Here is a 144,179-nt window from a genome sequence, read left to right on the forward strand (position 1 = left end):
TAATAGACGTCATTTTTGCAACAGGAGAAAATATCTCACCGTAATCAACACCCTCAACCTGAGAGTAGCCTTTTGCAACTAACCTTGCTTTATACTTCTCAATGCTTCCATCTGAACCAATCTTTTTCTTGAACACCCATTTACAACCAACAGGTTTTCGTCCTTCAGGCAATGGTACAAGATCCCATGTATCATTCTTTTTCAAAGCTGCCATTTCTTCCTCCATAGCAATCTTCCAGGATTCTGCATCATTCATACCTAATGCCTCTTCTACAGATTTCGGTTCATCCACACTAGTATTCAGAGCAAAAATACATCTCCAATCATCAGGTGAATACCTTTCAGGTGGTTGTCTATGTCTTGTAGACCTTCGAACAAGCTGAGTTGGAGGTTCTTCCTCCTCTTCTGAAGATTCAGAGCTAGACGAGCTCTCCTCAAATTCTTGCCTATCTAGGGGTCTCGATTCAACTCTTTCAGGTGTAGAAGGAAGTTGAATCACATCTTCTTTTTTAGTCTGTTCTGGCTGCAATGTAACAGAAGGAGACTTAATTTCTCTAAAAATAACACTTCTACTGTGAATTACCTTTTGTGCAACAGGGTCCCAAAGCTTGTATCCTTTCACACCATAACTATACCCGATGAAGATACATTTCACAGCCTTGTTCTCCAACTTTGTTCGCTTCTCCTTTGGCACATGTGCATATGCCTCGCAACCAAAAACTCTAAGATGTCTCAATGAAGGCTTGTGACCTGACCATGCTTCCATAGGCGTTTTATCAACAAGAGCTGATGTAGGAGACCTGTTAATCAGGTAGCAAGCAGTGGCAACAGCTTCAGCCCAAAACTTTTGTTCGAGACCAACACCACTCAACATACTCCTAGCCTTCTCCATCAGTGTCCTGTTCATTCTTTCTGCAACTCCATTCTGCTATGGAGAATACGGAGTTGTCTTCTGCCTGTTAATTCCACAGTCTTTACAGAATCTATCAAAATCATTAGAGCAAAACTCACCGCCATTATCAGTTCTCAAACATTTTATTTTCTTTCCAGTCTGCAACTCAACCATTGCTTTAAATTCTTTAAAATGACTAAAAACTTCAGATTTACTCTTTAGAAAATAAACCCATGTCCTTCTACTAAAATCATCAATAAATGAAACATAATATGTGGATTTTCCAATCGAAGAGACATCTACTGGACCAAACACATCAGAATGGATAAGATCCAAAACACCACAAGTTTTATGAGAACTCGAGTAAAACTGAACGCGGTTTTGTTTTCCATAAATGCAATGCTCATAGAAATCAAAGTCAAGATTACAATCATTCAAACCTTCAACAAGATTTTTATTTTTCAAGGTCCTTAGACCCTTTTCTCCAATGTGGCCAAGTCTCTGGTGCCATAGCATAGTCTTCTCTGCAGGTAACTTTGCTTCAGATGAAAGAGCACCCTTAGGTACCCAAAAACCATTTCCATCTGCTGAAGGTGAAACCTTCAAATCTTCCAGTGAAGTATCCGCAGATTTACTTTTTACAGAAGTGCTATTACACTCAATAGTGTATGCTTCAAGCTTATACAAAGTGCCAAACTTGACACCTCTAGCAACTACCATAGCACCCTTAATCATCTTACATCCTGCTTCAGAAAAGACTACCTGCACACCTGCATCTATCAGTTTGCTCACAGATAACAGGTTTCATTTTAATCCAGGGATATGCAGCACACCATTAATCCTTTTTATTCTACCATCAGAAAACCTGATTCTAACTTTACCTCGACCAACAATGTCTAGATGTGAATCATCACCCAAGTACACCTTACCTCCATTAAATCCTTCATATTCAGAAAACCAATCTCTATTGGAAGTCATATGAAAAGATGCACCTGAGTCAATTAGCCAGGCATCATTACCTGTATGAGTCGCCAAAGCCGCAATAAAGGCATCGCCATCTTCCTTGTCGGACTCAGAATCAGAATCGAATTTTTTCTTTTTCTTCTTTTTTTCTTCTTTGCAGTCCTTACGGATGTGACCCGGTTTACCGCAATTCCAGCAAATGACTTTGGACTTTCCAGGAGATTTCGATCTCCCTTTGGATTTGGACTTGCCGCGCTTCTCATTCTTCTTGCCTTTCTCCTTAGGTCTTCCACGAACGGTTAGGGCTTCCTTTGAACTGATGGATACCTTCCTTCGCATCTCTTCACCGAGTAGGGCACCCACCACGTCTTCAGATTTCAAAACAACAGAAGTACTACCGATAGCCATAACAAGAGAATCCCACGAATCAGGCAAAGAACAAAGCAAGATCTGACATTTCTCCTCCTCATCCATCTTAACACCGACGGATACTAATTGAGCCACAATCATATTGAATGCTTCTAGGTGGTCTGCAATTCGTCCACCCTCTTCCATCTTCAAGGAATACAATTTCTTTCTTAAGAAAATTTGATTTAATAAAGATTTCACTTGATACATCTCACCAAGCTTAGTCCATAGCTTCTTTGCAGAGTTCTCTTCATGGACATTGATTAGAACAGAGTCTGCCAGGCACAGTCTGATTAGACCCTTGGCTTTTCGGTCCATAATATCATACTGAGCTACCGCAGTAGGATCTGAGGGCCTTTGGACATTCGCATCAACAGCATCCCAAAGATCTCGATCTATTAGCAGATCTTCCATCTTCAGCTTCCACATCTCAAAATTACTTCCATTAAATTTCTCCACCTCTATTCTCCCTGACGAACTCGCCATCTGAATATTCCTGCAACAAGATCAAAAAGTGTCTTCTGCACAAGCTCCCACTCAAATCTGGATTAGTTCAAAAAACCCAACTGCCCACAATTGAAACCAAAGGTGATCAGGCTCTGATACCACTTGTAAGGAAGTTAAGTAGCGGAAACAACTTCCTACACTAACCTTGAGAGGAGGGTAATGCAAAACTTTTTCAGATCATTACAATAGTTACAGAAAATAGAAATAGATATAATAGCAATCATACCACAACACAATGATTTACGTGGGGAAAACCCTTTCGGGAGAAAAACCCCACCCTCCAAAAGCAGCTCAATATTTTATTCAGCAATCAAAAACAGATTACAAAATACTTGCAGAGCAAGCTCTTCGCAGGAGTACCACTAATCAGAGATTCAGAGGCAACTCAATAGCCATAAGACTCTTACACACAACCTCTATCTCACACACCTCATAAATAGGAGATACAATACAAGAAACCGTCAAACGGTATTACAAAACCATGGGCTAAAACCACCCAATAAGGTGTAGCCGACCTTATCTCCCTTCTAGATGCCCTATGACATGTTAAAGCACACATCAACATGTGTCGCTCCCTTTTTACAGCTCATTTATGTATTCGATACAATTTATTTTTCCTATTTCAGGAGTACAAACTTCCGGAGGCCATAACTTGAGAACCGGGTGTCCGATTGACGAACCGTTTGAAGCGCCGGAAAGCTCGCGAAGTGTTCTATCACCTTGTAACCATCTTCGCCGGTTACGGAAACTTTTCAGGGCGTTTCGGAGCCTCTAAAGTCCCCAAAATTAAGTTTAAACATTTTATTGCACCCCTCCAAGACGAAAACTTTAATATCTTCAAAACTAGCTGTGACCTTGCGACGCAACTTTACCGGAATGCTTATCTAGCCAACCAGAAGCTTCAGGGAGAGTTTCGCACCATTTCGTGCTCAAATAAAAAACTTACTATAAATAGTAACCTCACATAAATGCAAGGTTGAGACACCATTTTTCCCAACAATGATGTCTTGACTATGGTATCAATGCGGCTCTTAATTCCCTTGGCTGCCAAGTAGCTATCACTGGTACTGTAAACTACTTGCATAATTTGTTTTGCCAAATCCTCTTTTGAATAAACATGTATGCCCTTCTTAAAGTGCCCTTTGATTTTCATATAAATTAATCTCAGAATTTCATTCAATTCAAACCATTTGCACAACTTGTCACTCCTCTGCATTATTTACTGCTAAATGTTTTCTTGTATACACTTCATTGTATTTTTCATATTATCTTTCAATCTATCCTCCAAAGTTTTAATTTTATCATTTGCATTGTGTAGGTCTTCTTTCATTTGTGCACATTTTTTTCTTTCTTCCTCTACTACCTCTTCCAAATATTTTTCTTTTTCCTTCTCATGATCCAATAGGTTCTGTGTTTTTCTTATTTCGACAGCAGCAGACTCATAACTTTTGTATAATTTTTGAAAACTGGCTCTTTCCTCATCAATTTTTTTACTGCTTTTAGCCAGTTTTTCTCTTAGGCCCTTCAATTCTGCATCCATCTTTTCGTGCTCTGCAATTTCTACTACAAAGCCCAATTTTTTTATCCTTTTCTGTAAATCATTGCACTTGTTATTTGTTGCTTTCCTCTTTGATTTTTCGTTTGCCTGGTCTACCTATAACTTTTCTATTTGTTTCTCCAGTTTATTTTTTTCTCTCTCCACCTTTAGCAGTGAAGTGTAGACCACTTCGTTAGTCCTTTTTGACACACTAATTTTGTCCACATTATGTACTTTGGAAAAATCCATTTGGAGGGTGCTAACTTAAAATTTAGAAGGATCTATCTGACTATGTGGTGGATTTTTATCTTTAGTTGGGGGCATAACAACTATAAACTCCATCATATCTTTGTGTGGGTCATATGTTGGAAATACCATGTTCCTTGTAGGTTGTTCGTCGAGAACTTCAATCAGGGCAACCCTATTAAATGCTCTCTTTTTTTTCTTTATTTGCATTTGTTGTGTTCAAATTTTTCATAGTAATCACGAAATTGAAAATTTGGGCTTGCTGAAGCAATTGATTGTTTGAAAGGTGACATAGGAATAGAAGAGGCTCCAGTTCCACTTATGTCTGTGGTTTTAACTAATGCTTTACTAGGATTACCAACAACCATTCATGATCCTGTCCTACTGACACTTTCATATGTAGTTTTTATAATCTTTTGAGGTGTGTGATCTGAAGCTGCAAATGATTGATTTGTAGTGTCAATGGCACTTGATATAGGATTCTAAATAGTATGAGTATCTACCACTAGTGGCCTCTTGCGAGAGATATTTTTTTGTTTCCCTTGTCCAACACCAAGACAACTAGTATCAATTGTAGTACCCTTGCCAACCCCACCAATCACAGTGGCACTTGACTAAACACTAATAGGAATACTATCCACAGACTCAACACCAATGGCAGTGGCACTTGATTCACCACCAATGGGAATACCATGATGTCATAGTGGTTGTGGATTTGAACCTGAAACAAATGCAGGTGGACCCTGAGGGTAATGATTAGTACCTTTCGGTGATGAATCTAAAGAATCAAGTCCAATGAATGGTTTAATAGGAGCTTTTGATTTTGAATCTAATGGAAGTTCTACCTCAAGTGGATACCAAATGCCTTCTCCTCTGGGACCTAGGCCACCACCTACAAAACCCATTTTCTCCACAATGTTTGCCCCTTTGCTATATTTTTCTTTCATGGACTCATTGACTCCACCTAATATTTTAGGAACTGTAGTAGTTGTTGGAGTGGCCTCAACCTCACACTCATCATCATCTTCACTCTTGTCATATGTTGTTGTGGGATGCTCCATATTCCACAATTTTCTAAACTCTTCAACCTCGTCGATGGTCTCAAATTCTACACTGGTCTTTGGTTCACCGAGATTCTTCCTCATAGTCCAAAAATCATTTATTTTAGTTTGAGTCCAATAACTCTCTTTACATTCTTGCAGAATTGGTTTGGGAATAGATTTGTTAGATGGATTAGTAGATTTTTGGTAGAGATTGTAGGACATCCTATTTTGGATGCCCTGGCCCTCCTCTGTTGTCCTTTGTGTGTGCAATGACATAATTTGTGATGACATTTCTTCTGTTGAAATGTTATTGTCAGCGGCAATTTTCTCCATCTCTTTTTTTACCTCATCCCAGGAGTCCATGTTTCTAAGCTTTTCTAGAAATGGTTTACTTTCGTGTTGATATAACACTGAAGAGTTCCCATTTTTCTTAAGCCTTGCTTGAACTACACCGATTGGATCATATTGCCAGAGACCCTCATCACCGAAGCTAAAAACTGTCAAAAAATCATGTGCCACATTAAATGATTTTCTCTCAAATGTGAACCCTCCACATGAGATGGCAAGGAAGAAAATATGCTCTTCTTTTACTAACCATGGAAGTGCCTATCTGTGCTCTCCAACTGTCGTACATATTTCAATGCAAAAACCCTCTATGTCACATGTATTGGAAGTCTGTATGGTTTTACTGCCGATTCGTAAAACCTTAACATAGTGTATTCTTCCATGAAGAACAAGTCAACCAATTCTATTTTAATTCCGAGTTGAATGCAATCTCTACAAGACACGGGCAATCTAGGCATTAGAGTGCTTGTAATTTCATTATACATTAGTGTCAAAAAGAAGTCTACAAAATGCCTACAGTTCTTTCTGTTATCATGCATCCTTATCTTTGGTGTCCATTCATATATTGGACTCTATTCTATTTTAGTCTTCTCATCAATCTTATAGTTCACAATTTGAAGATTGTTGGTCTCGAATATTGCACGATACTTGGATAGAAGGAGATAGAACAAGTAGGATGAGAACCTAAATGTCTTACAGGAACCTTTTTTTATCATTATTAATTGTTTTTGCATGGATTGAACAATGTGCTCAACAAAATTATATCTTACTGGCTGAGCTACATAATGGATATTATAAATCATTTCAAGAAGGCTTTCACCCACTTCCCTATCATTTTCCAATCCCAGGCAAAATGATAGCAAGGAAATAGTATCTCCAACCCATGGAACATTTTTTTTAGAATCATAAGGAGGCTTATGATTCTAATCCAAAAGAGTAGCATGCTTTATTAGAGATTTGATAAATGAATCTTTGCGACTTGGATTGAGACTCTCATAATTCTCTGCCAGCTTTCCTAGGCCAATTTGGACATTTGAGTTTTGTACTTCAAACCCTAGGTTCAACAAACGAGCAAATTCTCCCACGTTTATGGATAGAATTTCCTCTTTTGTATTTTTATTGACAATTGATTTTTTATCTTCATCATAATTTTTGGCATAGACCATGACAAAATCAGGGCAAAGGAATACTTTAGGTAACACCATTCTTCCCAATCCAGCATCCCATGATGCGATTTTATTTGTTCTTTGTTTTAACATTGTGTTGAAAACATAAAATTTTATCCTAGTTGGATCTGTCGCGTTACTATACAATGCATATCTAATATCTATGATACGCTTTTCACCATGGATAGCAGGGTCATAAATATCATGGTATTCATCAGTGAAACCTAGTGTTTTAACCAGTTCGGTTAGGTACATTTTTTCACTTGGCTTCTTGTTGAGCTACTACTTCCCATTTTCCCCATTGTTGTTATTGTTAATAATTCAAAATAATGCTAGATACAAACCTGAAAATGCTAACCCTCAAATTGGACAACGAGATTAAAAAAAGTAAAAAAGACGGGATGTAGGTGTTCTAGATTTTACCCAAAATTTCTATTTCACTAGATTGGCGCAAGCAGTCTCTGTTGCAACTTGCATTCCTCAATCTAGTAGTTGTTTCTGAATCTCCCTCGATTTACTAGTTTGTCCATGAAATGAAATACGATTATGATTTATGAGTCACTTATTTTGAAAACTCTGAAAAGTACAAAAGTAATACCTAAAGGGAAAAATATCTAGAATCATGTTGTAATTTTATTAATTATTATTAATATCTATTCACCGCCGAAGGACAAAACATTCATTACTTCAGTCTAAATTCTCAAGACATTAAATGTAAAACATTCAATTCCAGGTGAAGTTCTCACAAATGTGTTCACTTCCCACATTCGGGCTGAAATCCACCCTAAGTCGTTGATCTGTGCTCATCCAATGGATGATGGTATCTATTGTCAGTTGTCATGGGTCCCATGTCTTTTGCCATTTTTTGGGCACATCACCACACTCGAGTCACTTTTTCGGACTATTTTTTAAGTCTTTTTAATCCTTCAACTTCTGCCCCAAATAGAGCTTTATCGACTTAATTATATTTAATTAAATGTAAAATGTTCAATTATGGGCGAAGTTCTCAGAAATGTGTTCACTTCCCACATTCGGGTTGAAATCCACTCTAAGCTGTTGATCTGTGCTCATCTAACAGATGATGGTATCTGTTGTCAGTTGTCATGGGTCCCATGACTTTTATCATTTTTCAGGCACGTCACCACACTTGAGTCACTTTTTTGAACTATTTTTTAAGTCTCTTTAATTCGTCAACTTCAACCCGAAATAGAGCTTTATAGACTTAATTATATTTGATTCAATGTAAAACGTTCAATTCTGGGCAAAGTTCTCACAAATGTGTTCACTTCCCACATTCGGGCTGAAATCCACCCTAAGTCATTGATCTATGCTCATCCAATGAACAATGGTATTTGTTGTCAGTTGTCATAGGTCCCATGACTTTTGCCATTTTTTGGGCACATCACTACACTCGAGTCACTTTTTGGGACTGTTTTTTAAGTATGTTTAATCATTTTAAACTTTCGTTCGAAAAAGAGCTTTATAGACTTAATTATATTTAATTAAATGTAAAATGTTCAATTCCGGGTGAAGTTCTCACAAATGTGTTCACTTCCCACATTCGGGCCGAAATCCACCCTAAGCCATTGGTCTTTGCTCATCCAACAGATGATAGTACATGTTGTCAGATGTTGTGGGTCCCATAATAAGAGACATTTAAAGATGTGCAATAGTTTGAGATAACTATTAAATATAATGTTAATATTATTTGTAAAAATATGAAATTCAAAAATAGTATAGAACATGAAACTTAGATTCTAGAATAAAAAAAATAACTAAATACAATTATAAATTTTGATATACAATTTGAAAGCTAAAAGTTTAATATAAAAAAGAAAACATTCAATATTAAACCTAAAATATTAATTTAAAGTTTAACAAAATTCTTTAAAAATATGTTTACAATATATAATTTTAAAAAATAGTTTTAAAATATATATAAAAGTTCAACATAAATTTAGTGTAATATAAATTTTAATTTAATTTACTTTAATAAATAAATAAAGACTAAAAATATATATTAAAGTTCAACATAAATTTAGTTTAATATAAGTTTTAATTTAATTTAGTTCAAATTAATTTAATAAAAAAATAAAGGCTATTAAAAAATTATATGATTGTATTTACAACAAAGTTTATAGCCTCTATGAAAAATCCACCCTAAGTCGTTGATCTAATTGAGTCTAATCCTGTTCTCTAATTGAGTCTAGAATCTTAAATTTTCTTCTAATGACCTTGGCCTTGAGTCTAATAATGTGGTGAATCTTATTGATAAACCTGCACCTCCTAAGAACCTATGCAATATGCATTACCTTTGATCCTAGTGAGACTATTGAAACACGTGATGACCCACTATAAGTCTATATATCACTGCAAAGATCAAAGACATACTCTCGTGAGGGGTTCTCATTGACGATTATTAGGTTATACATGTATGGTGAATGTAATAACTTAAGAATATCTTTATACTTTACAATTGCATGAAGTAACATATTGATATGATAAATTTGATTTAGTGGTTAAGATCTTTGATGGTTTCTCTTGTCCTACTATAGGTTATATTACTCTTCCTGTTAAGGTTGGTACTAAGTGCTTAGATGTCATTTTTTCTATCATTCCTAAATCCTACATCAGATCAATTTTGTGTGAAGTTGGGACATCCTTGCCCTTGGTTCTCTTCCATGAAAGCGATCCTATCTACCCTTCATAAATGTCTCAAATTTCTTCATTATGACAAAATCTTAACTATAAATCATAGCATGTACCTAGTACCAACCCACACATGCACTAGTTCAAAACTTCAACAACAAGTAAGTTGGACTTTTAGTTTTAATTCACTTGTTTTTCGTGAGATAAACATCTTTTTTTTTTTTTTATAAAATTATAATCAACCATAATCAATGTACAAATAATTAATAGAACGAACTGATTTTTTTATATATATATTAAAGATAGAGGAAGAAGCATTACATAAAAAAGATAACAGTATTAAATTTATTTCCATTGTTTAACAAAATATTGAAATAACGTAGCTCATAGACAAAAATCATTTGAAAAACTTTCATTGATAAAAATGAAATAGAAAGCATTTTTATATCCATAAGAAGCAAATTGAAACAAACTAGAATTTGAAAAATTATCATTATGCTTTGGAAATTTACAATTTTTACATGTCTGAGACTTGAATCCCTCAAAAACTTTAAAGCCAAAATGAGTGAGCCACAAAGCCTGTGAGGTTTTGAGGACATAGGCAAAAAAAAAACTACTACGGGGTCGGGGCTAGGGCACATGTAGTGGATGGTTTTACCTGTAGTTTGGAAAGTCATCCAGGAGCAACCATTTTCGGAGAAAGTCCCTGCCAATCCGTGCCCATTTCCTGTGACATGTCAACTTCTCTACATTCAGGTTCAGAAGACATGGTTGCCTGGCCGCTGACACTATTTGGTCAGGGAGGAGAAGCTTGGTTAATTCACTCGCCCAAGGGATCCCCACCCCTACTTCTACAAGGACAACAACAGTAACGTCATCTCCAAAGAAGTCTTCCTTAAACACCTTCCTCAATAGTATCAACTTATCCACCTTGTCTCCTCCAAGGTCTAGAAGAGACACCAATAACTAGGATGTAATGTCTATGTTAACATGATATCTATTTTCATTTCCTAGAAAGTCTCTGCCCAGCACCATCCACACAGCGTCATTGGTGAACGACCCAACCTCCTTGCAGACTGATTAGAGGGTTGGGTCTCTAACAGAGCCCAGAAAGGCCCTCTAGTCCTCTACAGAAATACTTCTCAAGCGGATGGGAGTGTCCATCTTTAGAAACCAAATTACCAAATTAAACAACCTAAGCCTATAGACCTAAACCAGAGGTAGAATTTAAATACCGTGAGCTCCAACAATTTATCTACCAAATGGCAAAGGCTAATTGAAGATGAAAGAAGCAGAGATCGTATATAAATAGTTGAAGCTCTTGATTATAATAATTACTTCTGTAACCATATTAATTGCTTTAAATTTTTTTAAATCTTTCATATCTCTGCAAATCTTTCCCATAAATGCACTAGTGTACGAAATTGGAAACAACTATAAACTAGTACCAAGTTGGCAAGTACCACATTGGAAGTCGTGGGGACAGAGTGGATTGCAGTTAGTGACTAGATATATATTAAATGACCGAAATTATCGATCGTGACATTTGATACATGTCTATTGAATCCAATTCCATTCCGGGTACTTTATGGTGAGTTATGTTCTCTTTAGAAAATTGGGCTGAAATAAAACTTCAGCCATTGATCTACGATCATCGAACGATTTAAAATCATTGATGGATTTTAGGTATGTGTCACCCTTCACGTGTCAAAGAGGTCACACATATTGATACATCATGCAAAGTCTGGACTCAATGTGATGTGATGTGATGTGCCTTGTCTATTAATGACAATGTATTCATAAAATCGCCAATAAATTATATATTTTTCCATAAATAACAAAATATTCGCCAAAACAAATTAAATAATTTTCAAGCGGTGGATAAAAATCTCCAATACATTTAACAAAAAATTCCTTTTTCGCTCATACAATTATATATTTGTTCCTTTTAACAAAAATTATTCGCCTCGTACAATATATATTTTACCCATAGAACAAGGTATTATTTGCCAGAAATTTATGGAATTTTCATACCCTAGAAAAAAATCGCCAATACAAAATAATTTTTCTCCCTATTTTGAAAAAAAAATTCGCCATCAATATGAAAATTTCCCCCCAAAAATAATGTCTGATTGGCCAGGATTTTACACTTTTGCCCAGGGGGTGGTTTCTTGAAGTTATCCCTGGTTTCTGAACTTTAGGTGCATATTTTCCTTCATGCAAGTTGTTCTTAGTACCAGAAGGTTCACCTTTTTCAAATGTAGAGTAGCTTAGCCCGACTGTGTCATTGTTCATCCTTTGAGATAGTATCTTCTCATTAAGCATTGAATAACTCTTATTGAATTTATCAACCTTCTCATTAGCCTCAGCAAGTTCCTTTGTAAGATCTTCATTCTTTTTCATGAGAGTTTCTTTAAGTGACATAGCCAAATCTAGATTTGCTTGTATGCCTTCTTTTTCTTCTTTCTCTTCATGCCAATGCTCATATAAGGTAGCATTTTCTTGTTTGATCTTGAATATTTCATGCTCTTTATCTCTGATCTGGTCTTCAGCTTTCCTTCTAGTTTCAAGCTCCTCACTCATTTGAATTGTAAGTGCTTCCTGCTCTCTTCTGAGATTAGCCTTCTCACTATTTAGCTTCTCCACTTCTTCAACCAATGCATCAATGTTATCTCCATCAGAGGAACTACTCTCAGAAATCTCCAACAACTGCTCAGTCAATTCCTTCCTTTTAGCTAGTAAAGCTTTGTACTTGCCTCTTAGGGTTTCAAGATCTTTCTTGGTGTCAGCAAGTTCCCTAGCCATTTCTCTATAACTCATTTCTTCCCCCATGTTTGCCTTAGGATAAGAAATCCATTCCAAATGGTTAAGCCTCGAGGAAGTTAAGCTCTGATACCAATTGATGAACTTATAAGGCACTAAGAGGGGGGTGAATCAGTGCAAGTAAAAAAAATGCAAATCTGATAATCAACTTTACTAACTTAAAACTCAATAGGCATAAAAATAATAATACCAAGTATGCAATCACCATAGGAAACATAAACCACATGACACAATAGCATATACATGGAAAACCCAAATGGGAAAAACCATGGTGCGTGTTAGTACCCACAAGATCCATTATCTACAGTATAGAGATCTAACTGGTTAAGGTCTTGCAACTCCCGGTTAGGGGCATACCCTGTTAGAAGTGTCTAAGCCTGGTTAAGAGCTATACAATAAGTCTTGTGAGGACAAGCCCTATTAGGAAATACCCAAGTTACTGGGATTTGCAAATACAAGTTAATGTGTCACCTGATTAGAGGATTTAATGATTAGAACTGTTAGGATCTGACTGCACCCTATTAGGAGTGACATTGTAAGAGGATTTTCTTACTGCAACTCTTATGAAGACAACAAGTACAAATGATCTCAATATAACAACTTCTATGTTTGATAAGATCCACTTCAGAACGTTACAATATCACAAAGATTTCATCTCTCAACTCCTCTAATCTTTGCACTATCATAAAATACAAGATTCGCTAACTTTCTTCACACATTCATTCTTCATTCTATATCCTCCATACTTCATCACACATTTTTAAAGTATCATTAGGTCAGCTAGAACCTTGTTACAATTCCCTAGGTTCAATGCATCTAGACAATTTTGCAATGAACACATTAATTAGGTTGGCCACTGACACAACTAATCAGAATCTATGTCATTTTACCGATCTCAGTGACTTACATCACTATTGGTTAGGTTCCTACCATCACAAATGATCCGTCAAACAAAATTCGCACACTCAATCAAATCTACTTGTGCGGTCATGAATATAGCTTCATCTGGTATTCTTTGATGTTCTTGAAAAACCGCATCCCTTCATCCTTCATGGATTTCTTGTACCGGTTGTCATTTTGAGACTTTGTCTGTCAATTTATCGGTTTGGAACCTTCTTATCAGTTCTGATGAAATTGACTCTATTTACTGGTTAACTCTTACTTGTTGAATTGTATAATATGGATGACATGAAAACATAGTTTCCATCAATGACAACATGCATAATAGTCATCACAAATAAATCTAACCTCTTTTCATCTATAGACAAGTACCGATTGCACCAAGCATCACATTACATTACCAATTGACCAAATGATCAAATGCCAACACCCTCCATTCAAACTTTGCATTGAGCTTTGCAATTGAAGCAGGAAAACTTTCCCTATGTCGGCCTATGATGAAGAATCAATCCAATAACCCTAATTGACGAATATATACGTCGCATTTACCCTCCCTTTTGCATAACAACATTTTTCATAAGTGAAGATTCAATTGATCAAGCATCCTTCTACTCATTGAGTATTCTCAAGTCTCCCTTCAAGGCTAGGTGTTGTATTCAAGTCAAGGATTCAACCATTGAAGAGGAGATCACTTTCATCATTGAATCCCATACAAGTAATTCTATTTGAATTTCAATTACATCCTCCCTTGAGGTGAATTAGATTTCAGTCTTTCATTTACATTTACTTGCAAGTACTATTTTTCATCATTTGGTTAATTCTAAAATTGGGGTTTGACTTGAAGGCAAACCCCCAATCCCAACCCATTTTCCTCTCTTTTTTGTGTGTAGGTTGCAGGTGCACGGTTGTATTTGCATATTTGGACTCCATTTGCAGAGGCAGAAAAACCCTTTTCGTTTTGCGGATTTTTCGAAGGACCCTGCGCGCTTTCAACACGGTCTCGATGACTTTTTCTCAAATTCACAAGGCAACTTTCTCTCAACATATTATAGCTAGATCCGGGTGCACAACTTCATCCCACACTTCTATTTCAAGTTATAATCATTTATTTTCTACTTTTACACTTAGTCTTGAAACACCTAATTCAAACATTTTCCATTCTAAAAGAGGGGTTAGATTTTCACTTCCACGTCATTATCAATTCATTTAGCATTCACATTTCTTTCCTAAGTGATTGGATCTAGTGAATTCCCCCCCAACCCTCTTTTAAATGTAATGTGCGTAAGGTTGTTGAAGGGAAATCAATAATGAAACTTTCATCTCTCCTTGGAGGGAATAAAATCTTTCCTCTTGATCTCTCCATCATCCAGTCATTTCCCACACACTACATTTTGGTGAACCCAATGTCTTACATGCTTTACTTTGACAATCATTGCATAATTTTCATTTACAAAGTTTAATTTTTCTGCAGACTTAGTTGTTAATTCATTCAAAACCCTAGTTTTAAGTTTAAATTGAACTTGTGTTTTGTAAAAATGGCTTGCTATTGTCTTAGATCTTAAAATTGCATTGTTTGTCAAATTCAATTTCTTCATTGTCTTGTTCAATTTGCAAAACAAATTCACAAAATTAAGTGGTTAATTGTCAAAACCCTAATTTTCCAAAATCATCTTGAACTTGTGCAAAAATTGGATTTCTATTTAATTTTCAGATTTGTGATTGTTTTTAGACTTATCATCTTTTGTAACATTCAAATTTTCAATTTCCCTCCTTTTTCAAAATTCAAAATTTCAAAAATTAAGTGGTTAGGCCCTAAAACCCTAATTTTCAAATTTAATTGGATTGTGTACAAATTCCAACCAATTTCAATCAATTTCAATTTTCTAAATATTTTTCAAGGTGTCCCTATCCATTAGGTTTGACCCTTTTCAAATTTACAATTTAGTTCCTCTTTTTTCTCAAAACCCTAATAGGGTCCTATTTTCACATTCAAACCTTAATTTCGCCTATCTAAAGATCGTAAAATCCACCAATTTTTGGGGGTTAGCTTTAAAATCATCGTAACTTTCACTCCTGAAAATTTTTCAAAAAAGTTGGGAGGACCGTGTGCACTTTCAACACGATCCCCGACTTTTTTCCCCAAATTTTGGGAGACTGTTATGACTGTATTTAATAGCTTAAATCCATAAAATTGGTTGATTTGTCAATTTTTTATCCCTCTAAAATCAAAAATACCTTCAAAATTCAAGAAATTTTTAAAAATTAAGTGGCCCTAATTTTTAAAATTCTGATTTTGTCAATTTTAAGATTAAGTGGTATCCTATTGGCCCTAATTTTAAATTCCAATTTCCTTTCATTCATAATAAAATTATTTTTGGAAATTGAGTCATTTTTTTTCCACAAAGTTCAAATTGTCTAATCATTATTTTCTTAAATTTTGCATTATTCAAATTTTGAAAACTTTGTTCCCACAATCTAAAATTCAAATTTCAATTTTTTCCCTCTAGTGCATGAGTTTTACCACTATTAGCCCTACCTATACTATCCCCATTAGACAAAGCATTAGAATTAAGGCTTCCCAAGGTTTAATTACTGAGGAGATGGAGCATAATTTGGGTGACTTCTTTAATGATGATAATGTCAATTCTTCCCATCCTAACCATGTCCTTGTCTATCCAATTGATGAATCCCATGATGAAGAAGAAGCGTTAACTAGAGTTTCCATAGATCAACTTTCAAAATTGGACAATCAATTTGATAACTTCCAACAATGGATGTCCCAAGAATACCCTAATAGTGAACCTCTTCCTTTAATTGGAGGCCTTAAACGCATGATTCAAAGTGATCAAAATGGAATTGATATATTGTGTGGCATTTCTTATATTGTTGATTCCAATGTTATGCCTATAAAGAGTTGTGCTGAGACCTTAGGTTACTCACAACCTCCTACACAAGTCAATCCTTCCATTCCTTTGACTACTCCTATGACTAGTTTTCCTACTTTTACCTCAAACATCATGGCTACTTCAACTCAAAATGTCGTTCCTACAACAATTAGTCATGGGGGAAATCCCTCTTATTCATTTAATCCTCCATATTTACCTATGTCTTCAATGAGTATTCCTATTTTCCCTCAACCAATCAATGTGACATACGGGGGCAATTCATTCAATAATTTTATTCCTCCTTTAAGTGTCCCATTTCCTACTCAATCATCACCTATTCCTACTTATCATAATGTCCCACCACCTTATTCTCAATCAGTGCCTTCAATAATATCACACCACCTTCTCAATCAGACATGTCTAATATCAATTCTTCTACCGAAGCAACCATTAACAATCTTGTTGAAACCGTGTCTTCCTTACAACAACAAATTGCTTCCATGAGTCAATCCAAGTTTTGTGTGCCCACATTTGATGTTGCGAGCCCACTTTCTCTCAATATTATTAAATTTATCCCACCTAAGCATGTTGAGGCCCCTCAATTGGAACTCTATAATGGAAAAGGTGATCATTTAACGCATGTCAAAACAAATCAAACCTTGTGTACTGATTTTGCTTGTGATCAAAGATTGCTTGCAAAACTGTTTACAAGAACATTAAGAGATAAGGATTTACAACGGTATTGCTCTTTGCCTTCTTATTATATCACTTCTTTTCAATATTTATCAAATGCTTTCATTCAACAATTTCAAAACAACATTGGTCCTAAAATTATTTGACTGATATAATGCACTGTAAATAAGGTGTTAAAGACAAAGTGATTGATTTCATTCGAAGATATAAGCATTTGTGTGCTCAAATTTCTTTTCTTCTACCTGATAATGATATTCAAAGAATTTTCATTTCTAATTTACAAACAGATATTAGGGAAAAGCTTCTTTTGCCTGATTTTACTTCCTTTCCACATTTGTGTACAACACTCCACAATTATCAACTGGATGTGAGTCAAATGGAGAAATCTACTCCTATGGTTCTGAGTGATAAGGGGGGGAGTGTTCAACAACCATTTGTGAAGTTCAAACCAACAAAAGGCTTCAACAAATTCAATCATACAATCAACAACAACAATGTGAATGCTACAACAGGTGTGCCTCCTATTTCTAAATTTTTCAAAAGAGAAAGATAATTTACTCCTTTGAATGAATCTTTACATATTATTATGTCTCAGTTGTTACAAAGAAATGTTATCAAAATCCCTCCTATAAAACTAGATGATCCTTCTAAGATATCATCCCCTTATTTTGATAACAATTCTTTTTCTCAATTTCATCATCAACCTGGTCATGATACTAAGAAATGTTTTGTATTAAAAAGTAAGATTCAAGATTTGATTGATAATAATACTATATCTATGGCAGGTGTGAATGATAGGGGAAACAAATCAGGAGCTCCTCCTAATCAAAATCTTAATATTTTCACTAATCCTTTGCCTTCTCATACCTCTAACGTGATTGAGACTGAACATACCTCTTTCTCTCCTTCGGATCTCACTACCACAGCTCTGAATTTGGTGAATATGGTAGAGAAACAAGAGACAACTAAGGATCCTTGTATTACATTTGACCCTAGTGAGAGAAATAGAGCACCCAATGACCCTTTATACATAGTTGTGAAGGTTAAGGACATACCTTGCCGTGGTGTCCTCGTTGATCCCTCTTGCATGGTTAATGTCATCACTAAGTAGTATCTTTTCACTCTACATTTTCATAAACTAATATATGATGATACTAATGTAGTTGTGAAGTTATTTGATGGATTATCTTGTCCTACCATTGGTTCTATCACCCTTCCTATTGAAGTTCACACTAAATCTATGGATGTCAACTTTTTTATCATTCCTTCTTCCGAGAAATTCCGTGTGAAGTTAGGATACCCTTGGCTATCTTCCATGAGGGTTGTTGCTTCTCCAATTCATAAGTATTTAAAATTTTCCCACAATGGAGAAATCATAATCGTTAACCATATCTTCTTCCGACCATCCGAAAGAAGCCTCAATGTTCCTATTGATTTTTTTTGGCCTAAACAATTTCAATCTCTTCCACCAAGGAGTGATTCTCTTTTCCAATCTTATCAAAAATGGAAGAAAGATATGATCTTATCCTTGATCCAACCTAGATCCCCAACACTTAACATTCCCATCATTCTTGAAGATGAAATTCTTCCCCTAATATATAGAACTAATCTTCCTCCTAAGGGAGATCCTCAACCTATTCCTATGGATGTCACTATGCATTCTCCTAAGAAGAACAACAATATTCCTTCTAAGGTTAGACCCATACCTCCTCCTCATGATGGACCTAGTCTCCTTCCTACACCTAATATCCCTCCTTTATATGGCGGAGTTCCACCTCCTTCCTCTTATAGAGAGAAGAGGTCTGCCTCTCCCCTTGTTCAACCTGAAAGACCTCAACCTTCAAATATCAAAGAGGAGAATATTTCTCCTTCAACAAGTGTTCTTCCTTATTCTTAGCCTTCCACTAAGACTCGCTGAAATCTTTTTGCAAGAGACCGCCGATGAAGACATCATGCTCGAGATCGTGAAGTTGTTCCTCAAAATATTCAATATCCTAGAACTCCAATAGTTGTCGCAATTCCCTTTTCTCCTAAGAAATATGCTCAACTTAAATCTCCAAAACATAAATTATGTTCAACTTAAATCTCCAAAACATAAATTGCAAAAAAAATGTGATGGTTTTACTTCTATTCATGTGCGAGCTCCTCTTTCTATAAATCTTGATGAAGAAATAGGCATTACGACTCCTAATGCCTCTAATAGTGACTATGAATATGTTGATGTCGACAAGCATTTATCAGAAAAAATTTCAAAGTCGTAATCCTAGCTCCTAGAGTCGAACAAAGTGACTTACCACATGAGCATAGTCCTTGTTTGGGTATTGTGATAGCTCCATCTTCTATTCTTGATGTCACTCCTCTTCCATGTTTCCCGCCTTCCTGAAATAGTGATCAACAAGATTTGGAGGTGAATGTCATGCTAGATTAGCAACATTATCACCATAGATCTTCTCCCTCTTTCCTTTCTTTCTCTTTTGTGACTATTCTTCTATGTGTATCCATGTTCTTTTATTTTTCCCTTAATGTCTACTTGAGGATGATGCAAACCATTGAGATCTCTTTTGGTCTTTTTCATGTTGACTCAAAAGACACTTGTGTTCCCTTTCTTCCAAGGAAGTTTCCTTTCTTTAGGGAATGATGACTATTATATGCATATACATATATGATTTACATGAGCTATCATAGAGCATACTGACCCCGAGCAAAGTGAAACTACCTCGTGTTTTGTATTCATTATCCTTGGGTTTATTCCTTGATTGGGGGATAAATCCTTGTGATAACGTGCTCCCTCTATTTTCTCTCTCTTGGGTGTATCCTGCCTTAAAGAAATCACTCCTGATAAGGCATGCACGATCTCTTTAACATGGGGGCATACACTCCGCTCATATTTTTCTTCTTGATATTTAAACTTACTTAGTGAACTTGGCTTCACTTTGCAATTTTTGGTACCCTTGCTTTCATGAAACATAGTGAGGGGAACCTTGATCTTCCCTTTTACTTTTTCAATTGAATTCGTAAGATCCTTAGTCCACTGGGGGCTTGGTGCATCTTGTTTCCTTGTACTTTACCGGTAGTATTAGTATATGCTTATACTTCCACTAAAGTGGGGGCTAAATGTAGCATCATAAAATTGTGACCCTTGCAATTTTCTACCACATTAGGGTCTTCACGTTGGCAAATCGAATCCCCAAACCTGATCAAAGACCTAAAACTTACTCAATCCCTGAAAAACAGAACTTTTCCACACTCCAAATGGCCTAAACCCTTCCTTCTGTCATGGGTAAGGGTAGGAAAGGGGCATGGCACCCCTTTCTCGCTAGGATAGGGGTGTGGCACCCTTGTCCCTACCCTATTTTGGGACCCCCTCCATTCAAACTTTGCATTGAGCTTTGCAATTGAAGCTAGGAAAAATTTCCCTATGTCAGCCTATGACAAAAAATCAGTCCAATAACCCTAATTGATGAATATATAAGTCACATTTACCCTCCCTTTTGCATAACAATATTTTTCATAAGTGGAGATTCAATTGATAAAGCGTTTAAGCACATTCAAGCATTCAAACATCCTTCTAAGCATTGAGCACTCTTAAGTCTCCCTTTAAGACTAGGTGTTGCATTCAAGTCAAGGATTCAACCATTAAAGAGGAGATCTCTTTCATCATTCAATCCCATACAAGTAATTCTATCTACCTTTCAATTACATCCTCCCTTGAGGTGAATTATATTTCATTCTTTCATTTACATTTACTTGCAAGTACTATTTTTCATCATTTGGTTAATTCAAAAATCGGGGTTTGACCTAAAGGCAAACCCTAAATCCCAACCCCTTTTCCTATCTTTTCTGTGTGTGGGTTGCAGGTGCACAACTGTATTTGCAGATTTGGACTCCATTTACAGAGGCGAAAAAACCCTTTTCATTTCACAGATTTTTCGAAGGACCATGTGTACTTTCATCACGATCTTGATGACTTTTTCTCAAATTCATGGGATAGCTTCGTCTCGACATATTATAGATAGATCCAGGTGCACAGCATCATCTCATGCTTCTATTTCAAGTTATAATCAGTTCTTTGCTACTTTTACACTTAGTCTTGAAACACCTAATTCAAACATTTTCCAAACTAAAAAAGGGGTTAGATTTTCACTTCCACATCATTATCAATTCATATAGCATTCACATATCTTTCCTAAGAGATTGGATCTAGTGAATTTCCCCCCCTCTTTTAAATGTAATGTGTGTAAGGTGGTTGAAGGGAAATTTGTAGTGAAACTTTCATCTCTCCTTGGAGGGAAGAAAATATTTCCTCTTGATCTCTCCATCATTCATTCATTTCCCACACACTATAGGGAGAATGAGGCATAGCTCTCTAGCCAGATAGAAAGGTCCTTCTCAACTGATTTGCCAAACAATCTTTCCAAGTTAGGTACTCTATTCGGTTATGTCCTGTAAGAATTTTGTAATGTCAATGCATAGTAAATTCAAGAAATATTTTCCTTCTACTTATTCGAAATGCACTATAGCTCATTCTAGCAGAAAGCTTTAAACAAGAGAAAGAAATTTGAAAGAATGCAATTGTGAATTAGCTAGATGGCTTAGATAATACAATTCATACTAAGAGAAGAAATAAGATAATATATTTTAATTCTTACATAGGAGATGCACTTAGTGAACTTGGGTTATAGCACGTGCATTCATGGCATACTAAAAAATCCCTCTATTTAAAAAAAAAAATTGCCCTTAACTCCTTTTTCGCCACCCCCTCCCAATACACATCTCAAATGAAAATCCCCCCTATTTTCACCAAATATTGTATTTTTTCATAGTTGGAATTAAAAGCCCCCCTATTTTTACCGATAGGCAATATATTGCACTCTCATTTTTGGGATATTCAACCCCCCAATGTGAATGCACGTGATATAATATTGCCTAGCAAGTGAAGCCCCCGTGAATGATTAAGGAAGTTTAAGTTTTTGTGCATTGTAATGCCCGTCAAGAAACACTAGAGAACTACACCAACTAACAACCTAGCTAAACAACTTAGAGATACATTTTTAAAAAAAAGATATACATTTAACTAAAAGGATCCCATCATCTTAAGTGTACAAGTAGAATTTAAAGATACATCACATTATTCTTTAAGAAATTGCATACATTAAACTATCAAGATTACATATCATTAATGCACAAGCAAAAGTAACTCATAATACCCATTTACATTCCCTAAGGTTCCCAACATCATTAATAATAAAGAAACAACTAAAAAGTACATGAGTTATTTCCCTACTTAAACTATTACACACAACATAAGAAAGTTACCATCCTAACCATAGAATTATATTCATGAGATATAACTTATCGAACACTTTTAAGATACTACATTCATTTTATCCTACCAATATCCAATTGTTCTTAAGCTATTAAAATTTTCAACATGGTAGAATCTATCTATTCCTATAATATAGTCAACACCAATTCCACATAGAATGAACTTATGAAAACATCATTACATTACTTAATACCTCTTATACATAGAATACATTATAGATATAAGTCAACCATCACAAATAGAATGTCATGATACAATGATCACATGAATGATATACAAATACAAGGGCATAGATGAACCTTTACATATATCAAAGATTACATTCAAATTATAAATCCATAGGACTAGAACTAAAGAGAACAAGTAACTTCAATCATGCATAACAACATCCAACAAGGAATCCCAATGAAGAAGGCATCAACCACCTGACCATGTGAAACCAAAATGGTCCACTTACCATGCTTTGAAGAATCACATAAGGCCCCACACACTTCACTTGACCTAGACCAACACCTAAACATCCAAGGGAATACAAATATACACAAGGAACAAACACATACAAGAACCAAAACATAGAAAGGCATAGGCTCAATCACAAAACATAAAATCACTAGAGGTTTTTATACAAAACAAAGGTTAAAGTCCTAGGAAGCACAAAGAGAAGAGTGTCATCACATGCCATCAACATGGGTTTTCTTGGTAGTCTGTGTTAGCATTTCAAGCAGATCCGAAGCAAATATGAACTAACAATTATATGCAGATTTAAATACAAAAGATAAATAAATAAAATAGGACATAGGTAACACAGAGATTTAACGTGGTTCACCCAGAATGGGTTATGTCCACCATACATAGTCGTCCAATTTTTGTTATTATCCAGCAAAAATAGTACATCAACCTTACAATGCCTTAAGCATCCCAGCCGCTTATAACATGCATTTTTAAGGCAACAAACAAAGTCGGCCTTTTTAGGGTTTTATTACAATGTCGTTTTCATCAAAAAAATACCCAAAAAAAAAATTTCTCGGGGGCTGTCACCCCTGAACCCCTGTCCGAGGCCTGGCCCGGCCCTAGACCCTAGCAAGGATACGTGTTGAATGTACAGTACTTTGTTGATCAGTCACCACATTTCAACAATCTCCCACTTGGAGATTGATCAAGCTCCACACCGAACAATCTCCCACTTGGAGACTGATCAAGCTCCACACCGAACAATCTCCCACTTGGAGACTGATACTACACGACACCACTGTACATGCAGCATCCGTTGGATAAAACACTAGGAATCGACTGGTATAAATTCCACAATTATCAATCAAGAAGAGCAACAGAAATTGATGAAGAAATCAACTTCTCCTATGGAATTGCCTTCCTGAACATATCAGCAGGATTCTCACTTGTGTGAATCTTCTCAAGCTGTAACTGACCCTCCTCCAAAATAGTCTGGATGAAGTGGTACCTGAGTTGAATGTGCTTTATCCTTGAATGAAAAGTAGAGTTCTTCGCAAGATGAATGGCACTCTAGCTATCAGTATACAATGGGCTATCCTCTTGTCTCTGACCCAATTCCTCCAGAAAACATTGCAACCAAATCATCTCCTTGCTGGCTTCTGTAGTAGCAACATACTCAGCTTTAGTGGTTGAAAGTGCAACAACCTTTTGCAGCCTAGAAATCCAACTGACTGCAGTTCCCCCTATAGTAAAAACATACCCTGTAGTACTCCTCCGTGAATCAATATCACCTGCCAGATCAGAGTCAACAAATCCACTCAAAGCAGCATTAGATCCTTTTAAACATAATGTCTTCATAGTAGTTCCTTTCAAATACCGAAGAATCTATTTCACAGCATTCCAATGTTCCATACCCGGATTACTCATAAACCTGCTCACAACTCCCACTGCATGTGCAATATCTGGCCTTGTGCATACCATTGCATACATCAAACTACCAATAGCTGATGAATACGGGATGTTTGACATTTTATTAACCTCTTCTTGTGCCTTTGGACACATCTCCTTAGTCAATTTGAAATGACTAGCCAAAGGTGTACTAACTGCTTTTGCATCCTGCATGTTAAATCTTTTCAACACCTTCTTTATATACTCACTTTGGGACAAATTCAAGGTTCTATTTTTCCTTTCCCGTGTAATCCTCATATCGAGAATTTGCTTAGCTGCACCCAAATCCTTCATAGCAAATGACCTGGCTAATTTCTGTTTAAGATCATTTATATGTTGCATGTTAGACCCAGCAACAAGCATGTCATCAACATAAAGCAACAGGATAATATAATTGTCATTATCAAATCTCTTAAAATATACACAATGATCAGAATGACATCTATGATAACCGTGTTCAGCCATGAAACTATCAAATTTTAAATACCATTGTCGGGGTGCTTGCTTTAGGCCATACAGACTTTTCTTCAACTTGCACACCAAGTTCTCCTTACCTTTGACCTCATATCCCTGTGGTTGCAACATGTAAATTTCCTCCTCCAAATCTCCATGGAGAAAAGCTATTTTGACATCTAATTGTTCAAGATGTAAATCATCTACAGCCACAAGACTAAGTACAGTTCTAATTGAAGTCATTTTTACAACTGGAGAAAATATTTCATCATAATCTATACCCTTTTTCTATGCAAAACCTTTTACCACAAGTCTGGCCTTATATCTTTTCTAACCTCCTTCCTCCTCCTTTAGCTGATAAACTCATTTGTTAGCCAAGGCTCTTTTTTCTACAGGTAAAGGGACTAAGTCCCAAGTCTTATTTTTCATCAAGGAGTCCATCTCCTCTTCCATGCCTAACTCCCATTGTTATTTGACATCTACCTGCATTGCTTCTTCATATTCTTCTGGTTCACCAGAATCCGTTAATAAAATAGAATACAAAGAAGGAGAAAATCTTTTAGGGGGTATACTTGTCCTCATAGAACGTCTAACACTTGCAGGAGTTTGTGGGACAATCTGTTGTTGCTGAGCATCAGGTACCTATGGCATTTCATTTTCAGGAATCTCATCCAACACCACATATTCTTGTTTGTCCTGTTCATGCTTCTTTTCCTGCATCTGTTCTTTATACATAACCTTCTCATTGAATATAACATCTCTACTTCTAATTATTTTCTTATTTTCAAAATCCCACAACTGATAGCCATATTCATCTATCCCATATCCAATGAAGGTACATTTCTGAGATTTAGTATCAAGTTTGGTTTTGTTTTCTTTATCAACATGGACAAAAGCTTCGCAACCAAAAGTTTTTAGAAAAGAATAATTTACCTTTTTACCAGTCCATGCCTCCTCTGGAATACCACCATCCAAAGGGGTTGAAGGTCCTCTATTTATCAAATAGATAGCAGTATGTACAACATTTGCCCAAAAATGTAAGGGCAATCTAGCATGCAATCTCATACTCCTCGCGCATTCCATGATAGTTTTATTCATTCTCTCTGACACACCATTTTCCTGTGGAGTTCCTAGAACTGTCTTCTACTTTCGAATCCCATTTAAGGAGCAATAATCTTCAAATGCTTTACTGTAATACTCACCTCCATTATCTGATCTGAGACACTTCAACTTTTTTCCTGTCTTGTTCTCAACCAAAGCTTTCCATTTCTTAAAAGTTTCAAAAACATCTGATTTTTGTCTTAGGAAATATATCCATGTTTTTCTGGTTGAGTCATCAATAAAAATAACATAATAACAAGAGCCACCAAGAGATGATACCTGAGTCGGTCCCCATACATCTGAATGTACAAGCTCTAACTTCTCACTCTTCTTCTCTTTCCCAACCTTGAGAAATCTGACTCTTTTTTGTTTACCATAAACACAGTTTTCACAGAACTCTAAATCAATCTTCTTTAGTCTTGGCAATAGATTTTTGGAGTGAAGGTTTTTCATCCCGTTCTCACTCATGTGCCCAAGCCTATGCTGCCACATTATCGAATCTGTTCTTGCAACATTTATTGTTGTTGTCCATGCAGTAACTTTATCTATAGCAGCTAGGGTAGAGTAAGTGTTACCTATACACAAATATAATGTGCCTACCTTCGCACCTTTAGCTATTACTAATTATCCTTTAGCGACCTTCCACATACTATCTGAGAGTGTAACTATGCAACCTTCACTACCTAGTTGCCCTGCAGAAATTAAATTTTTTCTTAAATTAGGAACATGTTTTACCTCCTGTAGAAACCAGTCATTTCCATTCTGTAACTTGATCTTTATCTTGCCTTTTCCAACAAATTGACAGGGCTCATCATCACCCAAATATATCTGTTCAAAATCACCTTGAACATAATCTAGAAAATATTTTCTATGGGGTGTAGCATGAAATGAAGCCCCAAAATCTATTACCCAGGAATCATTAACATTATCCAAACATAAGATTAAAGCATCTTGTAAAGTATTACTTGCAATATTAGCTTCCTTACTATCATTTTCATTTTTGTCTCCTCCTTTGTTTTTCTGAGACCAACAGTCTTTCTTTAGATGACCAGGCTTTCCGTAGTACCAGCAATCTTTCTTTCCTCTAGATTGAGAGCGTCCTTTTTTTGACTTCCCTTGTGACTTCTCATTCCCAGGGCCTTTTCCTCTTTCCTTTGATCTTCCTCTATTCTCCACATTCAAAATACTACTCGATAATGTTGGAGTCTCACCTATGCTTTTCCTTCGCATTTCCTCACTTAAGATAACACCAACAATATCATCAAATACCAAAGTATTTTTACCAGAGACAGAGTTACTTACAGCCATAACCAAGCTATTCCAGCTTTCTGGCAAAGAACATAAAATCAAGAGAGCCCTAACCTCTTTTGCAAAAGTAATTTTTACCGAAGACAATTGACTAGTAATTATATTAAATTCATTTAAGTCCTCCACTACAGATCTTCCCTCACTCATTTTCAAATTAAACAGATGCTTCATAAGAAATACCTTATTCGAAGCCGAGGGTTTCTCATACAACTTAGCCAATGTCGCCATCAAATCTATAGTCGTTTTTGCTTCTGTTATATTGAATGCTATAGATGGTGCAAGGCATAATCGAATGGATCCCAATGCCTTTCTATCTAAAATGTCCCACTCTTCATCTGACATTGTGGTCGCTTTCTTTGCCTTTCCTTCCAATGGCCGCCACAAATCCTTTTGATACAAGTAATCTTCCATCTGCATTTTTCATAACTGATAATTTTGGTCGTTAAACTTTTCAGCCTTGAATTTGGAATCCTCCATTGCTCCCACTCAAATCTGAAAGTCCTGTCAATTTATAGAAAACCTCGCTCTGATACCAATTGTTAGGGTTTCAAGCAGATTCGAAGCAAATATGAACTAACAATTATATGCAGATTTAAATACAAAAGATAAATAAATAAAACAGGACACAGATAACACAGAGATTTAACGTGGTTCACCCAGAATGGGTTACGTCCACCATACAGAGTCGTCCAATCTTTCTTATTATCCAGCAAAAATAGTACATCAACCTTACAATGCCTTAAGCATCCTAGCTGCTTATAACATGCATTTTTAGGGCAACAAACAAAGTCAGCCTTTTTAGGGTTTTATTACAATGTCGGTTTTCATAAAAAAATACCAAAAAAAAAATTCCACCCTCGAACCCTCGTTCGAGGCCCGGCCCGGCCCCGGACCCCGACGAGGATACGTGCTGAGTGTACAGTACTTTGCTGATCAGTCACCACATTTCAACAGTCCAACCCTCTCTAAACTGTAGACCCTAGCACCCATTTGAAGCACATGTGGAACCAAACAATCCTTCCATGAAGGCAAGGATGCCAACCTTCCATACAGGTCTTCCCAATCTCATCCTGAGTCTAAATGAGCACTCCAAGACATGAGATCACATCCTATCTATACGAGGACGTAAGGCATGTCTAGGGCACCAAAAATTATCTTATCAATGTGTGTAAAACCCAACCCAATTAATTTAATTTAATGTGATCACTTGATTAACCAACTCTCAATGATATTTCCTAGTAGTTAGTTGAGGCCGGGTTAACTCACAATAATGATTCCCACTTTTTTGCCACTTTTGACACTGAGATGAATATTTTTAAAATAATCTTCAACTTTTGACACCTATAACTTTTAAACTATTAAGAATTTGAAGATTATGTAAATTAATGATTAGTAGAATTTTTTCTGTAGATTCTAAATATATTTTTTTCATTTTTTAAAAAAAATTTCCCATCTCCCTCGAAAAGTAGTTTTTTATAGCAGGGTTTGTTGTTGGTTTGATAGTGATATGTTGAATATTTTTCATTTTATTAATTTTTGAAGTCTAACTAGTTATAATTCAGACATAGGTTTAGGCTTGAGCACATAACTTTTTCTATATATATCGAAATTCAATTTTTTTTTTGTTAGAAAGAAGACATCAATATCTAGGGCATAGATATTTTTTTGAATTTTTTCAAATTAGTTTCCTATTTATCCCAATTCATTGAATGGAGAATTTCATGTTCAATGAAAAACCAATATTTTATAAAATTAAAAAAACAAGAACATAATAAATTCACAATGTAATAAAATTATACTCATTGGAAAGCTTTCTTCGAGCACTACCATCTTATATTTTTGGGTTATCAAGATTCTTTCATTTGAGCCTTGAAATAGAGGTCTTAAGGCTAAAATTTCTCAAAATTCTGAAGAATTTGAGGAGAGATCTCAAAAAAAGTGGTTCGTACGAACAGGGTTCGATCGAACCCCCTTTCGTTCGAACCCCCTAAGAAAAATAACGGTGCAAAATTTCATGTAACCACCTGGTTCGAATGAACCCGACCTTTCGTAACGATCGGCCTTCGTTCGAATCCAAGCTGACCCAAATTTTTTTTTTTTTAACAATTTAGTTTGTCATATAAATATACATTTTTTTTTCAATTTTTTACACAAAAATGAACAAAACAATTTGCATTTTTGGATGAAAGAAGACATTTGAAAGTTATTTTGAGGGTAATAATTTGAAGATATTTGAAGGTTATTTTAAAAGTATGGGGAACAAGAAGAGAAGGCAAAATAAGACTTCAAGGAATTATTCACCCGAAACAGAACAAAGATATCGAGAACAAAGAAGACAAAGATATCATGATACAAGTAAGTATTTTTAATTAATTTTTATTTAATTTTATATGTATTACATACCGAAAATTATGTTTATTTGTTACTATTAGTTAGATATTTTTTATGTTATATTTTTATGAAAATTATTTTAAATAATTTTTTTTTCCACCCATTACATAGCTTTAGAGATGAACATATCATGTGGCCAGATGCCATAAAAAAATGGAGATAACCACACAGCCCCATAAGGCTAAGATACCACTGAATTTGAAATTGTAGAAGCAACCTCATAGCGAATAACCAGGTCATATCAAAACCTCTCAAGATCACAAAAAAAATCAAACAATTTCTGAGATATAATCCTGCATCAAAAAGAGATATGAACAAAAAGATACCTTAATAATGTAATCAAGTCAAAAATCAAGAGCTTGAGCTCTCATCAGGAGGTTCCCTATCCTCTCTCAAAGGAGGGACAATCTGTAAGGGAAATTCCAACCTTGGAGGCGTTGAAACCAAAAAACCAACAGAGAGCAGCGAATGTAACGCCAAAAGCAAAATCAAAGCCTTATCCACAAACTAAGGTGAAACCCAATCTAGTAAGTTTTCAAATGATTTCAAAGTATTCCCCAATCTATCATAGATTAAACCCATTCTCATTTCAAACAGTAATTCCCCACACCACCCATTGTCCAAAAGATCAGAACGAGGAAGAAAGCCCCAATAATAAAAAGACCCCAGCTCAAAATGATAGCTATCTAGTGCAGACCTAACAAGCTCCCAAGAGAATACCAAGGGAAGTATGAATGTAAAAACCAAGAGTTGGAGTAAACCCTCATCATACAAAATGTCATAACAAATAGTAAGAAATCGAGACAAAATCTCAAAGCTAGAAAAATTAGAACCAAACTGCAACCAGAGACTCCCCACCAACCTACATACCTCATAATCCATCTGAGGAGAAAACAAATGGAAAAATTTACCAAGCATCTCAGAATTACTTCCCGTATCTTCATTTAAGACCGCAACTTGGCATTCAACAATAACCCTGTATCGTGAAAGAGCGAAAACATTTGACATATGCATACCCAAGAAAGAACCAGAAAAAGCCTTATGCAAAATACAGAAATGTTGTCATCTTTTAAAGACATCTGCAGACAAAAACGTGAGCAAGAAGTGCCAACACAATTCATGATTACAAATGAAGGAAATCAACAAATTTAAAGCTCGTAAGAGATATCTTCATAATTGAAAACAATAATAGCATAATACTTCTCATGATACTAGCGGCAGAAGAACACTACATGAAACACCCCATCAGATGCAATTAAGAAATGCTTACCCAATCATGATCAAAACACAAGTACCTTGACAGATAACTTAGAATAGGAAATCCTTCAGTGCAACACAAAACAATCAAAGCACAGATAACACTCGTGCGAATGCAGACTGAAAAGACCTTGCCCAGTACTGTATGATGACAAGCCACCACCCTAAAACCATGAAGGTAATCACCCTTGCTGCCTATGCTAGATCGTAACCATACTTCATAAATGAAAAGATTTTCTCATCTATCAAGCATACTTGCCACCTAAGCATATTCAACAAACATGATAGCCTTCGAAGGAAAAAAGGCAGGAAAGAAATTCAAAATTACCATATAAAAAGAGGACCCCCAAATCTTAGTGCAAATATTCCAAAACTGAACCAGGGATCTCTTCCATAGTTACATCACACAAATTAGCATTACTGTCAATAGCTAGATTAGCCAAGAAATCCGAAATTTTATTTATTTCTCTATAACAATGAGAAATCAAGAAGAAATTAAAAAACTCTAATTGTTGTAAAATGTGATCTAGAACATATTGCAATTGCCAACAATTAGACTTTTTCTTCAAAACACTTTGGATGATCACCATCAAATCCCCTTCAATTACAAGATCCTTGATTCCCAGGGATATAGCCATATCCAAGCCTAAAGACATGGCATTAAACTCTACAAAATTATTAGTCTTATGACCAATGGCATGACATCGAGCCTGAATAAAGTTTAATTGATGATAAAAAATCACCATACCTATCCCAGCCAAACCAAGATTTCCACGAGAAGCGCCATCAAAATTCAATTTAAAATGTCCTTGAGGAGGGGGCTTCCAAATGGCCAAATTTCTCTTGTTTAAAGCATCATTATTTTTCAAAATTGACCCATAAGAAGGAAGGACAGATAACATCTTCCAAACCCTAGTCACCCTACCATCCCAATACGAGAAAGAGGTGAGATTTTCTAGATTCTTGTAAATATGAGACAAGGCAACTTCAGAAATGGAAGATTCAACTTTCAATAAAATCCCTTCAAGAGAAGAACTTGTTTTTTTTTAAATCCTGTTATTTCATTCTAACCAGATATTCCAAATTAAAATAGATGGAGACACAATCCAGAGGCAAGCATAAAATGATGAGGCAAACAGGAATACCCAAGATCTAAAATGAGAAATAAGATCTTTCCCTATGACAAAAGACAAATTTAATTTATCAAACAACCATTGCCAGCATTGGAATGCAAAATCACAATGAAGAAATAGGTGAGAAGAGGATTCCAAATTTTTATTACATAACACACAAGGAAAAATAGTAGTGATACCAAGTCTATCCAATCTCATGCCTGTAAGGACCCTATCATGAACTACTAACCAGGCAAAATCACCAGCTTTTGGCAAACAGGATGAATGCCAAAAAAGCTTACATGGCTAAGAAGATAAATCTTTCGCAGTCATAAGAGAATTATAACCATCTTTCACTGTATATTTACCAAAAATATTCTTTGTCCAAACAAGTTCATATTCAGAATCAGAGAGGATAATAACACTTTCTCCCATAACCTTTGCAAAAAGCATTTTTAGTTCTTGATCAACATCCAAAAACTCAATGGATTTCCACTTTGCCATCCTAAGATATCCACTATATACTATCTCAAAATAATCTGCCACAAAGACCCCCCAAAGGGAAGAAAGAATAGATATCAGAGGGGACCAGTCCCTAATATTTAGTAATGGAATGTGACCATTCCACACCTCTTCCCAAAATCTAACCTTCTTCCCATTATGAATAATCCAGGAGAGATGTGGCAAAATAACAGTCCTGCATTTACATATAAAATTCCACATTATCGAACATGTAGGTAAATTTAAAATTTGGAAAATATACTCTCTTGGACCATTATTAAGGTATTTTCCATACATAATTTGTGCCCATAAAGAACCAGGTTGCTCATACAACTTCCAGAGCAACTTAGCTCCTAGGGCCAAATTCTGATTTTCCAAGTTCCTAATACCTGTATCCCCAAAATCCTTAGGCAAACAGACTTTATCCCAGATTACTACTCCAAAGAAAGGTCCTAAGAGTGTCCTGCAAGCTCACAATCATAGATTTTGGAGATTTTAACATTGACATAAGGTAAATGGGAACTGCATTCAATACAGATTTAATAAGAACGATTTTCCCAGCTAGACTTAACCATTTGTGATTCCAAGATAGAATTCTCTTTGAAATAACAGAAATAATCTTATCCCAAAAGCTTAATTTATCCTGTTTAATAAAGAAAGGTATACCAAGATAAGTACATGGGAGGTTACTAGGTTCAAAACCCCAAAAGGACTGCAATCTATGCTGAACTAATTGTGATTTATTGAGGAAGAATACTTATATTAATTTAATTTATATAATAATTCTATCTTAATTAATTCTAAATGATGTTCTTTTTATTAAATCAATTGAAAATGGTAGGATTCAAAATAATCTTGTTTTAATTAAAAATAATTTTGTTTTAATTTGAAATAATATGTGTATTTGCATTTCAAATTCCATTAACTTGTTTGTTGTGCAATTGACAATTTCTCTCCCCCCTTAATTCCATTTATAATAGATCATGGTTTTAATTTAAAATTCAAATATTTAGGACCCTTCTCTTTCCCATTTATAATTTATAATTTATAATTTAGTTTAGATAGTCCATAAATATATAATTTAATTTAGATTTTGAAACCAAGTGTCTTTATGGTTTAGCAAACACTTCAATTGGTGCTCTAAAATTAACAAACTTGTCTTTTGTATCTTGAAAAATAGGCTCTTTTTGTTTTATCCTTAGAAAGGGGCCTGCCTCTCGAGTAGCCCTTAAGGCTCGATAAGAGGGAATGACCCAAAGTGGTAACAAGCTAAAGCCAAGCTCTTCCAAACCACTATAAATAAAAGTGATTGTAACGAAAGTTGCAAGTAACGGATGCTGGAATGGAATATAGATGTTAACTCACCGGATCTATGCCCACCTTAACAGATGCCCTTACTAGTGCCTTTTTTATGTTAGAAGCCCAAAACCTTCTAGTTGTTGTGGCAGGCATTCAGACCTCTAGAGTGGCTCACACACATACGGTTCTTAGTAGAGAAACAAAGTTCGCCACTAGGAGTTTTTGTGGGGACTTGTGTTTGGCTACCCTGGAGAAGTAGTGTCATGGAGGGGAGTCAGTGCAGTCAAGCACCTAAGTATCAGCTCTGAATTGCGTAGCTTGGGGTAACCCCCAAGTGAAATTCAACAACTATTGTCCCAACCAGCCCTAGGATTTCTACATGCATGATCATTTAAACAATCAAACACTTTCAAACAAACAAACATTGTGTCTACTTTGTTTTCAAATGTATGCAAAAATATTTCACATTATGCTTGAGTCCCCTTAAAACCTATATTATGTGATACTAGGACCTATTATATGTGATAATACCTAACTTAAATATGACATAATAGAACCTATTATGACATAATAGGTCTTATTATGACTTAATACATGACCATGTATGCAAAAACATTTCACATTATATACTTGAATATGGGCCTTACGACCTATATTGTGAGATATTAGGGCCTATTATGTATGTAATATTAATGACCTATTCTCGCATAATTTAGGTGTAGTACCCCTTCCCTGATCAGACTCTTTTAAACCTAATTTGACTTTGGTTGAGTTTTTTGACTCATGCTTTGACTTCAATTGACTTTTCAATGGATATTAGGGAATACATTTTATTGTAATATTTACTCAAACATTACGCTATGATGTGTTATGGTTTGATTTAAGTTTCAATGTATGTTGTTTACGCATTATTTCCCTTAATGATGGTTAGATGTTATTTTATTGGATTATTGACATGGACTGACATAGTTATTGTATGTGTGTGATGCGTTAGATAGATGTTTCATATTTGTAAGTGTATGGGGTGTGAGGAGATGATTTTCTTTCACTCATTTCAGTGAGACAGGGAACGCCACGATTCTCCTTCACCGGTGTGTCTACTATGTTTGTATGTATATGCAAGTGTGGTTTGTTGATGCGAGAAATTGCAGCTACAAGTACCATGTAGGTACGAGGTATCATCTCCACCTAGCTTCACAGGTCTGAGTGTGCCTTATTTATCAGAGGAGATAGTTGTAAGGCCCTAGATTTTTACCCTCGTCGTGCTCAGAGTGAGCGTCGTTAGTCGTTCGTCAGTTTTCCCATTTGTTTAGCATGCGGGTCATGTATTTGTTTGGTGTATTTGAGTTGCGTGTTATGCGTTTGTGAAATTGACTATTAAATATTAAAGTGATTAATTAGTTAAATATGTTATTGTGCATTCGTAAATAGAAGAGATTAAATTAAATAGGACCCCTTTTGTGTGATCAATCAATAAATCAAATTGTTTAGTTCATATTACTAGCAAGTTTGATTAAATGGTATTTTCAAAATGGTGAATTAAATAAGTATATACATTTTAAATAGAAACTTTGAATTAAATCATGTGTAGGCATTTTGAAAAGTTATTTAGAAATTAGAAATTGGGAAAATTAATATCTTCCCTCAATAACATTTTGAAATAGAAATGTTAGTTTTTAATTAAATGGAGAAAATCAAAGTTTGGAGAGAAAAGCAATTTTGAATACTAACTTATGGGAAATGATTTTTATTGGTTAAAAAATAATTTTAACCTAAAATAGATTTTTAGGTCAAAAACTTCTTTTAACCTATATTTTTCATGAAGTTTTGGGGGCTTCCTTGTTTGAAGAAATTCTTCAGTTGCAGCTGTAGACACTTAAAAATAATTATTTTAATTATTTTTAATTCCTCGCATAATTAATTAATTAATTATGTTAATTCAAATTCCTCTCAATATTAATTAAATATAATTAATATTATCACTATAGCATATAATTAAATCAAATCCTCACAAATATTCCTCTTAGCTAATTAATTTCAATTAATTAGTTAACCTACATGATTCCTACAAATCATCTTCTTAATTCATTCTTCTAGAAACTCCCTAAACTCACTTAACATTATTCTTCTAATTTTTTATTCCCTCCACTCATTCTCTCTCCTAGTCAAATTCTCCTACAAATATTAATCACACCTAACATTTCCTCTAATCCCCCTCCTAATGAGTCGTTAATGGTTAATCATCATGATTAGCCACAAAGTCAACTCTTTGTCCTTTTCATCCAGCCACTAGCTTTAAATGCTCTTTTCCTAGGTGAATGTAAGATTTTTGAAATCACACATTCCTCTGGGCATCCCCTCTCCCAAGGAATTTTTAATTTCTTTTTATTCCTCCAATCCCCATTATATCCTTTTTTGAAGAATTTTTAATTCCTCCAATGCATCTTGTGGAGTGTGGAGATACAAAATGCCTTTAAGACATATTTCTTGGTCTCCACACCCTCTCTTAGACCTTGTGTGGGCTCACAAGTAAATCTTAGCCCTTCATCTTAAATTCATTCTAGCCAATCATTTTCCTCTCCTCTTCCTATAAAATAGGGCTCCATCCCTTCAATCAAAACATCTTGAAATCCAGTAAGCTTATGCTGCCCTTTTGAGCCTAGGAAATCATCTTGGCAACTTGATCATCTCATCCTTATCATTTTTCAAATCCATTCCATTTGTGCACAACATTAGAGAGCCATCCACATCCTGCAATCAAAGGAGCACATCAAGTGGAGCATTATCAAGGGGCGCTTTCACTTCATCAAGCTCAATCCGAAGGAGAAGGTAAACTAGCAAGGTGAAATGGTCTTTTAATGATATTTTAGCATTCTGCATGTTTATTTCATTATGTTTTGATCATTTGACCTTCAAATTTGTTTTCCCCTCTTCATTTTGGCATGCTCGGTGGGACCCACGTCTCTAAGAACTAATATTTTTTTTTAGTTTTTTGTGAGTTGTGAGACGCAGGTTCCAGAATAGAGCGACTGCAGAAAAAAAAAAATCTTTTTTGTAGGTTCCAAAATAGCGGCTCTATATTTCTGTGCAACTACTTCTTTTCTGTTTCTGTTTCGTTTTTGTTTATGTTCTTTTTCTGTTTCTGTTTCTGTTTCTGTTTCAACATGATAGCTCTACGATTAGCTCGAGTGTTTTTGTGAGAATTTGAATTCCTATTATCTGATCTGTTATTTGCTCTGTTATCTGTTCTGTTTAATTATAATCTATGTGAAAGTAGGAGAGTATGCTCGTCTATATAGACAATCAGAAATCCAGACCTTTGACATTTTTTTTAATTGGTTTAAGTGAGGCTGTCTGCTCTGTTAAATCTAGGGTTTTTGTTTGCTCTGTTAAATACAGGGTTTCTGTCTACTCTGTTAAATCTAGGGTTTTTGTTTATTCTAAGGTTTCTGTTTGCTCTGCTAAATCTAGGTTTTTATCTCGACTCCATTTTCCTCCAAACTTCACCAGATTCTCCGCATTGCCATTTTCCACATTTCCTTCCTTGGAGGCCTTATCCCAAAAATCCACTTTTTGAAGCCCAAAATCCCATATTTCTCTATTTTTAGGGTTTGCCATAACTTCTTCCTCTTTTATCCAATCACCTCCAATTTTTTCTCATATTATCCATCTCCAACTTTTGCTTCTTTGTCCCTCTTGGACAAATTTTCCCATTCCTTCATCTCTCCTCCAAAATCCCCATTTTTCGCTTGCCTATCCCTTGGAAAGTGGCAAAAACCTAGTCAAACCTCATTTACCCATCAAAGCTTTCTTCAAATCCACATTTGTCATTAGTAAAAAAGTTTTTATTCATGTTTTTCTATTCATTCCCAAAAAATAAAAATAAATTAAGATTTTTGTCATTTTGTTGTTTTTTGCAGGACGCTTGTTGAAGACTATTTTTCCAAACTACTAATCAAGTTGTTTTGCAGGACGCTTTTTGAAGACTCCATTTTTCAAACTACTAATCAAGTGGTTTTGTAGGTTGTCTAGCTGATTCAACCAAATATTGTGCATTTATTTAAATTAGGCACCTAGATATTAAGTAAAATGGAATGAACCATTGTCTTATGTGTCTTTAAGAAAAGTGTAAAGGTAGGAAAGTATGCTCTCATCTTACTAGACGATCAGAAATCCAGACCCTCCAACCTTTTCTTGTTTGATTGTGTGTTTACCTCTAGCGGGCCTGCCCTCCCAACTTGCTCTCTGAGAAGGTAAGAGGGGAATGACCCAAGTGAGTACACCCGATCCTGGGGTTCCCAACTCACTATAATAAATAGGCCATTGACTACGAAAGGGTTAATGGTTGGGGATATATGAGAGTTCACTCTCACATTGAGTGCTTAGTAGGATCCTAGAGATCTCAATCATGCTTGCATGACTACTAAGTTCTTGGTGCTTCGTTGGGCTATAGGCCTCAATTGTGCTTGCGCAACTTCGAAGGGTAGCTCCTAATGGGAAGATTTACTAAACACCTTGTTCATAGTGGCCAAAAATCTTCTAGTCATTGGTGTAGGAGGTCAGACCTCTGAAGCGGCCCATATTCTTACAGCCCTTAGTAGAGACACAAAGTTCACCATAAGGAATTTTCATGGGAATTGATGCTTGGCTGCCCCGAGAAGTGAGTGTCGTGGAGGGGAGCCAGTGGGGTCAAGCATCTAAGTGTCCGCTCTGGGTAAGCGTAGATGGGAAACCAATTGGGATTCAATGACTATTGTCCTTGTCAACCTTAAGAATGTTGTATATGAGCATGAGTGTCTTTGATATAATATGCATTTAATCACTGTGTTTGCTTTGTTTGATACATACTTGCCAAGAGTAGACTAAAAACACATCACTATCCCCAAACACTTTGCAAAAACATTTGTCAAGACACAAACAATTATCCAAGTCATTACCCACACAAAGTCCAAAATTGCATTAAAACTCTGTCCGTCCCATTTTTCATAAGCCTAAGAGAGAAGCTAAGAGTTCATCATCTTCATCAACATTCAAGTTTGTCCTTTGAAACACCAACTATCGTCCAAATCAGGGTGGTCGTATCCCTTCATATAACTTGCCATTCGAATCAATCCTTCATGTTCATACCAAAGACAACCTAGTCATCAAATTTCTTCTAAACCATCACTACTATACCTCCTCCATCAATCATCCTCAAATTTCTCAAATCCTTTCATCACAAATTTCTCAAGTCTTTTCATTCTCAAATTTCTTAAATCCTTTCATCACAAATTTCTTAAGTCCTTTCATCCTCAAATTTCTTAAATCCTTTCATCACAAATTTCTCAAGTCTTTTCATCCTCAAATTTCTTAAATCCTTTCATCACAAATTTCTTAAGTCCTTTCATCCTCAAATTTCTTAAATCCTTTCATCACAAATTTCTTAAATTCTTTCATCACATTTTTCCTAAGTCTTGTCATCACAAATATCGTGTATGGTCGCAACTTGATCCCAAAAGAAAAAGATGGCTAAACAACAATATGGCATGCCAGACATTGGTGTCCTATATGAAGATCCCACACAAAATCATACACAAAGTGGGCAACCTAGCGATCAAGATCAAAGTCAAAATCTTGACATGGTTAACCAAGATGAACTTTGTCCGGAAGTGCAAACTTTCCTAGCGGATTCTTATAACCAAGAGATGATGGAAAAGTTTATTAAACACAATCCTACTGCACTTCCTAAAAACTCTCCTTGAACATGGAGCTCAACTTCCACTTGAATTTAATAGATCCGCTCTCACCCAACAACCACAAGGAGACCTCGCTCCCACACAAAGTGCTGCACCTACTATTCAAACTCAATCAATTGTAGCCCCATCAATCATCCAGGCTCAATCAATGCCACCTGTGGTACCTCCCACCGTGGTCTCCATCCCACTTTCTTCCTCCTTACCATCCATACCACTATCAAATCTAATCTCATCCATTCTCCAACAAACTTCTATACCACCTCCTTCTATTCAACCACAAATTTCTATTCCACAAACTTCCCTTCCTCCCAACAATGTCACAAATTTTATCCGGACCATATTCAATCCCGTCACAACAGTTGGCGGACCGCAACCAACTGCCCCTCAAACCCTAGCAACATCGGTCATCACATCCCACGTTCCCACCTCCTCATCATATCAATATATTGGTGGTGGTGCACCTTCTTTGGTTCATCCAATTCTTGGGGCAAATACAATTCATCAATATCAAAGTCCACAACAAGACCTCATCAAGGAAATTCAAGACATGAGAATATCATCAAGGACATGAAACAAAGGACTAATAAAAGGAAAACTTACTCATTTGAAGAGTTTTTCCCTTGTCCTTATGACTCGTCTATATTAGTTGCACCATATCCCCCGGGATTTGAGATTCCTAAATTCACCAAGTATGAAGGCAAAGGAGACCCCCGTGATCATGTTCAAGAATTCCACATCTTATGCCAAGAAGTCTCCTATAGTAACCTTTATCTTCGCAAACTCTTTCCCAAGAGTCTCATGAGAGATGCCCTGGCATAGTTCTCATCTTTACTACGAGGTTCCATTGTCTGTTTTCCAGACTTAGCAAAAAAATTTGTGGCCCACTATGCATACAACATGGGTAATGATGTTTCTATGATGGACTTATGTAATACAAAACAAAGGCCCGGAGAAACCTTCGCCAATTTCCTACAAAGATGGTGACATCTTATCAAGAAATTCCAATGGGACATGCCAGAACAACATCAAATTGAGCTATTCCAAAAGAACTTGGTGCCTAAAATTTCAAGACCTTTAATATCTCAATGTATCAAATCCTTCCAAAAATTGACAAATAACGGTCTCGCCCTCGAACGTGTCTTGTTGGAGGAAGGAACCTTGAAACATTACTAGAAATCAACACAAAGTTCTTCCTCTTATTATAACAACAAGCCAAAATTCTGGTCCAAAAACAAAAATGTGGTCAATGATGGTATAACTGATGCAAAGTGGGTCCAAACCGTGGTCACTCCCTCAAAATCCACCACCAACAATCATCAATTCAACAACCAAAATCAATCCCAAAAACCTCACAACAATGTCTCAATCTAGGGACGACCACCCCGATCGAATAACAAGACTCCAAGAGATTTCACTCCTCTGGCTGAGCCTATTGAAGTGGTGTTTCAAAAACTTGTCCAAGCAGGTGTAGTGGTTTTTCCAATCACTCACCCATTTGACCCCAATCAACCTAAACCGAGAAGGTATAATGAAAATGAGTATTGTGAATATCATCGTATCAAGGGACATGATACACGAAAGTGTATGAAACTGAAGATCTACATACAAGATCTCATTGATAGAGGTGAGATTGAGGTAGCAAATGCAAAACCTGGTAATAACAATGACAAACTCAAAATGTACCAGGAACCCTTCCCGAATCATGATAAAGGAAAAGGCTCATCATCTGACGCAATGGGTTATGACTATGCTAATCACATAACCGGTTTTAATTTTTTGGTAGGTCACATTGAACCTGCAGACAATCATGTCAATGTCATAACCATCCGAGGAGTTAATCCTCCTTCTTCCCAAAGCAGACCAAATCTTTCTCGAATAGTCATTCAAGGTACCACGCCTTCCACCTCCCATTTCCAGATTGACTGCAATGCAACTACACGTTGAGGAAGAGTCACCATCCAAGGAGTTCCTCCCCCACCAAACCCCCCACCCATGTCTTCCACCCGCTGATATGACCTCCTTGATCAACTTGGGAAGACACCCGCACAGATCTCCATTTTGGAACTTCTCAAGACCTCCCTGGTCCATAAAGAAATTTTGGAACAAGCCATTCTCCAATCACGCGTTCCGGATAACATCAACGCCACCCAATTCCAAGCCCTCATTGGAAACCTTACTGCCCAGCAACACATTGTATTTAACTCCAAAGATGCTCCCACAAATTAAGACCATAACAAACCTTTGCACATCGAATCTCTCATGCACAAGTACAAGGTCAAACGTATCCTGATAGACAGTGGATCCGGGCTTAATCTGTGCACATACAAATTAATAAAACAATTGGAACTTTCTGAGGATTTGATAGACACATCAAGAAGGATCACAATAAAGGCATATGATGATGCAGAAAGAATTTCAAAGGGCATGATCACCTTACCTCTTCAAGTGGGCCCCATTACAATTGAAACCCCTTGCCAAGTACTAGATCTTGATCTCCCCTACAACATTCTCCTCAGGAGGCCATGGAATCATTCCTTGTAGGCCGTACCCTCCACCTATCACCAATGCATCAAATTTCACTATAACGGAAGAGAGATCACTATCAAAGGTGATCCCCAACCTTTTCAATATTGCAAACTATTAGAGGGGAAGCATTCGTATCATTACCCACTAAATAGACCCTCGCCAACGCCTCCATCTGACACATCAAATGTTGCCTCCACATCATCCCAACCAGATAATCAAGTCAAGATCTTGGACAATGGCTGTGGAGAATACAAATTGGAAGACATCTTATTAATAGGCAACCTCCCTCTCTCTCTTAAGTCATTTGGCAAACCAAAAGAGATAAAAAAGGACCCAAAACTAGTCATGCAATGCCAAAACACCACCTTCCAACAATGGGGCCCACTTGATAACGAGAGCCTTGAAGCAGATATCTCTTCATGGATGTACCAGGAAGAAAATGAAGATCCAACAAGAATATCCAAAGAAATGTACCCAAAAGCATCTGCCATAGTTGAAAAAATGGGTTACAAAGGACACGGCCTGGAACCAGAGGAGAAAGGAAGAAAAACACCCATAAATCCTATCTCCTACAGATACAATAGAGGCTCGGGGTACACCTCGGCGCCTAAGATTACTATCGCAGGTGCCCCTTCTAGTCCTTCTTTGGATATCGAAAGCGCTGACAAAGAGGAATTCCACGAAATGCCTTATGAATATGAGAAAGATATCTTCTTGGACGCTTACATCAATACCATCACCCCCATAACCCCTCCCACTTCACATGAGCTACATCTTGTCCATCTTGAACTCATTGACTGGGGCCAATGAGACAAACCCACTTTAGATATCTGCGCAAACGATAATGCTCTCATTGTTGTCCTAACAGTGCAAATTATGGAAGATTGTAGTAGAATCGAGGGTATTCAACTACACGAAAAGGGATACTTTGGTAGTCAAGTCAATGCCCTTAGCCACAAAAAAGATAATAAAAGAAAAAGATATGATTCCCTAGGTGAAAACCTCCCTGAGGTGCCTTTGGATGAACAAGAAATAAAAACAAAGGGCGTATCTGAAAGTGAAAACCTGGAAAAGGCACTTGACGATGAGGGATTTGACCTCCCTACCATTGGTTACCTTCCACAGGACAAATCAAATTTTTTGATAGAAGAAACAGACATCATCAACATGGGCACCGAGGTCATTCTGAAAAATGTGCTCATTGCCAAATCCCTCACAGAAATCAAGAAACAAGACTTCATCAACTTCCTTACAAAGGTAAAAATCAATTTTGCATGGTCCTATTCCGATATGCCAAGGTTGTACCCTGCCTTGGTGGTTCACAATCTTGTCGTCCGCCCAGATGCAAAACCTGTAAAATAGAAATTGCGCAAAATGCACCCAGATATTGCACTCCTGGTCAAGGCGGAACTCCAAAAGTTGTTAGACGCAGAATTTATCAAACCAATAGATTATGTTGAATGGGTCTCCAACATTGTACCTATTGGCAAACCTGCTGGGGGCATCCGCATCTGCACAGATTTCCGAGATCTAAATATAGCTTGTCCTAAAGATGATTTCCCACTCCCCAATATAGACATGATTGTGGACCTTACAGTAGGACATGAAATGTTATCGCTAATGGATGGGTTTTCTAGATACAACCAAATCAGGATAGCAGATTTGATCAACATAAAACTACATTCATAACACCATGGGGTACCTTCTATTACCGCGTCATGCCTTTTGGCCTTGAAAATGCTAAAGCTACGTATCAACGGGAAATGACAACAATTTTTCATGACCTCTTGCACAAAATTATGGAGGACTACGTGGATGATCTGGTAGGAAAATCCAAGACAAGACAAGAGCATATCCCCATTCTAAAACAAATCTTTGAAAGATTGGAAAAATACAAGTTGTGCCTAAATCCCAAAAAGTGTGTGTTTGGCGTCACATCGGGAAAACTATTGGGATTCATTGTTTCTCGCAGAGGCATCGAGGTTGATCCCGCAAAGGTAAAAGCTATTATGGAAATGCCTCTGCCAAAAACTCTCAGACAACTGCACAGTCTCTAGGGAAAACTCCAATCTGTCAGGCATTTCATTTCACCACTAGCAGACAAGTGTCATCCATTTGTACACCTATTGCGTAAAGACACAAAATTTAAATGGGATTGCCTATGTCAAAAGGCCTTTGAGAAATTAAAAAAATATCTAGCATCACCTCCCGTATTGATGCCTCCTGCTCCTGGAAAACCCCTTATTTTGTATATATGTGCTACTGCAGTGGCATTGGGGGCATTATTGGCACAAACAGATGATCAAGGAAAGGAACATGCCATTTACTACATCAGTCGAATATTGGTAGGATATGAACTCAATTACACCCCCATTGAAAGAGCATGTCTGGCATTAGTGTTCAGCACACAGAAACTACAACACTATATGCTAAATAATAAGACAAAATTAATTGCTAAAATTGATCCACTTAAATATCTCTTGTCCAAAGCTGCTCTCACTGGCAGAACCACCAAATGGGTCATGCTCTTAAGTGAGTTTGACATTGAATATGTGGATAGAAAAGAAATCAAGGGACAAGTCATTGCAGATCAGTTGACTGAAGCTCCACTTCCAGGCAACCATCCTCTTCTCACAGAATTACCAAATGAGTTCATTATGACTGTTACCACATCCTCCACATGGAAATTGTATTTTGATGGCTCCTACACTCAAAATGGATCGGGGGCAGGAATATTATTGGTCACACCTCAAGGAGATGGCATACCCAAATCATACAAGATAGCCTTTGCATGTACCAATAACATAGCAGAATATGAGACCCTCATCACAGGTTTATGCTTGGCTATCCACTCGAAAATAAAGGAATTACAAGTCTATGGCGATTCCCAACTCATCATAAAACAAGTCAATGATGAATACCAGACAAAAGATGATAAACTCCTTCCCTACCGTACCATGGTTGAAGATCTTAAGCAACATTTCACGATAATCAAGTTTGACCAAATCCCACAAACAAACAACAGGGTTGTAGATGCAATGGCCACCATTGGCTCCCTCCTTCAAATGCCAGCACACAGTCAGAAGTATGAGTTCTTGGTCGAGCAATTATTTATATCGGCATACGACCTACCAGAGTCTGAAATGGTGTGTGTTCTCGTTGGTCCCGAGTCCCCTTGGTACCAAGAAACCTTCACTTTCTTCAAAGACAACACCATTCCCCCACACCTCACCAAAACCCAACAGCAAACCTTCATCCGCCGATGTGCCCATTACACCATCCTTGCAGACACCTTGTTCAAAAGACATTTTGATGGTTCCCTCCTAAGGTGTTTAGATAAACAAGAAGCAGAATGGGCATTACGTGAAGTACATGAGGGTATCTGTGGGGCACACTCAAGTGGACTCACATTGGCTAAAAAACTTTTCAGAATAGGATACTATTGGCCTAAAATGGAAAAAGATGCATACAACTATGTGAAGAAATGTATCCCTTGCCAGCAGCATGGCGACAAGATTCGTGCACCATCACAAGAATTGCAGCCATTCATTACACCATGGCCCTTCTCGCAGTGGGGGCTCGATCTCATTGGAAAAATCCACCCTTCATCTTCCAACGGATATAAATTCATCATCACCGCCACCGAATACTTCACCAAGTGGGTAGAGGCTATCCCTCTTACTTTCACCACCAGCAAGCAAATATCCAAATTCAGCAGTAGGTTAGGATCTTCTTCAAATTACTTCTAGGATTGTTTTTAGAGGTTGGTTTCTTGTTTAAATCTTTTATTTTTGAAAAAAAATAGTTGATTTGAAATAAATATGTGTGTGTGTGTGTTTCAAAAAATCATTTAAATTTGTGGAATAAGGAAGAGTAGCAATTAAATTTCGAATTTAGATCCTCCTTGATTTCATTTCCAATCTCCAAATTAATTTCTCATTTGTTCAAAATTGATTTCAAAATTGAAATTGGGTGTGGCTGCTCACAATGAGTTTTGTTCAAATTTTCATTTGGTTGCTTTCAAATTCCGTTTTTATAATGTGAAATTGGATTATTTGTGGTAAAATTGGAGTGGGGAATGTTTGGAAATTGTTGAAATTCATCCCTTATGCTGGTAAAATTTTCCAAATTTTAGTTTTCTCGGACTAGTAATTTCAAAAAAAAAAATATTATTCTCTGTCTTCTTCTCATAAAATTTTCTAAGTTTATATGTTTTGGAGTTATTGTTTCAAAAAAAAATAATTATTATTATGAAGTATTCTAGAAAGATTTCTCAAAAATATCTGAGTTTGTTTATATTCGGGGGGGAATTTATTTTGCAAATTTAAAAAAAATATATATTTTTAAAAAAATTATTTGTGAGGGGGTGTTTTTGGGCAGCCATGGCCATAGCTATGGAGGCACATGGGAGACCATGACGTGGGTGGCTTCTTATTTCAAAGAAAAAAAAGTTTTTAATATTCAATTTTTAAATTATATATCTATATATATAGTTTTGTATTTTTATTTTTTTTTATGCATGGAGGAAATATATTTGGATTGGGAAAAAAATTAAATTAGATATTTTTTAATTTTTTATTTTAAAAAGGGAGAAATGATTATTTTATTTTGAAATTAGATAATATATTATTTGGAAATTCGGAATATTAGATAATATATTATTTGGGAAATTTGAAAATTAATTGATATATTATTTGGGGGAAATTTAAAGATGAATAGATATAGTTGGAAATTTAATGATATTTTCATTTTAAAGAAATATTGATTAATTTATATTATTTTTTTATATGTATTGAAAAATAGGCAAAATTATATATTTGTAATTTTGGAGTTTAATTTATTAAGAAATGGTGATTTTTCAAATGTTGTATTTTGAAAATTTAGATGGATTAGAAAACCTTGGTCGACATTGTTACTACTTATCAAGTTGCCATTAGTTTTATGTTCAAAGTTATTCTATATACTCTAGTCGGTTACTACTACCGAGATATTCAGTCGGTATGAATAGTCCAGTCGGTTATTGAAGAAAGTAGTAGTATAAACCGAGCTGTCTACCGAGTATCATTTCATGTCTACCGAGCAGCAAAGATGACACACTGAGTTGTTATACACCAAATGAAACGTGTTACCAGATTCATTGAACCTGGACATACATATGAAAATGTGTTACAAGATCGAGGAACATCTAACCATTATCACATTGGAAATTGCACTTAAAGATTGTGTATGATTTTGAGGTCATCTAACCAATGAAATATTTTGCATGGTTATTCATTTGATAAAACTTGTTTGTAAGATCGAAGCAATGATAGAATCACCGTCATAAGAGATCTATTTATACAACATGGATTAAGATCAGAAATATACATGTAGCATGACAGAAAGGAAGATATAGAGATATATGAAGCAAGACATGTGAAAGCACTAAGTGTTATGACTGTTATAGAGACACAGAGGTCACCGAGAAGGATTTCAGAGAACAGTCAAAGAACAGAATAAAAAAAAGGGTTTACCGAGTTACTATATGGGTTACCGAGGTATGCTATAAGCAAGGTAATCTATTCTGAGCACATAGAATCTGCTATAACATTCTAGATGTAAAGTTGCAGATATTTGTAATGATTTACTGTAATATTGTGAAGTTGTAAGAGAAACCTTTAACAGGGTAAAAGACTCTAATCAAGTCTATAAATTGTAAAGCCTCTAACCAGGTGCAGCATTTAATTTAAGTGTTGTAAAATCCTTTAGCAAGGTAGATCTAACAGATCTTGTTACTCATAACAGGGTAAGCTATCAGAAATAGCTAAACATGTAGCTCTAACTGAGCACTCTTTATTATTGCAGTAGTGAAGTTGTGGGTGTCATCCCCACCGCAGTTTTTCTCTCTAACCAGGAGTTTCTGCGTAACCAAAATATATGTGTTATGGAGTGAATCATGTATGATTGTTATCTATTTATTTTAGCTTTATATTATGTTACTGCACTATTCGGTTTATGCATAACAGTAAAGTTCTTATTGAAGAAAAGTTTTGAAGTACTGATTCACCCCTCCCCTCTTAGTACATTAGCTTTCCATATTGGGCCTAACAATTAGTATCAGAGCTTGAATCTTGGAAAAGGGTTTAACTGCCTAAAGAGAAAGATCTTATCAATGGAAGGCTATAAACAATCTCGAAGGATTGTGTATCTGCAAGAAGAGCTGGATCATGCTAATCAAGTGATTGCAGACATGCAAAGGCAAATGCAAAAATCTTTGAAAGTAAGAAGAAGATTATCTGATGATTTGCAGGACTCTCAAGAGTTAGTGGAACAAATTGAGACATCATCTGAGAATAGTATATCTGAAGAAACTGAAGAAATGATTGAAGTATTGAAAGAAAAGAACAAAGCACTGGTTGATCAACTAAAAGCAATGAAAAGAGAACATGAACATTTTAGCACACAGATGACTGAAAATCTTGATGCATTAAGGACAACCGAGGATAAAGTAAGAGATCTACAAAGAGAGTAACAACAACTTGAAGTCTTAGTATCTGATAAGAATGATGAAATCACAAGGTTGACCAGAATTCAACAAAATCTGTCAGATCAACTAGGTTATGCACATCATGAAGAAAATCTGAAGGATGATGAGAATCAAGCATTGAAACTTGAAGTATCAAGGTTGACCGATGAACTTGAAATAGAGAAGAAATCCAAAGAAACACTGAAGAAGAGTTATGAAGCATCAAAGATGTTGGATGAGCAACTGAATACAAGAAGACTCAACTGCAAAGATGCAAGACTCGGTTACAAAGGAAAAGACTCTACCGAGAAGGGAATTCATACTACCGAAAGAGGAGAATCATCAAAGCAAGCTAGAAACAAGAAGAACATCAAAGGAAAGAAGCCTATTTGCAACTACTATGAAAATCAAGGTCATACTACCAACATGTGCCAAATCAGAAAAGGTAAGCAATTGAATGTCACTAAGTCCAATGGTTATTGTTACAATTGCAATAAATATGGTCACACATCTAAACAATGTAGGACAAAGTCTGTAAACAATTATCAGAAGGCAAAATTCAAAGGGTTTTGTAAAAACTACAATAGATATGGACATAGTACTGAGAAGTGTTGATTTAAGCAAAAGAACTATATATGGTTTGCACACTGAGCAAATGCTAGAGGTTACCGAACTCACACAAATCCTTATCGACAGTATTCTGCAGTACCATGGGATTACAATACAAGGATATGGTGTGAATGTTGTGGAAGATATGGACATATAAGTGCCAACTATTTTATAAGGTTTGGGATGTACAACCGAAGATCGTGGAGAAATCCTGGTATGGAATGTTTTCATTGTCACAAAGTTGGACACTTAGCTGGAGATTGCAAAGATCAACATAGAAAAGACACTGAAGAAATAAAAGAAAAATTAAAGATGATTTGGAAAAAGAAGGAAATTGTGTCAAATGAAAAAAGCACCTTACCTACCAAGTTAGGTGCACCTATTCCAAATTAATCCGTAAAGGTATGAAGGGACTGCATTATCTCAAGGTTAAATCTTAATAGTTCCTATTTTATTATGTACTTAAGTCAAAATCTGCATAATTAAGATGTAATAGTAAGTTTGAAATTCTATCAGAGTCTTTTGAAGCACTTTACAGGAAACCTATCAAGTCGGTGAATACAGGAAGCCTGTCAAGTCAGTGAATGAAGGAAGTTTGGTTACTCGGTTAAAGCAGAAAAATGAAAGAAGTTTTAGTGGAACTGAGTGCATTTAATTTTTTTGACCTAACCTATACGGAGCCCGATAAGGATATTGTGTACTTAAAAGCATTTTCGCAGTCATTTTCAACTCACCAAGTTTTTGAGAGAGCAAAGAAAAGCGAATCCAAGGCGATCAAACCTCCTACATAGAAAATTCAAGGTATTTACATCAATCTCAACGCATTGTTAAGCTGGTTTATCGATCTTATCAAGTTGCTATTATTTGCTAAGTGTGAAGCGTCTGCCGTTTGAAATCCTAAAACCCTAAGGATCCTTTGTTAGCTTTTATCTTAAATCTAAAATGGTGCTTAAGATACAAGATCCCATTGTTGTCAAGAATGTAGAGAAGCCCTCACTAAAATACTCTTTGACTCCCAAAGTTGCATTTGAACCATATGACAAAACTACTTTTTCACTCATCTCAGATAGAGTGTTGTTAGTCGAGGATGTGAGATTCTTCACCAAATGTCGTGTTGAAGAACTCGATCATGTTGAAATGAAAGACACCTATGATGAGTTGTGTACCGATGGTAAATTGAATAGCAAGTTTGAGCACATTAAGATCAAGGGATTAACTGAAGCCCTAACCTATCCCCGTGTGTTCAAACCCCAATGGGTCAAGTTTGTTCTGAGCAGAGTTCACGATGATTTCATGTGGCTAGAAGAGCAACCATTTAAGATTACCAAGGAAATCATTCATCTGATTACCGGTTACCCTATTTATGATCATGCCTGAGCCCAAAAGATGATATCACAGAAGGAATTGATCATTTTAACCAGAGTGGAATCAGATTGCAGAGGATTGAAATTGAACAATGTCACAGATGAAGAACTAAAATTTGCCATAAGAGTAATAGGTTACTATTTCTTCCAAACAGCAAGGGAAAATAGTGTACCCTATGCAGCAGTAGACCTAGCATACAAAATTGTGAAAAAGGGAATGAAAATTAATCTATGTGAGGTGTTGCTGAAGAACCTGTTTGAGAATCTGAACACCATCAGGAAGCCAAAGAAAAACAACTCGGCTAATACACTAAAGTTTAGATCATTACTTGTATGCATGTTTTTCTATTTTGAAAAATTCTTTCCATCAGTCGATAAAGTTGTTTGGGAACTACACCGACCAATCACCATCAGATCAATGACTTCATTAAGAATTTAGGTGATAATTTCAATGATATTATGGATGCTTACTTTAGTAAGTTCCAAGAGAAAATGCATAACAGGTACTGGATTCCACCCCAACTAGTGGAGAAATACAAAAATGACATATGTTTTGAAGTTGACACTGATTACTGTTATGTGAATGTTGTGGAACCGAGAACTCAATCTTTGTCACCTATGGGTTACGAGATTGATTTTGACATCACACAACAGCAAATTGATGTATTTCTTACATTGCCAAGACATGCTCCCGAGCTGAGGTATGGAACCTATGAAGAAGTAAAGGAAAAGGTAAAGATGACCATTGTAGTACCCAAAGCTACAAGAAAGGCAACAAAGATGATAAAGGCATTATCAAAGAAATTCAGAGAAGACTCTTCCTCTACACTTGTCAAAGGCACCATTGCCATTACCGAAGAGGAATCTGAAGCCCAAGAGGCAGCTATAACATTGAGCACTGAATTGCCTAAGGGGAAAGTGTTGAAGAGAAAGAAATAGGACACATCAAAGGCCTCACTGACTCCACCTCCAAAGCGACCTAACACTAGAGCATTTGCGGCTTCACCGAGTAAGAAAACAAAAAGTGTTACTATTCCCAAGGTAACAAAGACCTGCAAGAAATCTACTTGGAGACTCATTTTGGCAAAAGAGTCTAGTGATACCGAATCAGAGGATGCAAGCAAATTTCAGATTGTCAAGAGCAAGAAGGTAAATGTACATAGTGTTGAAGACTTCTATGCAAATTTGAAAGAATATGGACGATTTGGATCATTTAAATATGTAAAGTATGAAACCAGAAATAATGATGAGAAGAGACAAATTGAAGAAGTTGTCATATGCACACTTCTAAAATTCCGGTTGGCTCCATTGGAACTAGCTAAGTCACTTTCGAATGAACTTTATTTGCATATTGATAATAGGTGGAAGTATGCAATGGACTCGGAGAAACAGATCAGAGAAAGAAGTCTAGTTCATCTCTTTCCTGACATGTCAGTAGCTGAAATAAAAGAACATCTGACAACCTACAACTCAAAGTTTCTTGTCAAACAAAGAGCCTTAAAACTGATGAATGGGCTGTATATTGAAGTTGAAAATGAGACAAAAGCAAAATGGTAGGAAATCTTTAAAATCAAGGATGTCGATGAGCAAGCTACAGTTGAAATTGTTGATGTCATCGAGCAAGATCCTGATGTTACCGAGCAAGACCCTGCTAACACCATTCAAATAGATGAAGATATCATGGATATAGAGGCACCAAAACAGGAAATGATAGAAGGCAATGCATATGCAAAATGTGTATCTAGTGAATCAGTCTTGGAACAAGTTCAGCTTTATCCACCGGTCAAACAACCTGTCTCAACTGAAACCCCTTAGGATACGGATCAAGGCACTGAAGTTCACAAGTCTATAGCAGGAGAAGGAACTACTCAAGAATAGACATCTCAAGTACCTTCTAGCACTAAAAATGTTGCAACTGAGACACCGAGTACCGAGACACCAAAGGACTCTACAGAAGCTAAAGAAACCAATCAAAGTGTTGCCTCTACCAAGCAACCTACTGAGGGTCATCAAGCCTCACAAGCCATTGTCTTAGTTCCATTGATAAAAGATAAAGAAAAGAAGATGAAAAAGAATAGTTTTAAAGTTGATTTGTCAAAACCAATAGTGTTGCCCAATATAGATATATCAAAATTAAAGGGGCAAGCACTCATTGATTTCGTTGAACTATGCAAAGCAAAGGCCAAACAAGAAAAGCAAATGGCAATTCAAAAGAAAAATAAAGTACTTCAAAAGGTGAAAGCACTCTTAATAGATATGCTACCTAAAGCTACAGTGTCAACAGATGCAACCATCCACATTCAACTGGATGAACTCCTAACAAAGATAGAGACATCTGGAGTAGATGCATCAGAGTATTTGAGCAAGCTAAAAGACAAAGAGCTCACTGAAAAAATGATAGAAGAGGTACAGAAAGCTATAGCTATTGGCAAAGTTAAACTTGTCAAATTTATTGCTGAGTTGACTCCTCAACTCAAGCACATTCTTTATTTATTTCAGAAACTCTACACATTTTCTTTATTCATTAAAGACATTAAGAATAAAACAGAGGCAATTGAGAAAGAGATCACCGATCTCTCAAATAAGTTGACCACAGAGCCAAATTTTGTTCAGAATTTCTATACAAGGTTACAACAGCTCATGGCTCAACAATTGGACCTAAGAAATGAAGAACACAAGATCAGCATGGACATAATGACACTTCAGACATTATTCCTTCCTCATCTTTCATCCATCCAAGAACAGATCAACCGAGCCACTTCCTTATCTACTACACAAGAGGGAAGCACTCTAAATGGCTTAATATCATTATTGGCTGATATTCAAGCACAAAATTCTTTAATGGACAGTGTAAAGATTGCACTCTCTGTCACTCTCACTGAAGCACAAACCAAGTACAAATCCATTTTTGACCAGTTACCACCCCCAAATGGTAATTAAGTTTTGATGTTTGTCAAAAAGGGGGAGTGATATAGTATTGGGGGAGTGTAGTATTCAAAGTATCAAACAAAAGGAGTATAGTATACAGGGGGAGTATACCGAGCAGAGAAAGCAAAGTATCCAAGAGCAGTGAACCGAGCAGTAAACAGAACAGTACGCGAAGAATGAGAACAGATCATCGAGCATGCAAAATCAAAGTTTTGTACAAGTATATCAATAAGGGGAGTATATCTTCATTGACTATTGTATATATTATCAGTATAGTCAAATTTTGCAAGTATATAGATTATTGAGTTATAACTTTGAAAGTAGTTTTTGTCAAACATCTCAACTAATGTCAAAAGGGGAGATTGTTAGTACTTATCAAGTTGCCATTAGTTTTATGTTCAAAGTTATTCTATATACTCTAGTCAGTTACTACTACCAAGATATTCAGTCGGTATGAACAGTCCAGTCGGTTATTGAAGAAAGTAGTAGTATACACTGAGTTGTCTACCGAGTATCATTTCATGTCTACCAAGCAACAAAGATGACACACCGAGTTGTTATACACCGAGTGAAACGTGTTACCAGATTCATTGAACCTGGACATACATATGAAAACATGTTACAAGATCGAGGAACATCTAACCGTTATCACATTGGAAATTGCACTTAAAGATTGTGTATGATTTTGAGGTCATCTAACCAATGAAATATTTTGCATGGTTATTCATTTGATAAAACATGTTTGTAAGATCGAAGCGATGAAAGAATCACCATCATAAGAGATCTATTTATACAACATGGGTTAAGATCAGAAATATACATGTAGCATGACAGAAAGGAAGATATAGAGATATATGAAGAAAGACATGTGAAAGCACTAAGTGTTATGACTGTTATAGAGACACAGAGGTCACCGAGAAGGATTTCAGAGAACAATCAAAGAACAGAGTAAACAGAAGGGTTTACCGAGTTACTATATGGATTACTGAGGTATGCTATAAGCAAGGTAATCTATTCTAAGCACATAGAATCTGCTATAACATTCCAGATGTAAAGTTGCAGATATTTGTAATGATTTATTGTAATATTGTGAAGTTGTAAGAGAAACCTTTAACAGGGTAAAAGACTCTAATCAAGTCTATAAATTGTAAAGCCTCTAACTAGGTGCAGCATTTAGTTTAAGTGTTGTAAAATCCTTTAGCAAGGTAGATCTAACAGATCTTGTTACTCCTAATAGGGTAAGCTATCAGAAATAGATAAACATGTAGCTCTAACCGAGCACTCTTTATTATTGCAGTAGTGAAGTTGTGGGTGTTATCCCCACCGCAGTTTTTCTCTCTAACCAGGAGTTTCTGCATAACCAAAATATATGTGTTATGGAGTGAATCATGTATGATTGTTATCTATTTGTTTTAGCTTTATATTATGTTACTGCACTATTCGGTTTATGCATAACAGTAAAGTTATTATTGAAGAAAAGTTTTGAAGTACTGATTCACCCCTCCCCTCTCAGTACATTAGCTTTCCATATTGGGCCTAACAGACATATATTTTAAATGAAATGGAAAAAATATTGTCATTTAGATTAGCAAAGATGCAAGTTTATTTACTGTATTCACATTTACTTTGAAAAAATTGAAGTCCTTGATTACGAGTTTTGGATGTTGTCATGTGGTTGATTCGTAACTGGTCATGTCTCTAGTCAGAGCATCGTCAATTTGTTATCTGTGTGCAAGGGCTGGTTTGGCCAAGTGGTTTTCTATTGCTTTGAACTCCGTATACTATTTCTTGTGTATACCTTGGTTTTAGGAGTTCATCTGATTTGTGGTTAAGTGTCATATGGGAGAGTGGCTTTCGAGTGGGGACCACACCTAAAGTGGTAAGCAGGATAACCCATTGGAAGTTTGTCTAAATTAGTGATAACTTAATAAATTATTAGGGGTTTGGTAGATGAAAATACTAAGTAAAATAATTGTCTCACACATGGGTTGAGTGCTAGTACAAACTCGGGATGCAGTGAGAAGGCCTGGAATGACAAACCAACAACCTTGTCTTCACGAAAGGATGTGTTGGGTCCACATGAGACTTGGATGGGGCCGAAGGTTCGGGAGAGGTTGCCAAGGTAACCTAGTGGATGGGGATCGAGACCTATGGAGGCTTGCCAGGGTAACCATACCAAGCTATGTGATGACACTCTTCCCTTATGTTCACTAGTGTGCAGTTTGTGTTGAATTTGCTTGGGAGCTCTATTGTGGGAGTCATATTTGTTTGTTTATGCTTTTTGTGAGTACTTGATATTCATGTTAGATCATGAGATGCTTATGATAAATTGTGAGGATTTAGTTTCGCTAGTGCTCCAGTTGCTCTTTTGTATTTACTCCATTCCATGTTTCAGATAGATCTTTTTTCTTCTTCTTGGATCATTCATGTATCTCTTGGACACCATGTGGTCATATGTATTATTTGTTTCTATACGCCTGATGGTAGGATGTAATTGATGTGAACCTTATGTATTTTTCACCCATTATTTATTAGAAGGATCTTGCATTTGAAGCAGACTCGAAGATGTAGCCCATTAAGGGTGAACTTCGATATCAATTTGGTGTTGTATGGTGCATGTGTTCATCTGGTTCCTTTTATTTTGGATGTATGAATGGCATTATGGATAAGATGTATAATGTAGATTAGATGATATTAATATTAAATGCATGTATGAAGTTATCAATTAGATGCAGTAATGCAGATTATGATGAATGTAGCTAATGGAAGTTGTATATATTCAATCATGCTAGGTTAATCTTTTATGGAATTTAATTTCTATGTTCATGTGATAAACATTCAGTCATGAGTAGGTTTAAATAATCTCATTGTTATTGGATTAATAAACCTTAATGTTCATTGGATTAGCGAGTAATCTTCATTGAAAACCCTTTATATGTTTATGTTAAGTCTTCTGCTTGTGCAAATGTTATTGCAATGTTTAATTTAATGCATCTTAAAGTTATTTAATTTTAAAAAATAAAAGTATTTGCTCTCTTTTCGATAGTATATAGTCGATTCTTGTAGGGTTTCTTGGCAATGCATTACATTAGGTCCTAATTTCACATGTAATAGGTCTTAATATTTGCATAATATAGAACTTAAGGGGAGTCAAGTATAATGTGAAATGTTTTTTCATATGTGGTCATATTAAGTCATAATTAATAAGACCTATTATATCATAATAGGTTCTAACTTATGTCATATTTAAGACCTATTTAATCGCATGATAGGTCCTAATCTCACATAATATAGGTCTTAAGGGGAGTCAAGTATAATGTGAAATGTTTTTGCATATGTGGTCATATTAAGTAAAACTAAGACCTATTATGTGATATTAGGACTTATTATGTGATTATAGTTTTAAATATGACATAAATTTAGAACCTATTATGTCATAATAGGTTCTATTTATATGACTTAATATGACCACGTATGCAAAAATATTTCACATTATACTCAAGAGTCCCCTTAAGACCTATATTATGCATATATTAGGACCTATTAGATGTGATATTTGTTAGAGTATTCGGGTATTTACTTGATTAATTAAACAATATTTGTTTAATTATTTAAGTTCTCTTTATCTCTTTTACACTTAAGCTAACTTTAGGTGCATAATATTTAATACTTTTATTAATTATAATGTGCAAACCTAGGTTTTTTCTTTTTAGGGTTTCTTGACCTATTAAAGGTTGAGTTCTTTCTTTTCATTGTAAGGATTATCACATTACACATTTTTGAGAATATTGAGCTCTCATCTTTTTGAGCATATTTTCTATGTATTTGTTTTATCTATTATTTGCTTCCTTGCTTCTCCTTGTAATAGGTTTTTCAGCTTTCAGAGATCATTTGGGCTCCTCTGGTGTTGTATTTTCTCAACTCCAATATGGTATCAAAGCACAGATCTGTAGCTATATGTTCTTGTTTTTGAGAATTTTTGCATTGGAAGCAGATTTGGGGTTTCAAGAAGTTTTTTTGTACTTAGGGATAGGATTTTTCTGAGCACTTTGGGCCTAAATGAACCTCACCATTGTGCTCAGAAGGCCCAAAAACCCCTATAGTCATATAAAACTTGCCTAGTTTTGGCTCCTGAGCCTCTGGGAGTATTTTTTCTCCAGATCTAGGTCGTACAACCCTGGCACGCAGTTCAAGGAAAAAATATTTTTTCTTTTTACGGCATGCAGGCCAAATGATTTTTGTTTGAAAAAAATCAATTCAAAAAAACAAGGTGAAATTTTTTTTAAGGAAATATCAAAAAAGTTGTTTTGGGGGGGTTCCCCATGGTACGCAGGGTACCGTGGGGCCCCCTGACACTGTCGCAGTCCTGCCCTGGCCTCAAGCCCCACATCGTCATCCTCTGACACCCTAGTTTCTGGCCCCATCGGCCTCCTTGCAGCCCTCACTATCAGCATCCTGCCTGTGGCCCTGATTTCTAGCCCTGCAGCTGCCCGACCCCCGCCGCCTATGCCAACATCCCTACGGCCCCCATCGTCAGCCTTCCCACCTGCGGCCCCTTTCCGGTCCCCACCGCTGCTCCAAGGTGCTCTCCCTTTCCGACCACTTCCTATGTGCCCATGCCCATCATAACCCACCACCCGACCGCCACCGGAGCGCCGTCCACTGGCCACTTCCGCCAGGCCCCTGCCACCAGACTACCCCTCCCTCTTGTTTTGAAGGGGAATTTGGTTTTTTGGCCATATCTTGGGCATACGGAGTCATTTTTTCAAACACAAATAGGCGTTGGAAAGCTGGTTCCGAGCCAGACCTCCTTATGTTGGAATTTTTTTCCAATTTTTCTGTTTGACTATGTATTTTTTCCAGTCAAAGTGGGGTCTCTTTTTTGCACTCCAGGAGCCATTGAATTAGCATCCAAACTCCATTTTTTGAAAATTTTATATCATTGGAAATATCATCCTGTGTACTTTCCAGATATATGAGTTTTATTTCCAAATTATGCTCCAGGAATATTTTCTTCAATTTTTTGCTTTTACAGCACTTTGTGGATATCTTGGTTGTTTCAGGTTCTGGGATCTCTTCTCTGAGTAGGATGTCTCTATTTTGGTTCTCTTTTCTATTTCCCATCTTATTATCATTGTAGCATTTCATTTATGCAAATGCACTGAGATACAGTGTCATCATGCATTGTTTACTTGGGATCTTGCACATCTTGTGCCTTATTGTACATGCACTACTTATAAAGTGCCACGAGGGGGTTGATGTTTGTCTTTTGTTTGCCATCTGCCTTTGTCCAGTGAGTGTTTCTTCCATGACATTCTCCTCATGTTATGTGTCAAGTGAGTGTTCCTTCCAGGATGATATGTATTGTCTTTGTGCCTTCGATGTTCCCGGTTCTTCATCATGTAGTTCTTGTTGGCCATTCTTTTCAGTGTACCTGTCCCTCTCCCTCTTCAGCATTATGGGGAGGTTTGTTCTATTGGTTCTAATGCTTATGTGGTTTGATTGATCATCTCTTCAGGCTTTGGTGTTTTCATGCTATCTGTATCTTTGATTTCAATTGTTTGCCTTGTTTGCCTTCTTATTCGAGTAGTGTCATTTGAGGGCACTCATACAGATTACAGTCTTCTCTACCTAGTCATGTTCTATTTTAGTGGAGGTTGTTCAAATCAACAATTATTCTTCGACAGTGTTTGTAGGTTCTTCATGCTTCAATGGTGTTCTTTTCCATCTCTTTTTGGAGTAGATTTTTTTCCCATGTGGTTTTCTCTATTTCTCCAGTTCATAGATATTTCATTGTATTTGGGTACCTGATCAGGCCTTGTTTTCAGGACCCATCTTTCTTGCTTTCAGTAGTTGTTCTAGGTTTTAGCTTCTCCCTAAGTCTAGCTTAAGGGAGGGTGTTAGAGTATTCGGGTATTTACTTGATTAATTAAATAATACTTGTTTAATTATTTAAGTTCCCTTTATCTCTTTTACACTTAAGCTAACTTTAGGTGCATAATAATTAATTCTTTTATTAATTATTATGTGCAAACCTAGGTTTTTCCTTTTTAGGGTTTCTTGACCTATTAAAGGTTGAGTTATTTCTTTTCATTGTAAGGATTATCACATTACACATTTTTGTGAATATTGAGCTCTCATCTTTTTGAGCATATTTTCTGTGTATTTGTTTTATCTGTCATTTGCTTCCTTGCTTCTCCTTGTAACAGGTTTTTCAACTTGCAGAGATCATTTGGGCTCCTATGGTGTTGTATTTTTTTAACTCCAATAAAGACCTATTATGCAATAATAGGTCTTAAATATGACATAATAGTCTACCTATTATGACATAATATTTAGGTCTTATTATGACTTGAAAATTTGGTTTCAAATTATACTTGGAATTTCATTGCATTGAAAATATTCTCTGTCATCTTCAATTATGTGTAGAATGGGCTCGAGAAGAAGGGAGTTCTCAAGATGTAGTTGAGGCAAACAAACCTATTGAAGAACACATTATAGTTGAAGAACATAGTGAGGAGCTTGCCCAAATTGAACCAATGGAGGTCGAAGGAGAGGGGTCGAGATCCTTACCTCCTACCATCAATATGGATGAGCATATTGTGGATCTAGCTAAATAGGTGAAGTTAAATATTTCTTATAAAAAATTAGATCATTTACTTGAAATGGATGTGAATGAGTTTAAACGTCTCAGTGAAGAACCTAGACATACTAAAAAGAGGTTAATGAATAAAAGTGCAAAAGAAATAATGTCTCATTTCAATAATTTTGATACTTCACTAGAGAAAGCTCAATTGTTATCAATTATACTTACTCATAAAGAGTTAATAGATCCACTAAAATTGTTGGGTATAGATACAACGAGTCAAAAGAGGAAAAATCCTCAGCTACAAAATTCTATTGTTGAGAAGATTAAGAAAGGTTTGGTGAACATTGGTAAAAAATCTCGAACAGTAGATAAGACCATTTCAAGAAGAGTGGTGTTGACATCTTTAGTAAATGAAAGATTGCCTCAAAAAAGAAAAATCTCTTCACTATCATCTGAGTTTGGTTTTAGTAGAAGGATAATATCAAAATATGTGAAAAGAAGAAGGAGTTTAGATGATACTACCTCAGAAGGGAATTGGGCAATTATGTGTAGAGCTCCTCATTCTGATAGAATTGAAGAGTTTGTTAGGAACTTGGTGACAAGTTTTTGGAATGATAATACTCATCCTTCATCAAATAGTAGAGATGTTATCAAGAAAAGGATTGGCCCTGATTGTTATGATCTCCATGTAAAACATTGGTTAGACACAACAAAACATGAATTGTATGTGTTGTTTACTAAAATAAACCCTCATATAAAGATTGGACAAACCATGTTTGAAAGGTTAAGGCCATATTATGTGAAGGTAAACAAAGTCTTCAAAACTTGTTGTTGTCGTTATCACATCGAATTTGATCTGTACTATCACGTGTTTCGAAAGATTAGAGAAGATAGTGATGGTTATGAAAAAGATCCTCCTAAACGAACAAGTCAATTCATAGCATCCATCTTATGTGATAAATCAGATGATAATGCAACCAGTCAAATAAATTACATAAAAGGAATATGTGGAACATGTGGGAAGTTGGCTAAATTGTCTTTAAGAGATGAAGATACTGACATGATGGATATGGTAAATTACAAGAGTTACAAGTATAAAAAAATTGAAAGAAAATTTGGAAAGGAATCTAAAAGGTTAGATTATGTAGAAGAGGAGATACCTATTGGAACATTTATGGAAAATTTTCGTAAGTTGATAAAACCATACATATGCCATAGATTTTTACCAAGTGGCAAGCACAACAATTTTAAACATTAAGAGACACTTTCCCACTTGGAACTATTCTATCTGTAGTGGACTTCACAGAAAATTACTCTTTTGCACATCAAAAAGAGATTCAATCAAAGTATTAATTTTCAAATAAAATCACTATTATGGTGTATGTGTTATCGACATGCACAAATGGATTTGGATGGTGTTGATAGTACATTCTAAAATCATGTCATTAAGAAAGAGTACCACCTTTATATCAGTGATGGTAAGGAGCATGAGACACTTTTTGTACAACATTGCTTTAAGAAGTTTTTTGAATATTTGAAAGAGAGGGGCATAACAATAGTTAAACATTTTGTTTGCTCAAATGGATGTGCGACACAATTCAAATCTTCGAGGCCATTTTATGCACTATGTAGATCTCATCGAAATGACAAAATACCACATGTTTGGACTTTTTTTTAGAGTGTTCATGGAAAGGGTGAACATAATGGTGCAGGAGCTTGTATCAAACGTGCTCTAAGAAAGCATCAAATAAATTATACAGGAGATCATATAGATTATGTGCATGATGTTGTTTAATGGTGTAAGAAACACTTTGTGCAACCTAATTATCCTGGTGAATCATTATTGAGAACATACATGCCCATTCCATATAGAGTGTTTTGGGAGATAATCGGTATGTGTTCTCTTTTAGTGTTTTAAAATATTTTTTTAATTTTTTAAAATATTCCTAGTTGAAATGTTTTAAAACAACTTGATATGTATGTTTGTGTACACATGTACATTTTACAAATGTGGATAGAAGATCAATGCATGGATGCAAGAGCATGGAGAGGACAAGATCTTTACATTGTGTCATGAGTACAGATAATTGCCCATGGACATTGTACACTAGGGATTATTTATGTTTTTGTTCTGATTACATTTTGGAAAACTATGTTGATTGCAAGAACCAAGAGCTTAGATATGTCAGTGAATGGAAATTGGTGCCACTAGATGTTTCTGACACATACGAGGAAAATGAGGACGAAATCTTTGAAGACATTCCTTTGATTTTTGTTGATTATGACCATATTTCAAGATTGATTAAAAAAGGTATACATATTTAAATTATATATATATATATATATATATATTTCCTTTAAAAAATGTTGCGTATGTAAATAAATTATGGTTTTAATTGAGTAAATTTTAAATTCATAACTTTTTTCAAATTGTGGAAGAAATTTTTTCAGTAATAGCAGAAGATGGAAATATAGAAGATGTTAGTTATTATTTATTGTGCTGCATAGAAGAGAGAAAGAAGTTAACAAAATCTGAAATGAGCGATGAAATATCCTTTCCCACAGGTTTGAACTGATTTGAATGTTTAAATTAATTTATTTATTCTAAACATGCACATGTGCACATTTTTCAATTTTTATATGTAGACAACTTACATAAATTTTTCATTTTTCATTTCTTATACATGTACATGCAGGCTCAGCTGTAGTGCAAGGGACATATTTCAAACAAGTTAAAATTGTTCAACATGGGATTCATTTCACTGAATACCAAATTGACAACAAGGTATATTAGTATAACCACTTGGTCATTGTTGTTGGCCTAATTCTTCATACAGTTCCATATTGTGGGAAGTCTCAAAAGTGGAGACTAGATAGTGCAGATCATGAGAAAATATTAAGTGTTATTGAAGAGTGATCTGAACCACTTGATGTGGTATGAACTATTTAGTACACCTAAGTACATGTGTTTGAACCTATGAATTTTTAATTTAATACTCTAGAATGTTCACTTCGACTAAACTTTTTCCATATGAAACTTCTAGAATAAATTACCGAATATGTATTAACTTGATTTTATTCATTTAATATGAACAAGTGTGATTTTATATTGTCCATGGCTTGTGTAGAGTGGATATATTAAATTATAATGTATTTTTTGTATGCCTTGTGATGTTAAATAATAGTACGCATGTACATGTACAAAGTAATTGTGATATGAATTCAAGTTAAAAAACGTCTTAAAGGGGATGTATGCACAATTAGGATGTATGAAATTAGGACGTGTGAGTTTAACATAAATTCATTTAATAATTAAAAATATGAAATTTGATTGAAATTTGATTTAAATTAGGGCATGTGTGTTTAAATTATCTGATACATGTGTGTGTGTAAATTTATAAAGCTATTAAATTTAATATATATTAAACTATTACTCAAGATGTATATACACATACATATATTTAAAAATTCATTTAAATTCAATGCAAATCTGTACATTACATGTAGTCAAACTTAAAATATAAACATGATCTCTTTAATCTATCTATGTACACAAATTCAATCACAGATATATATTTGAAAGTTTTAGAGTTCTTAAACATATTTTAAATTTCAAACACCATGTAGGGACTTCAAAAATTTTGTCTAAATTTGAAGACCCAGGTACAAAATTTTGTAGATTGCATTCAGAATCCCCTTTCAAAGCAAGCTTGAGTAGCTCATTTTGTGAACTTGTAGTTTTGAGCCAGAGAATTGTCAAAGATCCAAAGCTATCATATAACACGTAGGTTATAGTACTATAGTAGGGAATAATGTGTTGTATAACATGAGGATTATATGATGCGTCAATAACATGATATGTTATTGGCCCTGTTCCTAACATCGACATCTCATGTCAATAACACGTCGAGTGTTATTGACCGCCTTGAGTACTTGGACAACATGTTATTAACCTTCGATGCAGAAAAAGGTGGCTATGTATTTTGCAACACATGAGGGAGTCTTTTTGAGCTCCAAAATTCTATTTTTGAGTTGACCAGTCCAGCTAGTCAACTCACTTAGGTTTCACCGACTGGAGGGTTCCATGTCATTGGCGGGCTGGTCCCCATGGTTCATTCTTACTGGCTGGTGGTAAGACCATTTGTTATCCCGTGAGGCAAGGTGACCAACCAAAGGGTCATGCAAGATAAGGCAAGCGAAGCAGCAAAGGGAAGAAAAGTTATCCCGGGGATTAGAATGCAACATCCAAAGATCGCTTGGGATAACTCCTAACTAAGAGTTATGAGGGGATAAAGTTTTATCCCGAGGTAACTTCCGAAGAGTAAAGTCGCCATAAAAAAGTTTCCTCGGGGATTTTTCCAGTTAGCTTGAAAGGCCCCAGGATAATTTTACAAAGAAATAGAGAGGGTTTTCTTTACTTCGAGTGACTTATCAAGGATAAAGGTTGGGTCCCAGGATAAGAATACACTAGTACATTTGGGTCAAAATTTTGATAGGAAATCATCAGAATTCTGACATAATTTTGTCGCTCTACCGACAAAAATAGCCGTCGAAAACTTTTTGTCGGAAGTTCTGACTATCCTTGTGGTCGTCGCAATTCCGACATCAGCTCCAACCTTTCTGACAGCCGCCATGGATGCTCATACCCAGAAAGAATACCGTCGCGATCTCGGGCTACCGTCGGAATTCCAACATCAAAGGGTAAAAATTCCGACAGAGGAGTGTCATTGGATGCACAACATCCTCGTCGGAACTCTCCTGGAGGTCGTCATAATTTTAACCCTTTTGTGTCAGAATTATGACAACCTCCAAGAGAGTTCCGATGAGGATGTTGTGCATCCGACGGCACTCCTCTGTTGGAATTTTTACCCTTTGATGTTGGAATTCCAACGGTAGTCCGATTTTTTGGAAAAAAGAAATTTATAGAAAAAGATTGACATTGGTATCTCTCTTCTATCTCTCTTCTCTATCCCTCTCTATTATCTCTCTTCTCTATCCCTCTCTACTATCTCTCTTCATCCCTCTCTTCTTCTCTCCCTCTCTACTTCTCTTTCTCTACCCTCTCCAGGTCATTATCTCTTCCTCTCACCCTCTCTCATCAAAAGAGAAATAAAAACTTGCATGGCCTTATAATTCATGAGTTGAAGTTTGAGTTTAACATTTTGGAGGTAATTTTCTTAGACTATTCAATGCCCATTCTAACTAAGGTCAATCAAAATTCAAGATAAACCTGTGGTAAAGATGAGGATCTCGAGTTCATTGGTAGAGGACTCCACTTTTGATGGGAGAAAACCCTAGTATTCAGTTTGGTAAGCTCTAGTCAAAGGTGCAGTATGACAGCCACATAGAAGGAGAACCATGACATGTTGCAAAATTAGAAGGGAAATTCTAACAAAGAGTAGCTACGTGTCTGGAACATTCAAAGCATTTCATGTCTGGGCTAGCTATCTTCTTTACTCGAGTCTAGGATTTCACATTTTTCAGAAAGCATGATTTGTATGGATGGTTTGTTTGTTTCAAATGAAGTATAGTCCAACCTCCACCAAAATAACAATGATAGTAAGGACTAGTAGAGTAGTCTATTAGAAGGTTTAGACATTGATAATAATGTCTAGGTTTTCCCCAATTCTTGAATAGCATTAATAGATAATCATAAGTATAGCAAGGAATAGATTACTTAGAGCTTGTAATGAAGAAGGGTTTTGAATTAAAAAGACAATGATAAGAGTTTTTTTACGGTTCAAAACACAAAGACAATCACAACAGAAAATTACAAGTTATAGGGTTACATTGAGTAGGTTTGATTGATTTGAAGAATATATTGTGTTTCTCTATCAATAAATAAGAGGTCTCAAGAAGCTAAAGACAATGAAAACTAATTGATGGGCAACCTTTTGACTGTTATCTCAACGGCAAGAGCGACAATGTTATATTCTTTCCAATATGCATTGTATCAAACAAATGCACAATTTGTAGCTGCTCGTAGTAAGGCAACCTACTGAATTGTCTGGGATAACTTTTTAGTCCCTTTGGAAGGTGGCCATCCATGCCTTGACGACCTTTAGTATCATCAATTACATCATCAGTAAACAAAACACGATAGAAAAATTCAAATTCCGAACATAAACCATTAGATGGAATGACATTACCTTGACGATTAATTCTATTATATTCCAACTTCCATAAGTGAGGAGTCATTCTTCGTGGCTTTGATGTAGTCTCTTCTTTCCCATTGAAAAGATGTTTTTCAATATTCCAGTACTTATGATTTTTGTGAAGGAAGTGCCTATACTCATCAAACACTTTCTTTCCTAAACTTTTTAAATGACGGGATTTCATCTTTGGACCACAAACTGGACATGCAAATTTTCCCTTTGTTTGAAGACCTACAAGATAATGTATAATTCTATTAAACCTGTTAATTTTTATAATTATAATTATCATGCGCAAGTTGAACACTATAACGTACCACAAAAATGTGTTAGCCCTGGGGCATCATGTATTGTCCATACAAGCATTGCATGGAATTGAAATTGTCTTTGTCCTATTGGTCTAGAGATGTCATGCATGGTCACACCATTCCATAACTCCAGCAACTCGTCGATAAGAGGTTCAATATATACATTCATATCTTTAACTTGGTACTTGCCTAGTGGAATGAACAAAAACATTACATAATTATTATGACCATTTTACTGCAATATTTACAATTAAATGTAGATGACTATTAAATAATAAAATACCTAAAACAATCATTGCCAACATTATGTGCTCCCTCTTTATTGACATCTCTCTCAGGAATATTATTGTTGATAACAAAAATAGGCCACATCGAGTAAACAGATCTCAACTCTCCAAATGGATTGACACCATCTGCTACCAATGAAAGCTTGAGATTACGAGGTTCTTCTTTAAAGTGTGGCCACTTTTCCTCTATGTCCATAAATGTTGAACCATCCGCAAGAATTCGAATAATGTCATCTCGACTTCTATTGCGTGCATGGTAATCCATAAATTGTGCCAAGCTAGTGCACCTGAATAATCGTTGCATACGTGAAATAATGGGAATATAATGAAGAACCTTGTGAGGCACCTTTTTTGTTATTTGATTGATTCAATATCTACTGATATGACATTCAGGACTTTCTATTCCAAATTCATGTTGTTTATGATATATAATATGATCATTGGGACAAGCATCTATTGTTTGATACTCCATTCCAATATCTTTCATAATGGCAGATAATTCTCGGTATGAGCGAGGTAGAATATTTGATGGTGGTAAGAAAAACTAACCTATTAATCTACAACAACAAAAAAAAGTTTGAGGTGTTAATATAAAGAATATTAATGGTACATGATTCACCATTTATTAATTGTAATGACATGTATGACACACCTTAACATACGTGAGATTGTTATGTTGGATAAACCATTCATAACCTTCAAGTTAACCAACAACAATATAGCAAAGAGAAGAGTTGTTTGGGAGCCTTTGTAAAGGGGCTCATATGCCTTCTCAAGAAGAGGTAAATCATGAACATCAAGGTCATCCTAATCATCATGATCAGTTGTGCCAGTACTAAATGTGTCATGGATCAATGTATTTGTACCATCATCTTCAATTGTGTTTTCTGGTGCATGATCGTCATCTTCCATGGGATCATTATCTTCAGCTTCGATATTCACACCTCCATGTTCCTCCACTTCGAAAACCATATTCTCAGGGTTTTGTTGATCCATACCATGTGCTCCAAGGTGCTCCACCTATATAAAATTGATATACATAAATAAACCATGATCATGATCTCATTATCAAGTGATTTCTTATGTATATAAATTGTTAAAATGATATAATGAACAACTTACCAGTGGATGATAATCATGTCCCCCTTCAATGTGACCATTCTACCTAAAATGTTTCTTAGTTGTTTTGATTAGAAGTCTTCTAGTCTTTAAGCCCTTACAAATTTTGCAAGGACAATAACATTTCCCATCACCTTTTCTTTTCAAGTTGGACCATAATCTAGCAATTGTCTCCTTATTTTGTTCTTCGCTGATATTATCTGACATGGTCTTTCTTCACAAGCAAAAAAATCGGGCTATGGAAACTTCAATGCAAAAGCTTCACAAAAATTGCAGATCAAACCAAAACCATTGAACTTAATAGAGAACGTATTTAATGTAGCTGATTGTGTGAATTTATGAGCATTGTGTCTGCAAATTCTTACTAGAAGTTTGCCTATTGCAGACTTTCTGAGAGACATTTTTGAGTATTCTAAGCAAAGCATTTATTTTAACATACACTTATTTATCCACATTGCAGGGATAACAATACAAGGCTCACATATTGGTCTAAGAGGATGCCATGGTCTCACAAAGTAACCAAGAACCATATGAAATGATGGCCTTAAATCCACACACAACTAGGGAGGATCCATACGATTATGTATGACTTCCCCCTTGTTTGTTTAATGGGATTAGCCAGCTCCAAGACATAGCCATCAATAATCACTAAGAATGTACAAGCAGATCGTAGCTACCCATACAACAAACACTTACCCCTATCCTCAAATTTTCCCAATGTTTGATTCCTTATATACACTCATCCAAGGTTATCTATGTCGATCTTGGTAAGGAATCACATCACAACAAAGAAGGCAACATTTAAAAATAGCAAGAGTTTCACTAAACTACCAAAGATCATAAATATTGAAAGAAAGAAAAAATAGTAACAATAATAAGTCAAATAAATGTGTTCAGTTCCAATAACAATAATAATAGTCCCTCATGTGTGCATTTGTGGCATGAACACAAAAACTCCCACACGGCATGGCCATGTACCTAATGGAGAAGACATGCCTAGGCTACATGCCCAAAAAACATGACTATAATAATAGTCCCTCATGCATGCATTTGTGGCCTGCACACTACAAATCCTAACATATCATGGCAATACACCTCATAGAGAAGACACGCCTAGGGCCACATTGCACATAGCAATGTGCCTCACAAAGAAGACATGCATAGGGCACATGCCACATAGCAATGTGTCTTATGGAAAAATGCGCACGCATGTCACACACCAAAGCTATATGTATACATAATGAGGCACATTCATATGTTATCAAACACAACCTATTGTATCTAACATGAGTTCCTCTCTACATGTGTGCAAATCTTCCAACACTAATCGCCACTAAGAAGGAATAATATAAAATGCATCTTCAAATACTTGTGTGTGTGTGTGGAATTGTGTCTTTGAACCCAAATCGCTACCATCAACAACATGTAACCATCACCTACACTATATCAAAACATAAGTATGGTGTGACATCATATCTATTTGCATACTGTCAAAACACATGCAAACATGAAAATCATCATAGGATGACAAAAATCAATCTCCACATGTTGGAACAAAGATATAAATAAGATAATAGGGTAAGAGGAAACCCATACCAAGAACCACATACCAACTATCGGCAATGCCATCAAGATAAATGTAGGATAGGATACCACTATGAGCCATCCAATGGTCCATTCTATGAGGATAACTAGGGGATACTATCTTTGAAAGGTGTGGTCAATAGAGATAATCCCTACTAATGCCACAATATGTCACCATAGCTTCTTGAGTTTTCCATTCTTCTACTTAACACCACATTTATTGAGTTCCTCAACAGCGAGGTTGGTTCTCAATAGGATGCACAAACATGTAAACACACAAGCATGGTTTCATCATACTTGTATTGTATCATACTTGTACAACAATACAAATTCATTTTTCTAGTTAATTACTTACTGTAAAAATAACTCCATTACATAACATAGGGTAATAATCACCATAAGTTTTCAAATAAACTACCCAAACATCAATTGGAGTTATCCTTTCTAAGGTACAAACATAATTTATTTATAACTTCAAAATTAAAATAATCACAATACATCCAAATAAGTTCAATAGTGCATGGAAATAGACAACGTGATCCATAATTAAACCCATAAATTACCCTAATTGGATATGCTAATAAAATGGTGTCTCAAATAATAGAGATTATGTTGGACCTATAATAGAGATTTGGACTTTGTTTCATCATACACAAGCATGGTTTCATCATACTTGTATCCAAATACACCATCCATAGATATGTACTCAGTACCACAATCTCATGGGTACCCTTTTAGCTAAATTTACCCTATATTTAGGTGAATCTACCCTTGTATCATTCCTTGATCTAGTATTTTTGTCATCATCCTAAGTCCTCTTTTTGTTAAGCCTTATCCCTTCATCTTTAGGAAAATCCACCTATCCTTATGTGAATCTACTTTCTCTTAGGTGAATCTATTTCACATAAATCATTTATCTTATCCATCTTTCTTACGCAAATGGTGAATTTTTCCTATCCTTAGATGACTACACTCCCATTTAGGTGAATCTATCTAGTTTTAGTCTCCTTCCATTAATTTGTCCAAATTTGTATCCTCTAGTTTACATGAATCTACTTGTTCTTAGGAAAATCAACCCTATCATTCTAAGGAAAATTCACCTTGTCATCATCCTTAATCATCTACCTTTCAAGTGTATAGTCCATCCATCCTTGGGAGAATCTAACATATTATTGGGAAAATCCACTCCCTCTTAGGTGAATCCACCTTTTCCACCTTCGCATTAATCTATTATTTGTTCTAAGAAGGACACAAAAGTGGATAGAAAACAATAGAGGAGATAGTACTCAAACAAGTACTAAGGAATTGCATTAGTGACATGTCACAAATGTGAGTTATACATTAGGAAATTTGGCGAGTATTTAGGATTTCTCCTATAGTCTTAAGTTTCTCCAAGGAAAATATTGGTGAGAAGATGAAATTTGTAGTTAATAATTTGGAGGTCCCTGCAAATTCTGTAGTTGTTGCATCCTAAGTTGTTGCAAAATAGTTTAGAATAGTCTATGAGGCCCAAGTTTTTGGTTTGGTAGAAAATCGAGTCCACCACTAGCCACGGTCTTTCTATTCTCAAGGTATTGATGATGACAAAGGGAAGGTTTATCAAGATTATAGAAGGGCATCCTGACTCTGAAACCCTGTGGACAATTTATGAAAATGTCATTTCTGATGCGCCCAATGGTACAAAGAGATCAAGTAGTTTGAGACTATGAGAGTCAAGACTCCAAAACCACAACAAACTTGTTATCTAGTCTTTGGCAAAAGCCAGCCAGGCCTTCCCCAACTAGGTATTGGCTGTGAGCTTTTTACTTTCATGGAGGCACCCTTCTCAATGGCAGGAGCGACAATGTTATCTCCTCTACCATTTTTCTTTGTGTAATAACTCTTCAAGCGAGGTATGCATGGCAATTATTAAATGCTAAAATGAGCTTCTAAAAAAATTTCCATTAAAAAAAAAAATTGCAAAATGGGGTAGCATACACACGGCATGTGAACTGTATGACGGAATACCTCAAAGAGATGTCATTTCATGGTTTTAAGATCACAGGATATGCACAAAATGGATTAATTCGCAAAAAAAACCAGTTGCTTTGATTGCAAAACAAACCTTACCTTGCTTGTGTAGAGATCGCTCCGGCGGGGGGGGGCAGGGAGGCAAGACGGTCTTGCTTCGGTTTGCTTTGAAAATGAAAATGCATTGTGTTTTTCTTTTTTAATAAAATGAAAATGCATTGTGTTTGAAAATGCATTGAGATTTATATATTAACTACTTGCTTCCTACACTTCAAGAAGTTTGTGTGTATCAACCACATAGATATAGTACATACTATATCCTATTAAAATGTTACATATTAGCTACTGATATATACAATGTTATCTATAAATCAATGGGGTGAATGGTTTCCACATCCCAAATTTCCCATAGGCATCTCAAAAGCAACATAAATCATATGAAGCAATATATGTTTGACACGTGGTCTAAACTGAGGATTTTCCTATTGTGTGGGAAATACTGGGAAATACTAAGTTAGCCCACAATGCATTCTCCTAGAATTGGAATTTGTGTGGGATCGATTATGAGACATTCTCTATCCAAATGGCATAGCATTAAAAAGCATAAAATGATTAGTTGGTTCTAGTTCATGGGATCTCAGACTCTTTTTTTTCTTCCCTAGATCATTCCAACATCAAATGGAAGCACCCCACCAACAAGAAAATGGAAACTAAATTTTGATGGAAATATAACATGTTTTATTTCAATCAAGAGATCGATCAAAATGAAGAGCATCATCATAATTATTACAAGTGTGACTGAGGATAGTGGAATTGGTAGTTCATATCATTTGATAAATACTCTCCCATTGAGGAGTTACTCTATTTGCCTGTTAAAGTGATTTTGATTCTTTGTGAGATTTCATTGTTGCCATTCTCAAAATTATTTTTTATCTTAAACATTCCCATTACTCTAATATTAACCCATGGACCCTTTATTTCCAATTGGGAGGAAAAATAAATAAGATGAATTTCCTCAGCAAAATTACAGAGACCAAAATGAGAAGGTTATTCTTCTTTCAAGGTGGTGATGTGTGGAAGCAATTCAAGTGGTGCAAGGCATTTATGTTATACAAGGAACAACAAGACACCAAGTAAGCTCTAATATTTCTTCCATGTTTGTAAGCAATGCTTTTATTATCATATGTATGATCATATGGGATAAGGGATAAGGCATTAACCAAGGCACTTGGAAACTATTATGTCTAGGACAAATTCTGATTCAATGTGATTGAGGTAGTGGATAAGGCTACACCAGTTAACTTTTCTTCTCTTCGTTTCACAGACTACAAGTTCAAGGAATTAATGTCTTTTGGTGCAATCAAAACTAGAGGCCCTAATAAGGAAGGTGGATTCCATTCAAGGTTTTCTTTAAGGTGGTGTTGGTGCTAGTCCATAGATCCCATCAATGGAAGTGCTCAAATTGTGCAAGCTAGTTAAATCCTCTTCTTTCCAAAAGTGATTTAATCTAGCAAATGCAAAGAAGGTGATAAAATTTATTGTGTTGAGTTGGCATGGTCAAGCAAGAAGATGGCACCTATTCATCCAAACTCATCTGCATGTGATAGTCCTTTACCTGGTTGGTTCAACAAGCTTTTACTATATGGGAGGGTAATAAATGGTCGGTTTTACATAAGCTATATGTTTTGGGATCAAGATTGTATATCTCAGTATCTACATTCTTTCTAAGGGTTGGTTAGGTTATTTTGTTTATTAGTGTTTATGCTACCAATGTATGTACTCTAGATACAATATCAAACACCCATACAATGTTGTAATGTTTTGGTATCCTCCCCAAATGTCATGGCAGGAATTTTGTATATTTTTCATAAATGTTAGAGTGGGTCCTTAACCCTCACTTGATTAATGAAAAAAGGATGACTATCTGATCCAAGTGTAGCAATGTTAACAACATTTTTCCTACATCAAGGATGGTCAGATTATTTTTGTCTTAAGAGAGATAAATAGTGCTACCTAACAAATGCCCTAATAAAAGGTTCTTACTGTCATTTACACCTTAACCAAGCTCAACTTTAGTAACCCCACTCCATTAATTTCATTTTTCACACTTCTCATACTAGAATCCATTAATATTCTACAATACAAAGCCTTCCTAGGATGCCTTAACAAAGATGAAAAAGTAACTCGCCATTATATTGGATCAAAAGTATAAAGATGAAGATGCTTATCTTTGCAAAGTTGTTCTTGCACAAGAATCTAACATTAACAGTGACATTTCAAAAAATTGAGGGTAAGCTTATTATTAATTTTGAAATTTTGAATTTGTACTAGTTTCTAAGATTCTTTGTTGTGCATCCCATATAGGCTTCTCACACTACTGATTTTATTCCCATGTATATTCACAGTGTGCATTCCTTGTATTTTCCCCCTCCAATATTCTATGCTAATATGTCCACCTCTCTTGGTGTTGAACCTACAACTGCACTCCATCACCTTCAACTCCTTAAATCTGGTGCTCATTTAAGGCTATGTGATATACCCTCAAAGCTTGTATGTCCATCACCTAATACTTGCAATAAGAAAACATCCAAAGTCACTGAGAATCGCTTAGCTAAACCATCAACACCCTCCAAAACAACTATCTACTTTTCCTTGGCAAATATGAACAATACTCTAAACGGCTTGATGAAGGTTATTTAGTTGCAAAATAAGTAGCAAGGATTAAGTCTAGAAAACACCAATCTACTATTACAAACCTTCAAAACATAAAAAGGAATTGATGGACTCTCATCAGACATCTCAACAAGAAGAAATTTTGGTCATCCTTACACATTGCTACTTGACTATTCTCAATAGAACCGAAGAAATAAAATGAATTCTAACTACTACAAAGGTTTCAGAGAGATGAAACATTTTCCACTAGTAACAATTTCACATCTCCAAGAAGGACCACCATATTCAAAGAAGTTTTCTGTCAATAATCTTGTTGGAACTGCTTAACTATGCAACATACATATGGGAAGCCAAGGTGAGAGGCATTTCAGTTGGCCTTGGAAATTTAAAAGCCACCTACCAACTAGAACTAACAAATGGGAAAAGACCTTTCAACTCTAATCACTTCTCACTAGTTTTCTTAGTTAACTATCATTCATCTTGATTTGGAGATATACAATAAATGGAAGGCAGGAGAATGATTTGTGCATATGGTAGTAGACATAACTTTTTTAGGACATCTCTATGAAAGTTTAGCAATGTGATTTTCAAGACGTGATTTGGACTTTAGAAAAGACCAAAATAAATATATCATTATGTGCAGTTTTGTGCTATTAATTTGTCAATCTAAGGGTAGTCAACTTCGATTACTGCCATGCAAAGAAGTTAGAACGTTCAAAACAATCAACAAAACAAATGCAAATTTTTGAAGGAGACACCGACTGTTATTGAGAAAGCAACTGACATAAACTAAATGTAGTGAATTTGAATCAAGAATGTGAGAAAACACATGAACTACACCCTACTATGAAAACAATTTACAAATGACATGGCTTATACCCTAACTCAGAGAAAAAAAGTGTTGAACAGATTTGTGTCTCAAGATATCTTTCTCACACATTCAAGATTGGCCACTTATGGCAATTCCAAGACAAACAAGCCTAACTACAATATCATACACTGGGAAATCACCCTACTAACTGCAATTATCATGAAAAGGAATTGGTTTACGAAGTCAAGAAGAAAATGCAATTGCCATTCAACCCCACTCTTGCACCAAAGCAATTATATATGTTTGTGTCAATTAACTTGTTGAAGTTTATCATAGGGCTGGGAATACTTACAAATATTGAGCCCCCACAACAAGCTACAAGAAGTAATACCCCTATTACAAGAACTTGTTAAAATGTAGACAGCGTAACCTAGAAACAATTAGGAATGCGACAAGCAAAGATGTAAATTTTTGGAAAATATAAATAATTTGTTATTAATATTTCTGAACTTACACTACTTTCATTTTATAAAAAAATAAATAGTTCCTAAAGCCTCCAGAAAATTGAATCTGTTCTTACACACCGCATGTGAACTGTATGACGGAATACCTCAAAGAGATGTCATTTCATGGTTTTAAGATCGCAAGATATGCACAAAATGGATTAATTCACAAAAAAAACCAGTTGCTTTGATTGCAAAACAAACCTTACCTTGCTTGTGCAGAGATTGCTCCGGCGGGGGGGGGGGGGGAGGGAGGCAAGACGGTTTGCTTTGAAAATGAAAATGCATTGTGTTTTTCTTTTTTAATAAAATGCCCGAGGTCGTCGGAATCCGACGAACACGAGCATTTTTTTTAAAAAAAATCAAATTTTCACACAATGCTCCTTGTCCGTCGGAAACCTCCGTCGGAATTTGACCCCAAATGTATTAGTGATATAAGGTCATGGACATAGAAGATATTATCCCATGGTGGTTAGCAAAGCATCTCTTATGGTCTTGGGATAAGGAAGCGAGATGGAACAAAGTAAAAGTTATCCCAGAGGAATAGAGGGCGTATACAGAGCAATACTTTGGGTTTCAATGAGAATATATGTATAGATACTTGGGCTCTAGGATAAGAGGATTAATAAATAAACAATGAAATATTTATCCCGGAGGCTCGCGAAGGTCAAAGGAAAGAGGCCCGGGATAAAAGGCAGAAGAAAATATAATAGAAGTCTTACCCCGAGGACTACGAAGTGCATCCTTTGATGCTCTGGGATTAAAATGGAAAAGGAAGACAAAGTGAAAAGCTTATCCCGAGGTGAGCTGATGGTGGGGCTGCTGACGGTGGGATCATTGATAGCAATGAAATGGTGATTGGCTAGTGGTGAGTTGGAGGTGTCATGTCAGAGCTTTGATGGGTTCACTTTCCATGAGAGACAGTCAATGTCAGATTGACCGATTTGAACAGTGCGATATGCCAACGATATAAAAGATCAATGGTGCAGATTCAAAATTTTAAAGACTTGTTTGGAGTTGTTTTCATTATGTATAAATGGTAATGGCAAAAAGGTTGCAGGCCTATTAATAGAGGTTTTTCCTTATCACATGGGTTCCCGCGGGGATAAGGAAAATGATAAAGGATAAAAAACGATTGAGGCAGATGCTGAGGTGACCTATTCTGCAGTAATAAGGGCGATGGCATCTGAGATGGAACTTGCATTGATGAGAGTCAAAAAGAAATGGTTGAAGAGCTCGATGAGATAGAAAGACTTCCTAACAAAGGGATTTCACTGCCTTGTGTGTGCCAGAGGGTCACCGACCAAGAAAGAAAGGACACAATGCATTGTCTCGAGGTAGTTACTTCTTAGTTTCCCTAGGGTTCATGATCCCATGTCTTGGTGGTTCTTCTTGTAGATATTTGCATTGATGGTGGCATGCAGAATTGGAGGTTGAGCACTTCACTATTTTTTGGGTCCCATGCAATGAATGTGTGATAGGTGTACCTTCTTGGCCCGAGGCTTGTTTTTTCTCCCTTGTGTTACAAAAGGGAATTCAGGGCCAAGAAGAGGGATCTGAATTTTGATGTGCATGCACTAGAAAGGCTTTTAGAAGCAATTCAATGACAATAGGTCTTCTGTAGGTTTAGTGAGTTGAACAATATCATGAATGTATCAATATTTTATAAAAATCAACGAGATCACTCTTATTTTTCTCCTATCTCTTGTGCTTTGTTGTATGAATTTCTATGTTAATTGCATTTGCAGTTTGTCTTCTCTAATGGGGAATGTGTGTTCTTTGATGGGTTTCATTTCAAGTTAAATGAATTAAATTATATCTTGAATACTGCAATATTCTAAGAGAGTGTGAGTATTTTATGAATGCATTCTCAATCTAAGAATTTTAAGCAAGTCTTGAATGTTTAATATTGAATCTTAATGCTAATACTATGGTGTTGTTTGTCATTAGGTCTGCTTTTTGACTCTATATTCCCTTTGATAGGCACTGGTCATATATCTTTCAAGTTTGTAGATCATTCTTCCATTCTTATTTCACCTTTTATATTTCAGTTTTTAGTTCTTTTGTATTAGGAGTAGAAATAGATTAGAGCCATCTTTCAATGCAAGTAAAGTGATAAGAACTAAGGTTCAAGCTAGAATCAATAGTATATTATGCATTTCCTTGGTATATTTTCATTGAAAGAATCTTCTATATAGTGCATTGTTGGTTAGAATAGAACCAGATTATTGACAACATTGCAATAGGGAAACCCTTTGTAAAGATAACAACATTTCATTTTCTTGTATATCTAATATGTCTTCTTATTGCATGTTATAATTCAATTGAATTTATACATCTCCCTGTTGTTATCAACTCCAAACTCTATTACATGATACTGATAAGGGCTTTGCTACGTTTCAACTTTTCTTGTGTGTTACAATCTAATCTATATTTCACTAAACAAGTCGCAGATAGCTAGCCTATCGGTTGTCTATTGCATGCAATAAAAGCATGCAACTGCTAGTTAATAAGATTATGTTGTCCAACTTGGTGTGCTAATAACTTTCTATGCATTTTACGATGCATAGGTGCAAATAGAATGTGATGATTTTCCATTTGCTCTGAAGGTGATTGGGAGCTCTTCACATGGGGAAGTCCAAGTTGATTGGAAAGGGGCAAAAACCAAGATTTATAAAGAAGAATAATATCAAATTATCATAGATTGACTATCTTCACTATGTTGATTGCTATAGACTACTATTGACTCCTTAGATGATGAAGCCAACAAATGTTTCTTAGACTTGGCATTATTTCTAGAGGACAAGAAAAACTATGGCGATGTTGAGAATGTGAAGTCCAACGGTCACATGACCATTCCTTTCCACTTCTCCTTGTCTCTTCATATGTGAAGAGTTAAACATTTGTGTATAAGAATGAGTGCACATCATATTTGGTAGATTAAATGATCTATTGATTTATAGAAGTCATTCCTTCTTAAGAGTGGACGTAACCTTTATGGTGAACCACTATAAATCTTGTGTCTCGTATTCTTGTTGTATTATTGTTTCTTTGTTTTATGTTGCTTAATTATTTTCTCTACTCATTTTCAATTAACAATTGGTATTAGAGCTTGGTTGGAGACAAGGAGAGCAGATATGAAAGATGATTGGGTGTTGGATCTCTGAGCTGGGTGTTTCTATATAATAAAGTGACATGTTGAAGTGGGAGTTGATCATCCTATTTCAGAATCACCTTTGTTTGAGATTTTGGCTGCTCAAAAAAGGCTTTTGGATCATTTAGATGATGTCATTGATTCAATTATTGATGAATTCCTTAGTATGTTATAATTTGACAATGACATAGACTAGACACCATAAATGAAAGGTGTTGTGGTTGAAAACGTTGAAGGGGATGTAGCCTCACCAATACATGTTTTGGAAAATGACAAGAAAGAGATTTGGCGATCCACCTCTCTACCTCGTGTGCATTGGTGGGATTGAGAAAGAAGGAAGAGTGAAATAGATCATGAGAAATCATGAGGAAGGTCAAACTACAAACTTAGAGATGGTAGTTGTTGGTATTGTGGCAAGCGAGGCCACATCAAAAAGAATTATTAGAATTATAAGAAAGCAATAAATCACCCAAATGAAAAGAAGGATTTGGCTAAAGAGGAGGATGCTAGATTTGCTTATTTCTCATCTCTTGATGCAGTTATCGAAAGTATTAATGGTTTGAGAAACCATGAACTCATTGGCAAAGGAAAAGAAATTAGCATTGAGAGTAAAAAGGAGGTTGAAAGTTGTAGGAAGAAGCCCAGAGTGGTGGATGGGCAGGTTAAGAATCACAAGGAGTAGGAGGCCTGTGATGTGAGCCTCTACAATGACGCCCTAGATTTCATCTCACTCCACAACAAGGGTAGCAATTTTTTTGTTAAAGGTCATGAAGATGAAGAAATGTTTATAAATGATCTAGGAATTGATTTTGAGGAGAAGGAATCATCATGTGATGGAAAAGAGAGTGATGCAAACCAAAATGCTCTACTTGTTTCCTTGTTTTATAAGGAAATTGAAGTAGTTTATTTTAATGTTGAGATGCAAACTGTTGCTAAGTATGTCAAAAAATATGAGCAAGCAAAGTGTTTTAGGGATGCCAAGGTCTTGCCTTTTCCTACCTCTGGCGATGTAACGTTTGGTTTAGGGCAACAGAACATAGCAGTAATTGGGGTTTTAGAGGGCTTTGCAGAAGGCATGGTTTTGGTGAGGATGAAAGGGAGTCAAAATGACATCGTGGAGGCCATTTGCAGAATGTGCACCATGTTAGGTGATGTGAAGCACCTTCAGATTATTGACCAAGATGAGCTTTATAATAAAGAGTTGAATCAGACAAAATTTATTTAAGAACGTGTAAGTAAGAGGACAAAAACAAAAATTGACACCCTCACAGATAGTACAAGTCGATCATTAGACCTGAACAGATATTTGTTGCTAGAGCCAAGCAAAACTTGCAAGGATTTAGATAGCATTGTTCCAACAATTGATATCTCTATGAACATGGTAGATAAGTGTGGGGAATGTATAGGTGAACACAACCCAAGGGATATAATTTATGACTATGCAAAATACAATTTTTTAGTGAAACCCGATAAAGGATTTTCTCATCCTAGCAACAAGGACAAAGAATCTTTGTTTGATGACTTACTACTGGAAAAGAGTTTGAAATAATTGTCAGTAGTTTGGACAAAGATGTTTCTCATAATTCTTAGGAAAATATTTAGTGCAGATTATAAGATTTTGGAAGTCTGACTTATGATTAACCCCCAAAGACATATGAATGAGGAATTGGCATATGCATCAATTGAACATGCTAAGCAATCCTATTCAGACTTTTAAAATCCGCAGGTAAAGGGAAAAGGTTGCAGGGTCATTTGCAAAACATGGAGAAAGGATGCTAAAATGGACTGGCGGATCAAGCCTTGATGCTCTATCGGAAAACATGGAGTTCGGGTTTTCCACAAGTAAAGTATTTGATTGCGAGTGTGATCAGTGCTTGTGTGGACTTGTTGATTTGCAACAAGGCAAGAGAATACATGCTTCTAAAAAAAAACTCGTATCAAATGTTGTTTTGGTTGAACATGGATGCAACAATAGTTTTGTTTGTCTCAAAGGATTTAGGAATGTCAGAGGAGCAAACAGCATGACTATTCAAGTGCTACGGGGGCAAAGGCAAATTATTGTTCACTTGCATGGAGTTTTGTTGAGCATTATTGATTGTTATTCTTTGGCTCATTTTATGTCATGTTTGTCATGAGATCCCCTTAGGATCTTTTTACTTTATTTTAGGGTAGGATCTATTTCTATTTTTTACTTTATTTTAGGTTATTATATTGTCTTCTTATTTTAAATAATTGGGAGAAACATCTAAAGTCACCATTTCCAATTCGTTCCACAAAACCACCTTAATTTCCATTGGAAGACGTTAATTTCTCCCAACATGCATCAGTTGAAATTGAACCAATCTTTTATCCATGCATGCAAGGATGTTAGAACAGTTAGCTCATATTTTATCATCATAAAATATATGCAATTAATAATAGTTTTGCATTTTATTACCCACCAGTTTGGCTTCCACCGTATAAACTCAATTAGTTAGCCTCTAGATACCACTGTTGCATGGAAATTTTGCATGTTATGTAATTCTATCAAACTTTTAGAGCAGCATGATCGATACCTTCTAGATTTTTCTTCATACTTTCAAATTTCTCTTTAAAAGAGATGTAAATCTAATTTAATACAAGGCAATCAATAAAATATGGTTTGGTGCTGCAACACATAATTGTCTATGTAAAATTAATTTTCAGATTATAATTTGTGTTTATGCAATTGTTAATTTTCTATGTGTATGCATTTGGTAAATTTCTTTATTCTGCTTCATCCACCTCCAACAATTGGTATCAGAGCGCGTGAGAGGTCTTGGGTGAGGAGTGGATTAGGTTCAAAGAGATCAGAAGATTTGGATGTCATGAAAGAGAAGAAAGGATCTAGGGAAATGAAGAGTGGAAGATTGTTAGTCGTTGCATATTTGGAAGTTGTTGATGAAGGCAAAAGATCATAGGGTTAAAAAAAAGTGAAGTCACTCTCAAGATAAAAGGAAAGGGGTCTACAGAAGTACACAGCCGCAACTGTCAAGTAGCCAAGCACGAGAGATAAAGAAGTCGTGAGACAAGATAGATCACAAAATTTAAGTTTTTTGGAAAGTTCAAATATATGTCATCATTTCAAGAGAACAAGACAGGAGATCAAAGAAAAACAAAATTTAGAAAGGAGATTATTCAGCTATAGTTGGTTCAAAGGAGAATTAATTTATCAGAAGCCACTGAGGTTGTGAAGTCTAAAGACATTGGAGAAAAGAAAGAAAGATACCGGTTCTAAAGAATCTAATAGTGAAGATATTGAATAGCTTGGTATGAATTGTTGTAGTAGTCAGAAGGAGCCCGCTACTGCCGAGAGATTTGGAGATCATTTTAACAAGTCAAAATTTGTCATTTTGAAGCTATAGCTGAAGGAGTGAGAGCCTGCATTGCTAGTCATGCATGAGGTCTAGAAGAGATCAAGAGTAAACTGGAGATTGAAAAAGATCCTAAAGAAGTTAAGATTAGGAGAAATTTGATGTTGCAAAATAGAAGACCCAAATCAGATTGTGGGTAATGTGAGGAAATTGTGATAGCAGTAGCTACTGGAAGGAGCAACTGAAAGAAGAGGAAGCCTTGCAAAGGCATTAAGCAAAATGTTTAGTTTGTGGCCATCTAAAACCACTTGTATGTGAGATTTATGGTTAGTTAGAAACCACTGAGTATGATGGTTCATGGTAATCCAAAACCACCTCAGATTTGTACTAGTTAGGGATAAGTCACAAAATCCCAAGGTGATCCAGAGAAGAGAAGTCACCCAATGACAATCTTATATTTAGGTGAAAGGAAAATATTGTCTAGCAAGATGTCTACAAATAGTGAGTTTACAAGAAGATTCAAATTGAAGTTTTGAAGGTTTGAAGGACTGTCGTAGCAGTGGGAGAAGCCAAATGAATGGCAATAATATTGAGAATTCGATATGAAGATTAGAAATCTGGAATTAGTTTGAAGCTATCAAGCAAGAGAAGGTTTGAGAACATCTAAAGACAAAGAAAGAGATAGAAGAAGACTAAAGAAGAGTGTAGTCATCATCAAAGGAATTAAAAATGTCTTAGCATTCGTGATAGTTGTGATTAAGGAATTATAAATGCAGTAGCATTTGTGGTCAAAATTAAAGGGGAGTGTTGGAAGACATTAGTTTCTCCCAACATGCAGCAGTTGAAATTGAACCAATCTTCTATCCATGCATGCAAAGATGTTAGAACAGTTAGTTCATTTTCTATTATCATAAAAGATATGCAGTTAATAATAGTTTTGCATGTTATTACCCACTAGTTTGGCTTCCACCGTATAAACTCAGTTAGCCACCACATAGCTCCACTCAGCGTTTTTACCACCATTGCATGGAAAGTTTGCATGTTATGTAATTTTGTCAAACTTTTAGAGCAGCATGATCGATAGCTTCTAGATTTTTCTTCATGTACTTCCAAATTTCTCTATAAAAGAGAGATGCAAATCTAGTTTAATACAAGGCAATCAATAAACTATGGTTTGGTGCCGCAACACATAATTGTCTATGTAAATATTATTTTCTGATTGTAATTTATGTTTATGTAATTGTTAATTTTGTGTGTGTGTATGTATTTGATAAATTTATTTAGTCTGCTCCATCCACCTCCAACAATTTCCTTATGGAAACTATCGATCCCCTTGTACTATTAGATTTTTCTTGTTGAATGTATCTTTCTTTAATTTTTAACTATCAATTATCTTTGTACAATCATTAAACAAGAATTCTTTTATACATTAGATACAATTTTTATATAATTATAGTTTAAATCCATTTATTTAAAGACACTCTTCTAGGAAATCTAAATTATGTGGAGATTCTTAAATAATTGTGGTGAATATATGTTGATTCCTATTTCAATTTTATTAAAATAAAATTATAGTTTAAATTATTTATCAATCCATTCAACAATAATATTTTCATAAAAAATGTAGGCATTTACTTATAACATCTTGCCTAGACATATATGTATTTTAATATATTGTTTATTATGACAGTTAAACTAAGAATCATAAGAAACTCATGTTAATAGCTAAAATAAATGCTATTAGCTTCATATCTTGCCTTAATTGTCTAGTTACATTTTGTGCCTATTTTAGAAAATTGTCTACGGGGAAAATTAGAAAACACATGTAAAAGAATTAATTAGAAAGGAAATCAAGCATGTCCTAATAATCACTCCATGTTATTTTAGTTTTGTTCATCTTCTCCTATATTTGATTTAGGACCAAAAATCTCAACTACTAATTACTAGATATTCAAATAAAACACAAATTGGGTTAAAAAATATCTATGGAATTGTGTTTAATAATCATATTAAACACCTAGAAAATGCGTAGAAAATTTACTAGATTTTAGGACCTAAAATGATTTGAATAACTTTTTAAAAACTTCCTTAGTAGCATGACCAATACCTATCCTCATAGTTCTATCATCCTACATATGCATGTATGGAAATATAAATAAATAAGTTCAAATTAATAATTTAATTTTTTTAAAATAATATACATCTAGTAAATTCAAATTACAAGTTTAGAATAATTTAAATGAAAATACACATTAGGGATTACTGGTGCATAAAATATATCAAACTTTTAAATCTAGGCTAAAGTGTGCATAAATTACCATATGATTATGCTCATCTACTCCCACATTCAATTCAAGACCAAAAGTTTCAATTGCTAATTCCTAGATATTCAATTAAAGCACAAATTAGGTTAAAAAATATTTAGCGAAACAAGTTTAATCACATAAGAGACCTAGAAATTGTATAGAATATTTAATAAAGTTTAGCACCTAAAATGATGTGGGTAACTTGTGAAATCATCCATAATCATTAGCCTAATCAATACCTATCCTCAAAGTGTCATCATCCTACATACATATATGTACATATAAAGATATAAATTCAATTTAATGATTAAAATTTTAGAATAATATACATGTCTACTAAATTAAAATTACAAATTTAGTATTATTTTTCAAAATAAACATCAGGAAATGCTCGTGCATAACAATTTATGATGGAGGAGCACACACCACACCTTGAGATCAATCAGGCATGGAAGTCATGTGACCTCCTTGCTATAGCTAAAATATTTCTCATGTTTTTAAATTATATAAATAAATTAAAATATATCAAATCTTTCGTGAAACTTTAAATTAGAATTAGATACATATGGTTTGGACCTCAACATATTGGTTTATCTTGTAAGATGTGTCAAGTTGTATAGTTGTCAACATAAAATTGAGTTGATCAGAATACTTAGCAACGTTAGCAATTCAATTTCAAGGACTCAAAAGTGATGGAAAAGACATGTCAGGATGGACAACCTCATAACTCTTATTGGATGACTAACATGACTTACCAAATTTTGAATTTTTTCAAAGTGAGATTAACACAACACCCATCTAGGCATATTATTGGGAAAGATGGCTAGTTAATTTCTTTTTCAAATTGGTTATTAACTTGACCCAAATGTCTCTAGGACACACAAATATGAAGGGTGTCAGGCAAAATTTGACATTACAATTTTGAGTTCTAACACTAACTTCCTTAAAAGAATAAGAAAGTTCTAATGGGGCTACCACACCTTATCTTACATTATCATTAGCATTAGTTCTAGTCGGGCAATATGCCTTCCACTCTGTCATTCTCCATTACCAACTTCCATCATCTTCAAAATTTACCATATGATTTTGGAAATATGAGCAATCTGAGAATTTTGAGGTTATCGCCATTACCATGCCTGGAACAGGTTCCTATGTCAATTGGGAAACTTGTACAGTTGGAATATTTAGATATTTCACAATGCGAGGGGTTGAAAGAACTTCAAAAGGAAATCGGACAACTCAAGAAATTGAGGGAGCTTGATATGAGAGAGTGTTCCAGTTTGACGACGTTACCTTCAATTGTTTGTGAGCTAAGTTCCCTGAAGTTTGTTACCCGTGATGAAATGATTGGAAAGCAGCGGTTGCGGGCCAAGAACATTTATCTCAGACCTTTCTTGAAAATTAAGTCAAGAATACAAAATGATTTTAGTATATAGAGCAAACTCCAATGGTTTAGATTAACTTAGTATCATTTTCTTTCTTTTTTTCTTTTCTTTTTTCCTTTTCTTTTTTCCTTTTCTTTTTTTTTGGGGGGAACAAGGTTAGACATTATGCTTATTTGCATTCAATTAGTAACTTTGTATTATGCTATTAATCATTCTAATATAAATTGATAATTTAATTTATGTTTTAATGTATTGAAAGCATATTGTTTATGAATGACAATATTTTGTATATATGAATAAGTGTATTAGTATATTTTGGAATGGTCTGCAATTGACATATTTTTTGTCATGTAGTTATGTGTGACACTTAAATTGCTATTACTTAACATCCTCAATAGATGAAGGATTGCCTTTACACAACCTTCACCCATTCAAGCCTTGTGTGAAGGCTACCCATCACATAGCTAATGTAAGTGATGTCTTACATTTTCATGCAAGTCTTTGTCACCATGTCTATAAGAGAGTCACCAATCACACATGGTTCACTTTTGATGGTTCAAGGTTCCTTATGGTGTATTATAATTTTATTCTCCTTAAGGTTCATTATATAAAAAGTGAGGAAAGTTAGCTCTCTGACAAGAATAAATAATCACATTAGAATATGTTTGGTTAATTTATCATATGATACTAGTATCCAACCTATATTTAACATCTTAAATAAGGCCTTGATTTCACTATTACATATAATTACACCCCCAAAGAAAACTTCTTAGTTTACATAAAAAATTATCACTATGTTCTCACCTTGTGACACTAGATAAGAAATCTGAAAGTAAGATTATGTTGTAGCACCAAAAAAGTTATAACACCTAGGTGTTATACACCCAATTAAAGAATAAAAAGTTAACTAGGCATTGTAAAATATGAAGTTCATTATGAAGTTAAAACTAGATGCAAGACCCCAAAATGTGATAGAATTAGCTAACATATAATTTCAATTTTCTAAATTCCCTCCACTCCTCTCCTATCTGAGATACTCATAAAATTCAATTTACAATTACTTCTTAGAGAATACCACAACCATATTAAAAATGACATTGAAGGCCTTAAATAGTTCATATGTGAGCTAGGACCAAAAAAGGGTCTTTTGAGCTACACCATTCAAGGCATATATTTGAGAGTTGCAGAGACTTTGATGTTAATGTTGAACATGGCTCACAAAGCCTTGTTATAAGTGTCACAACCATGTGTAACATAACGAGCTTGCCAATTTCTAGCCATAATTCTCACAACATCACCACATCCTTACTTGTGATTTAAAACTAAAAAACTTTGGCCATGTGAAATGATACATGACAAGAATACAAAATCAACTATCTTGATCTCTTGAAAATAAAGAATGTATCAAGGAGTAAATCTCTATTGATATTCTCATACAATAATCTTGTATTGTGAGTCTATCACACACCTAACTTTTTCATGCTCAAAGATGTCGGTTAAAAACATAGGTCTAATGATAGTTTCTCAAAATCCAACTCTTTAAAACTAAGAATAATTCTAAAAGAATCAGTTTGATTCTATAGGGAGAAATTTCCACTACAGTTTATAGGGGGTGTGATGCAGAGCATCATGAAAAACCAATCACAACTCTAGGATCATGTTTATCCATCCATATTTTAATCATGATAACAATTCATTAGAGGCATATTTCATCATTCTTCAACAATCAATCAATCAAGAAAACTTAATCTAGGTATCAAACTTGCCAACTTGCTGCCCCTTTGGATAGACCTATACACAGAGGTCTATAAATTTTTTACATGAACTAAAAATATCAATCCTTTCGGTCTGACCCTGCATAACTATATTATAAACAACATATCCAAAATTCATAAAGATCCAACGGTGTACTAAAACGTTATCATCTCTGCACCAAGACCAATTTTGACTGTCATAAATCTGGAAAATGTATGCTTGCTGCTTGCTAGGGCATCATATTTCACAACAAATACTTAACCAAAATAAAACAATACCATACTCAAATGAAATCCCTTTGAGTCTAATTTCATAATATTCAATTCATTAATTTTTCCAATGATGAAATCACAAGATAAGTACAAACCCTTTCCAGAGTCTCCATTTAAGATAGTTTAAAACCAGTTTTCACCAAAATCTTCATAACTTTCACAAATAAAAAAAAAAATTCCTCAAACCAAATGAAAAATAAATATGATTCACATATATTTCCAATGATTCTATTTAGAGTTCTTAATAATCTCATATGAGTTCATACCATACGTTGCAATGTGACTGTTCTCAGGAAGTATCAAATCTGCAATTAACAACTTTCACCAAAACTTCCATATCTTCTTCATTTCTAAACATAATCACTCCAAACCAAAAGGAAAAGAAAGGTAATTAAAAGATCCATCTATCCATTATACATATACAAAGTTTTCCAGGCCATAAATGGTCGTATAAGGCCTGGAACCAACACAAAAACTGGAAAGCCAACCAAAATAACAATAATAGAATGCACCAAAATGTATCCAAAATGTTCTCCTTTCTTCTCTATTCTTCCAATAATGATTTGGTTTGACCAATACAACATATTTATAGACTCTTTGGTAGTTATAAACCATCCAACTACCTTTATGACCTTTCATCTTCCCTTTTACAATTTTATGTGCAATTTTTGCACTTTTACATTTTTGCAAATGTTGCACTTTTGTAATTTTCTTGCAACTTTGACACTTTTTCCCAATGACTCTCCAAATTGTAAAAACCCCCTAAACATTTCCAAATAATAAATTTAATACCTTTTACATACTTGATAGCCTTCTCATGGCCTTTTATACAATTTTGACCATCTTGACCTATAAGTGCCTATATGGACAACTAGGACATAATCAGGACTTGCTTACATTTTTAGGCTTCCAAGCCTTACAAATCATTCCAAATGGATTCAAATACATTATAAATGACCTTCAAGTATCAATTATATTTCAAATGATGACTTTGACCATATATTTGTCTTACACCATGGGTGCTCCTGCACCATACTACCGGCCTTGAAAGATTTCCAAGTCTCTTGGAAATGAGTAACATGATGCCTCTGCTACATTCTGCTTCAATCAAGACTCCTATCAATGGAGTTTATATTGGCTGCTTCCAATGGTGCATCTCTCATCTAAATTCCACTCCTCCAAGCTGCTACAAACACCCAACAACTTTTGTCCCTCACCTGGGAGTCCTCTATTGCCTCTCTCCCCAAGACTCTTGGCGACACACTGGACCTCCTTCTCAGGCCCTTTGGACCATCTCCTATGGCCCCCTCTGGTAGACCTTCCTCTCCACCCACTTGTAGCTGAGTGAACCTGCACCAAACCTACAAGCAAGAAATTTTAATCACAAGAATCAAATAAACAATCTCATGGGCTAGGTCCTAGTGTGGATTGCCTCCTTCAACGCTCTACCCACACACTCAAGCTCTTCTAGCTCCGATACCAATTTGATGCAGAAGGTAGGTGGATCTTACTCAAACACATAAGGACTCTTACCCACACCAACACAAATAAATCCTCAAGACCTCTCATTGGTCGTACACATCACCTCTTATCCCCTACTCTCTACATACTAGAATAACACCCCCAACACACTGTCTCACTGTTTTAGGACAGTCAAAAGCATAAATGACAATATTTGTTGACCAAACAACTCATACAACTCTCTCCCTTTGGTTTCACACATTACCAATGTACACAAGACACTCACACATCCCCTTAGTCTCTATCCATTTCCATACATACTCCACTGAACCATTAAATATAACTTTGAAATTAAATAAACAAAATATACCTTCTTGCTATCCTTCTTGATAGACTCGTACTCAGAGATCTATAACTTTTGAAAAAAACATTATTTACTCAATTGCTTTAGTGAGATTCTTCCAAACTTAACCCTCAACAACATATCCAAAATTTAAGAAGATCCAACAGTTCGGTAATGAGATATTGCCCTCGCATCAAGACTGTTGCAGTCACACCCCAAATCTGACTATTTTTTAGTCTGAAACCTTCATGAAGCACGTGCCAAATCCATCATGGAACCCTACACACACCATGGACAGGTAAAATACATCCTTAACCTCATCCCTTCCCGAAATGGGGTTTGGAAAAACATCTAAACAAAATTTATTACATTTATGAGGCCACTGGATGCCCTAGTAAGGGTTTTGACAATTTTGAAACAAATGTCAATATCTCCCACAAATGATAATGAAATTGCACCAAATAAAAACCAAAGCACTCTAAGTTCATTTCAATTTCATCCGAGTAAGATAACTTAATAAAAAAAATTCATATCAATTTGCAAATGAACAAATTTCAGTCTGTCATACGTTGAACACTCAGAAAATATAAGGAAAAATACAATTTTATTGCTCCACTTCTCAAATCTCGACCTCCACATCCAATCTCTCCCTCAAAATGGATTAATTATATCATTTTATAGTTCTCCAAGCCTTCTAAGGCCGAAATGTAACTAATAACCACCTATAACTACCCTTTTTTGCATTTTTGCAACATTTTGCAACAAAAGTTGCTCAAAAGTTGTCAAGATTGACAATTTCATTTGTCAACTTGACAATTTGAAATATAATAACCCAAAACCACTCAAATAGTCATTAAATGACCTTTTAAACATTATTACATCATTTATTCATCATATTTATCTATTCTACCCTGAAAACCCAATTTTATCCCTTTTAGGCCTATTTTGCCAATTTTGACAATTTTACATCTTTTCATCTTTTCATTACATTGATTGGCACTAATGGCCCATTTACATTTTAAAATGACCTCATAGGTCTCATTAGCTTCCTCCAATGCCCTATATCATCATATGACCCCTTGAACTCACTGTGCTCAGGGTGCTCCTGCACCATACTCCCGAGGACAAAATAATTCAAGGTCCCCTTGAATGGCTTCCTTCTCTTTCTGATCTTCCAATTCATTGGTACCATCTGCTTGTACCCTACAAACAAAATCAGTCCATGCCTTGGTGGCTCCTTGCACCTTAGCTCCTCCATTTGGTACTTTGGCCAAGCACCTACACCATCATTGTGGATCATTTCCACATGGTTATCAATAAAGTATCCCTGCATACCTGAAACAAAGGGATTAGAAAAAATAGAAACAACATCATGCATCAATATCTCCATCCTTGGAGAAAAAATTTCCACCATTTGAGCCTCTTCTTGGACCTCTATCTCACTCTCAATCTTCATTTCCAAGGCTTCTTCCTCTTGAGCCTTACAAACACCACCAAACTTCTCCCATTCTTCAACTATGGCTTCAAACTCTTTCCATAAATCAGGTTCAACTGCTACATTTGCTGCAACCTCATCCTCATGCCATTCTCCTTGGCATACCAAACTATCACTCAACTCTCTGGCCACTTCATTAGCCACGCACCTTGATGTCTTAGGGGTATCTTGCTGCCCTATACACTCTCCCATTCTCAATGGACATATCATAGTCCCAATCAGAATCATTTCCTTAACTTCAAGCCCTCCAAGACTTGATTCTTTGGTTTCTTCACCAGTACCTTTGTCTTCCATCTCTTTCTCAACATTTTGAACCTCTTTATCCTTAGGTTCACCATCCTCTTCAACACTTATCTACTGCACCTTGTGCTCTTGTCCTTCCAATGGACAACTTACCTCAACCGTGGCATCTTCATCCACCTTCTTTGTTGGAATTTCTGCCCCAACTTCATGCATGTTTGTACTCTTGATGGTTGTCTTCTCCATTACACCATCACCCTTCATCAACCAATCCTTCACTTGCTCTTTATCTTCATCTTCATGTTCCTTTTTCCTTAGGAACTCTATCTTTCCAATCAAACCTATCCTCCTTAACATCCCCCAAGATTCCCCATCATCCTTCAATGGATTCAATACAAACTTCTTCCCATCCTTGTTGATGTTGTATGTATTTCTGTAACCATCATGTAGGGCAAACCCATCAGATTGCCATGCTCTTCCCAAGATCAAATGACAATCACTAAAAGGCATAACATCACATTGGATAACATCATAATATGAATCAATATTGAAAAAAACATATGCTTGTTCTTTAACATCAATCCGTTGATCATCACTTAACCCATATGCTCTGTAAGGTGTCTCATGAGGTGCCTTTGGTAGGTCCAACTTTTCAACCATTTCTATTGAGACTATGTTTTTAAAGGACCCACTATCAACTATAACCTTGCATACCTTACCCCTGCACTTGCATTGTGTTCTGAATATAGGAAGCCTCTGAACATACCTTGCCCTCCTTCCTTCCTCTTCTTCCATGATGGCTATAACTCCTATCTCTCAACCTTCAATATATTCTTTGCAAGGATCTACTTCCTTGCTCTGATACCAATTTGATGCAGACCATCATGAAAAATCAATCACAACTCTAGGATCATGTTTATCCATCCATATTTTAATCATGATAACAATTCATTAGAGGCATATTTCATCATTCTTCAACAATCAATCAATCAAGAAAACTTAATCTAGGTATCAAACTTGCCAACTTGCTGCCCCTTTGGATAGACCTATACACAGAGGTCTATAACTTTTTTACATGAACTAAAACTATAAATCCCTTCAATCCAACCCTGCATAATTTTATTATAAACAACATATCCAAAATTCATAAAGATCCAACGGTGCACTAAAAAGTTATCATCTCTGCACCGAGACCAAGTTTGACTGTCATAAATCTGGAAAATGTATGCTTGTTGCTTGCTAGGGAATCATATTTCACAACAAATACTTAACCAAACTAAAACAATACCATACTCAAATTAAATCCCTCTAATTCTACTTTCATAATATTCAATTCATTAATTTTTCCAATGGTGAAATCACAAGATAAGTACAAACCCTTTCCAGCAACTCCATTTAAGATAGTTTAAAACCAGTTTTCACCAAAATCTTCATAACTTCCACAAATAAAAACAAAAATGCCTCAAACCAAAGGGAAAAGAAAGATGATTCACATATCTTTCCAATTAGTCTATTTAGAGGTCTTAATAATCTCATATGAGTTCATACCATACGTTGCAATGTGACTATTCTTAGGAAGTATCAAATCTACAATTAACAACTTTCACCAAAACTTCCATATCTTCTTCATTTCTAAACATAATCACTCCAAACCAAAAGGAAAAGAAAGACAATTAAAAGATCCATCTATCCATTATACATATACAAAGGTTTCTAGGCCATACATGGTTGTATAAGGCCTAGAACCAACACAAAAACTAGAAAGCCAACCAAAATAACAATAGTAGAATGCACCAAAATGTATCCAAAATGTTCTCCTTTCTTCTCTATTCTTTCAATCATGATTTGGTTCGACCAATAAAAAATATTTATAGACTCTTTGGTAGTTATAAACCATCCAACTACCTTTATGACCTTTCATCTTCCCTTTTACAACTTTATGTGCAATTTTTGCACTTTTACATTTTTGCAAATGTTGCACTTTTGCAATTATCTTGCAACTTGGACACTTTTTCCCAATGACTCTCCAAATTGTAAAAACCCCCTAAACATGTCCAAATAATATATTTAATACCTTTTACATACTTGATAGCCTTCTCATAGCCTTTTATACAATTTTGACCATCTTGACCTATAAGGGTCTATATGGACAACTAGGACATAATCAGGACTTGCTTACATTTTTAGGCTTCCAAGCCTTACAAATCATTCCAAATGGATTCAAATACATTATAAATGACCTTCAAATATCAATTATATTTCAAATGATGACTTTGACCATATATTTGTCTTACACCATGGGTGCTATACCCAATTCCTACAATCTATAAAAAAAATTTAAAAATGAAAAAGGATAAAGCACTTGTAGCAAGTGGCGTTCTTGAGTAACAAGATTTATCAGCCTTCTTGAAGGGCTCACTAAAAGGACAAGAACATTTAGACAAAGCCATCACCACTTGTCTCACATATCATTAGTACTAAACTAAGAATGTGCCCAAACCCTTAGTAGTTACAACATTATTATTCTCTATATTATGGATGCAAATGTGAGACTCCTTGTTTGACTATTACAATCACTTCACCAACACCAATCCATCATTCTTTATATTTAAATCACAAAATTTTACTCACTAATTTTAAAATTAATTTAATCTAATAAATAACTAAAAATATTTTTATTATTATATTTAAAAAACCTAAAAACTAAAACAACTCTTTAATAAATTAACATGCAATACTGTTGAACATTTTTTTAATAATAAATTCATATGCAATGCACTTAAACATAAGATATTTTGTCAATCTATACTTTACCACGTATATATATTTTAAGTATTTAAGAGATGCTCCTACTGAACAAGTAAACTAGGCAACAATAATTGCTTAGAAGAATTTGCTTTCCCATAAATAAAACAAACGGATAGAAACGTCAGCTTCATGGTACCAGGAATGGAAAAAATAGACTAGCAAGAAAGGGAAACATCTACCCAGCCCCTTGTGTGTGTGAAAACTGGACCTGTATCTGTATCTGGAATACACAACACTTCAATTAAGTCATTACATGCATGGTTAGTAAATCAATAATCAATGAACAATAAAACCATAACAAAGCGACCCATTGCCTTCTAGTAGATGCGAGTTTAGATTTCTCTCAGATTGCTAAGCTATCCAATGACTAGACAACACCTAAACGAAGGATTTTTATCTATATGAACATGGATTTAAGCTAAATGAATGCAAGATTAATCTAACATGATTTAAGCAATAAATGAGCTAAGTGATTTAAATGATATGAAATAAATAATATGCAATATCTCAATGCAAATTCTCAATGAACCTAGAGCAAAAATGGCATAATAACAATATATTCTCCAAGATTTTTTTGAATGAAAGATGAGAGCCTAGATTTATAGAAAATTCAGAAAGAAACCAATGGCTGAGATCAAATGATAATGAGTGGTCAAGATTTTCCAAGAGGAAGCACAATCCAGGTGAATTGATGTGATTGGATGCTTTTCTCAGTTTTAAAGGAAATTGAACTAAAATTAAGATAAAATCAAGAAAAAAACTGATTTATTCTCTATTTCATTCAATTTTAATATTTAATTGTTTTAATTGCTTTCTTTGAGATTATTCATCAATTTTTAATTTGTTTTTTCAAGATTATCTCCAATTGATTTCTTTTCTCAATTTTTAATTCTTTTTTGGTCAATTAATTCATTTTTTGATTTGTTTCCTTTTTTGAAGATTTGTGCTCATAATTTCCAATTCCTCTTTCTTGATTTGTTTCCTTTTTTTGAAGATTTATGACAAATTTTTATTTATTTTTCAAATTAATTCCTTTTTTTGATGATTTAGTGGCAAATTGATTTATTTAATTAAATATGCTAGGATATTTAATAAAAATAAATAAGATAATTGTTTAAAATGATTTATTTGGAATGATCAATTAATTAAATAAATATTTAATTAATATTGAGTGATTAATTTGCCATGTGACATTTGATGATTAAAGAATTAATTATGTGCTCAAGATTGATGTAATTGCCTTTGGTTAGGACCTTGGTGATGTTGTCGAGATTAGGGGCTCATGGTTTAGATGACCATTTTTAGGGTATTACATTTGCCCCTCTTTGAATTAATGTGCGAGCAGCGTGTTGGTTCAAAGAATAGTTGATGTCTAGGAGATACTAGTTCTGAACTTGATTGATCACGAACTAGATGAAAAGCGAGGTGTTTAGCTTGTTTTGAAGAGACGAAGCTGAATGAAGTCTGATTAAAGCGATACCATTCCTGAACTTGATTGAACTTAGGAACGATAGAAAACAAAAGATACCGAACTTGAACTTGATTGATCAAGAAGCGGATCTTACTAATCTAGAACTTGATTGATCTAGACATAGTGAGTGATGATAAAAATTGATCTTGAACTTCATTGATCAAGACACGATGAGCAAAGATAAACTGTCCAGCTTGATCCAAAGTGATGAATACTGAACACCTGCTTAGATTGAGTGTGATCAAAGATACTCTTTAAACCCTTGATTGAGTTTAAACGAATAATCAGCTTCATAAAAAGTGATGAAACTAATTACCGTTAAGAGATTGATTCAGATAAAAGACAAATATCAGCTTGATTTGAAGCGATGAAACTGATTTGCCCCTAGCGATTGATTTGATTTAGATGATTGAGAAATATCGACTTGATATAAAGCGATGAAGTTGAGATGCCCCTAGCGATGAGGTCTCATTTGATTGATTTTCTTTAGTTGAAAATGATTTTTTTTTTGGCTCGACTTTCGATGAAGATTTGAAAATTTTCTCAACATTGAAGAATGTGAGGTCATAAGGTCACGAGTATTGCCCCCTCGGGAGTGAAATCGAAAGATAGTGAGGGTACATGATGATAGGCAATTTTGAGCGATGATAATTATTTGAGCACAAATTGATGCAGAGGAATTTTTTAAATTTTAGCAAGAAATTGAGCGCAAAGTTGATTTGTAGAAATTAAATTGAGATTCAGCATTGATTAACAAGAAATTGAGCGTGATTAGAAGAGAGAATGAGCTTTTGATGAAAAGCGCTAAGTGGTCCAAATCTTGTGAAATTTCGATGAGAGAGTTGACATCAGATTTCAATTTCGATCCCAAAAATGGACTCAAGACAGCTGATTTACAAGCTCATGATTTGATTTCATTGTACTTGTGTTGATTGATTATGAGATGTTGTTCTATATGCTTTATTCTATATGTATTCATTTCTTTTCAGTATAGATGAATGAAATGCAAATGATTATGGATGTCTATTTTTGTTTCTTTTCATATCTAAATAAATGAAAGTGAATGAGTAATGAGTAATGCAATTTTTTTCATTTTTCTATGTAATAAGATGAATTCAAATGAATGATAGTGAATGTATGAATCTATATAAGATGTTTATGTATGCAACTAACATCTCAAAACACAAGTACTTGATCAGAGAAATGATGAAAAGAGACCACTTAGCTAAGAAATGATGACGCTTCCAACTCTAATTCAAGAAATACAAAGATTAGTGTTACCATACCGAAATCACGCTAAATTCACAAGATGCAGAATGAAATGTCATATGAGATGCAAAACTCGAGGCAACCTAAACCTATTCACTAGATTTTGAAAAGCTTAATTGTCATCATTGAGCGCTTTACAACCACAACAGGCAGATTAGAGTTCCTTGCTTTTCATGTGCAATATTAATTATCTTGTCCGCAATGACCCTTTTTTCGTTCATATCCTTGGACAGATTTCGCAGGACCTAGATTGCACAATAAAGAAATTCCCTCAAAATAGACAAAGAAATGATGGGAACCTCCCTGTAGCATTCAAATAAGCAGAGTCAAGGTATGTGAGGCGATTTCACCTTGAAGTGAAGGCTCTTATCACAGACACCCAGCTAATTTAGATGCTTCCAGATCATTGGGATCATTTCTTCAAGCAGAAAACAAGAAAATATTATGCCCTCAATCCTTGCTCCTCTTAGTCAAGATAGACTTCCTCGAGTTACTCAGAGGGATAATAATCGAAAACCAATAAAAGACAGCACACAAAGAAAATTTTCTAGCATAGCTCAAACTGTTTAGTGATTGTTTTCTGATATGTTGTTTTGCTTGTTAACTCAGTGATAAAACTCTTCAGTAGTCAGGAGATAGGTGACTGACTTGGAGTGGATGACCGGGTATTACTAACGTAAGGTTGACTTGGTTGATACTGCTTAGGACATGTAATGTGCTCTGTTGATTACCTAAGACTAGGACATTGATCAGTTTCAAGCCATGAGGGTTCCAATGAACCAGGTTGTCACAAAAGTGACTGAAAGTTATGTACAAACGAAAGAAAAGATGCATGAAAGTGGGAATGCCAACATTGTGTTGATAGATGGAGTTCTCGAGTACAAGAGGCGCCTGTTTGCCAAGTTTTCACTTGCTTGGCAGAGATGCATATATGTTTTTACCAAGGTGCCTGTTTACCAGGTTTTCACCAAGGCATTTTCTCTCTGTTTTCCCCTTTTTTTTTCTCTTCTGTTTTTCTTTTTCTTTTTTTTTCTTTTTTTTTTTTGGAATTTCTTCAGGACTTTTTCTTATTTTTATGATTTATTCAGGACTTTTTCTGATTTTTAGGATTTTTTCATAACTTTTTTCTGATTTTAAAATTTTTTTCAAGACTTTTTAGCTACATAAGTTGCTAGAGAAAAGAATATTCAAGTGAAGAATTTCTTCAAATGGATAGTGTTGATCAGTTCACAGAGTTGTTCTCCTTCTGATGTTGAGATTTGATAAGCACCAGAGCCAAAAGATGCGGTAACGATATAGGGACCCAGCCAGTTGGGTTTAAACTTCCCTTTGTTGTCTCAAAACTATTGATTATTAGGATTTTCTCTTAGAACTAAGTCACCAACCTGAAATTCTCAGTGTTGAACCTTTTTGTTATATCCTCTGGACATTCTCTTTTGATACACTTTGAGATTATCAAACGCTACTTGCCGACGTTCATCCAACAATTCGATCTCTTACAATCTAGATATTCTATAGTCTTCATCAGTAACAAGGCCTTGCAAGGAAACTCTTAGAGATGGTATTTCTACTTCAATAGGTAATACTGCTTCAGATCCATACACCAAAGAAAAAGGTGTAGCCCCAGTAGGTGTTTAGATACTTGTTCTATAAGCCCACAGTGCAAGATTGAGCTGCAGATGCCAATCCTTCCCAGTTTTGTTCACTGTTATGTGTAAGATAGTTAATAGGTTTTTGTTAAATGTCTCTACTTGTCCATTACCTTGAGGGTAATATACTGATGACCAGTGTTGTTTTATTTTGAATTTCTCACAGAGTTCATCTAGATCTTTGTTCTTGAACTGTCCTCCATTGTCAGTTATAATGGATGAAGGTATACCATACCTATAGATGATATAATTAAGAATAAAGAGAGCTACTTGTTTGTTCGTTGCCTTGATGAGCTGAACTGCTTCTACCCACTTAGTGAAGTACTCAATGGCAGTGATAATAAATTTGTGTCCATTAGATGATGCGAGATATATTTGGCTAATCAGATCAAATGCCCACTATTGGAAGGGCCATTGTGTCACAAAGGGTATGAGATCCCTTGCTGGAGCATGGATAAGGTGCCCATGTAGTTGGCACTTTTCATAGGTTTTAGTAAATTTTATAGCTTCTTTCTCCATGTCTGGCTAATAGGTTCTTTTTTTCATTTCGGGAAAGATTAGCAGGGATAACTTGGTCACACAGGTAAGAGTAAATGTGGCTATAATGAGATGAATCATGTCCAATAATAGAACAAACTACTTGGGACTCAGGAGAATCATAGGCAGGGCAATGTAACTCTTCCACTAGGAATTAAAGAAAAAATTAGACTCCTGCAGCTGTGGTATAGATGCCAAAGTGGCCATTGCATCCGCTGCTCTATTTGTTGTTCTGGGGATCTACTGAAATGATACGAAGGTAAAGTATTTCTTGAGATCATCCACCATTCTCTTATAAGGCATCAATTTCTCATCTCTTGTCTGATATAGATCATTGATTTGGTTGATAATGAGTTGAGAATCTCCATAGATGTGTAATTCAACTATCTTCCACTCGATGGCCAGCTTGATCCCGTTTACCAAAGCTTCATATTCTGTGATGTTGTTTGTGCAAGGGAAGAGAATCTTTTAAGCTTTCGGAATTGATTATTTCTGAGGAGTAATAAAAATTATTCTGACACCAGAACCATGTTGAGTGAAAGACCCATCAAAGAACATCTTCCATGATTGTTTAGTAAGGTGCATGATTGATTCATCTGGGAATTCTATATGCAAAGGTTTTTTGTCTTCAAGTGGAGCATCAACAAGTTGGTCTGCAATAACATGTCCTTTGATGTCTTTACGATCCACATATTCAATATCAAATTTTGTAAGAACCATGACTCATTTAGTCAGTCTTCCTATAAGCGTTGCTTTACTGAGAAGATATTTGAGTGGATCAATCTTAGCTACCAGCTTAATAGAGTGTGCCAACATATAGTGCCTTAATTTTTGTGATGCAAAGACCAATGCTTAGCATGTTTTCTCTATTATAGTTTGGTTCATTTCATATGACACCAATGTTTTGCTGATGTAATAAATAGCTCATTCCTTTTTATTGTCATCTTTTTGTGCTAGAAGTGCCCCCAGTGAAGCATTTGTAGCTGATATGTATAGGTTCAGTGGCTTACCTTGAATCGGTGGCATTAATATGGGTGGATTAGAAAGATATTCTTTGATTTGTTGTAAATGTTGTTCATATCCCAGTTGTATTGAATCCCTTTCCTTCATACCTTCGTAAAGGGTTGAGCTTTGTCGGTTAGCTGAGATATAAAATGCCTTATTGATTGAAGACGGCCTTGTAAACTTCTCATTTGACTGATATTCTTGGGTGGAGGCATTTCCATTATAGCTTGAACCTTTTCAGGGTCAACCTCAATTCCTTTTTTTGAAATTATGTAACCAAGATATTTTCCTGATGTTACTCCAAATGCACACTTTTTAGGATTTAACCGTAGCTTGAATCTTTCCATTCTATCTAGTATGAGGCCTACCTCTTGAATATACATAGATCTCTTCATAGTCTTTACCAGAGTGTCATCAACATAATCTTCCATGTTTTTATGCATCATATCATGGAAGATAGTGGTTACTGCTCTTTGGTAAGTTGCCCATGCGTTCTTTAGACCAAACGACATAACATTCCAGCAGAAGGTTCCCCATGCACATGTGAAAGTTGTCTTTTCTTGATCTTTACATGCTATCTTGATCTGATTGTAACCAGAGAATCCATCCATTGATGAATACATCTCATATCTAGCAGTCATATCTACTATCATGTCAATGTTGGGCAATGGAAAATCATCTTTTGGACATGCTTTGTTGAGATCCCTAAAGTCTGTACAAACTCTAATGGATTTGTCTACCTTTGATATAGGTACTATGTTTGATATCCATTCTGCATAGTCTATAGCTCTGATAAATCCAGCTTTTAGCAATTTCTCTAGTTCAGCCTTGACTAGCAGTGCCACATGAGGATGCATCTTATGGAGTTTTTGCTTGACTGGTTTAACTCCTGGTATAATAGAGAGATGATGCATGATGAGATCAGGATCTAGTCCTGGCATATCTGAGTATGTCCATGCAAAGTTGATCTTCTTTTATAAAAAAAGGTTGCTGAAATCTTTTAACTCTTCTGCTGATAGTGATCGAGCTAAATGAATGATGTGTGGTGTCGCTTGACTCCCAATGTTCACTGGTTGAGTTGGCTCGATCAATATGGAAAATCTCTCCTGGAAGTGACTTGGCAGTATATCAAGTATCTCACCTTCAAGCGCCTCAGTGAGTCATCAGAGTCATAGGATGAAGTTGTTGACTCATCTTCAAGTAGCTTAGTAAAGGTATATATAGTATCAACACCCACATCTTTGATGTTGCAAGTTCCTTCATGATTTGGTTCATTGATTGCTTGTATTTGACACACTTGTGGACATGACTTTGATGGTTCTATTAATCCCTGTCACCTATTCCATTCAACTTCCTCTGGACTGATGACTGGTTCTATTTTTGTAGCTTCTAGTTCTTCTTTTGTAGTTCCGTACCTGATTTGTCCTATCTCATTAGAGGGAGAGTTAGTAGGTGAAGAAATTACTTGTGTCATTTCTTCCTCTAGCTGTTGTTCATAGTCTTCTTGTCCTTTTAGTCTAATTTCTTCTATTTCCTTTTGCATTTTTAGGCGTATCAACTCTTGTGCATCATCTGTGATATCACTGGATTCTTCAGGGGTTTCTATAGTAGATGTATCTGAGAGATGGTCAGGACCCCATTCATACTCATTTAAATTAGTTTCTGAATCATCTACTTGTTGTCTGCCAGTATATGTGACTGGAATGTTTAGCGGTGCAAACAATTCTCTAATTCTATATACTTTGTCTCTCATATCCTCTAGGACTTCTACTTCCTGTGGTATTATAGCTGATATAACTGGAACTTGATTACCATCTGTTTCCTCTCTCTGGGTGGACAATTCTTTTTGTTCACTGTCACACTCTTCCTGAGTTTGTTGAGTATTAATTTCTTATGTTGTTAAAGGTAGTACCTTTTTCTTCCACTTACGTTGATGGTGGGGCTTGTGCTTATGATCTGATGACTTTCTTGGATCATATCCTAGTCCATCTTTATCATTGACAGACTTAGTTTGTAACTGAATAGGTTCAACAATAACTTTTTGACGTTTACCAAGACGACTAGTACCTAAATATCCCATGCATTGAAGCATCTTATAGCTTGGACCATATTGTGTCGAGGAAATCTCACAATGTCGTATTTCTTTGTTTGCACTGTCTTCTTTGAAAAGTGATTTGAGAACATCATCCTCTTCTATTTCGCCTACAAGAGAAGTAAAGGATTGTATAAAGAGACCATCATACATGACTTTTGGAGTTGAATCTTGTGGCTTCATAACCTCTGATGGTTTTCCTGACTATCTTGGTGATGGAGGAAGAGACATTAGTGAGAGTATAGGTTCTATCTTGTAGCCATATATGCTAGTGTTTGTGATTTTCAATTTCTTTTGTAAATCTTTTAGCAAAGATTTTGAACTTTTGGCTGTGGAGGCTGCTCTATTATGAGGAACAAAAGCATCAGCACTTTACGTTAATGCATTGTAGATATAACTTGTATTAGCAGGAATAGTGACTTCAACTCCATTATAAGGAAATTTCAAGCATTGATGATACATAGATGGTACTGCTTTCATTTCATGAATCCATGGCCTACCCAGTAAGATGTTGTATGAAAGATGAAGATCCAGGACTTGAAAAATGACATTTCTTTCCATAGGTCCTACTCTGATTGGTAATAGTACCGGACCCTTAGAAGTTCTTTCTTCTTCATCATAAACCTTGATTGTAATCTTCTTTGTTGGATCAATAACATTTTCAGAAAATCTCAGCTATGTCAGTAGATTGTAGGTACAAATATTCAACCCAGCGCCTCCATCTATCAAAACACGTTTAACGCGGTGTTTATGGATCATGGCTTCAATGTGTAATGGCTGGTTATGTGGGTGACTTAGTGAGTTATCATCTTCTTTAGAGAAAGTGAGATAATGAGGTGAAGTCAAGTGACCCACCATAGATTGAAACTGATCTATGTCTAAATCTTTAGGGACACTGGTGGTAAGTAGAGCCTTGTCCAGGACCTCTCTATGAGTAGAAGAGATCTTAAGCAGTTCCAAAATGGAGATTTGAGCATTGGTTATCTTCAATTGTTAGACAATACTATAACCAGGAGAAGATGATGAAGCCAGTTGTTTTGATTTAGCCATGATTGTGTCTGTTTGTCTATTTGGTAGATTTGATGTTGTTTGATCAAAAGTTGAGGAACTAGCTCCTGGGAGAGTAATCTTCCTTTGAGTGCGAGTCACGATATTAGCAGTTTGTGTTTGATTTTGGTAATCTGGGACTATGATCACATTGCAATATTCAGTTTGAGAAGATTCAATTATGTTGATCATATTATCGTTGTTAGTATAAGTATAATTGACTCTAGCTCCTCCCTTGGATTTTGAGGAATCTCCTTGTTCATAAGTGGGTAAGGGATCTTTAAAGGCCTTATGATCAGCATTAATTGCATGATTTCCAACAATGATCTTGCTTGCATCAATGAGATCTTGGATTTCATGTCGGAGTTTCATGCAGTTGTTTATGTTATGTCCCTTGTTCCGATGGTAGTCATAGTATTCATTTTCTCTCCACCATTGGAGTCTAATTTCTGGGTCATATGGTTTAGAATTGTCTGGCAATGTTATCAGATTATTTGTCAATAAAGTTTTAAAAGTCGATTCATATGATTCATCTAGAGGACTAAAATCACGCTTAGGCTTTGAAAGCCAAGGCTTTTCTTTAAACCATTCTCTTGTTTTCTTTGGGGGATTCTTTGTTGTAGTTTCAGCTGCCTTGAGTGCTTGCGTGCCACAGGCCAAGTTAAATATTGTGGATTTTCTTTTTGCTTGGACAGTATCTACCACTCCATCATTAACGACGTTCTTGTTGCTATCTTTGCCATATTTCCAATATTTACTCTTTTCTTTAGAGCTAGAACCTTGTGATGTTTCTTTCCAAAGTAATATATCTCCCTTTTGATAAGCACGTCTTCCATTCTAAGGGCGTTATCAACCATTTTTTTGAATGAAGGGTGTACTTGCATCTAGACACTATACTTCAATTCAGGTACTAAGTTGTTGACAAAGATATCCATTTTCTCAAGATCTAGGATAGTTCATGAATATCTAGAGAACATCTTTCTCCATCATTGGAGGAAGGAGAGAATGGGTTCTCCTGTCTTTTGTCTGGTATTGCAAAGCTCTATCATAGTGACTGGGTGATGAATGTTGTATGAGTATTGTTGTAAAAATAGTTGGATTAGTTCTTCAAATGTTTTTATCCCTTTGGGTAGGCTTGCGAACCATTCCATTGCTTGACCCCCTAAACTCCTTGGGAAAAGGTGCATGAGGTACATTTGATCATGCATGAACTCCATACAAGCGGCACAAAACTCTCTGACACGATCTTGAGGATCTGAGGTACCATCATATTTGTCAAATTTTGGGATCTCAAATCGTGAAGGAAATGGAGACATGTAAAGGTTTTTGTCAAATGGGAATGGGCATATTGTGTCCAGAGAATATTGTTTTGGCGTTTTATCTTTGTCTTCTATTCTTGTAACCGCAGTTTGTAATGCTTGCATTTGTTTTCTTATTTTTCCCCATGGTGTCTCTTCCTCTTTAGTGACGAGGCCTCCACATTATAACCAGTAGGGAGTTTGGCACCTTGCTTTGCTAATTCTAGGAAATAGTCTTCTTTTTCCCTAGCCATGATAACGTTCATCATTTTTCTAAATTGTTTATCATTCTAACATCTATGTACTTCGGCTTCAGGAGGTTCAGGAAGCTCAGATTCCGTCGATGAGGAATCACTGTCAATGGCATGATTGCTAAATTCATCGTGAATGTCTCATTTATTAGCTTTTCTTTCTTGTCTTTCCCTAGACATGGTGGGAGATAGGGGCTGACCAAAGATTGGTATGTTGTAAACTGGTATTTGTGACGAGGATGATTTATTGTAAAAGGGGTTTTCCACAAAGAATGAATTGTCTTTTGACAAAAAGGGCGTTTCTTTTTCTTTGTCCCTTTTGCTGTGAGAATTTCTGGTTTGAACAGGCATTTGTAACCGACAGGACCGAGAGCCAAATGTTTTGTAGAAGTCAAGACAAAATTGTAGCTAGTAGTTCGTTTAATGTAGTGATTGAGAGAAGTAACTAAGATCTGGTCTGGTTTCAGGAATGATCTGTCTTGTGTAAGAAGTTATCTAAGTTAACTTAGGTTTGATAAGATATTTATTTGAACTAGCTTAAAGATGATCGACAAAATCGTGCAACATAATGGCAGAGGTACACTATCAAGGTTGTTTATGCTCAGGAGGATGACAACCAGTTGTAGGCTCACTGTAGACTATTTTGGACAGGTTTGACTATTCTGGACTGGCGAAATCAGAGACTCGTACAATAGAATTTTTGAGACCGTGCGACAGTATAACAGCTTCAGGACAACAACAGTTTTGTTTCGTACGAGTTGTTGCCTAGTACTGTATGACAAATGGGTAGGTCCTGAACGACAAATGATTATGTGCAGTTCTGTCTCGTACGACACAGGATTCAACTTAGAATGGCAGACTTCTAGATCTCGTACGATAGAGAATTAGCTTCGTGCAACAAATTAGCAAACTCGTACGACATAGAATATGGTGCAAGATGACAAATTATCAGGCTCGTACGACTGTTAAAAGGACAGAGACAAAAATTCTGAGTTTTTCAATGGCTGGGTATGACAACAGAGTATGACCAGTTCTAAAATGGACTAATTTTTGACTAGGATAGACTAGTTTGTGACACGAACAGAGTTTATCATTGAGTTGTTGATTCATTTTCTCCTATATTAGTATTCCAGTTTTAGTTTGAGGGATGAAAACACAGAAAACATGCAGTATGAATAGTAACTCCAATCACAGCATGCAAACCCTATGGAAGTTGGCTTAGAGAAGAAAATCTTTGCTTGCTAACTTAGGTACACACCCAATAGCTAATCAGAATACAACCGCTGAGTCTCACGCAATGGATTCTCAATGTCGTATTAGCCAACTCCAAATGCTAATGGGGGCATGATATGGCAAGTGTCTTGGGAGAGTTACTATCTCTCTTGCACAAAGATTATCAACCTTTCGGAGGTGAATCGGGTAGCTTCTAATTTTAATTGGATCTAGGAAGGGTTCCATTCGGCATGTTGAGGTATAAACTCAATTAAGAGGTCTCCTAGCCTTGAAAACCAAGGTTCAATATACCCGAAGGTACTGAGGAGAGCTATTCTCGAGCACTGTCGTTGACTTGATTTTCATCAAATCATGTTTATTTTATAGTGGGTTGGAGTACTTGGCATTTAGCCATTCCCACTTAGGTCGTTCCCCTCACACCGGTCATAACGGCTTTAAGAGTTTTTCAACCCCTCGGGAGGGTCGGCCTGCTAAAGTTGTACAAATCTCAAACAAAGAAAAAGCCTCAAGGGTCTAGATTTTTGATTGTCTTAGAAAGACAAGAGCATACTCTCCTACCTCTCAGAATTTTCCAAAAAAACACAAAAGACAGATTTGTTCATTACCCAAATAGCAAGTTAGGTACCTAAAAAAAAGTTAAAGAATACACGATGTTTGATTGATTTCTCTTTAGGCAACCTGCAAAAACAACACATCAGTAGTCATGTTGTTTTTATTCTTTGACAGGCGTATGTTTGATTGATAAATTCTTTGACAAGTGTCCTGCAAGAAAATGGTCAAGTTGTGAAAATACCAGGCAGGCAAAAGACAATCCAGGGTTTAGCATCAGCATAATCAAAATTTAATTCAAGAAAAACCTCGAAAAGTGAAACTTGCTTTTAATCTAATAGAGAATAGAATCGTATGACAATTCTCATAAAATGGAATGACAGAAAACTTTTATCGTATGAGTCAGAAATCAATAAAGAACGACAGAAGATAACAGAAGCAGTATGTTGTACGAGTCCATATTATGATTTGTAGGACAATTTATAGGATATAATATTGTGTCGTACAATAAACTGCAGGCTTCAATATAATGTCGTATGATGTAGTGAAACTGCTTGTACGATATTTTGCAGAGACTGTATGAACAAAACCAACAGGATAAAAAGAATGATTTCTGAGGCCGAAAAAATAGTTTTCTGCCTCACAGTGGGCGCCACAAATGTGTGTGTGAAAAGTGGACCTGTATCTGTATATGGAATACACAACACTTCAATTAAGTCATTACATGCATGGTTAGTAAATCAATAATCAATGAACAATAAAACCATAACAAAGCGATGCATTATCTTCTAGTAGATGCGAGTTTAGATTTCTCTCAGATTACTAAGCTATCCAGTGACTAGACAACACCTAAATGAAGGATTTTTATCTGTATGAACATGGATTTAAGCTAGATGAATGCAAGATTAATCTAACATGATTTAAGCAATAAATGAGCTAAGTGATTTAAACAATATGAAATAAATAATATGCAATATCTCAATACAAATTCTCAATGAACCTAGAGCAAAAATGGCATAATAACAATATATTCTCCAGGATTTTTTTGAATGAGAGATGAGAGCCTGAATTTATAGAAAATTTAGAAAGAAACCAATGGCTGAGATCAAATGATGATGAGCGGTCAAGATTTTCCAAGAGGAAGCACAATCCAAGTGAATTGATACGATTGGATGCTTTTTTCAGTTTTAAAGGAAACTGAACTAAAATTAAGATAAAATCAAGAAAAAAACTGATTTATTCTCTATTTCATTCAATTTTAATATTTAATTGTTTTAATTGTTTTCTTTGAGATTATTTATCAATTTTTTATTTGTTTTTTCAAGATTATCTCCAATTGATTTCTTTTCTCAATTTTTAATTCTTTTTTGGTCAATTAATTCTTTTTTTGATTTGTTTCATTTTTTGAAGATTTGTGCTCATAATTTTCAATTCCTCTTTCTTGATTTGTTTCCTTTTTTTGAAGATTTATGACAAATTTTTATTTATTTTTCAAATTAATTTCTCTTTTTGATGATTTAATGGCAAATTGATTTATTTAATTAAATATGCTAGGATATTTAATAAAAATAAATAAGATAATTGTTTAAAATGATTTATTTGGAATGACCAATTAATTAAATAAATATTTAATTAATATTGAGTGATTAATTTGCCATGTGACATTTGATGATTAAAGAATTAATTATGTGCTCAAGATTGATTTAATTGTCTTTGGTTAGGACCTTGGTGATGTTGTCGAGATTAGGGGCTCATGGTTTAGATGACCATTTTTAGGGTATTACAACCCTACGATGCACCGGCATCTTATGCATACAATATGTGTTATACATACATTACATGTTACACATACATATAACTCCATGGCAACGTCTACCACATCCTATGCAAGCAATACATGTTACCTATACATTACATTTTATATATATATAACTGCAAGAAAGCCCCAACATGACTTTGAAATTGATTTGTTCTACGAGTTTATAAGAAACAAATGCAATAAGGTTGGTAGTAGGAAAACAAAATCTAATACAGATCCATGCGCGTGTACGCTGAGAATGCTAGTTTCATGGAAACTTCAATACCGAGTCGTTCGTTTTTTGCCCGTCTATTATATAAGGAAGAAATGCACGAGAGCATTTCAAAGCAAAAATGAAAATGGTTTGTGAGAAGTTAAACAAATGGCTTCTATTTATTTATTGATAGTTTAGAAATGGTGATTGATTCTACGTATTTGTAATGTTCTGGAAAGTCTCAGTTTTGTGTGGGGTGGAGAAATATATTGGGGATTTGGAGGGAGTTGTGTTCCACAACGAGGTGTCGATGGTTGGTGTGCAATATGCAGGTGGTGGTGGGAAGAGTTCTCTAGTGTTTCGTCTATGAAATCATCTTCAAATTAAAGGTTAAATCCCCTCTAAATTATGTTCATGTTTTCCTGAATGTTTTGAGCCTTTATTAATAAGCCCATTATCTTTAATTCTGAGTTTTCCTCTCTTTGAATGTGTGTATAAAAGGAGATAAATTGTGCTCTTATCCTGGATTGATTTATTGGTTTTGTTTTATCCTATAATGGGATCGAAAGTGTTTCTTTTATTAGTTGATTTATTGGTTATGTTCATTATTTTCTGTAGAAAATGTGTGGAAAACTTATTATTTGAAGGTCAATTATACAAAAAATTTAGAGCTACCAGAGATAAATCCACAATCCCCACAGCCCCCACTAGAGAACGCTCTCAACTACCATTGTTGGGCCCAGAGGATGCTCTTTTGCCTCTCTGCTTCTGGTCTTTTGGACAGACATTTTAAGAGCTACAGATGCAAATATAGTAAAGGAGGTTTGGATTTCATGAAATTATTGTTGTTTTCTGAATTAATTATTTATTAATAAGATTTTGTTGTCCAACATGGTGTGCTAATAACTTTCTATGCATTTTATGATGTGCAGGTGCAAGCAGAATGTGATGATCTGCCACTTGCTCTGAAGGTGATTGGGAGATCTTCGCATGGAAGCCCTAGTGGATTGGAATGGAGCAAAAACCAAGATTTGTAAAGGAGAATAACATCAAATTTATCACAGATTGATAATCTTCGCTATGTAGATTGTTGCAGGCCAGTATTGACTCCTTAGGTGATGCAGATAATGAATGTTTCTTAGACTTGGTGTTATTTCTAGAGGACAAGAAAATTTGTGGTGATGCACTATTGGATATTTGTGTTCATGTTCAAAACCTACAAAGGTGTGACGCTTTTGGTATCTTATCTGAACTTGCAAGTCGAAACCTGTCAAATTTAAGTAGCAACCCAAGGTAATTTGTCTTTCCTTTAATATTCGATCTTTTGTAATCATATTTTTCAACACAAAGCTGACATGCTTGCAATAAACAAGGGAAGTACAACAATCCTATATAGAAATTCCTTGGAGCTATACTTCTCTCAACATGATGCAATGCCAAATTTGACCTTGTAAGGTGAGTTGCATAATGATCGTGCAATCCATTTGACACTCCAATTCTCTCCATTTCCATTGGTATGTTATTCAAAAGCTTTTATAAAGACATTTCGGCCCCCAAATTTTTATTTTTTATTTTTAATGTATTAATCATTATTTTGATGATCTTTGGTTATACTTGAATTTCAAAAATGATTTTCTTCATATCATAACATTTGCATCACTCTTCAAGGAAATTCAAAAGACCTATTATAAGGCTTTGTTATTCTAATTTCTTGTTCAGCAGGTAAGGTCAACTGCTTCTGTAAACTACTTTTTTGGATGTTCTAGATTTTCTATTCCCTAATAAGCAAAAATATGCAACACTATTGTTTTCAGAAATCAGATTTTTCATGCTGTAACATTAAGCACTCTTTTATTTTTGCATCTGAAATATAAGCTCTCTTTTTTTCTTCCATATATCCATTCCTGGATTCAACTTCAATATGACGAGAACATAACCTATATAATTAATAGTCATAATTAATGCAAAATGTTTTAATTGGATTCCCTTTGTGATTTATACATGCAGATCCTTTGGAGGAAATTACTGGCATGATATGAATTTCCCTGAGACAGAGGCTCTGTTAATCTTTTGTGGGACGATACTTTCTTGAATCTTCCCCCATATTTGAAATCCTAGCTTTTTTATGGCATTAAATTGTAGGTGAAAGGTCTAGATGTCTTATCTTTACTCGCCCAACCCTAAGAGTGTCCACTTGGAGATATTGATTTCACCCTTTGTTGAAAAAAAGAATTATGAAGAATACAGAACTTGGAGAAAATATCTTTGAGCTCATGTGAAGGATTTGGAAAGATATCCACATTCAGCACAAGCAATCTTATATCATTTTAACCTGGATCGAAGTAGCAATTTTGAAGAGTTAGCCCTTGCTATCTCGGATATGTCCTCTCCGTCATGGTCTATTACCAATGGCTCGGTACAAAATGCCATCATGAAAGCACTGACACTATGTGCACAATATGTTGGCAGTTTACAGTAGAGATGTGCTTCCACAATTTTAACTCTAAGATCTAGAGTAGAAACTTTCTTGGCGAGCAACCACTTTTTCAATTTTCTCATCACATACAACAAGCTTGAGGGAACTTAGGTCACAAATAGTTGTAGGTAACCTCTTCAAACGAGAACATTCTCTCGCATCAAACTCCCACAATTTCTTGAGTTGTCCTATTTCCTCTGGAAGTTCTTCCAAATTCTTTCATACTAAAATATCTAGATATTCCAACTGTCCAAGTTTCCCAATTTGTACTGGAAGCTCTTTCAGGACCGGTAAAGTCAATAATCTTGATATTATTAGATTGCTCATATTTCTGAGATCATATATTAAATTCAGAAGCAGATGTCCGTTGGTTGAGGAAAAGCTTAAAGAGCTACCATGCTCTCGTGAACCTATTGGTTTTTTACATTAGCACCAGTTCTATTAATTACCATTGTTGAAGGATGTTTTCTGTTGTAAAAAAAAAATTATTAATAAGATTTTGTTGTTTTCTGAAATCATTTGCTTACAAATGTTTTTTCACATTTTATGAAGTGCGTGTGCAAGCAAAATGTGCTAGTATGCCACTTGCTCTGAAGGTAATTAAAAGCTTTTTGTATTGGGAGCCATAATATGTTTGGGAAAGGGCAAAGAACAAGATTTGTAAAGGAGAATAGATTTCAAATTATCACAGAAAAGTAATTTTTAGATTGCTGCAGGCCTGTATTGATTCCTTAGATTAGTGTGTCTTATGCTTGGAGTTATTTGCAGAGGACAAGAAAATTAGTAGTGATGCATTATTGGTTATCTGGGTTTATGTTTTAAACCTACAAAGCCATGATGCTTTTGCTATTTCATCTAGAACTTGCAAGCAAAAACATGTTACTTCACAGCATTCGAAGGTATTGACTTTCCTTTTATTATTTTATATCTTGGATCTTCTGTAAATATATTTTTCAACACTAAGCTGACTTGCTAGCACATAACAGGGAAAGTAAAACAATCCCATATGGAAATGCCTCAGAGCTATGCTTTTCTTATCATGATGTAATATGAGATCTGGCCTTGTATTTGGCACACCAAGACAATGAAGTCAACAGCAATGGGTTGGTCATAACAAATAGGGAATCTAGTTTGCTTGGTGAAGGGGAGTTCCTTAATGATAGTGCATTTGATATTCAAATCCTCTCCATTCACACCGGTGAGTTATTTACACTTGGATTTTGTTAAAATACATAGTTTTTGGAAATGCTAAACATTATTTTTACCTTTACTATCAAATTGTGGAATAGAATCCAAATTCAAGCATTTTTTTCTTCATAATATTGCTTTAATTTCTATGTCATGCATAAAATCTATTTCAGATTGACATTGAAATACTAATTCTAGTATTCTAATCCCTTGTTCAGAGGGTGAACTCAACAGTCTATGTAAATTATTCAAAATATCTAGATTTTTCGGATGCAATACTTACTATTTTCAATTTTCAATTGTCTTATCATCACTCACTCAAGTCAAGAGTGTCTGCTTGGAGAGGTTGATTCCACCCCTTGGTGAAAAACTGAGCATTGAAGCACTGCAGAACTTTCATCAACACCCAGCTACCAGATTTTAACCTGGACCACAGCAATGATTTGGAGGCCTCAGTATTTGCAAGATGCCCCCTACACTTTCATGTTCTATTAGCAACTTCCATCTGCTTCAAAATTTGCCTTATGATTTTGGAAATACGAGCTATCTACGAATATCAAGGTTATCTACATTACCATGCCTGGAACAGCTTCCTGTGTCAATTGGAAAACTTGGATGGTTGGAATATCTAGACATTTCACCATGTGAGGGCTTGAAAGAACTTCCAAAGGAAACTGGACAAGTCAACAAATTAAGGGAGCTTGATATGAGAGAGTGTTCTCGTTTGATGATGTTACCTTCAACTGTTTGTGAACTAAGTTCCCTAAAGCTTGTTACCTATGATGAGACAATTGGGAAGTTGTGTTTGTGGGCCAATAACATTTCTTTTCTTGAGCTTAGAGTTGTAATTCTGGAAGTACAATTTAGTTTGAATTGTTTTGATGAATGATTTCTTTTCTTATCTTTCATGTTGAAGGACAAGATCCAAGGTTCTTAACATCCTCGTGAAAGTTCCAACACATTTTGATACTCGTTGGCACAAATCAATATAAGTTCCTGTCTATTTTCAGCCTATGATTATGATCAACTTTTGTGGTAAGTTCAGTGTAGTAAACATTTTGAACTGTTTTGTCTATGCATACCAAGACGTTTCTTTGTTTTTTATAAACCTAGGTGGGAATATGCAAATATGTGGGAGTTGTTCATGCTGCAATTAAATTTGGCTCAAGAATTTAGAGTGCTCATTTTCTGTGAATGTGGTATGTAGATTAATCCAAATGCACATAAGTTTACAATTTCCAGTCTTGTGTTGTGATTTTTAAGTACACATTATAAAAAATTTCTTTTATTTGGCTACTACATGTAACAACCACCCCTTGGTTGCTAGTAATTTCTTCTTTGGATTCAATTCACAACAACTATCAACTCAATCAACCACTATCATGGTGATGACTCCATGCCACCACTTAAAAGCTTACACTAGAAAGTATTAAGCTTCTGATGTTAGGGTCATCCCTTGATGCAGACCTATTTCTGAACCTATAGGTGAGCCTTCAAAGGAAAAATAAATTTTGTTCTGACCTAGCTCATGAAGATAAAGAGAAAAAAGTATAACTAAGAATTAAGAAGGCTTTGAAATGCATAATAAGAAATTGTATTCTATCCATACTCAGGTAAATACTATCACACAGAGATAAGATTTTCATGCCAATTCTATCTTGTTCTGTCTCTTACTTCGTGCCTTCCTTTTCTCTTTCCCTCTCCTATTCTTCTCACCCAAAACCCCTAAAAACTAACCCTAACTAATTACTATCACCTAGCTCTCAAAGCCAGCACAGTTATGCAGTCCTATTTTTATTCTTCAATCTAAAAATAGAAAGGCATGACAACTATTTGATAGTAATAGAACTACTAAATAGTTAAGTAAAAATAGCAATAACAAGTCCTTAAAAATTGAGTCAACTCAACTGACAAGTCATGAGGAATAGAAGTTTAAGGACGATGCTCATCATACCCTCCTCTCAGAAAACCTAAACTTCTTAGTTCTAAAGTTGTTCGACTATGCTTTAGTAAGTCGGCTTCTGTGATCCACGAGTTGTAAGAATTCAATAGTCCTTCCCATTTAACACAATATAGCTTGTGAGAATTGGACCATGTAGACATCAGTTTAATATCCAACACTAATGCCACATGCTCTCTATTCTTCTTTACCAAACACTTGATCCACTAATCACCTTTTTTCTCATTTTGCTCATCTTCCACCTGATCATCATTGACTCTAGTTGAATATGAGTATAGATCGGGAACAATAAAGATAGGTCTAATATCCAAGTCTTTAGGTAAATCAATTTGGTAAGAATTCTCTTTTTTTTTCTTCATAATTTTGCATGACCCAATCCACTAGCTTTTTACTTGTTATAAGTCTCTTAGGGATACCTTTCCTTGCATATATGTACAATGACCATGTCTCCTTAAAAGATTGTTCTTCGTCAATGCAAATCCACACTCTTCTTATACTTCTCATTCATGCATTGCAATTTGAGCCTAACTTGATGATGCATTTCTTTGATATTTCTGCAAAACCAGTAGCTTCTTGATTGTTATGTGGTTTTACTCAAAGATAGTCTATAATTCTTGTAAGCCTTGTACCATAAACAATTTGAAATGCAGAGTTGCCCATAGACCTACTTATACTAGAATTTAGGCAAATTCAACTTGGGCAGCACCAAATCCCATTGTCTAGGACTGTCACCAACATAACACATCAATAGATTGCCTAGAGTCCTACTTGTTGATGTGTTTTTTTAGGCACATGTGAACACAGAATAAAATACCCAAAAGTATCGTATCATCTCTTGAACAAAATCTCTCAAATGTTGAAGATTAGTTTAAGGATCACTTGAGAAGACTCCAAGGTTCATGAATGTAGGGTCATGTTGATGTGTCTTTTGTACATGACCAAACATAGAATAAAATACCAAGGTATCTTATCCTCTCTTGAACAAAGCTTCCCGAGTACTGAAGATCTTGCCAAAGGATCAATCGGAGCAACTCCAAGGTTCTGATATGTAGGGTCTCTACATGTGGATAAGCTCTTGCGATATGATGTGATTTTGCTGGAATCACAAGGGGACTTACATTTGATGACCTGAGCGTCTGATTTACTTTAGATATCACTGGAACGTGGGTCTTTACTGATCCTTGATTTTTAAAAAGGAAAAAAGGATAAGGGTTGGAGAGGGATCTAATTCTAACACGAAGAATGTAGGAGCAATGGATAACCTTTGATGAAACTCTAACTAAGTCTTGCTTTGACATGTTATGATCATCTCCACAAGGCCAATGTGATCTTCTAAGGATAGCTTTATGATGTTCAAATCATCACTACAAGCATAAACACCGTCAGGTTGATGCATATCAATGAAGAAGTGGTAATTGAAATTAAGCTTAAGTTGAATGATTCCAGTTGACTACGCAAGGCAAGTTTGCAATCAACAAACTACTAGTAGTATCGATATATAAATTTCACCATTGATCATGCAAATTTCTTCCATTCATCTAATAACATGAAATTAAATTTGAGAAGTATAGAGACCATGTAAATTGTAGAATCGACACATAGAATTCACCATTCCTTCAATGAAGTTTACATGTCTTTGCAACAATCTTTACCTTCTCTTTCTACTCTACTCTAAAATGCTATCTACTATTGAGCTACTAATTGTATACACCTAAAAAATGATCTGAAGGTAATTAATTAAATAAGCAATTATTTAATTAATCCCCCTTCCTAATTTAATTGAATTCACTAAGCAATTTGATTAAAATCCCCCTTTCAGCTACTTATTAATAAATCTAAGGATTTATTTAATAAGCTCATTTTCATAATTCCCTTTGATTAATTAATTCCCCCCATCAAATTCAATTCTTCTAAATCCCATAATTAATTAAAACAAAATAATTTATGAGTTGTTGAGATTAATTAGCCTTTTCCTATTATTTGAATTTTTAAATTCAAATTCTCCTAACTTCTAACCACCTAACCTAGCCCCTTCTAAACCTAACTCATTCCATCTAGTCTCGGGTTTCATTAACTCCATCCTAGCTTGCACATCCTAACCACCATGTCCCCTTTCCTTGGACACTTTCTCTCTCATGAGCAAAGCCTCTTGACACTTGTCACCATAGAGATGGCAAATGTTTCCTTTCATCCAACCTTTCCAGAAGCTTCTTGACACTTGTCACCATGGAGATGATAATGTTCCCTTTCATCCAACCTCTTTTCCAACCTCCTCCAATTTCACCATTGATATCTTCAAACTCAATATTGACCGTTGATTCCTGCCACCTCACCCCTGGCCTTGGAAATCCTATAAATAGACCCCATTTTGGAGAAATAATCACCCCCATCTCATTTGCATTCAAGCATTGTTACTATAGTTATATAGCTATTAGCAATATCATTTTAGCATGGTCATCATGTTCAATTTTAGCTTAAATCTAGCTTATTTTCTAGCATAATCATGGAATCATGTAGCTTAATTATTATCATTGCTAGCTTAAATGTATCATTTATCATTTAAATCCTCCATTTAAGTGTAGTCAAGTCACTAGAATTTGCATGACTAGATCTGAGAGCAAAATTCATACTCGCATTTACTAGGAGGCGATAGATCGCTTAGTTATGGTTTTATCTTTCTTCGCTTTAAATTCAATAACCATGCTTGTAATGATCTATTGAGTGTTTTGTGTTGTAGGAATAGGTATACACTTCACAGGCATGACATTTTGGTGCCCATCGTGGGGCAGGAATCATCATTTTTGGCCTCTTGAACATCATCAATTCTTTATCTCTGTCGGGTCTAAATCAGAAGTTCGTATGAACTCATTTCTGGCGTAATACGACATTCTTTGTGAGCTAGAACGACAAGAGAACTTGTATCGTACGAGCATTTAGGAAAATATCAGTGTCGTACAAGCTCCCATCCCGACTCGTACGGTCTTAGAAAGGTGCTCGTACGATTAGGTAAAGTTTGTCATATGAAATTTTGCTTCTGTGATTCTCAAAGAAGATTGCATTTCAGGTTTCATGCTTCAGTTTGACTATGACTAATGCTAACTCTATTTTGTTTATGAGATTTTGGGGAGTCTAACTCTTTTCTGCGGGAAGATTTTCGAAGATACGCTAGTCAAAGACCAAATTCAAGACACATCAATGACTACTAATGGATTTATTTTGCAGGTTGCCTAAAAGAATTCAACAAAACTTTGTGTATTCTTTAAATTTTTTTAGGCACACCTATCTTTTGCTAAGGAAATGAACAATCATGTATTTTGTGTCTTTGATGATAGGCGAGTATGCTCTCACCTTTCTTAGGTGATGAGAAAGCTAGACTCATCTTTTACTTTCATTAGTGCATTTCTTTAGCAGGCCTGCCCTCTCGAGGAGTTAATAACTCTTAAAGCTATTACGACTGGTGAGAGGGGAACGACCTAAGTGGGAACAGCTGATGCCAAGTAATCCAACCCACTATAAAATAAATGTGATTTGATGAAAATCAAGTCAACGGCAGTTCTCGGGAATAGCTCTCCTTTGTACCTTTGGGTATAGAAAACCTTGGTTTTGAAGGCTGGGAGACCTCTTAATTGAGTATTATACCCCGACACGTCGAACGGATCCCTTACTAGTGCTGGTTAAATTAGAAGCTACCTGATTCACCTCCGAAAGGGTGATAATATTTGTGCAAGAGAGATAGTAACTCTCCCAAGATACTTGCCATATCGTGCCCCCATTAGCGTTTGGAGTCGGATAATACGACGTTGAGAATCCATTGCATGAGACTCAACGGTCGTATTTTGATTAGCTATTGGGTGTGTATCTAAGCTTGCAAGCAAAGGTTTTCTCTCCTCGACCAACTTCCTTAGGGTTAGCATGCTTGTGGTGACTTATCATATCGTGTGTTTGTTATGTATTCATCCCTAAATTAAAAAATTAGACATCTAAAATTGGAAAACATAAGCAAAACATCAAACTTCATTGATCAAAATTTGACCAAACAAACACATTTTTTTATCTTTGCTCTGTTCTTTGTCATATGAGTTAGGTTCTTTGTCATACTGTCCGATGATTTGTTGTATGAGGTTAATCTTTTGTCATATTGTTCAGAAAGAAATGTCATACGAAACTGATATTTTTACATGAAATTTCTGATTTGCCGTATAGTCTGGTATCTCTTGTCGTTTGGGGCTGGGTATTCTATCATACGAGTCTCTATTTTTATCAGTCTAGAGTTGTCGCTTTGCATAACTGTTTCAGATCTGTCATTCTTGCTTGATCAATTTATAGTTATCATAAGCATTTGTTCTCTATCATTTTGTTCTTGGATTGTCTTCTTGTTTTGCTTGGTCAAGTTATCATCCGTCGAAATCAAACTTTAGAACATAAACACCTCAAGATTTTCAAGTGCTCACTCTCAACAAGTTCAAGATCTAAACATCTCAAAGTGCATTATCACCCTCTTCAATAAACTGATCACTCACATAGTTTCTCATCAGGATCTATCATCCTTTATCACGAAACTAAAACATTTGGTCAGGATAATCTTGTCCCACATCATAGGATACATCGTTCCTATTAGACTTGGTTCTTATCAAATCATCATCATTGCACTCCTAAAGTGAAGATCGAAAAACTTGCAAACTTTTAAACACTTGAACCATATTTTCATGTCATATCACGCTATCACATTTACATTGACAATTGATCACTTATCAAAACAACTTTTGGACAATCAAACCCCTAAAATGGAAACAGAAACATTTGAAATAGCTGAAAGTCATATCAACATGACATACCAAAGCAAAATACAAGTAATAAGACAACATATCAAAGAAATCAAACAAGTTCAAAATCAAAATCCAACTATGTTAAAACCTCACAAGAATTCAAATACATCTCAAAAGAAGGGTGGTTCTTTTATGCAACTCTTAAAAATGTCCCTAAAGGATTTGGCTAAAGAAGATCAAAATCATACACCTATGTCTAGCAAAGGTTCATCCACCCCTAAGAAAATTGACTATGCAAAGGCATCTATTCCTACACCTCTTGAAAGCTTGCAATAATCTTCCATAGCATCATCACCATAGAATACATCCAAAGATGAAGTTCCCCAAGGGATATCCATAATTGCCATCAAATCTATTTCAGAGGATCCTATTTAAAGCTCATCTCCTTCATATCCAAGCATTGATTCATTGAAAAATCCCCATAATGCTCCCTTGCAAATTGAAGTCATCATTCATAGAATGCTTGTTAAACGAGTCCTAATAGATGGGGGAGTTGGTTTAAACATTTGATCTTTGAGTCTTGTCTGTGCTTTGGGTTATTCCGAAGATGCAGTTGATCCCTGGAAAAGGATAAAATCAAAGCATATGGTGAACAAGAACATTACTCTAAAGGAATTGTGGTATTACCCTTCAGAGTGGGACCTTTGCAAAAAGAGATAGCATGCCAAGTTCTAGACTTGGACCTACCATACAACATACTCTTGGGAGGACCATGGATACATGATATACAAGCTATTACATCAAAATGTCATCAGTTCTTGAAATTTCCATATAATGGGCAAGAAATCACAATATGAGCAGATTCAAATTCATTGCAGTGTTGTATTAATCTGAAATCAGCTCAAGAGGTTATTGTTTCACATAACAAAGAGGCAGCATATTCAAGCACACAATCCAAGGAACAATCATCTGCATCAATTTTGTCAAACATGGAAAAACAAATGCAGCTAAAAGATTGAGGGAACGAAGAATATTTGCTATCATGGAAAAACAAGCAAGAGAAACTTGAAATTGAAAGGGAAGAAGCAGATGTAGGAGTTGATATAGTTCACACGTATCCAGGGCAAATGTTAGGAACTAGCCTACTTGAATTAAAATCACATTCGGATGACATGGACTTAACCGAGGATGATCAGGAGCTTCTTGTACAAGGTCATTCTGACGAGAGTATCATTCTAGACATGGAAATACATACTGAAATCCTTGACATCTCTATCATGACCCCTAATATCTTTGACATAATCCAACATGAGGATACTTTATCCTTAATTCCTCCTGAACCTATGGACTAGGAAAATGAAGGACATACCGCCATTGATACCTTTCTGAATGACCATGCCATATTTGTATATCTTAACACAATCAAACCTACAACAACTCTCACCAGGAATTTCAGCAACACATCTTCAAGTCAAATGGGTATCAAATCTCCTAGTCTCAAAAGTGAACATAAAGAAAACAATATCAGGTCTAATGCTAAAAACCATTTCTTGGCAACATTAGATCGAGAAAAAGTAAAAACAAAGGACGCATCTAGCGGTGAAAACCTCTTCGAGGCGCTAAAGATGGGAGATTTGACACCTTACCTGAATTTTATCAAGAGAAGTTATCTATTCTAATAGAACCACAAAGGCAATTATCATTGACACAATTGATCTACATCCAACAATCTCTCTATCAGATCTAGCAGGGCAGGAATATTTGGAACCCTTCAAAAGGTGGAAAATCAATTTTACCTAGTCATATGCAGACATTCTAGGGTTCGATCCATATCTTACAATACATCACCCAAATATCAGTCCAAGAGCAAATATTGATAATGAAACACAACATGGATCAAGAGCAGGTATTCCATTTATCACACCAAAAGGTCATACAATTATAAAAGCATGCAAATTAAGCTTTCCATGCACCAACAATATAGTAGAATATGAAGCTTTGGTAACAGGAATCAAAATGGTTATAGAATGGAATATTACACAACTTCAAGTCTTTAGAGACTCTTAGCTTGTCATTAATCAAATCAATGAGGACTATCAAAGAAAGGACGAAAAGTTAATGCCTTATAAAAAGATGGTTGATGATATCAAGAAATACTTTGTAGAAATAACTTTTCAGCAAATTCCAAGAAATGACAACAAAGCAGTAGACGCCATGGCTACACTTTCTTCTCTCCTTCAAACATAGGAAAATCAACAACGTTATGAATTCCTGGTGGAAGAGTTGTTTACCCTGCTCATAATTGTCCTAATTCCTAAACTATCTGTCACCTTGTGGGGCATGATTCCTCCCGCTATGGTCAAACTTACACATACTTGAAAGATAATACCTTACCTCCTGACTTATAGAAAAATCAAAAGAGAAACTTTATTCACCAATCTTCCCATTTTACTCTTGTCGTGAATACCCTGTTTAAACGAGGTCTAGACGGTACTCTTTTAAGATGTCTTAAACAAGAAGAATCTGAGAAGGCCTTACATGAAGTCCATAACGGCATTTGTGGCACTCATTCAAGTGGTCTTGCACTTTTGAAAAAACTCATACACTGAGCTATTATTGGCTGACTATGGAACGAGATTCTTTTTAAATAGCTAGAACATGCAAACAATGTAAGATCCATGGGAATTTGATTCATGCACTAGCACAAGAACTTCATTCTTTGGCAACATCTTGGCCTATTTGTCAATGGGGTCTTGATCTAGTAGGAAAAATAAATCCTTCTTCATCTAACGGTCACAAATTCATCCTTGTAGCTATAGAATATTTCACAAAATGGATTGCGGTAGTCCCTCTCATAAATATCATAGGAAAACAAATTGTTGCATTTTTCTTGAATTACATCATATGTCGCTATGGAATACCAATGATCATTATCACTAATAATGGGCGACCATTCAAGAATCAGGATGTACAAGAGCTATGTGAGAAATTCAAGATCCGACACAGATTCTCCACACCCTACTATCCACAAGGGAATGGGCAAGCAGAAGCATCAAACAAAACTAATTTGAAAATCCTCAAAAAGATAATGAATGATACTGGAAAAGAATGGCATATCCAATTAAACCCTGCTCTATGGGCCTACCATACCAATCAGACAACTCTTATCAAGCGAAAACTGAGACATATCCAACATTGAACACAAAATCAAACTATCAACCATCAACCTATCACAAAGTTAGTCTAAACGCATGCATGATATCTTTTGGATAATGATTTTAATATGATTGTTCAACTTTTATTTTCTATATTGATTTTTCGCTATCATGATTTTTGAGTGAATCCAAGATGTCTTTGACTAGAGGAACAAGGAAGGAACATGATATTTTTCTTATCTGTTGTCTGAACAGTGATCATTAATATGTGCAAATTTGTCTCAGGACATGAGCATCAAAGTATCATTGAAGACATTTCTGATTTGCGTATTAAAATTATTAATAATGCATGTTTCACGCAAGCAACAGTCAGGTCATCTCGGTTCAATTATAGAGAGCCCTTTACAGATTGATGGATCTAATTGACTTAGAATCAATGGCTAGGATTATATGATAGAAACCCTAATTAGGGTTTGTTATAACAAACTTCCTTAGCCAATTAGGAAATTGCATTCAAGGAGTGAGGACCAATAGGAAGCAGGGGTAGGTACATCGAAGTTTGTGCCACCCCCAATGAGTCAGGTACCTTGAATCTAGACATGCTGAGGTGGACCAATCCGACTTGAGGAAAAGTGACTGGGATGCCACCTTGTCTGGCGTTTGTGACTTGGTTGATCTTCCTCTGTTCTTGATGTGAAGAAATATGTACCTCTTAGACTTCCATGTGCTTGATGAGCCATCGTCACAGTCAAGTCATTTCTTTCTTCTCTAGTCGCTCACCTTGCTTTGAAGAGCTTGTAAGTTCCTCCTTCTCTGTCATTAAGTGGTTCCTTTATGTGGTAGAATGGAGTCTTTTGAGGATAGCCTAGAAATCCTCTAACACTTGAAGTCTTCCAACATTTCAAAATACCTTGAGTCCTCCATGCCTTTTAAGTGTCCTTGATAATGATGGGCTTAGAAGAGGTCGTCCTTGTCCTGGCCTGATTTTCTTCTATCTATAGAACAAACCAAAAGGTGATTAAGTACACATAATAAATTCATTCTAACATATAATTTCCTTTCATATCTTTGACAAGAAGGCATTAGAATGAAATTCGCTCAAGATCATCTCCAGGGACAGGCCCTACAATAAAATTCGCTCAGGACCCTTTGGAAGGGTCAGGAGTGAAATTTTGCATTTTAGGCTTAATTCACATTCCTTTAGCCTTGAACTTCTCTTGACCTTTGAATCACTTTCTCCTGAAGACATCATTGATTTGACCCCCAAAAAGACCAAAAAAAAGGATTACTCTTTGGACCTAGGCCAAGGACAGGACCTATAGAGAATTTTGCTCTAGACCCTTTGGAAGGGTCAGGAGCGAAATTTGCATTCCAAGACAAAATCTTCACATTTTGTGACCACATCTTGATCAAGTTCATGCCTAAGGATGCCTCTAAATCTCAATCAACACTAGGTTTGATGCGAAATTGGGAGCAAAATAGAGGTTTTAAGGATTTCACTCTGGACCCTTTGGAAGGGTCAGGAGCGAAATTCATGTTCTAGGTTGATTTCACACTCCATTGCCTCAAATTTCCTTTAATTTTGATCAAAATAACCTCTCCTCACAACCATTGGGTCTATTTGCCATCCACTTATCTCAAAATCCTCACTTTTCAACATCTCAGGCAAAATAGGGGGTCAAATTGAGGATTTCACTCTAGACACTTTGGAAGGGTCAAGAGCGAAATTCCTACTTTAGGTTGGTTTTCACTATTTCATCACCTGAATCCACTTTTCAAAGGCAAGAACACATCAACATCACTCCAACCATGCCTTAGAAGTCCAAAACTTGGTCATAACAAGGAAGAAAATGAAGGTTATGTGAATTTTGCTCTCGACACTTTGGAAGTGTCAGGAGCGAAATTCATCCTTGAGCTTGTTTTACACCTCCTTTTTTCCTTCTAGGCCTTGGACATAACTTCTCAAGCCTCCTTCAATCATCATCCAACTCAAATTGGCATTCATTTGAAGATTTTGTGAAAAAAAATAAGGTCTTATATGAATTTTGCTCTGGACCCTTTGGAAGGGTCAGGAGTAAAATTCACCCTTTGGCTCAAATCCTGAATTCATTTTCACATTTCTTCATTCAAACAAGTGAATTTCCTTCAATAATACCTAGGACATGGATTAACTCATGGCTTTGGGCAATGTAGAGTGTCTTGTAGAGGAATTCGCTCTGGACCCTTTGGAAGGGTCAAGAGCGAAATTCCTATTCTTGGCTCAATTTTCCTTGAATTTAACTTTTCTTTGCCTTAGACTCAACCTTTTGATGCATATTCTTCCATAACTTTGCAAATCTGCTCAACCACTCATTGACTTAGGTCAAATCTTAGGTCCCTTGTGAAATTTTGCTTTGGACCCTTTGGAAGGGTCAGGAGTGATTTTCCTTATTTGCTCTAACTTCTTGATCTTTTCATCAAATCATCAGGTCTAGACTTATCCAAGGCATCTCCAAAGGACAGATAGGTCAACTTCACATCAAATTATGCCTATGAATTCATCTTTCACCTATTGGACCAATCTTAAACTCTCAAAGATGATACTCACTCACAATACTTCACTGACCTCCTCAAACTGAGGCTAGCCACACCTAGAAATAAGAGTGAAACTTGACCTGGGGAAGGCTTTCAAAGAAACCTTGACCTAGACCATCTACTGACTCACCCTAGCTCAAGTAGAGCCTACTATCTTAATGATCCCTCTTACAAATTTCAAAGTGCAAAGGCTAATAGATGTGAACCTAAAAGACCTAAAAAACAAACCCTAGAAAGAAAAAAAGTAGGGGTCCCCATTTGCAATGGGGTGATGTGTGAAATGGTCACAATAGGTCACTACGCATGGATAAGCTTTGTTGACTAATACATTTACAAAGGGGAGTGATTAACCAAAGGATGTATGATGTCAATTAATGATTGTTAAGACAATTCTCCATGCTAACAAGAATTGTTATGAAAGGACCACATGTGACTCTTTAGGGATTATCTATTCCAAAGGGGCATGACCTTAAGGAAAGGAAGATATTTAAGGGGAATCCTTTTATCTCTTTATCCATTTTTGGAATGGGCTAAATAGAGTGCTTGTCTTATTAGAAAATCTAGTTGCGAGCATCTAAATATACATTAGAGACAACACCATTATTGTTTCCAAAATACATATTTAGATTAGACACAACTTCATCATTCTAAGCATCACCATCTTTGTTGAATGCCCAAATTGTTATATCGAATATAGCAGCCCCTTGTTATTATTCAAGCATATCGGCATAACAGACACAACACAAATTACCATGCATTGTCAAACCAACAGGATAGAAAATATATTATGATCCTATCCTTGATCTGATAAATACGCTAGAATTAATGTGGGAAGATCTTAATAATGAAATAGTGCTAAGTAATTAATGTCGATTGGTGGAGAGAAGCTTTGGCTATCTATTTGATCCATAGTAGACTGATAAGAAGACCATTAAAGGTGGCGATTCCTCCCCTATACACCATAGATGCAGGGAATTAGAAGATTAATGGTTAGAGACAACGTCTACCATTTCCGCAGGGACCAAAGGATTGTAATCAGACTTTATATTTGAAACTCAAGAAACTTATAATCAATCTCAATCATCCAATAATTTATTATTCATTTGATCGTTCAATTATTAAATATGTTTCAATTTAGATGATATATTTTAGTGTTCCTAAGCGGGGACATTACAAGGGTAGTTGCCTCAGATTTTGTGCCATCACTAGTGAGTTAGGTACATTGAATCAAGACATGCTGATGTGGAACTTCTTTGATTGGCGAGTGGTGACTGGGATGATGACTAGGATTCCACCTTTATCTTGCACTTATAGGCTTGATAGATCATCATAAAGGAATATTTCTTGATACTCAACATTATCCAACTTAAGCGATGATGACAATGATCTTCTAACTTTGATTAACTCTTCTAAAACTATCTTCTTGAATGCCTTGATCCTATAAGTGCAAGGTATAAATCTTATTTTTGAGGTATTGATGAACTTATGATGTCACCATTGTCTCTCTCCTTCGGAATTCCTTCTCTTGTGACTCCCTTCATGTCATTGATGTTGTAGATCCTGTCTTTGTGTAAGTTAATGCTTCTTGTGTGATCTCCTTATTTATTTCTTTATCTCCTACAAAACAAACAAGCAAGTATCAAATACACTTAATATATAAGTTTAATAAGAGCATATAAAGAGAATTTGCCTTCATGAAGGGACACTTGAAGTTGCTTTTTTCTCTTAGAGAGGAGCTCTTCAAGTTTAGTCCACCCTTGATGTTCATTAAGTTGCCCTTATCTTTTGAACTTTCTCTCCTCCATTTTCTTTCAACTTTAAGGTTTTTAGTCATTGATTGATGACAACATGAAGAACTACTTTTAGGGGAGGTCTCTTATAGGAATTTTTTTCTTAGAGTGCTACTCATGTAGTTCGCCTTGACTTTTGTTTCACATGAAATGATCTTCGAATATTCATCTTTTATCTTTTCCACTCAAAATGATCTTTCCTTTCCATATGGAGTTTTCTATTGGAGGTCATACATGAAATTTGCTCATATACCTTGACTTTTGAACTTTCTCACCTCACTGAGATCATGAAGTTTCTATGTAGATTAAATCATAAGGTTCTCACTCATGTGGGTGAGTTTATGAAGTTCGCTTGTCTCCCTCAACTCATGAAGTTCACTCTAATCTTCCAGCTCATGAATTTAACTCCAGTATCCCAAGTCATGAAGTTTGCCCCAATCTTCCAACTCCTGAAGTTCGCTCCAAATCTCTAACTCATGAAGTTCACTCCAAATGTTCAGTTCATGTAGTTCGCTCTAAATTCCTGATTCATAAAGTTCGCTCCAAATGTTTAGTTCATGTAGTTTGCTCCAAATGTTCAATTCATGAAGTTTGCTCCAAATGTTCAATTCATGAAGTTTGCTCCAATTTTCAAATTCATGAAGTTTGCTCCAACAATTCGTTGACTTATGAAGTTCACTCCAATTTTCAAACATGAATTTCGCTCCAATTTGTCAACTCATGAAGTTCGCTTGAAATCTCTTGAACATGTAGTTCGCTGCAAATCTCTCAAACATGAGCTTGTGTTGTTGAGTTCATGAAGTTCATTGAATCCATTCAAGGTAAGTGCTATCAAACATCCTTCACTCCTCTACTTTCATTTTTGCTCATGAAGGCTTGAAGGTGAAGTTCGTTCCAAATCCTTAAGTCATGAAGTTTGCTTCAAATCTCCAACTCATGAAGTTCGCTCCAAATTCCCAACTCATGAAGTTTGCTCCAATTTTTCAAGTCATGAAGTTCGCTCCAATTTGTCAAGTCATGAATTTCACTCTCCTGAGGTTGAGCCTATGAAGTGGATTTCAAATCAAGACTAAACTCTCCTTTGCTCACTTTGACTTACTTTCTCAACTTCAATACATGATAACTTGCTCAACATGAGATCCTAGGATGAGTTTTCACTCCACAGGAGAAGTGCCAGCAGTTTGTTACATAAGGAGTATTCATGAAGTAAAGCTCGCTTGCTCCTCAAGAGGAGCTCTTGAAGTGATTCCCTAATTAGCAATTCTTCTTCACTCATGATTGAACTCATGATATCTAGACTTTGCAAACTTACTTCACACTCATGCAAAACTATCCACTTGACTCCTTAATGCAAAGGCTAATAGCTAAGAACACTAATGCTACCTAGAAAGAAGAAAAAAGTGGGGGGTCATGTTGGTGTACGTTATATCATATACCAAACATTAGAATAAAATACCCAAGGATACTCTATCCTCTCTTGAAAAACCACTACTTATGCGAAGGTTCCAAGAAGAATAAATGGTGATTCCAAGGTTTCTTTGGTCAGGTCTTGATGTGTGGATAAGCTCAATGGGCATTGTGATATGCTGGTGATACACAAGGGACTTACACTTGGCCCATTCAATTCACAATGGAGATTTATCATTTGGGTTCTAGATCATGGACTTCAAGAAAATTAAAAAGGAGATAAGTTTTATAAATTCTAACCTATTCCTAAGAATTCAAGAGATGGTAAAGATTGCTAATAACAACACTTTCTTTTGCCACACTTAGGATAACTATGTAAAGCATGTGCAATCTTCTAAGGTTGTGCTCAATATTTTCACACTTATGAATAATACCAACAATTGAACAATATTACTCAAAGTAGAAGTTAAGCATCCACATCAAAAGCTCAGGCTAACTTTACACATTGAATGAAAATCATCCATCCAACAAAAGTATGAGAAAAAAATTTCACCATTCTAAACTATCAAATCCTTCATTCATCTAACATACATGAAATAAAATCTAAACTATGATGAGGGCTAAGAACCATGCCAACTCCAAAATAAAAGAGGTAATCACCATCAATTCAAACAATGCATTACTTATTACTTTGGCAATTGTATGCAACAATTGCTTATCTCAACATCTTTTGCAACATGCTCCCATGATTTACAAACGAGGGGTGAGCTCAATTTATTGGATCCCCAATTACAATTCAATGGCCAAGATTTATTTCCAATTAATGACCAAGATTAGAACAACCTAACCCTAATCAAAGTTTCCCAAAATAGGTCAAATATCCATCAGATGAGAGACAAGTGACACAAGATGCTATTTTTTGGGATTGCACCCCCTTGTTCTATTGAGAGGTAGTGTGTTCGATGAACATGAACATGTTGACTTGAATTCCCCAATTTGTGCCAAAAAATTTACCAAAGTATGGAAATTTGTCTAGAATACTCTTCTTGCCACCAATTTATGTTGCAAGTGGGAGCTTGTCTTTGACTCTTCAAAAATGAAATCCTTCAAGAAATCTGGAATTTCTTTCCATACTTTTGTTGAGTCTGAAGACTTATTTCTTGATGCCTGGAGACTCTTTCAGGTGCCTTGAATTTGGAGAAGAATTTGATTCATCTCCTCTTTATTTTCTTCTTTGTTCTTCTTCTTTCTTCTTGTTTCCTCTCCAACATTTAGTCAAAATTTGATCCTTTTGGTTGTGGAAAATTCCACACTTAGCCATTTTTCATGTATCAAACTTTTATCAACCCGTTCGTTTGATTGACCCTTCATTTTAATGTGCTTGTCAAATTTATTTTCCTGCTTGATTGTTGGTTTGATTTCATGTGAATTTGTCAAAATTTGTCTTTCCTTATAGCGTGCCAGCTTGATAGTTTTCTTGTCTAATGGATCAAATTTGAGGTCTCTGATCTGACATCTTCACATATTTCATTTATGCCTTGGACAGATTCATTTCTGAGTTTGATCAACATGCTTGGACAAAGGCTTGGACAATTTTCAGTCTTGTCTTATGTCTTGACTATGAATGTGCCAATTTATGTTTTCTCCCTCTTAGGTTGTCTTAAACCAGAAACTTGAATGTGTCTGACATATTAAGGTTTTTGTTGGTCTTTATCTCTTGGAATACTTCACGTCAATTGGCTTGTCCTCAAACTTGGAATATTCTTGGACTATCATCCTTCATGTTTGATGGATCGAAAAAGTTCAGACAGTCACATGTCCTCTTGTCTTTGGCACATTTCGGAAATATAATCAAACAATTTGTCTTGCTTTTTGTCATGTCATCTTGACAGGCTTCGGAAGTATGATCAGACAAATTGTCTTCCAATTTGTCAGGCCATCTTGTTCTTGGAAAGAAAAATTTCATGCTTTGGATTGTTTGGCATGCTTGAAGGCTTTCCTCTTGGTAGGGCGAAGTTCACATATCCTTAGACAATTTTTTATTTGCTCTTGATTTAATTTCACAAATTTTGTGCTTAGTTTCTTTGGACAAAATCTTTGGACATGTCTTATTCCTCATCAAATTTTGGATGACTTTCTCCTTGGATATGAAAGGGCGGACTTTCCACATCTTTGGATAGAATTTGGTTCATGCTTCATTTCAAACTCAGAAGGTTATCACATGTAAATCAGATATAAACAATCTTCCTCTTCCAAGGAGGGTTTAGAGATGATTAAAGCTTCCTTGCTGACCATGATATCAATAGTTGGACAATTTGAATTTAGATTACTTTCTTTTTGACAGGGCATAATTTATTCTTCCTTAGGCAAGTCCACTTTCAATTTGTTGTCATGGATGATCTTGGATGAATTTTTTTTTGGCAGATTTGAAAGATTTATGGGAAATCTATGTGCAGATTTGATTTCTTTTCCCAAGGTAGATTCAAGGATGATCAATGGTGAACTCAGAATTTTATCAAAAAACCTTGGTGATGGCGAACTTGAGTATTTTGAATGTATTTTCAAACCCTTGGACCTACTTATTTCTTCCTTTTGGAAATGATCAAAGAAAAATTTTCACCTTTAAACTATTATCAATGGTGAATTTAAGGGGAATATCAAACTTATTTTCTCCAAACCCTTGATTTTGCTTTATTTCTCGTCCAAATTCTTCTGAAAAATTGATAATCTAGTTGGATTTTGGGGCTGCTTCCTCTAAAGAATTTGAATTTTTTTTCTTCAAACCCTTTAATTTATTTTACTTCTGCAAAGGTAATTTGATAATATGATCATATTTTGGCATGAATCTAATAATCTTTATGCCTGAGAGTTGTTCACTTTGATCTCCAAACCTGTAGACATGGCAAATTTTGAAGTTGGATAATTTGATCATGCATTGAAGCTACTAGCTTCTCTCAACTTTGGCGAATTTTGATGGAGTTTTGATGCTTCCTTCTTTGCTATACAAACTTCTTCTTGACAAACAAAGTATTAATGAATGGGCATCATGTCTTTATAGCTTCTTAGCAATTTCAAGAAGCTGTGTTTTATTTTATCTTTAGAAAATTGAAACCCTTTGCCTTCTTCTAGAAGGAAGCTTGGAAGATTCTCAAAAATTAGAAAGTTTAATTGTTGTATCCTCTCTCTAAGAAGTTGGAATTTCATCCTTAGAAGCTTCCATCATGTTTTAGAAATTTGTATTTGTTTAAAATCTCCTTCTAGAAATTCGAATTTGAGGAAGGCATGCCACAATTTTTATTTTTTTTGCTTTAAATACCAAGTCATCATACTTGCCACCTTTAATTATCTTGGAATGCCATGTCATCTTTTATTGCCAAGTCATCTTTTATTGCCAACTAGGAAATGTCATCTTCAATTTCGCCTAAGTGGGCCCTACATTCTTTCTCAAACTTTGGCAAATTTTGCACATCTTCCTTATGCCATGTTTTTAAAGTGGACTTGGAAAGAATTTCTTGCTTGTGCCATGTTTTTGAAATGGACTTGGAAAGAATTTCTAGCTTGGACATGAGGTGTACTTTGAAAATTGTCAGACACTTTTGGTGCATGAATAAACTTAACCTTAGGAAGGAGTTAAGTAACCCTTTCCATGAGTTAGTTAACCCTTGGAAGGAGTTTAACACTTGTCAGACAATTTTTCTTGGATAATTTTTAAATTGATCCTGCTCAAACTTCTTCCACATTTTAATTGATCGTTTGTCATTCTACCCTTGAACCTTGTTGAACTTGTCTGTCATTTTTATTTCTTCAATTTGGATGAAATTTTTGATGTGCCATTCTGCTTGCCTTCTTTTGACTTGGTCAAAAGTGTTCATGCCATATTCATACCTTATTGGTTCATCTAGACAAAAACCCTAATCTGGATTTCCATTTTGCTTTTTGCACTTGGAGACCTCATTTTTGAAATTTGAGAACATGGGTAGGAATAATTTGGCATGGGGATCAAAACCCTAATCTTAGAAAAAAGAAAAAAAATCCAAACCCTTTCTTTTTACACTTAGAAGTAATCGAATCTGAAGACATGGGTAGGATCAGAATGACCTAAAGAACAAAACCCTAATCTCAGAAAAAAGAAAAAATTTTGAAGCCCTGCTTTTTAATCTAAAGGCGAGATTTTCAAATTCTGACAAAATGGTTAGTAATAAAATAGCTCAAAGATCAAAACCTAGATGCCAGTTTCAAAAAGCAAAAAAAGACAGAAAAAGCAAAAATTCCTAAAAATAGCAAGTTGTCAGAAATGACTCAAAGCAATTGCGATTTTCATCCTTCAGACCTTCTGAACACTTTAGCAGTGTTCAAATTCAATTCTGAGCATAAATTCTCAACTTGGCTTGGGATGAATTCTCAAAAACTCTAACTCCTGATTGTAAAAAGACTAGTGATTAGCAGATGCGACACCAAAGCAGAACCCTAAAAATCAAAAATAGGGGGTCCCCATTTGCCATGGGGCGATGTGTGAAATAGGTCACAATAGGTCCCCATCTACAATGGGGCAATGTATGAATACCTCACAACACTACTCACCACCTCAATTTAGCCATCGGTTTGGGAGTGGTATTCTAAACTAAATTGTAATTGTTGTCACAAAAGTTTGCACCCTTCTTGAGCTATCAACTCAACAACCTTGTGAAACATGGAAATAACCTCGAAGTGTGGGACCTTGTGCAAGGGCTTAAATCTCTAAAGAAGGTTGACTTGCTTTTCAATCCAAGTATAGGTTTTGACCTATCTCATCACTCTAAATTATACTTCTAAACATATTCTAACTACTTGTGAAAGAAAAGGGAAGAAGGGAAATACAAAAAATGAAAGGAGGTGGTGCACCAAGCTAAGAGATGTTCCTCTCTCCACCCTGAAATGGCACAAAGAATCAATTGAAATACCCTAGGAATACATGAACTTCAATTGCATGAATGACCCCAATGTATGTATGAGGTTAGAATTTGCTAAATGTCAAAAGGGGAGAAATTTTCCCACAAGTTACACTCAAAAAACAAGTTAACATAGCATATGTGAGAGAAAGCCACAAAACACACACTTATCATGAAGGTAAGAAAACATACATAAAATGCATAAATCGAAGAGAGGCAAGAATGATAATTTCAATTCATTCTCAAGTCAATGGCCAAACTTACAGTTGCAAAAATGCAATCGTTTAAGAGAAGAGAAAGAGAAGAAAGTAGCTCAAGTCAGTAGGGAGAGAACCCTTTACAATGAGGCCTAATAGCCTATATAACATAATGGTCGTAGAGAACAGACCAACAGTCAAGAAGGGGAAACCCTGACCTTGACATGTATAAGAGAATGTCAGTCCAGAAAGGTAGGGAAGTGCACAAATCTGACATGGTTGTGTGTGCGAGAAACCCATACATACCCTGATAAGGCAATCCCAAGAAGAAAAGTACATTTAGAAGGTAAATTGTCAACATTCCAAAGTCAAAGAAAACCTAACATGAAGGGCATCAAGTAACCATAAATAAGAATGGCCTTGGACTCCTCTTGATGGCAATCTTGCAAAAAATATTAAATGATCCCCTATAGCTCCATGAATGAAAGTAGACAAGTCATAGGAGATAGTGGAGCACTAAGAGCATTGACTATCAATCATGCCATCTAGAAGCCTTACAAGTCATCAGAGTTTGAGCATCATGCCCTCAAGAAACTGTTGCAAAGGGAGAAGAGTCGAGAACCCCGGAGTCCAAAGGTATGAGAGGGAGATAGGTGGACTTTGGATTTTGGGGAGACATGATACCGCTTCCTAAAAAGGGAAGGGGTATACTGATTCCCTAAATTCCAAAAACTAGAATGGAAGAGAAGGTCAGGTTTCGGGGTTTGGGGAGACGAGATACCTCTTTCCAAAAAGGGAAGGGGTAGACCAATTCCCCAAATCCTAAAATCTGAAAAGGAAGGGAAGGTTGGGTTTTGAGGTTTGGGGAGATGGGATACCTCTTCTCAAAAAGGGAAGGGGTAGACCGATTTTCCAAATCCCAAAATTCAAAAATGAAGGGAAGGTCAGGTCAGGTTTCAGGGTTCAAGGAGACGAGATACCTCTTTCCAAAAAGGAAAGGGGTAGACTGGTTTCTCGAATCTCAAAATTTTGAAAGGGAAGGTCATATTTTGGGTTTCGAGGAGATGAGATACTTATTCCCAAGAAGTGAAGGATTAGACAGGTTCCCCAAATCTCAAAATTTGAAAAGGAAGAGAAGGTCGGGTTTCAGGGTTTGGGGAGACGGGATACCTCATCTCAAAAAGGGAAGGGGTAGACCAGTTCCCCGAATCCTAAAATATAGAATTCCTAAGAAGGAAAAGGGAAGGAGAAAGGACAAAAAGACTCCAAGGTGTGAAGGAAAGATGCAAGGGTGAAGGGAGAAGGCCCAAAGTCCACCTCATGACAAGATAATACTTAAACATTTTCTTGATTTCTTGACTTGGCGCTTGATCAACCAGGGCATCACTAGTCCATGGAACATATCTTTGATCAGTTGTTACTGATGGACCAAGGGTATCATAAAATAACAACAATAATTGTTCAATTTTTTCCATGAGACTCTCCAAAAAGTGGCTTAAAAAATTGTTTTCCCTATCACTAGTTATGGTTTTAGGGATGCCATGGAAGTTCACAATTTCCCTAAAGAACAAATGTGCCACTTGTATCATTTGTCTTCTTACAAGGTATGAAATGGGTTATTTTAGAAAAATGATCCACCACCACAAGAACCAAATCATGACCTCTTTGAGCTCATGGCAGTCCGCAAAAAAAATCCATTGAAATGTTGATCCATGGCTCCCTTGGCATAGGTAAGGGCATATATAAACCTATATTTTGACATCCCCCCTATGCTATTTTTGGAACACTTTGCAAGTAGCAACAAAATTGTTCACATCTCTCCTCATGTTAGGCCAAAATAATTTCTCACTCACTAATCGAAAAGTCTTATCTCTTCCAAAGTATTCTCCTAATCCACCTGAGTACGTCTCTCTCACAAGATTTTTTCTCCTTGATCCAAGGAGAATGCAAAGCTCAGATCCTTTAAAAATAATGCATCAATTAATAAGAATTCTTCAAAGGGATAAATACCTATATGGTCATGACCACTTAGAACTACATAGATGTTGCCAAAATATAGACATTAGCATATTCACCCTTCATTTCTTCAAAACCAACTACCTCATGACTCATTACAGCCAATAAAGCATGTCTTCTTCTTAAGGCATCAACCACTACATTAGTTTCTCCACTCAGATGTTGTACAAAAAATGTGTATGCCTACAAGAATGAAGCCCATTTGGCATGCTTGTAGGATACTTTACCCTATGAATTTATGTATTTTTAAGGCTTGATTGTTAACCATCAAAATGAACTCTCTAAGTAGAAGATAGTGTCTCCAATATTTCAATGCTTGTACCACAACATAGAATCCTTTATTATTAGTAGTATACCCTTTTTAGCTTCATTTAGTCTCTCACTGAAAAAAGCCACAAGCTCACCATCTTGGCCTAACACTTCAACTGTTCTTCTCCAAGTAAAAAACTTTCCTTTTGTGCAATCGATTATTGATGCACTTATGCCACTCAACTAATGCATCTCTTATAGAAATTCACCAATCCATGTATACTCTTGACCTTGGTAATACTTTGAGGAGTAGACTACTCAAGAATAGCTTTAACTTGTTTTACTCAATCCATTTGTTGAAACAACACTACCCAAAAATACCAACTTATCTTTGCAAAATTCACTCTTTTTAGGGTTAATGAATATTCTCTCTACTCTAAGTATATCAAGTACTATTCTCAAATGTTCTAAATGTTCCTCCATGTTTTTATTGAAAATCAAGATATCAACAAAATAAATTATGATGAACTTTCCAATGTGCAATCTAAATACTTGGTTCATTGTTTGAATAAAGGTAGCTAGGGCATTGGACAATCCGAAGAGCATCACCAGCCACTCAAATAACCCATCCTTGGTCTTAAAGGCAATCTTCCACTAAGTACCTTCATGAATCTGAATCTGGTGGTCTCCATTTCTAAGGTTAATCTTGGAGAATACCTTGGCACCTAACAAGCTATCTTAAGATCATCCATTCTTGACAACAGATCTCTATACTTAACCATGATTTTTTTTATGGCTCTAGAATCCACATATAATCTTCATTTTCCTCTTTCTTAGGGGAGTGTAGGGTGGGTGATGCACAAAGACACATGCTTTTTCTTACAAACCCCTTTTCTAATTTTAGTAATTTGCCTCCTCATTTCCTCATTTTCTAGAGGAATCATCATGTAAGCATCTTATTTTGGAAGTTTGGCATTAGAAATTAGATTAATTTGAGCAGTAATGTTTCTAGGAGTAGGCAAGTCAGATGGCATCAAATCAAAATATTTTTCCATAATTTTTGCTCCTCTAATGGGATTGTGTGCTTAGGTGATTTCTCCTTTCCTAGAGGATGTAGAAGATAGCAAACCTCTCTCTTAGATCCTTTAAAAAAAAATTCCAACCCACTAAAAATAGAGATAAAGCTATTATTTCAATCCTTCCTTCTCCTTTAAAAGGTTTCAAGTTATGGACTTCACCCTCATGTTGTATTTCATAGGTGTTTTCTCTACCATGATGAATCACACTTCTATCATAAAACCAAGATCTACCTAATAACTAGTGACAAACATCCATTGGCACTATATCACACATCACCTTGTTTTCACATGAACCAATTTTGAAGTCAATTAGACAAGATTGATTCACAAGCACACTATGATCCTTTTTCAACCAATAAATTTTATAAGGATCCAATTTTAGAATACAAACCAACTGCAAATTTTGCACCATTTCTATACTTACCAAGTTATTGATAGATCCACTATCCACAATCATCTTGTACACTTTATCTTTACAATTGCATTGTGTTTAAAACACATCATTTCTTCTCCAATCAGCAATAGGGTCTTCAGTCTATCCAACTATCGGGTTTCTATTCAACATAGGATTCTCACCCATTTTTACTTCAACTTCTTCTATCAACAGTTCTCCTTCTTTTTGGGTCACCATTTTTCCCTTGTGGTTTTGAGGGCAGTATATATCCCTACAAGCCTCATTACAAATGAAGCAGTTCAAAGGTTTCCAACCTCCAAAAGATTTTTATCCACATCCTTTCCTCTAGAGTCATCCCTCCCTTTGAAGTTTGGATTCACATCATCCACTGGTTATTCTTCATTTGTTGATTTTGAGGAACTCCTCTTCTTCTATTGGAAATACCACCACCTCTTTTGTTGGCCACTTTGCTGACTCTTCAATTTTTCCCATTCTTTTAAGGCTATTTGATATGCTTCATCCACAATATTCACTTTGTGTAAGGTTAATTCATTTAGAGTTGGAATCTAAGCCCATTAATGTACTTGGCCACAACATGTTTATTATTCTCTTGCAAATTAGTTCTGATCTGTAGCTTCATAAATTCTTTAGTATAAGCAGATATGGAGAACTCCTATTTTAGATTTTGGAATTCTCTAAAGAGATTTTGCTAATAATTTGAGGGAATGAATTTAGCCTTCAAATGCTTTAAATATTTGGTCTTCTCCCCTTGTCTTCTCTTAATGTTTTGGAGATTCTTCTATCATTGGGCAGCATTAGACTTCATCTTTGATGCTACAACCTTGACCCTTCATCTATTAATTTCCTTAATTCCTTCTATTTCATAGTATTTTTCTAATTTTTGAACTCAATATAAGAACTCTTTTTTATTCAATTCACCTTTCAAATCAAGGACTTTAACTTTAACTCTACTTCCCTATTCGGTAATAGCTTTGATGAGTCTTTTCATTGGATCTAAGGTTGTTGCTTTCCCCCTTTGAACATCTTGTTCTTCCTCAAAATATTCATGAGGCAACCTAGCCTTGAGGGATTGCAACCTTCTAAGTTCTTCATCAATTGCATTACCTCTCCATCTAGCATTCCTCCCGCCCCTTCTTCCCTATGCCACATGGACTCCTCTCTAGGACATTTCAATTTATGCTCTAATATCAAAATGATGCAGACCTATTTTTGAACTTGCAAGTTATCCTTCAATGGAAAAAAAAATTGTGTTTTGACCTAGCTCATGGAGATAAAAAGAGAAAGGTATGACTAAGAATTAAGAAGGCAGAATAAGAACCATTCTATCAATATATGGAATGCACAATAAGAAATTGTATTCTTTTCATACTCAAGTAAATGCTAATATCACACAGAAATAAGATTTTCATTCTAATTCCATCTCATTACATCCCCTATTTTGTGTCTTCATTTTCTTTTTCCCTCTCTTATTCTTCACACCAAAAACCCTAAAAATTAACTTGAACTAATTACTTATCATCCATCTCTCAAAGCCAACATAGTTATTCAGTCCCATTTTTATTCTTCATTCTAAAAATAGGAAGGCATGACAGTTGTTTGACATCAATAGAAGTATTAAATGCTTAATTAAAAAATAGCAATAATAAGTCTTAAATTGTATCAACTCAATTGACAAGTTATTGAGAATAGAAGTTTAAGGAAGATGCTTTGCATCAACCCTAGACTCAGACCTAAATCTCAAGAGTTAATTTGTGATAATTGTACTTACATATCCTATTAGGCAATCAAAGGCTTTGAATTTCACACATCATTGATAGAGCGAGTTCGTCTTCTCTTCTCCAATCTAAGGTCTCTAATCATGATTTTATATTTCAATTGCTAATTAATCTTATGCTTTTAAATTATTCTAGTCACACTAGAATGATGGTAACTGTATATGGTGAAAAATGGATAACAATAATAACAATATTGAAAAGCTAAATGAATTCAACCACAAAACCCTAGCCTAACAACAACAAAGATCCACCATAACATATGAAGATTACCTAAGACAATGCAAATCAAACGAAATCACAAAGATTATACCATCACATGTCCAATAGGGTTTTGAATCTCCATTCTTCCTATCTCCATTGATCTTGCTTGATATATTTGCTCTCAGATTTTATGTGCACAAGAGCTCAACAAAGAACGGAATGTGGTTGCAAGTAGGATCGTAATATAGTCAAGTGATCAAGTAGTTAGGTCATTGGGATGAATGATTGATTAGGGTTTGATAATGAAGGAAGCATCTCCTTATATAGAAGACACAATATGAAATGGAGGGATAAGATTGAGAGGTGTAAAAGGAGGTCGGCTATGATTAGAGGGTAGGTAAAAGAAATAATAAAATAATGAAAGGGGTAGGTAGTGTATGAATTAAGAGATGAATGACATGTGTCATGGGTAGAAAAGGCTAATGAATTAATTAAATAAATAAAGATTTATTTAATTTAATAGAGGAAGTGAGATCAATTAAATAAATAAAAATATTTATTTAATTTAGGAAAAAGATAATTTAAATAAATAAATGTATTTATTTAAATGAGAAATAAGGCTAGAAGAGGATAAATGAATTAATTCAATAAATAAAGATTTATTTAATTAATAGAAGAATTAGGCTTAGATAATTAAATAAAATATTTATTTAATTAGACTGGACAATTTTAGGTGTCTACAGTAACAAATTCCATTCAAGATTGGTTACAAACCAATCATTATTGTGCATACACACACAAATACACATGAGGGTCATCATTTCATGATCTCACATTCACATGGTGATTGACTCGAGCATACATCACTTATACACAAAGTGACAAGTTCACACACACATCACAAGTACAATAGTGATTAGTTCATATCGATATCATAATACAACAATGACAAGTTTGTACATACATCACAAGTACAATGGTGACTAGCTCAAGAATACATCACATATAACCCATGTGAATTATCTACAGATATATCATGTGTTTACATAAAGAACTATTAACATCATGGAAATGGTAGCAACATAATGCATGTATCATCCCACTACTTGATTCATTAACACATAAGTTCATAAGTAGCTCTCCTTTGGAAAAAGAATGTTGGTGTATCGCATACTACACCATGGCTCCCATCCTTTTCCAATCCACCATCATCTATGATGACAATCAAGAATCCCATACTACTTGATGTCACCACTAGCAAGGGTGCAGTATAACAATGTGCATAGAAATTGAGGCTAATTACACAAGTATGCAATGAGTGATTGACATTTATACAATAAGTGAATAACATTTATACAATAAGTGAATAACATTTATACAATAAGTGAATAACACCTACTCTTTCAAGGTATCCTAGTTAGAAAAGGAGTGTCAATACATCCCATAATACATTGTGGTGTAACAAACACATCACATAAGTAAATTAACAAGATTCTCATGGCACACTAAACCATCAAATCAATGGGTTCTGACATCTATTTCTCCTAAGGCATTGACAAAAAGTTTGTCCACCTGGAAAGGAGTAACGTATGACACATACTACCTAGTGACATTGGTGATATTGTCCACTAACCCCAACAGAATATCAGTAACATTTGGCATCGATAACCTCCATTCTATGGTGACTGCCTATCAATCCTCTCAATATAATAGTTAGCTTTAATTTTTTACATGAATGGTAAGAGTAAAAACCAACTCAATCACCCCAATATCACATCTCAAATATCACTTGGCAATCCTTCATCTTCGTGATATAGGTGTTGGCTATTCCATAAGATACAACATTAACTCTAGGCACTTTTTATTGACTCAACCAATGACAACCTGCTAACTACTCTGATATTAGACTCAATTCTTACATGTGGGGACTTATATCTATGTACATATAATCTACAAACCACAAGGGTTCATAAGTACTAGTCAAGTGGATCTAGATATGTATATCACAATCAAGTGATTCAAGAGCCTATACTTAAAATCCTATAGGTTTATATTGAATTATAAAACACATAAGAATCATATAGCACCCACATGAGATGACCTATAAACAACATATTCACAACAAACATCGACTTATAAAGTAATCAAACACACTTATTTCATGCAAATTGTTAGCCAAAAAACACTATTCATAAACACATTCTTTATTAGAAAGATACAAAGAAAAAATATCCAACATTTTTTAATAATACTTATAGTTATTGCATCCCAAGTTCAACCTAAGATCAATCACATAGCTACGTCAAGTAGACCATATGTGTCCAATAAAAATACCCATGGTTCATCTAATTAGATTCTATTAGCCAAATTTCACATCATTGCTAAATATGAGTTATTTTGTTTTCTTAACTCATCCGTAGCCATCTTATCTAAATTTTAGCCTTAGGCTAAATCATACCAAAGAGGGAAGGTCAAACAATTTTAAGAACAATCTCAAATCTTGTAGTTATCTTCTAAAAATTTCCCTACAACCTTGAGGTCACAGGAGCATCCATTGCCCAAGGAGTGCCTAGATACTCATTTTTAAATGGGATTGAAATCACATGTAATTCTCCTCGCCTTAATTTCTCAAGGAACATACATAGGCTCTTATAATAGGATTTCAATGTCATGCCCCCGATCTGACATCAGATAAACAAATAAACCATAATTTTAAATTTTGTTACAAACATAAGACTTCACAATTTCAGTAATTGTGAATCTTGCAATAGCCGCATTATACAGCAGGTCATATGCAAGGGAAATTACTAAGCATTAAACAAACATAGATTATATTGGATTATCCCCTAAAAAGCAGTGATCCCACCTAATAATCAGTTAGAAAAGGAAAATAACTTGTTAAGTAAACAAACTAATCCAAAATAAGGAAGTGTGTGGTTATGAAGAGACATCACTAAGCGAACAAAGAGACGCATCTACTTCTAGTGGTTATGTCTATAGGGAGAGATCATAGTCACTTGGTATAGTCATATTACCTATCAAAGTAGTACCCATGACTTTACCTACTCCTATCCATGTCATGCCCAACCATCTTAATTTTAACCTTCTTCTAGGTAGACTGTGGTTTCATGCTATGAAATTTGTTCCTTCTACCCTTCACCATACAATAAAATTCATATATAACAATGAACTTCACACAACAAAGGTTGATCCTAATCCTTATAATCTCAATCATGATGAAGTGGGATGCATTTTCGCTTTTAATACTATGATTCCTTCAACAACACCATATCCTATCAATAATGATTATCTAGCAAGGAATTGGGGTACAATAGACTTTACACCCTCCTTCAATGGGTATAAGACTCCTCAATATAAGAATGCAGCCTTGAAGGAGAATTTTGTGTCTTTTATCCAAGATTCTTCTAAACCAATTCCCACCTCTCCTTCCAACACATGTCTTGGTAATGATGGGGGATCTTTATATTTTGATACTAAGAATGAACCCTCTCCTCTAGACATTTCAGCATTTGTACATGGATATAAGGGGAATGGTTTAGGATGTGTGCAACATTGTTTTGATGATCATAACAAATATACATTACAATTTTCCAAATAAGGTTTAGGTTTCCAACCTCTTCCTTTGTCAACATCTCCTCCTTCATTGTCTAGTGAATCCATGTCTTCTCATTCCAATATGGAATTACAACAAGATAAGTTTTTGTCTTACCTCCTTCATGCTAATTTAATTTATCTTCTTCAGCCTAAAAGAAGAAGGAAATGTAGACAATATCTTAGAAATTCTACTTTTTGCAAATATCATCAAATCTATGGCCATTCTACTAATGAATATCAAGATTTGCAAACTAAAATACAAAAATATATTGATTTAGGTATCATTTAAGTAACATGTGTCAATGAATGGCATATTTCTCATCATCATTTCAAACAATATTCAAGTTCCTATTATGTTGTTCCACACCCTATGACACTAGTAGTTAACTTAATTGGGGGCTCTTTGTCATAAGAGGTAATGCTTTTTCAATTACAAACATCTTGGGGCAGCAACATAATTCATTCTTGCCTCTATGCTTGGGGGAAAGAATATTATCTTATCTCTTCTCTCTATCTAAGGTTTTACCATTCCCTTTAGGGATGACATTCTTCATAACTTGATGTCCTTTCTTGCATGAAACAGTCTGTCTCTTATGAATAATCTCTTCTTAGGGGGGATATGTGATTCTTCATCTTAATTCTTCACATATGCTTCCTTAAAGATTACCCTCTTTTTTGGAATTGTATTTTTCATACTTTGATGTCCTTTCTTGCACAAAATAGTAAGTCTTTTATGTATATCTCTCCTTAGAGGTTGTGTAATTATTCTCACTATCCCTATGCTTGCAGGGCATTGATCTCTCTTACCCTTTTCAAGGATCCACTGTTCCTTTGTTAAGTGGTGTTTTCTTGTGATTTGATGTCATTCCTTGTGTGAATTTGTTGTTTTCTCAAGGATTATCTCTTATGCAAGAGGTGTGTATCCTTGACTAGAACCTCTTCTTCACTTGGTAATGTATATATCTTATAAACAAATCCCTCACTTTGGGTCAAAAGTGTGTCATCCTTCATCAAGAATCCCTTTCACTTAGAAATAAGGGGAAGGTATGAATTCTTGTTATCCTTCCCTTCTTTTGGTAGAATATTCTATGTTTGGTCAATAAATCCTCTTGGAGGTAGATTTCTTTTGAGAAAATATCTCTTCTCCTCCAAGGATCCTCTTTACACTTGTTTTAAGATATCTCTTTTTCAACTATCTTATCCTTGCTTGTAATAGTATTGCCTCTTTAGTTGGGATTTATGAACATTGTTTCTTAAAAGGATATATCCCTGGTGTTGAAGGTGGGTATCATTGTTTCTAGCTTCCTTAAGACATCAAAATAGATCTATGTTGACATCTTAAGGGGGGCACATACATATCTTCCTCTTTGTACTATATTTTTGCATGCCTTAAACAAGGTGTTTATTCTCAAAACCAGAGAAAACAAACTTTTAAACAAGATGCTTCATGCCCAAAACTAGACACAACATTCATATATGTCTTATACAGGGTGTACATTCTTGAAACCAAAGAAAACAAACTCTTACATGAGATGTCCTCAAAACCAAGCATATATTTGTCTTACACAGGTTTACACATTCTTGAAACTAGAGCAAAACAAACTCTTACACGAGATGTTCTTGATACCAAACACGCATTTGCATTTTCATTTCATGTCTTACATAAGTTGTTGCATAATTAAAACTAGAGAAAAAAAACTCTTATAGGAGATGATTAACACCTGAAACCAGATGCTAGTTGCACACACAACATGATGAGTGGAACTAGCAAAACATAGCTAGACTATTCCTACTCTCTTCCCCAACATGGATCACTTAGAAAAAAATAACTAGAATGTGTATCCATGTCTTTTCTCACTCTTGTTCTCATGGATCACCTAGAATGTGTATCCATGCCCCTCTTTTTTTTGAGCTCATAGATTTTTCTATTTTGTAGTTCATGGATGATGTGTGCTCTTCCTCCTTTTATGTGATCACTTGTGTTCTTGAGATGGTATTTTAAAGAATGATATTAGTG

General features: G+C 35.4%; 1 long non-coding RNA gene across 1 annotated transcript; it reads left to right on the plus strand.

The window, feature by feature from the left end:
- Nucleotides 1–108,530: 108,530 nt before the first annotated feature.
- On the plus strand, nucleotides 108,531–111,048 carry LOC131079938 (uncharacterized). Its single transcript, XR_009114093.2, has 4 exons — nucleotides 108,531–108,760; nucleotides 108,990–109,193; nucleotides 109,304–109,885; nucleotides 110,379–111,048. It is a non-coding gene; the product is annotated as an uncharacterized LOC131079938 (long non-coding RNA).
- The last annotated feature ends 33,131 nt before the right edge of the window (nucleotides 111,049–144,179 follow it).

This window comes from Cryptomeria japonica, chromosome 10 (genome assembly GCF_030272615.1).
Source record: "Cryptomeria japonica chromosome 10, Sugi_1.0, whole genome shotgun sequence".
Lineage (NCBI taxonomy): Eukaryota > Viridiplantae > Streptophyta > Pinopsida > Cupressales > Cupressaceae > Cryptomeria > Cryptomeria japonica.